This window comes from Oryza sativa, chromosome 11 (assembly GCF_034140825.1).
Source record: "Oryza sativa Japonica Group chromosome 11, ASM3414082v1".
Classification (NCBI taxonomy): Eukaryota; Viridiplantae; Streptophyta; class Magnoliopsida; order Poales; family Poaceae; genus Oryza; species Oryza sativa.
In genome coordinates, this window is record NC_089045.1 from 2089140 (window position 1) to 2218976 (window position 129837).

Here is a 129837-nt window from a genome sequence, read left to right on the forward strand (position 1 = left end):
CGTGGAGGCGCGCGGAGGTGGCTTGTCAGCGGCGGGCGTGGATGCGGCGAATGGCCGCGGCTCGACGGGGCCGACCCGGGCGCAGAGGTGGCAGGCAGCGCAGCCTGCCCGCCGCGGCAGCCGCCCCCCCCTCCCCTCACTCGCTCGGCCTGGCCACCCGGCGGCAGCCCATGGCGTGGTGGGTCGTCCAGGCCTCGGTGGTGGCTCGGCGTGGTGGCTGGGCAGCCGGGATGCCGCCGCGGTGGCCAGGTGTGGCACGACGACCGGACTTTGGGGGCGCCGGTTCGGAGCGGCAGCGCCACCGGCGGCCAGATGGCAGTGCAAAGGGAGCTGGCGGCGGTGGGTCGTCTTCCTCGTTGCCGGTCGGCACCCTCGGCCTTCATGGAGCTCCTCCCCTTCTTTGCGGGGAGTTTCTATGTTGGATTGAGGCGGTAGCTCCTCAGTGGGGGAAGCTCAGGCTACCGAAGCAATGCCACCTAGTCCCAGGTTCTCCTTCGGCCAAATCTAGCGAGGCGGCCGGTGGGTGGTGGAACGGAGGAGTCCTGGGCGAGCTCTCAGGGGTGGTGGTTCGTTGAAGTCGGCAGACGGAGGGGCGTCAGTGCGGTGTGGTGGATGCCACGTGCTGCCATTTGTCTGTGTGGTGGTTCTGAGTTGGTGGACGGCGATTTGCAGTCAAGGTTGCAGGGTCCCAGGTGAAAGCCTAGTCCGGTGGTTCACCGGGCCGGCAACGACTACGTCTTCGGGCGTCGTAATCTCTTTGGGGCGTTGTCGAGGGTTACCCTCTCCTTTTCTTGGCGAGCTTCTCTGGGTGAAAACTACATCTTTTAGATGGGCGATGGCGGCATCCTGGATGTCGTGACCACCATGGTGGCATCGTTTTTGGAGCCTCGTCTCTGTGGTATTGTCGTAGGCCTAGCGGCGTTCGGCCACGCTTAGCGGGGCTCGTTTGGTGCTAGGTTTCACCCTCAGCGGCTTGTGCTTGGGTGGTAGTGCGTGGTGTGTGGCAATGCATCTTGGTGCATTTTGATGTTTTCTCTTATAACTTTTATTCCTTCTTAATATACTCGGTTGGCCTCCTCGGCCTTCCTGGCGGAAAAAATAAACGGGAAGTGGATTCTAAACTCTCGAGGTGACATCACCTCGTTGTTTGTATGTCACACAAATCTCTACTATTATAAAAATTAAAGATGTTTTTACCGGTACTTTGGTACGTTATCCGTGAATAAATCGGTTTTTAAGTTCGTTCGCTTTTAGAAATACATCTCTGTATTTGAGTCGGGTTTTAAGTCTGTTCGCTTTTGGAAATACATATATGTATTTGAGTCAAGTTTTAAATTTGTTCGTTTTTTAAAATACAGAAGGAGTCGTATAAGAAATCTTTTTAGAAAAACTCGCATGCTAACTTGAGCTGATCGGACTTCTAATTGCAACTCATGATTTTCTAGAAAAATATATATCCAAGCGAATTCCCACAGTAAATTTCACCTTAACTAAACTATATAATAATAATAAGATTAAAATAACTTTCACCCGTTGTAACGCACAGGCATTTTTTCTAGTGAATAAAAAATTTAGAAAAAAAATCAATAAGATAGATTAATATATGATAAATCACTTCACAAACATGCAAATTCAAATTTAACTTCTACAAGTTGTAGCGAAAAACCAAATTAAATTGTGGGTAGTTAATGTATATTCGCAGTTAAATTTGTTTTTTTTTTTTGCAACTTGTACTTATGGAGTGATTTATCACATATTAATCTATCTTGATGAATTGTTTTATTTCTTATAACAATTTAGGTTTAATGCAAATAATAAAGGATGTCCCCTCGGTAGTTTAAAATAGTTTCCCAAATAAACGGGCCATCTGACCACACGTTTGCCGAGCTGGCCAACTCCGGCCCGGAAGCTCCGTTCCGGTAGTATCAGCCCATCATATTTTCTTCAGGAAAAACGGAAGTCCATCATATTCCAACTTGGCATCCTATGCTTCCGCGTCCGCCCATAGATCCCACACAAATCCGTCCGAGTCCGACTCATCCCAAATTCCCCGGCCATATCCTTTTCTTCGCCTGAGATCACCACCTCCTCCTACCAGCAGCGAGAACAACCAGACGGAGGAGGGTTACCCCCTGCTTCTGCTTGCGTTCGCGCACGCATGGATCCCACAACCACCACGACAGATTCCGAGTGCGACTTCATCAAGAAGATCCCTAGTTGGATGATAAGGAATTCGCCAATGCATTGTATGGAGGCCGGCCACTTTGGCAAGGATGCCGCCGCCGCCGCCGCCGCCGCCACCGCGGACGCCATGGAACATGCACTCCCCTGCAGCGATCTTCACCACCTGAGAGTGGGCAAGACGGCAGAGCAGAGCTGCTCGGTGTGCCTCAAGAATTTCGAGGAGGGCGACTACATCTGGTCGATGCCCTGCTCCCACACTTTCCATCAGCTCTGCATCTTGGGCGACCGCTCCTGCAGGGTCTGTCACCCGGCTGCTCCCCCATCCACGGAGGAGAAACCGGAGGCCCCTCGGACTGTTAATTGATTGAATGAATTCTCGCGGAATCAGTGCTTGTTTAACTGATCAATGTCGTGGCGTGCAACAAATCTGCATTTCTCTGAAAATTGCAACAAACCTGCTACTCTCTGAATAATCTGAATTTTTTGTCTCCAGTTTTCCTGGGAATCCCTTATGGAATATTTCTTTTTGTCTCCAGTTATCTGTGAATCCCTTATGGAAATTTGTAACCGGATGTTTAAATTCACATAGTTATATATATTTACTTCTGCTTTCTTGATATTCAGTTCAATGTCTGTAATAGCTCTTTGGGTCTTAGTATATGTTAGCCTGGTTTTCTTGGGCCAAGCCAATAAGAGAAACAAAAGGGATCAACAGATTTGAGAATTCGTAATTCAGTGTATATATAGTTCCTGAAAATAATTCAGGGAGGGTGTCCATAAAAATGTTACAGCCGGTGATGATTGTTATCATTTTTTTTTTAAAAGTAGCTATGCCTATTTTCATTGTATTACTGTTTTATGTATGACAATGACAGTGTCCCAATATTTCCCAGAAATGCTCTAGTTTAACTAAACGTCAGGTTTATACACTCAGTGTGACACACATGTTGATGTATGGTCCCTTGCCTGATGAACATCAGTGTTCTTGGACCATATGATCTTGCCTGACGAACATCAGTGTTCTTGGACCAAATGATGCCATTCTATAAAGTTCCTACTGAGCTAACAAATTGCTGTCCTGACACAAAGCTGCATGAAGCAAATGACAGATTTATATATAACCAAGACTAGCACAATGCCGATGCTAAAGCTAGAAGGCAAGCAGAGTTTCTCATCTCAGTTCAGCCAATACTATCAGGTCAGAATACTAGACATTTTTTTAGTAACACAGTTGCTAAGCTAAAGGCTATCTCCAGGTTTACAAAATTGAGAGCAGCCACAACATAGTGTACATCTTTTCAGGACAAGGTGTCAACGGGTATCATGTATTCGTTACCCATGAAAGCTTACACCAAGGATATCAGTTTTTCATCTTCACAGAACCCACCCATGTAAAATGACTACTCAGTTGGTCTTCATAGAATCTTGTTTTGATGCTTCATTTGGTATCGTCTTGTAACTGCAGAATATCTCACTAGGACTAACCATTCAAACTGACAACTTTTTGCAGATCCCTGAAACAAGAAACAACACCTATAACTTCAGATAAGACATCATAGTTCTTATGATCTAAAATATGTAGACTTTTTTTTCTGAAAGATATGCAAGGAAGTTTGCGTAATATATTAATTTCCTATGAGCTAAAGCATCCACACTGAACTTTATCATAGCAGCCAGTTTTACCTTCATATCCAAGTACCACAAAAGTTATCCTCTTTCTTCAAATTTATCCTAGCGTTTGGTGATAACCTCTCAACCTTCTCAAGCTTCTGTTTTGCTTGAGAGAGTATGTCATCCGCATTACTTGTTGTAGACATAATGGTAAGATTTTCTATGGAAGCCCCATGTTCTAGCACCGCGGAAGCAATAGCAATTTCAGTTTCGCCTCCACCATAGTCAAACAACTTGAGAACTTGTAGATGTGACTTTAGGCAAGCTATGTCTTTCAATGCAGATGACCAATCATCAGAATGAACGTCACATTCCTCCTCAAAGTATACCTTATCTTCTCTCTGTAAAATCAGTAAATGGTTATTGGTAAGTAGAATCAAATCAAACAAGAACAAGCCATGAATTTCAAATGCTTACCCAAAGGACAAGTTCTTTCAGTTCTGTACAAGATCTGAAGAAATTCAACAATGCATGTCTGCCCTTTCTCTCTTTGAAAGCAATACTCAGCTCAAGTTTTCTAAGACTTGTAATAGGCACATGGCCCTACAGGAAATGCAAATCAGATTAGTTTTTTTTTGAGAGGTAAAGGGCAGGAGCAAAACAGATTAGATTTGAATATAGGCAGACACATGCTTCACAACACAATCAAATAACATCATCAACTTACCACATCTAAGTAAACATTGTCGATGCTTCTAGTCTGACTTGACAAGTTGAACCATACTTCTCGAAGCATAGGAGCTCCAAGAATACTTATCCATGTGGAAGACGATGTCCGACTTGAGAAAGATTTCATTCCCTGTGCTGCTCCAATAATGACCTTCTCAAGTTTTGGTGCCCATTGAATTGTAATGTGACTAACACTGGACCGCCAAATTTGGAGGAACTTAAGGCTCTCTGATCGGATTCGCTCCTTTCCCTCACTGAACATGCCAATGTCAAGCTCCCTAAGGCTGACACATTGGCAAACTAGAGCAAACAAATTCTCGTCGCTTATTCTGCAGCATGCCAAATCTATGACAGCAAGACTTGAAACATGATCGAGGTACATATCAGGGATGTTGAAAAAGCAGAGATGCAGAGTCCTAAGGCTTGAGCAATTAAGACTTTGAAGTGGGAACTCAATAGGGTGGGATGGCCATTGACAGTTTGCCATCACCACTGTCTCCACATTTTTCTTTCTTAGAACATCACACCACTCCTCAATCTTCTGTTGAGCACCATTGTTGATGACAGATGAATCAATTCTGAAATAACTAACAGGGCCAGGATGAGAGAGGAGAATCGATGTTATTTTACCTGACAAGTCGATTCTTTCATTGGGCATGCCACCTTGATCTTTCATTGCACGAACAAGGTCCAGATCATGAAAGATGAGAGGTTTTCCCAGCCATAGTTCATTCCAAGGACTAGAGACAACTGATCCATGTAGAGTGAGCTCTTTGCCAACCTCAAACGCGATCATCCCGTCGCTTCCATCCACGCTGCTGGGAAGTTGCTGAACTGAGCTCGAACCGGCTCCCTGATCCTCCACGCATGCATCCCCATGGGCTTGAACCGAAGCAGCGACATAGCCATCACCGGCGCGGTTCCCCTCCTCGAGCCTGCGGCCGCGGCCATCCTCACGCGCATCGCGGCGGAGGCGGACGCTACGTCCCTGATCACGCCCGGCGCCGATGCGTAGTTGGTGGGTTGGTGCGGCGTCCTTGCGCTGGCCAACGCAGCGCGCGTCCCCAAATCCATAGCCGCGGGCATCCTCATCATGCGCGCTGCCACCGCTGGGGCCTTGATCAAGTCCACCGAGGCCGCATGCTTGGCCTCGCGCGGCATGCCTCCCCTGATCGCTGCCCTCGAACTCGAACCCACAGCTATGGCCACCTTCCTCGCGCGCGACGCGCTTACTTCCACTGATCCCTGTTGCTACGGATGGTGCGGCGCCCATGGCATGCCTGCGGCCGCTGCTGCTGCTGCTGCTTCCGACCCCAAAATCGAATGCATGTTCGCGGCGGTTGTCCGCGACGCCGCTGCTGGTGCCTTGCTGTTGCTGCGTCGCCTGCGCTTGGCCGCCTCCACCGCTGGCGCTGGGCTCGCGATTCTCTCCCAAAACTTGGAGTCCATGGCTGCCGAAGCGGTAGTACATGGTTGAACTCGGAGCCCTCGGAAGGGAGCCGAGGGCAGCTTGTATAGAAGCGCGCTCCCCGGGGTGGGCGGTGGCGAAGGCCGCCATGGAAAGGAGCAAGAGCTCTCCTGGAGCTTCCATGGATTCGAGAGCCTAGGGATTGCCGTTTGCGCGAGGAAGAAGATGGTGGGGAGGGGTGGGGGGGGGGGGGGGGGGGGGGAGCGGGAGAGTTCAAATGAATGAGATGTCGTGAGGAGGACGGGAGCGGACGGGGAAAATGCAACAGAATTTATTCCAGCTGGCACCGCTCTTTATCTCGTCCCGAGTTCGTTAGTTTTGCTTCCAGAAGTTACTAAAAATGCATTGATAGGTGAAAACTGAAAAGTATTTTCAATTTGGACTCCCAGAAGGCGCACGTTGGCATTTTAGTTTTCCAATAGTATTTTGAATTACTTTATGCAACCGGGGAATTCAAGCAATACTGGAAGGTGATCACTGATATTCTTTTTCAATTAGATGGTCGCTGCAATTCTGGTACATGCAGGAGAGCCTTGGCGACAGCGTGAATAACAGTGCTTACATATCACCGATTTATTAAGCAATCACAAATGCGCATGGCATTGAGCATTGCAAAATGAAATGCAGCAAATGTGGATTGGGATGTAGTATTACAGGAACAACTACTACTAGGAGCACGCTTGCAGGACAGCAAGAGAGCTGGAGACAAAAATTCAGATACTAAAATCTTCAGGGAGATGCACACTTGCAGGAGCACGGCATCATTTGAACAAAGCATTGATCCTCGCATTCACTCGATCACTGCATGCTCCGGAGGGCCACCGGCATTGTGCATAAACCTGAATCCAGTATTCCAGTGCATACTGTTTTGAGGGGGAAATTTAACTATTTGCCACTCTTGTGACATGTCAATTAACGATTTACCACACCTTGTCAATGAAATGCCCTCATGTGTTTATGACATGTGGGCTTAGTGGCAAATCGTTAAGCACCACTCGTAAGAGTGGCAAATAGTTAAAAGCCCCGTTTTGAGGCAGTACCTATGTTTCTTCAATGACTCACGAATTCACGATAAAGATCACATACTTGTTGTATAGCCTCATCCTCTCCATATTTTGAGGTAAACTTTGGAGTTTCCACCTTGAGGGAGGATTGCATTGGACAACAACGACTGTAGCGGTATATGGAATCCATAAGTATTTGATATGTTTATTTTCAGAAAGCAGAAAAGATGGGGGTGAAATTTCAGTCAGTTTTCTCCAGTATAGAACAAAAAAACAGATAAACAAACCAATCCCAGACATCTATCAAGTGGTCAGAATTGAATGAGATAGCATTTCTTGTGGTTTGTTTCATCTCTAGCCGCGGCGTATCCTCTCAGTGCGATTGGTCTTGGGTTGGCATCGGGAATCTGCAGAGCGGGCAGCGATGGCTGAGGCGGAGCCAATCCAAGATGCAGGTCGCATGGAAGCAATGCGAGCAGGGCATCTTCGTCAGCTTCTCTCCCGCCTCGAAATCCTCCAGGCACACAGCGCACCCGCGTTCCCTGGCGTCGCTTGCCATCGCCTCCTGCAGTTCGACCATGGCCTTGCTCGACGCGGGGACAGCGCCGAACCCACCGTTCCTGTACGCATCCTCCTCCAGTACTCCATCCATGGCAATGGCAGTGGCAGTGCCACGGCGCTGACGCTGAAGAATATGATCGCGAACCTGATCAACAAGCTGCTGCAAGAAGTCGGCGTCCAGTTCTATGCGCCCCCGACGAATGTCAGACCTCAAGCGCTCGCGAATGATCTCATGAGCTTCTTCCTGCGTTAATAGCGTCCGACTACCTGGGCGGTACATCAAGTCGGTGTTAGAATGGTGGGATTAAACCACAAGTGTAAAAGAGGCACCCAAAAAGGTTCTACGCTCCCTAACGCTCCTAGTCGCCTAGGAGATCTAGAATGAAAGAAATCGCAGAACATTCCAGCATAAGGAGCTCCCACCGAGTGGTCTTCTGACAAAAATCAAGGACGAGGCCAAGATATGGGCCTTAGCAGGCGCGCATCATCTGAGAAATTGGCTTGTTCCTTAGTTGACTAGGGCCAAAGGTCTTGAGTATTTTTCTTTCCCTTTACGCTGTACAGTTTTCTCCTTATATATTCGATGAAATTGGCGGCTCGCCGATTCATTCAAAAAAAAAAGAAAGAAAGTATAACGGGGGAAGCCTTGGAAGCTCAAGTTCTCGATGGGAGGGAAATCTCTTGGTAGTGCTCTTGCGACCGCGGAGGCATCCACCTCCATCGATCTGCGGCAGCAACACACGCCGGAGGCGCTCACCGTACGTCCCCTGCAGAAGAGATCGCCAATGGTGGAGGCGAGCAAATCAATAGGCGGCCGGGTGGGGGGGAATGGATCAGGATTCACGAGGTAAACGAAACCAAGACACGATCGAGCCCCTACCTGCAGAGTTTATAGACGAAGAAATCGATCGGACTCCGTCTCCGCGTCCCGATCGAAATCGAGAGTGAATCCGACTCGGATCCACCCCCAAATCCCCAATTACTGGTGAAGCTTCCGTTTCACGTATTGAAAAATTTGTTGCCGTGCCGTGCGTCATGGGGATGATTAGGTCAGTCAAGTGGATGCTGTTAGTAGCCTGTTTCCGGCTAGCAGCATTATTCACGTGATTAGAGGATCAGCAATTCAGCGTTAGGATTTACTAATACACACGATTGCGGAAAAGGCAATTGCAGATTTACAGTCTTAACAGATACTTGCATATTTGGATGTGACCTGAGATTGTCTATCCTAATTTCTGCCCTGCGGCCTGCGCCCCTACTAACTTTGTGCTCACTGTCCTACGCTCCTGCGAGATCAGATGTTGAAGTTTATCTTGTAATCTTGTTTTCTTGGCTTTCATATGTCGTAGTGTCACGGTGTCAGTTGCATGCATAGAAGCGGTTTAAGTACAAGCAATTATCGGACATGGTGAGTTTGATCATCGATTCATCGTATTGTTTTTTTTGGTTCAAATTCAAATTTAAGAAAGAGGGCGTCTGAAGACGAGGAAACTACAAGCAAAACAATGGAGAAAGAAACTGGAATTAGTATCGTGATCAAAGGAGAGCATCGACGTAATCACACACCGCTTCAAAATTAACAAGTTCAACTTCTCCAAAAAATTTGGAGAAGTGCATTTGAACCAAACTGCATCATAGGTACATTGCTAAACTTGATCTTTACCCCCATAAATAGGAGGTGCGCGGTCAATTAGCATTGTTGAATCGTAGCTGTAAGACCTGTATCCATTGCTCTAGCTCAGCGTGCAGCTCCTCCAAAACATCGTTGTACGAGGACATCGCCGAGCGGCAGACGGGGCAGTTGTCTCTGATCGCAAGCCAACCGAAGATGCAGCGCTGATGGAACGAGTGCGAGCACGGCATCATCCTGAGCTCCTCGTCTTTCTCCCCGAAATCCTGCAGGCACACGGCGCACGCCTCCTCCCTCGTCTCCCCCAGCCTCGGCCGGTGCAGCGACTCCAGTCGATGGTCGTCGATGCCGGCTCGTGCCTGTAGCCGTCTTCGATCCATCTCTTCGCTAACGCTGGCCAAGTAATCCCGTAGCCATCTTCGCTGCCGCATCTCCCTGTGAGGAAGCTGATGATAGCGAGTGTATCGCTGTGCCTCCGGTGGGCTGTGCAGTAGCGTGTATCTTCTTCCCCGCATCATGGTCTCCACGCGGATCCGATTAGCGTCCCGGAGAGGCGGCCGGTTAGAATCGACACGTCGTGTGCGCTCCATTGATTGGTTTGCACTTTGCAGCTTAGCTTCCGTCCTAGCGATGGATACAAGATTAACGATGAGTCGATTAGAGACAACGGGTAGATGAATCTCGATTTCCTACTGTTTTGTTATAGGCAGAATAAGGCAGTATAGTATACGGATTTGATTCGTCTTCAGACGTGATCGGCATGGTATGTCGAGGAGACGAACAAAAAGATTGATATGGAGGTAGACTGCACGTGTTGGGCTTTAATTTCCGGGCATGCAGCCCATGACGGACATTAATGTCGGCCTGTTTAGCCCAGTTCGTAGAAGCATGGTGCAGCCCGGCAGTGGGCTTCCAGAATGGGCTGGCTTCCTTTGATCTCCGAACCCCCCGGCCCTCTGTTTCAAGCTCCCGAGAAGCGGGAAAATGGCGATCGAGTTGGTTGGGTATTTTGCAATGCCGTGCGTCACGTCGATGATTGGGTCAGTAGATGCTGTTATTACTTGCTAACAGCTAAAACTCACGTGCTTATAGGATGAGGATTAGAATTTAGTGCACACAAGTAATCTGAAAAAGGCAATTGCGGATTTACAGTCAACAGATGTTGAATTAGAGGAAACGTACAGTGTATTCTATTTTGACGGTGATGAGTTCATATGTTCCTTAGAGTTGCAAAATGTGATGATAAGGATGCTAGGTATGAGGACTGTGAAAAGATGATTCATGTTTTTGACAAAGATGGTGATGGCAGGATTAGCTTGGATGAGTTCAGAGCTGTGTGACTAAAACCTCTTTCTTGTTCAGTTTAACTGGTATAGAACTAGTATGATTCAGCTCAAGTTTATTGTTGGTTCATGTTAATGGAGATTCCTAAAAAGTGGAGCATTACTTTACTTATCTTCCCATACTAGCAATGTATCCCAAATTCACAATTGAGCTTCATAAATGAAAGGCGAAATTTGAAAGCACCCATATATTAATAGTCTGATTTGAAACACTACTAGAAATATGTTATTGAATTTTATGCAATGTAAATCTAGGATAGAATAATTAATATTAGTAGTTGAAAATATTCGTTTGTTACAGTAAATTCATTTTCTAATTTTATATTCTCTAACCTCATTAAAAAAGAAGGCCCCACCCCCAAAAATAGGATAGGCACTAGCGGTCGGAGATCAAAACCCCGAACCCCCATTGCCCTCTTTGATTCTTGTTTCAGTGGTATGTCCGAACTCTATCCTTACTGAACACATGAGGTCCTGGGTTCGACTCCCCATGGGAGCGAATTTTCCAGGATTTAATGGCATTGTGCTTTCAGTGGTAGGCGACGTACCCGTCAACAGCGAGGTGCCTGTGGTGACTTCGTCAATCTTAAGGATTTGCCGGCCCAGTCTTCGGAGATGCTCATAGGGTTAGAGTTTACGTACGTGCGTTCATAGGGGTGAGTGCGCATGCGTTGTGAGTGTCTCCGTTGTACTGAGTAATTCTTAAAAAAAACATATGCTGAAAAATATGAAACATATGTTTATAACCAATCTCTGCAAGATTATCTGAAATAAATATATAGAGATGAAACATTTGCACTTCGATCGAAGAACAGATTAGGCTGTCAGATTTACTACTGGGAGTATGAACCAGGTATATGAAGCCCAACAAGTGAAGAGTACACAAACTACACAATAACATGAAAGCAGGAAAAAAAAAGTGATCAGTTTTTTATCTGAACCAAAGAAAGAAATTTCTGTTGCACCATGACGTGGAAAGTAAGTGTATGTGTGTTGTGTGGTGTGAACGAGTCAGTCAATGCAGTCAACATTAACAAACCCCACACTGTCTCTACTAGTCTTCGTCGTCCTCGTCCTCGGGCTTTCCTAGTCCTTGCCGCGACGAAATCAAGCACATGCCGCTCACAGAATCAGTCTTGCAGACTTGCACTCCAGTACTCTTCTGGGAATTTGGCGTGAAATCCACCGAGCGACGCCGACGCAACCCCAACGTCTACAGAGAAATCTCAACGCGCAGCCGCGCAGCGCAGGCGCAATTTCTCAGTACATCACCACGCCGACTGGTAGTGAAGACACGGCGAGTGATCTCGATCGACTGGACAGTCTGGACTGCGAAGAACGCTTGCACTTGTGTGCAGCGACGCGCGAATTTCCAGGGATTTGTTGCTGCCACCTACCGGCCGGAGTCCATGGAGACAGCACTACTAGTCTACTACTACCACCGTACTATGAAGTAAGCAGATTAGTACTCTGCAGTCGCCGCCGTCCCCGATAGGGACAAAATGGCGGGGACTCCTGTCAGGTCAGGAAATTTGCTTGAAATCTTCCCGACGCGACGCAAACGCGGCAAGAAATTTCCCAAAACGCGGGTGCGGTCACTATTAAATCACCACCATTTGCTAGTGAAGTTCAAGAAAACAAACACATCGCTAGCAACAATTCGGATTTAGACGCGTTAGGAGGGGGGAATGGCCGCTGACGCTTACGCTGACGCCGCGCCGCCGCGGCGAGCTCCGGCGCCGGCGACTTCGACAGTGGCGAAGGAGGCGGAGTTCCTCTGGGAGCTTCGCAAGTATGTTCTGCTGCTGGCCACGCTCGCCGCCACCGTCACCTACACGGCGGGGCTGGACCCGCCGGGCGGGTTCTGGACGGACAACGTGGGCGAGCTCCTCGCCGGCGACCCGGTGCTCCAGAAGACCTACCCTCGCCGCTACAAGGCCTTCTTCTACTGCAACGCCACCGCGTTCGTCGCCTCCCTCGTCATCGTCAACCTCCTGCTCGTCCGCTTCCTGTGCCGCCGCCGGTGGTGGCTGCGCGCGCTCCAGGCCGCGATGACACTCGACATGTTCGGCCTCATGGGGGCCTACGCCGCCGGCAGCAGCAGGGAGGCGGCCATGTCCGCCTACATCCTCGTTCTCGTCATCTTGGTTTGCTCCTACGTCTCCGCCCATGTCCTGCTCTACGGGCTGACGGCGCAGGTGAGCGCGCCGGACGCGCCGGAGCGGGTGGAGCGCGCGCGCAAGTACCTGCTCATCTTCGCGACTCTGGCGGCGACCGTGGCGTACCAAGCCGGGCTGAGCACGCCGGGCGGGTTCTGGCTAGGCAGCCTGGACAACCAGCACCTCGCCGGCGACCCCATGCTCCGCGGCAACCACCCGTACCGATTCATGGTGTTCTTCTACTTCAACACCACGGCGTTCGTCGCGTCGCTGGTCACCATCATGCTGCTCATGAGCAGGACCGTGTCGCGCCACGGGTTCCGGTCGAGCGCGCTCTGGGTGTGCGTGGGCGCGGCCATGGTCGGGCTCATGGGCGCCTTCGCCGCCGGCAGCTGCCGCAGCTTCAAGACGTCCATCTACGTCATCGCGTTGGTGGGCGCCGTCCTGCTCTACATTGCCATCCAGGCCATGGTGTTCTTCAGCGAGCCCGTGAAGGATTGGCTCCACCGCGCCGGAGAGACGCTGCAGAAGTGCTTGAAATTGGATGAACTGGAGCAGCGAAATCAGCAGCAGATCACACTATCCAACCAAGGCAATGGCGACGCCTACCTTCTTCTCAAGAAATCTCGCATGTACTTGCTCCTGCTTGGGATTCTCGCGGCGAGCGTCACATACCAAGCAGGACTGAACCCACCGGGAGGCTTCTGGCAAAGCGATGGCACCGACGGTTACCGCCATTACCTCGCCGGCGATCCGGTTCTTCACATCACGTATCACCGGCGATACATGGTGTTCTTCTACTCCAACGCCACCGCCTTCATCGCGTCGCTGGTCATCCTCATCCTCCTCTTGAGCAACATGATTAGCACGCAGGGGATCAAGTACTGTGCGCTGCAGGTCGCCATGATTCTGAACTTGTTTGGCCTGATCGGAGCTTACGCCGCTGGCAGCTGCAGGCAGGCGTCCAAATCCGTGTACGTCTCGGTTCTTGTTCTGCCGGTGTTCCTATATGTAGGTATCCATGTCTTGGTGTTCATGCTCGAGGTATCTCCGACATGGGCGACATGGCGAGGACGGGTGAGGGAGAAGCTGAAGCAACGTATGCCTGAATGGCTCAAGAATCTGCTTGAGTTGGAGAAGCATGTCGAGGAGGAAGAGGAGGAGTGGAAGCTGGAGAAGAGGCGAAAGCTCCTGCTCCTCGTCGCGATTCTTGCAGCAAGCCTCACCTACGAAGCAGGCATGAACCCACCGGGCGGGTTCTGGCAGGAGGGCAAGTCCGGCCATGTCGGCGACCCGGTGCTCAACAACGACAACTACCGGCACCGCTACCTGGCGTTCTTCTTCTGCAACACGACGGCGTTCGTCGCGTCCTTGGCCATCATCATGCTGCTGGTGAACCGGAAGCTCTCGGCGAGAGGAATCCGGTCGTACGCGCTGCGGGTGTGCGTGATTCTTGTCCTCGTCGGGCTCATGGGCGCCTTCGCCGCCGGCAGCTGCAGGAAGGTGAAGACGTCCGTCTACGTCTTCGTCTTGGTCCTCGCCGTTCTGCTCTGCATCGCGTTCCAGGTCGCACTGGTCGTGTCGGGGTCGCTGCGACGTCTCGTCAACAGCCTCCTCTCCAAGCTAGGGGCGCCGCTTGAGGAGGACGCCGGTGAGCGGCTGCCGCACACGGCCGCCGACGAGCCTCGCGATCTCTGGGACGAGAAGCTCCCCAAATACTTGCTGCTCCTCGCTGCGCTCGCGGCGGCCGTCACCTACCAAGCCGCGATGAGCCCGCCCGGTGGCCTCTGGGATGACGGCCAAACCGAGCACATCGTTGGTGACCCTGTCCTCCTGACCAACTATGCACGTCGCTACAAGGCCTTCTTCTACTGCAACGCGACGTCGTTCATGGCGTCGCTGGTGATAATGGTGTTGCTGCTGATCAAGAGGGTGAGCAACACCCAGCCGGCGCTCCTGGCGCTGCACGCCGCCATGATACTGGACCTGTTCGGCCTCATGGGCGCGTACGCCGCCGAGAGCTGCAGGAGGGTGACGACGTCGGCTTACATCTTGGCACTGCTCGTCGGGGTTTCGGCGTACATCGTTGTTCTTGTGGTGGTGTCCATTGGTGTGGCGAGATGGATGAAGAAGGTGATGGACAAGGTGGGGGAGAAGCTCACACACTGCTTCTCCTTCGAAGATTTGTAGAGCCTAAGCCTGACTCCATGGCCCCTGATATGGGGCATCTTCCATTCTTCCCAGATGGATGGTGATCCTCTCTGTACAGTCACAACTCTGCCTGCAGAGAGAGGGGTTTTTCCTAGGATTTGTAGGAATTTCTAGTTTAGTTGTTTTCTTTTCTGTACATTGTTGTTTGTTTTTGAATTGTTGACAGCTTCCAGTTGCAATGTATGGAACCTTTTGTACTCATTGTACTAGCATAACTTGTAATGATTTGTTTTTTAGTAACATCTTGTAACTTAACTAAAAAAATCATAATTATCTTGAGGAGAATTTTGGAAGTCATTTTATTAAAAGGAAAAACAATACCGACTACTGGACGGTAAAATTGATTTAAGTATTTCTCGCATACCAACTATTTTGCTACAAGAGGAAATAAGTAAAACAAAAATGAAAGAACTGTTACATGGTCAACAATTTCTGTCCTACATCCTTTTCAAGTCAATTGACATGAGTACAATTACACTACTTCTAATTAGTAATTACACATGAAAAGATTTGGGAAATGTACAAAATCTATACACCCATCAGGGGCAGAAACCGTCAGACTAATTACGTATTGCCATCTACAACATAATGAATGAATGATCTTACCTACAAAATAGTCCTGGAAATGGCCAAAAAAACATCCATCAGCTGGTCGTTATGCTTTCTTCAGTTAAGAATTAAGAGTGTTCCCTTTTGTTAATGAAGTATTTACTGTAGGTCTTCACTAAAAGCCCTGTAAATGAAATCCCTGAACCTTTTGCAGTATTGCTTTGGATCAACAGCCGATATGGAGTTGGGATCATATTGCATGGATTTGTAGGCATGCTCAAGCTTCTTGCTGATATCATAGTCTTGTAGGATGTCAATGATTCCAAAGAACAGGATAACGTCCTGGAATTCCCCTGTAGGTTCGCCAATGAGCTGGGATTCACTTTCAGGATTCTTCACAACATTCTCCACCCTTGAGGGCATGCTGATCCCTAGCTTGACTGGTGCTTTTCTGCAAAATTATAAGTAGTGTGTTACTTCTTTGGAATCAATATTTCTCTGTACTAACTGTCAAAGTGCATATAATATAGAGGAGGCCGCTAATGCAGTAGAACAGAGAAACTGCTTTGTGAAAGCTTCTTTAGTGGTGTCCTGAAAGATAGAAGCTTCTTCAGATGAAAGCAGTGGCACTTCTTTTCAATTAAAAATTTATTGAAGAATAGTATCTAATATATTAGATGAAAAAGTTCACCATGTTCTAAAATCGTCAGGAAAGCAATTTGTTTACCTTTTTGAAATACGTATGACTGTATTTAACTGAAAATAGCCTATTATAACCATGTTTTAGACACAAATGCGTCCTGAAAACACACTACCTTCTTTCCTCATCTTCAAGAGCAGTTTGAGTTGTCTCGTTGTCAGGACTGCTGCTGTCTGTAACCATGAAAAAAGTATTTTCAGGCCCATGAATTAAAATGCATCTCCTCAAAAAAGATTGTAACTGTAAGTATTCAAAACAATCACTATAGTGTGAACATATCTTTGCATCGGTCTTTGAAGTGAACGCCAACCAGAAGACTGTAATCCATAATTCTCTCTTGCTCCAGAAACTCACAATCCTTGTCCAATTGCCTGGTATGAAAAAAAAATGCTTGCATATATTTAAGAATGTCTGCTGGCACAGATTGGCTTTGGAACCTCAAATACACTTATACTTTTTTGGAGAAATAATTTTCTAGTACAAGTAGTAAATAGAGAAAGGGGAACATTCTACATATGCAATTTGGGGAGAGCAAAAGTACCTGCAGAAATCTTCATACCATGATCCCTCTAACCGGAAAATGAAATTGAGATCAAGGTCCTTCAAAGTGGTAGTCTCATCGATTTGATCAATGGGTTTGTCCGTTGTGCGACCATGTGATGATCCTTTCAAATCAAAGCGTCTGTGGATTGAATAGTTGGAGCAGAAAAGATTCCCCATTATAACAAACCGAACCTGTAGTTATCAATGATAACAAAATATGAGCAATTGCCAGGCATCATTTTTTCTTATTACAGTTTGATCAATTGATCATAGCATATGCTAACCTTTTTCTGAATAGCTCCTGTAATTTTAACACAATGCAGGCCGAAAAATTTTGTTACTAGAGTATTATCAAAAGAACGAACGTGTTTATAATAGGCTGGAAGCATCCTCAGAAGTACCTGATCATAAGAAAAAAGATACAAATGCAACAGGAAATGTTGAATCTCTTCTAAATTAGCTAAACAAGGAAGAATGGAGCTTACTTTAACTTCTGCTTTCTTCATTGTTTTGATCATGTACTTGTCATCATTGGTGAAATAAAAGAAACTTCCACTTTTACCGGGAGATGAAAGCTCCAGCAGTGCATCATCCCCGCAAATGGAGAGCATGTAGTCTCCTGGGTCAACATCAAAGAGCTTGCGCAAAGTCCTGTGGTAAATTATACACGAACAAATCAACACCGGTTTTGAAGCTTCCAACAACAGTTAAGAGAATGAAGTTTACTATCTGTAGAACAAAATAAAGAAGGAACATTTAATGATATTGCATCCTGGATGCAGAGACTGGGATGTAATTTGCCTTCCTTATCTCAAAAACGACCACATATTTTACCACAGTAGCTTAATATACTGACCTGAAAACCAATGGACAGTAGTCCTTCCACCGGAAATCACATGACTGGTGAGGAGGAGTATGCTTTGATCCTTCAGGAGGAAATCTTGTCCACACCTTCTCTTTCGGATCAAATGCTGATGATTTAAGATCCAATGAAGCAGGAGCTGACTGCCTTCCTACAGCATGTCTGTATCCCCAAATAACATGATCAACAAATGTCAAATGCATCGAATTTACAAGACCAATTCATCAGCATTCAGAAAACAACAATAAATCAAATGGCAATACGTGTAATAACATTAGTAGACAACATGAAGCAAATCATCCCACCTGATACCCAGCTGCAAGTTGAGCATCAGTTCGTAGTTCTTGTGCCCCTTGGAGATGGTCTCCCCCTGCTTCTTCCCCGGCTTCGGCAGCGTCGGCGCGCGCATACACGAGGGTGTCCGCACCCATGACCTGTCGTTGCGACTCTCCTCGCCGCCGTCCTCCCCCTCAACCAGGCTGTCAATATCGGACGACATGCTGTTCCTCCCTTGGTCAGCTCCGACCTCCGGCGGCCGCCACATCCCTTGGTCGGCGGCGACCTCCGGCGGCCGCCACACCGGCTTCTTCGTCACGGGCTCCACCCCTGGCCATGTCAGCACCTTCTGCGACGGCAGCAGCGACACCGTCTTCCCCTCGGACATCTCCAGCTCCTCGAGCAGCTTCGTGATCACCTCCTTGGGTTCCCGGGGCAACGGCACCGCCGGGCCACCGGACGGCGGGTAGTACACGCCCTTGCCCTGCGTCTCGCCGGACTCCTGGCACCACAGGCCGATGTACATCCCGCCGTCGGACCACCGGAACGTGCCCTGCCCCTTGGGCTTGGCGTCCTCCCACGCGCCGTCGTACCGGTCGCCGTCCGCCCATATCACCGTCCCGCGGCCGTGCATCTCGCCGGCCTTCCACGTCCCGATGTACTCGTGGCCGCCGCGCCAGATGTACCGGCCGTGCCCGTCCTGCAGCCCGTCGCGCCAGTGGCCGTCGTACACGTCGCCGTTGACGTACGCCTGCGTGCCGCGGCCGTGCCGGAGGTTGTTCGCCCACAGCCCGGCGAACGTGTCCCCGAGCTCGCCGATGTAGGTCCCCTGGCCGTGCATGTACCCGCCGGCGAGGTCGCCCTCGTAGATGGCGCCGGACGACCACGAGAACTTGCCGCGGCCAGCCGCGCGGCCGCCGCGCCACGACCCCTCGTACATGCTGCCGTCCGTCCAGAGATACTTGCCGGCGCCATGGGGGAGGTCGCCGCGCAGGTCGCCCTGGTAGAAGTCTCCGCTGGGCAGCAGCTGGTCGGAGTGGCTGGGCTCGCCGAGCGACGCCTCGTCGACGTCGTCGTCGTCGGTGTCAACGTCGTCGAGGACGGAGTCGATGTCGTCGTCGCCGTCTTCGTACTGGTAGATGGTGTTGGAGGTGGAGGAGATGACGGAGAGGCTTGGCGTGAGCGTGACGGGGTCACCTCCGGTGGCCGCCGCCGCCGCCGCACCATCGAAGGTGCCGCCGGAGGGGACGACGGAGCCGCGGAGGATGGTGGAGTACTTGAGCTTGCGGATGCTCGCCTCCCACAGCCGGCTGGCCGGGGGAGGGAGCGGGTTCATCTTCTTCCCGGTCGCCGTCGTGGCGTCCTCCTCCGAGCGTAGCTCAACGTGACAGGGTGGTCAGAGCGAGGGTGTGCATGGCTGGCGATGGATGGGTGGCGCGGTGGAGGGAGCAGGGGCGGGCAAGAAAATGTGTTTGGATTGGTTGGAGGCTGGGAGGAGTTGTCGGGGTGGATGGCGCTGCGCCGCGCACGCCGAGGAGAGCTCGGGGGGCGAAGCATTTGGAAGGAGGCAGAGGCAGCGGTGAGGCAGAAAGACATGAGTGCTCTAAAAATAGGCAAGAGAGACAAATAGCAGTAGTAGCATCACCATTTCTGCTTCGGTATTGGGGACTTTTGAAATGTTTTTCCATGGCAAAAGGCATCATTTGTCTTCCCAAGATTCAGCACGTTGACTTCAGTTTTGGGGCTAGCGTTGTTCAAATGCTCAGGTCAAACAGTAGATACTCCTTTCCAATAGTACTACTCCAACATGTGCATACTAGCCTACGATGAAATCGCAGACCAAAACTGATGATCGAACTGCTATCAGGACAGGATAGTGGGAGCTAAGGAACTGAACCTGATAATAACTAAATTATCTGTCTCAACAACAATCTAAAACAGCAACCACGATATTCATGTACAGTGAATTACGTAGTATCACCAATAATCCAGTATGCAAATCTAATAGATATTACAAACTAACAGCCAGAACAAAGGTAACAAAACGACTTGGGTCACCTCGCAAGAAATTTTAGGTTGTGTCTAGTTTTCACTAGGTCAGAGCTCATATAGTGGCAGAAAAGCATTACATCAAGCAAGAGAACATTACAAAAGAGTACTGTTTGGAAATCTAACCCAGTAAAATCATAGATACAGCTCCAAAACAATCTGACATCAGTAAACTGCATTCAACCCACATTCTGCTTAGAAATCCATCTTCAACCGGCTCATATTTCTGTCCAAGAAATATCATCTCCAACTTGCATGCAAAAGCAAAACTCAAGAACATTTCCCAATACCTGTTGCTGCTCAAGCAACTCTTCAAGCATCTCCTGCCCTCTCCTTCTCTTGATCACTTCCAAAGGTCAAGGTCACATAAGTTGCAAAATAAAAAGGAGCACAATCAGTAAGCAACAAGACCAAATGTTTTTTGAACCCGAACAAAACCAAATGTCATGCCACTAATACAGTATTATAAATGTCCTGCACTTCAAACAAAAATCTGCACTCCACGGCATTTTGTTCATAATCAAACGAATGAAAGAATTGAGATAATCAGGGAGGTAATATCAACCTAAAGCATTTGTTTCTTGTAATTGAAAACCATGTTTCACAAAAGTCATAACTCATGAGTATTCTTGTGAGCATCTGCCTACAAAATTGAATACTACTTGATCAGTAACTCACATGTATTGCATCAAGGTAAGAATATGCCAAGTTTGACATGTTTTATAGTGGAATTGCTAGCTACAGCAGATGATTTACTGTATAACTAGCACATGTACAGATATACAGGTCAATCTTACTGAAACTGAAAGTAACCCCACAGGGGCACTACCAATTGTCATGCCCTTTAGCCCTTACAATATTTATCATAAATCCTCTAAAAGAAGATGATCAATACAGTGCTCTAGTCTAGGCCACTACATTTGTAAAGTTCTGTACATGTGCATCTGAAAAACATACATAGCAACATTCCGAACTTATACGAATTCAAGAAATAATCTGAACTAGTCTGACCAAATATTTCTGAACATTTCAGAAATAATCTGTACAAATATTTCCGAACATATTTGAACATTTCAGAACTAATCTAAACAAATATTTCTGAACATTTCTGAATTGCTAGCTAGCACAACATTGCTAAACATTTCTAAACCAAATCTGAACAAATAAAATTTTCTTTGATGCAGAACAAAGCCAAGCAGGAGTTCAGCACATATGCGGTATGGTCAAGCTTAGCATTGGCTACATGATGATTATCAATTCCTTTAATTACCATGAATTGTTCATGTAAACCCCCAAGCCCAGCTATCCAGTAGCATAAACAGTGTTGTTTACTCTGGAAAAATATAAAGTCCATTCCTTCCTAAGTTCCAATGAGAACTTCAGCCCTACAAGTGTCTTCAGAACAGAGAACAGCATGATTCATGATCCTCCTATAGTCTAGTCTATCTAGGTACTTTGGTGAATCCTGAAACATTTCGAACAGTCAAACATGCATGGTTGCGGCAATTTTTGAGATACGCCATCAAAATATAGTAATCAACTCACTTAGTTTTCATAAAGAACTAGTAACCGTAGACTATGCTTCCAAAAGAGATCAAACCTTGCTCATTGGTGATAGTGGTAGCGATATTCCTCCAAAATGACCAGCAACGATTCGGCAATGAGCTACTGTATGTCCAGTGTCCAGAGATGCTTCAGTAATCAGTAGTTCAGTGATTCAGTCACTCCAATGTGTCCAGAGATGCTTCAGTAGTTTAGTGATTAAGTCATTCCAATCTGGCATCCCTCTTCATCTCTTCCTCCCTCTTGATATCCTTCTTCTTCCTCATCTTCACCCTCGGTTTCATCGGCCGATGCTGCAAATGCTCAGCCTGGAAGGCAACCATCGCCCTGAGCACCCCCACCATCGTCTCCTCGATCTCTGCTCCCCTCCCCTCCGGCTCCAGCAGCCGCAGAGCCCTCGCGACGGCCTCCATAGTGCTCACGCACCCCTTGTGCGGCTCCTTCTTCACCACAAGCTTCCCCTCGAACATGCTGTCGCCGTCAACGCCGCAGTCGACGGGCAGCGAGACGGGGACGGCGAAGGAGGACAGGAACGGGAGGCTGGCGGCGTGCATCTCCTTGGCCTGCTTCCATGTCCCATCGAGCAGTAGCAGCGTCGGGTTGGCGCGCGCCGCGGGAGGCGTGGATCGGCACCAGGAAGCGAGGTCGGCGGCGCCCGGCGAAGGGAAGAGCAGGAGGACGGGGTTCGGGATGAGGGGGCCGGAGGAAGGGAGGAGGCGGCGGCCGGGGATGAGGCGGAGGTTGGAGAGGGAGCGGGCGAGGAGGGGGAGGGTGGAGAGCGGGTTGCGGCGGAGGGCGTGCGGGTGGTGGAGGACGACGACGGTGGTGGAGGTGGGGAGCGGGGTGGCGGGAAGGTATGGGCAGAGGCAGACGGTGGACGGGCGGCCGCAGCCGGAGCTGCAGACGGCGCGACCGGGAGGAGTCTCGTCGGCGGTGGCGTCGCCGGCGGCGGAGGGGAGTGGCTCGAAGTCCATCCCGATTTTGGCTAGTAAGCTCGGCACTTTCCCATGTTTAATCTTTGGCCCATTTCACCATTTGGTCTGGACACAATCTGGCCCGGTTATATATGCTTGGGCCGAGGTTACACTGGTACACAATTTTCCCTTGTATTTTTCACAAGGAATAAGTCCACTTTGACTCCCTTGCAAAACCGGATATCTCGACCCCCTGAACTATTGAAACCGGTGCAATTTGACTCCCTTGGTAGCTTTGGAGGGCGGTGGCGCTGACGTAGTGATGTTGACCTAGTATGTGGAGTTGACGTGGCGCTTAGGTGGCATTTGAATTAAAAACGTATATGTGGGACCCGTTTGTCATTCACACACATAAAAAATTGTGGGACACACTGACATGTGGGCCCCACATGTCATCCTCCTCCTCTCTTTCTTCTTCCTCCCCTCTTCCTCCCTTCTCTCTTTTTTTCTCTTTCTCTTCTCTCCCCTTCGGTCGGCCGCGGGGAGCACAGGATGGAGCGGCGACGGGCAGGGTCTAGAGCGCGGCGGCGGCGGGAGCTGAAACTAGGCCTGATAGGCATTTCTAAACTTAAGAAAATATACGACTTATACGGCAGGTGGGGGCTAGAGCGGCGGCGGCGGCAGAAGCTGAAACTAGGCCTAATGGTACCGATCCTGAGACACTATGTCATGTCCGTTATACTCATGTCCATTTCTAACGTTAAGAAAATATACGACTTATATTTTTCCTAAAAAAACACTCGTGAAAGACACCGCGAAGATTATATTCATATTGATATGGCAAGAATACAAATTACATTGTAGCACTATATAACCTGCTAGGCTATAATTAGAAAAGAAAAGGCCACGTCATACATCTACAATACAAACACCATGTCTCATATGCACTCAACTCCATCCACGTCTTTGGATTGGAGGGGGAGATGTCTAAGAGATAATAGTGGATCTGCTCTACCTTGCTATCCCTGCTGCAAGAGGACAATCCCTTTGAAGAAAAAGTTTGATAGGAAGTAGACCTTCAAGTGACGCCTCTAGGACCGACGACAAATGATAATGAGTAACAATTGGACGGTGTTTTTTTTTTACCAATTCGGCATAGAAATCATAGGCACACTAACTGCCCAAGCAACCAATAATCATAGGTACTCGTATAGTCATGTGAAAAAACAAAAGAGACAAAGCTATTGTCCTACTGTATTTAATTTATTGGAAAAAGAAAGACTATGTATTACTTCTATATAGACATGTTGACAATTCATTAAGATTAATATATTCTAACTTTCTACAAATTCATTAAGAGCAAAAGACAACTTAATTTGATATTTTCACAGCATTAATTTCCATTGGTTTCGAAATTAGTTTCACTTCCTTAATCTGATTCTATTATTGTCTTGGCAAATATTTGGAGACTCCTCTGACCTGTTTCACCTCTTATTGCCTCCTCATGGATCTTATGTTTGAAAGAATTTACTCTCTCTCTTATCTTTGTTGCTACCTCATTGTCTCCCATGACAATCTTGACACTCTTTGCCAACTCTGTCCCCACTATTACTCCTTCGTCATTGCGATACACTCTAGTGCCAACCATCCATTCCTTCTCCACAAGATATGCAATTGTGGGCTGGTCTGACCAATTCGGCACAGCAACCATGGGCACACCAAGTTCCAAGGCTTCTAAAGTCGAGTTCCACCCGCATTGTGTGACAAAGCATCCCACGGAGGGATGGGACAACACATCTAGTTGGTCACACCATTCGATCACCATCCCATTGTGATGGTCATCAATGTTATCCACCAAATAGCTCAAATCTTCTTCACGCCCATCCTTACGCACCACCCACAAAAATGGCCACTCACACTCCTGCATGCCGTGTAATATCTCGTCTACCTGTCGCTTGCTATATGTGAGTATGCTCCCAAATGATATGTAAACAACAGACCTCTCTGAATGTGTATCAAGCCACTCCATGTAGTTCTTCTTATCCCGCTGGAACATGTGGATTCTTTCTTTGGCTGACCCAGCCACTAAGTGGCCAATGGTAAACACCTCTTGGAAGTACGGCTGCACGGCTGTGAGCGTGGCAGCCTCCAAAACATTCAATGTGTTCACAAGAACCTTTGGCTTCTCTCTATCCATGAACTCAAACAACTCTTGAAAGCCTTCAACAACAAAACTGGACAGCTTGTCGTTTGTCACATCAACAAGGAAGGATGGTAAGCTACGGATGCAAAGAGGTTGCATTCCAGGTAAGACCACTTCATACGATGGGTCAGAGGCATGTGATGCAAAGAGCTCTCTGTAGCCGTGGTAGTAGTGATAGTAAGCTGCAAGCACGGTGGCCGGCTGGTTCCAGAACACGACTAGCGGGATGCCATTCTTTCGTGCGACATCGAGCACCGGAGGCATCGCCATGGTGCACACGATGCATGTGACGGGCCGACCACGAGCGGCGAGCTGAGAGACAATTGCTGAGAGGCTTTCAAAGCTTGTGCAGCGGCTACGTGCCCTCTCGTCGCCAGAAAGTATGCTCAGTTTGGATATGTCGTCAAAGCCGTCAGAGAAAGGAACATAGGAGATAATACCGTCGGTGGTCTCCTCGTCAGGGGAGGCGATCAGCGACGAGAACATGCGGCGGTGAGCAGAAGCGTGGATGGAGAGAGTGCACATGACTGAGGAGGCGTCAATGCTAGCGAGACGGTGGGCAAGGTTTTGTGCAGGGTTGATGTGGCTTTGGATGCCGTAGGCTACAATAAGGAAGTGCGTTGGTGCTGACGGTTGAGGGCCATCGCAGGTGTGTTGGTTGGCTGCGTTGGCCATGGAGGGAGGATTTGGAGGCTAGCTGTTCAATTTGTACGTGTTTCAGAGATGATTGTTGCAAAGATTGTGGGTGATCGGGATTGTCTAATGTCCATAAGTTCTGTATATATACACACTCCATAGACTAGTTGCCAATGGTTTTAGGAAGCACGCGCATATGGTTTTAGTTGCCAATGGTTAATTAATTTCAGGAAGCACGCGCATATGTTTTTTTTAAGTATCTAGGTAGATAATTATCAAGTATCTTTCAATATCACCTGTTGTTGTCATTAGTCCACTTGAAATTTAATTTTGTCAGTTGTCTGATTAGATTTGCAAAGTAGATTTTCTGAGCTTATTGCAGAGAGCAATAATGGAATGCATGTGATGTTAGCACTGACGTATATGTACTCACGTTCTATCACCCAAAAAAAAACTCCATCCGTTCTAAAATATAACTGTTTTTTTACTTTTACTAAAAATATCTATAAAAGAAATATGTTTAAATAAAAAGAGTTACATATTATGATTTTTTGTTTAAGGATAAATCTAGTAACATGAATTTTATATAATTGGTTTTTTTATTCTTTTGCTATTAATAATAGTTAAAGTTAAAGTTGTTTAACTTGTCACTATTTATATTTTGAGACGAAGCCATTGTGATAGGTTTCTTGTTTCGTGCTGTCTTTGTTGTCACATTAATGGGGCTAGCTGGGATACATGAGTAAAAGACAAGCTAATCAAGAAAAGAGAAGAGTAAAAAGGACCAGCTACCTAGCGTTTTGTGCAGTACTATATGGATCTTCTTGCAGTTGCAAAATCTGAACGACTGCTCAAATCACAAATGCAGCATAAAATATTCAGAACAAGTGTCAATCCAATCAGGCCCGTTTAATTGGTGAAATAAAAAATTTTGGACGTCACATCGAACGTTTAACCGGATGTCGGAAAGGGTTTTCGGACACGAATGAAAAAACTAATTTCATAACTCGTCTGGAAACCGCGAGACGGATTTTTTGAGTCTACTTAATCTGTCATTAGCACATATGGATTAATGTAGCATTTATGGCGAATCATGGACTAATTAGGCTCAAAAGATTCGTCTCGCGATTTACATGCAAACTGTGCAATTAGTTTTTCTTTTTATCTATATTTAATGCTTCATACATGTGTCAAAGATTCAATGTGATGTTTTTGGGAAAGTTTTTGGGAACTAAACAGCCCCTCATTTCCAAAATCTTTTTTATCCGGCATTAATTTGGAACCGCGTGCATCTAAAGCACCCTTTACTAAAATCAATGTAGTTGTATGCAAACCTAAAGCAATAGCATGATGAACCAAGAAATCTCCGGGTCCTATTATTAAGAAAAGCGAATTACTATTCTCGTTAACAGCATTCAACCATCCGGGTAACCATAGGGTTCGACCCGCATTGAAAGCGGGACCGCTCGTTGAAGATAAGAGCAGTATAGGGGTGTCTAGATCCAGGGGCGTAAAGTTTTGGTGTGTCACATTAAGTATTATATAGGGTGTCGCATGGGGTATTCGGGTACTAATAAAAAACTAATTACAGAATCCGTTAGTAAACCACGAGACGAGTTTATTAAGACTAATTAATCCGTCATTAGCAAATCTTTACTGTAGCACCACATTGTCAAATCATGGAGCAATTAGTCTTAAAAGATTCGTCTCGCAAATTAGTCGCAATATGTGCAATTAGTTATTTTTTTAGCCTATATTTAGTACTTTATGTAGGTGTTCAAACGTTCGATGTGACAGGGTAAAAAATTTTGAGGTGGGATCTAAACAGGACCTATCTTTTCTTCTTGAGTTACGCTCCGGTGCTCTCTACTTGAAGTATTCTACTACAAGTAGAATTAATCTCGACCGTTAATTTTATAAGATAGATTAGTAATCTCCTAATATAGTTTAGGGATAATTTTGGTATGGGATGTTTTCTTCGCTTCTTCGCATCAGGTCCGACGCATTGTATCTCGCCCCGACGCATGCACCGCATCTCCCCGATGCAGGTTTTCGCTTCCTCCCGGCAGGCAGCGGCACGGCAAAAATCACTGGCGGCGCGGCCGGCGGCGCTGCCAGCGGCTCGGCGCGGCGAAATCCTCAATTTGCAGACGTGTTTGATTTGGTAATTGAGGAATATAGTCTTAGGAAAGCATACTAGTGGGCTGCCTGATTTCTCTGTTAAGACAGATGCTTATGTTTCTAATCTGATTTCACTGTACAGCCTGCGATTGATCTCAACAAGAACGATCTTTTGGATGAATGCTACAAAAGGATGCTGGAAGACCATCTGAACGATATTTTGAGAGACGATATAGCTTTAGTTTGTCACCTTAGTGACGGAAAGGTGAGATAGTGTAATGTCAGGAACAAGTTTGATTGTCAGGAACAACCTTAGCTAGTTAGCTTTATTCTCTATCTTTGGATCAGACAGTTGTAGTATCGAGATGTCGACTAGAGAGAGGTGAATAGGCGATTTAAAATTAAATGATACCTAATCAAAACTAACCTAAGTTGCTAGGCTCGGTGAGGGACAAGTCTAACTAAGCCACTCACAAACCGGCACCGGGCCTCCTCCACAATCTTCTCGGAGAGGTCACCGGGCAACACCTCCACAAGCCGTCTAGGAGGTGGCAACCTCCAAGAGTAACAAGCGATGACCCGGCTCGGAGATGATCAAGTGCCACACTAACTCTACAATGGAAGAAAATGCACTTGACTCTTGGCTAGAACAACCTCAACCACTACCATGGATGAACACTAAGCTCAAATGTGTGTGAGAGAGGTGCAAAGGGTGTTATGCAATTGAATTGGGTGCCAAGAGAGCCCCCTTGCTGCTGGAGGGGAGTATTTATACTCCCACCAACCAAAACTAGCCGTTGGGGGCGAAATCCCCCAACTCAGTGCTCTGCCGGTCTGACCGGAGGTATGTGGCCGGTCAGACCGTGCTACTCTGCAACCGTTGTAGCCCTGTCAGAGGGCCCCATTGGCTTGGCCGGTCAGACCGACGTTGAGTGGCCGGTCAGACCGGCCTCAGCTCGGTCTGACCGAATACGGCTCCGTCGGCTCTGTAACGGCCACCCCAAGCAACACCATTCTGGCCTCCAGGAGGCCGGTCTGACCGCATAAGTGTCGCCGGTCAGACCAGCCTAACACACCGGTCAAACCGCCACTGTCTGTCCGGTCAGACCGCCACTGTCTGGCCGGTCAGACCGGCCAGGGCCGCCAGTCAGACCGCCACTATGTGGCCGGTCTGACCGCCCCTAATCAGGCTGATCACAGTAAATACATATGTGTGTGTGATGAAAATGTGAGCACAAGTCTAAATGCATAATGACCTAATGTGGCAATTAAAATCATCTCTTTGCTAGGTCATTACCCCTCTTAATAGTACGGCAAAGCTAAAAAATAAACTAGCAAATTTGATCGCCCTTCACCTCGATCAATTTAAAAATTAAAGCACTAGTTTTACCGTCTTCTTTCACTTCACTTTGCGCCGTCAATTTTAATCCTTCGATAATCATCCATGCGCACATATGACGTGGTACTAACACAAAATATATAGCTCAAAGACAACGGTTAGTTCATAATTAGCGCTTGTCATTAATTACCAAAATTAACACCGGGGGCCTAGATGCTTCAACAGTAATACTATGCAAAGTGAGACTGGTTAAGTCGCAGACAGCTGCTTAATCACGGTGCGATTAGGGCTAATCTTTTGCATCTTTTTGGTGATCCATAGTTTCGTGGTTTTGCGATTTAATAGCGTCTACCAGATATTTCCCGTTTGATCGTCTTGATGGCTTGCGGGTGTGTGCAATGATCAAATATTTGCTGTCAAAATATCACGTGACTGAAAATGCAGCCAACTCTGATTGCTAAACAGTACATCATCTCTGATTAGCAACAAAGTGTGCAGTTTGTGACATCAGTGTCCATGAAAGCTTCCAGGCTTTCCCCTGGTTATTGCCAAAAATATAGTCTTATTTCTCCTTCTCTCTAGAATAATTTTGGTAAGTTTACAGCGTTTGGCAGGAGGAACGCACAAAGACTGCATGAGTGTGCACAAAATCTGTCCATATTTTCTCTAAATTTGTACTTTGTGTTAGGTAGTACATTTGTGGGCATTCGAAATGCCCAAACGAGATTAATATAAGGTGCGGTATTTCTTGTAGCAGGAAACACACACCAAGCCAAACCAAAGAGCAAGCCAACATGCTTGTGCTGTATTCAGAGGTGCAGTATTTGTGCAGTGAACAAAAGTCATCTCACATTGCTGTCCCTTGATAATCCATGGATGCCATCAGTATTTCACATCTGAACATCCGCGCGTGCTCCTCCACGGCCATCATCTCCGCGCCACGCTGCCGGTGCAGCGGCTCGCCGGTGCTGCACATCCTGGCGAGCTGGTCCACCGCCGTGGAGACGAGGTCGACCACCAACTGCTTGTCCTGCTCCTGCACGGGCGCCATGATGGCGCCCATATATGCCACCGAGTCGTCCGCGGCTATCTGCTGTGGCACGACGGGTGGCGGGATGAGGTCGCCGCAGCCTATGGCCGGCGCCTGCTCGGCGAGGGAGATGGGACGGCGATGGTGACAGGGATGGAGGGAAACGGGCGACTGAGGAGGTGGACGGGAGTCAATGGCGTCAATTAGGATAATGATAAATTACGATAATACTCCTACATGAATTATTATCTCTGGATAAGTATACCCCACCACGTTTCTACTACCACTATACCACTAAGTTAGGTGGTAGTAGAACTAGATCTCAACCCTACGATTAAATACGATCAACGGCGCGGATTACTTTCTACTGCAAATAGAAAGCATTGGAGTGGGGCTCTTTCTTCTTTCGTTTCTATTCATGTACAGTTTAGAAATGATTTTTTAAATTTGAAATTTTATTTATTGAAATTTAAAAAATAATTTTTGGTTTCAAAGTTTTACAAATCTACACCCCTAAACCTTTCTATGACGTTACAACGCACCAATGAATATGTGCCCGTCATAAAAAAAAACCTGTTTGGAAGAGAGAGCGTTAGGGGTGTAAATTTATAAAACTTTGAGAAAAATATTTTGTAAATATTTTAATAAATAAAATTAAAACTTGAAAAAAAATCCTGAAAAAACCGGGGAACTGTCTACTGGAGTACAGCCCATCAAAGAGACGAGGCCCATAGCCCATCGGCCACCACAATCCTTCTCGATTCTTCTGCTCTCCACCGAGAGGAGCAAGGCGAACTGCAGGCGGAGAGGCTGGGCCACACGATACCCTCCTCTCCCTTCCCTTCCCTTGCCGCTTCCAACTCCAAGTCTCGCTGTGATCAGGAGCTAGGGTTTGTGCGATCTTCGGGAGGAGGGGAAGATGATCGAGGTGGTGCTGAACGACCGGCTGGGGAAGAAGGTGCGGGTGAAGTGCAACGAGGACGACACCATCGGCGACCTCAAGAAGCTGGTGGCGGCGCAGACCGGGACGAGGCCCGAGAAGATCCGCATCCAGAAGTGGTACAACATCTACAAGGACCACATCACCCTCAAGGACTACGAGATCCACGACGGGATGGGCCTCGAGCTCTACTACAACTAGACGCCGCGCCTCTGGTAATTTCTGTTTTGCAGTTCTTGTTAGGCCCTTTCTTTTTTGATGCTAGGCTCTTGGTTGATCAAATCGTGCTGTGGATTGAGAAACGCTTCGTTCGTACTTGGAATTGAGGACTAGGTACGCTTAATTTTTGTCTAGGAATCATGAATTGGGCGGGCTTTATTTGGGTATCAAGTCGTGTACTAATACTCTGATAGCAACTTCTGTTCCGCTATTTAGTTCAGTCTGTGCTTGCATATGCTGTAGCTCTGGCCGATTGATTAGGATGCTTCTTTCTGGTATTGTAGTCATTCGTGTCCTCATCATTTGCAGAATAGAGGGATATGATGAACTCTCGCATGCTGACTGATTACTGGCGAGGCAATTAGGAGGATTAAATGCGCGCTCTTGTAATTCTACATTCTTTGGTTCCAATATAAGCTATGGGTCAATCAACTAGACATTGATGAGTGGATATTTGCTGGTACTGTTAGTTACAAAATGGGTTTAGATTATTTTATGATGTTTCATGTTTGTAATGACCTCTGGCAAATTGTGTTGTATTCACTGGTGTCCCCAATTTCCCCTCTTGTTATCTTTTGTCAACTATTGGTCAGGTTTTAGCTTTGTGGCTTTAGAAATTTGTGAGGATATGCTCAACACCGTGTGATGCCTCCCCCCTCCCAGCCTCTATTTAGAGATTTCCTAATCCAGTAATTTAGTGCATTATCCAATGCATACCATTTGTTTCTTGTTTGAATGCATTAGAATATCGAGATTGGCAGGTTAATTAGGGTGTAATTTGAGAATCTGTTGGGACCTGAGTTAGTATAGGGTATTAGGGTTGTCTTGGTTTGTTGGCTAGTTATGATTAATATGAATGGACATGTAAGTATGTAACCATGTGCCATAAATATAATATCCAGGAAAGGAAAATCCTGGCAGCCGGTACATTCGGTACTAGAAAAAAAAATTCTGATTTGCAAGTTCTGCTGTTCAGTTATTGTACTTACATTAGCCTTTTAATGTTGCATAAGTAACATAGGTGCAGGCTGAAAACTATAGAAGCAAAGCATCCTCCTTTTTTTATTCTGTTATATCCTTATAATTTCAAACAGTGTCATCTGTCTTTGGTGTTGTCTGTTGTGGCCAGTCACTCATACATCATTATTTTATCACATATTCAGTTGTTCATGCATTGTGAGTTGTCTAGTTATTGATATCGGAAATTGTAGCTAAATGCAGCGTGGATAAAGTAGTTTGATTAGTGGTGTTATTCTTGTGTTGATGATCTCATTATCCTTCATATTCCTGTGATGATGGTTAAACCTATAGTTTCCATTCCTTTGGCATGTAATGGGTTAGCATCGATATGCCAAAGTAACTTGTTAAACTTTGAGCATGGACACGAAAAAAACCTGGCATATAGGTGTTTAAGATATTGCTTTGTCCTTTTCTGTAGCAGCATGCTAAGTATTGACTGGATATAGCTGAATGGTTATATGGATAAAACAGTTAGCATTTGATCACATATATAGTGATCACACCTGAGGCCTGACAAATCTGGTTTTCCACTGGCTGCATCATAGCATGTGTTAGTTACTGGAGAAAGATCTGAAAAAACGAATCATACTTGTTGCTGATTTTGTTCAACGAAAGGGTTCTCTGTGGACTGTGGAGCAGAACAATTTATACAAACGGGCTAGTTGGTGAATGCTTGAATTCGAGTATGCCACATTGAACAATAAGCTGGAGATGTACTCCTACCTGATATTGATATGTACAAGTGTATGGACTGTTTTGTTTTGTTCCCCTAGCTAGAATTATTCACTTTTAGGCTTCTATTGTTGTAGGAAAGGCTAAATCAACTTTGGTATGCAGTAGGATACCAGGGAAATCATAAACCATTTCACTTGTTAGCATGTGTTTTTTGCTGAGACATGTGATTATATGCTGTTGTATTTTGTTTTTTTATCTCAACTAATATTTGTTCAACTGCAATGCAGGCTGGTATGAATTTAGTCATGGATGGCGAACAGATTATGCCCATTTGAGCGGCCAGCGTCCATAGCTCATATATAAAACTCTAGTGAGCTGTGTAGTTCGTTGTGCCAATGACTGTTGTCAACTTTGAATATGTCGTTGTAGTATGATCAACCTGCAGATGTGTTGTATTTGTGTTGCTGCTACTCATAACATAAATAACATGTTATGAAACTTTGATCAAGTCTCAGTATCCTGCTCGTCCTAGTCTGCTTTCTCCATCTGACATGCATTGCATTGCAACTTGGATTCTGATAAACTGTCTGCTACTCTTGAAAGCTGCACCCACAGAACAGCAGCAGTAGGGGTTGAGCCGTGGAGGAAACCCAGATTGTAGTCCGATTCCAGTTCAATTTGCAGCCCAAGCTTCGTCAAGTTTTGATCGATTTTGCTGGCTCCAGTGATCGCAGAGATAGATTTTCGGCGGTGCAGGCAGAAAACGGCAAATCGCTCTACCGTTTCCACTCGCGGGAGCACCGCGTCCACCTTTTCTCCTCCCGCTCGCGATTTCGCAAACCAAACCCAAACCGCGAGAGAGAGCAGCAAAACCCCCAATTCCCCAAATCGCACAGAAACCCTCCCCATGGCGGACGCCGCCGCCGCCGACGATGCGCCTCCCTCCCCACCCCCTTCCGCGTTCCACCCCGCGTCCGCCGATACCCCCATGTCCGACGCCACCCCATCCGCCGCCGATACCCCAAATCTCCCCGACACCCCCGCCTCCGCCTCCGCCGAACCCGACACCCCCTTCTCCGACGCCGCGCTCGCCGCCGACGCCTCCGATGCCGATGCCTCGGCCGTCGCCGCGCCACCCGACGACGACGGGGCCAACCCGTTGGGCGGCGCCATGAAGCACATGGCCCTCGCGCCCCCGCCGCCGCCGAGCAAGAAGTCCAAGAAGAAGAACAGCAACAGCGTCTGGACCAGGCCCAACTCCCGCAAGGGCAAGAAGAAGGCCAAGCAGCCGGCCAACGCCCTCGCTGGCGGCAGCGCCGGCGCCAACGGCCGCCTCCCCAAGCCCTCCAGCGGCGACGACGAGCTCGTCCTCACCCCGGCGCCCCGATTCGCCGCCGAGCGCAACGACGACGCGCCCGATCTGCCCGTGCTCCTCTCCCGTGTCTTCAAGTCCGACAAGGTCGAGGTCTCCGACGACCGCCTCACCGCCGGCAGCACAAAGGGATACCGGATGGTGCGCGCCACCCGCGGCGTCGCTGCCGGCGCTTGGTACTTCGAGGTCAAGGTCCTTCACCTCGGCAGCACCGGCCACACCCGCCTTGGATGGGCCACCGACAGAATTAGGATCCTCTGCCTTCACACGTGAAGGCACCAGCCTGCAGTCAAGTAATATCCACCGTCCAAGGCAATCCAACAGCTCACGTGCACACCCACTTAATTTAGCCAACAAAACATGCACATCAGAACCCATGGAAGCCCAGCAACTGACAGCACATGCACTTGCAAAGTCTGGTGCCGGCCGCGGTGGTACGCGCCGCCGTCCGCCGCCGCCGCTGCGGTAGACGGTAGTGCAACGATTCAACATGCTTGTTGTCTGGGATTTAGAACATTATTACAATTACAAAACAGAGCAATGCATGTATTCCATTTGACCATGCAGCAACCAAAGCATGCATTCCATCAGGCTTGATAAGAAGAAAAGGGTGAGGAGAGAAAAAAAGGTACACCTACATCACATGGGAAAAAACCAAGGTATTTCTTAATGAAGATTTCATTCTAGTGCTATATTTTAGTTCCAATTTTCACTGCTTCTAATGTGATCTGGAGTAAATTTTATTTTGAGTTATGTTCTCTTTCCAGCAACAAGAGGCTAGAAATGATGGTCTGGATGCACAAGCTACAAAAGATAATATTTCTGGAAACAACAATAGAGACTTTGAACAACATGGGGTCATAAATACCTTCACCCAATTGTTCATGGTAATCTTGATCATAATCTAAAAGTATAAATTAAATGACTGTAATGTTACTAAGTTTTTTTTTTCTATTCTTCACTTTTACAGGGCCCAAGTACCAGTGACCTGTGTACTGAAGACTTATTATAGCTAGGGGGATCTATTCCAGGGCATTGGTTTTGTTCTTGTCAGTCCGATCCTATGCACTAATCACAGTATATTTCGATTTTTTTTTTGGCGTGCAGTATATTTCGATTTATGATGTAGCTTGAAACTCCATCATACTTTGCAGCGATTGATGTTAACTGAAACTCATGAATTGCCTAATGGAAAGCATGCTTTGGTTGCTGCATGGTCAAATGGAATACATGCATTGTTCTGCTTTGTAATTGTAATAATGTTCCAAATCCCATACAACAAGCATGTTGAATCGTTGCACTACCGCGGTGGCGGCGGCGGTGTGTACCGCCGCGGCCGGCGATGACACCGCTTCATCAGACTTTGCAAGTGCATGTGCTGCCAGTTGCTGGGCTTCCATGGGCTCTGATGGGCATGTTTCGTTGGCTAAATTGAGTGGATGTGCATGTGAGCCGTTGGATTGTCTTGGACGGTGGATATTACTTGACTGCACGCTGGTGCCTTCACGGTGTGAAGGCAGAGGATCCTAATCCCCACCAACAGAATTATGCTGACATCCACGCACCCGTCGGCTACTATGTGTTTGGATTCGGATATCGCGACATGGATGGTACCAAGGTGCACAAGGCATGGAGGTCCAATTATGCTGACCAAGGCTATGGCGAGGGCGATGTCCTCGGGTTCTACATTCATCTTCCTGATGGAGAGCTGTATGAGCCCAAGCAGCCTTTCCTGGTTCACTACAAGGGGCTTCCTTTCCGCGCTGAAGCTCCCAAGGCGGCTGAGCAGAAGACGCCGGATCCAGTTCCTGGTGAGTACCATTGTGTTACTTCATGTGTTTGAGTAGACTAGTGGTAGATTGCCAGCCAGGAAAATAACACATGCTATTTTTCACAAAAACAACTTGGTATGAACTAGCAATTTCACAAATAAGATTCTGTATGTAATTGCAAGGATGCATGTTTCATGATGTTATATTCAATACTTGGTGTAATGTAGAATTTGTACCAATTACAGAATTACCAGTAGTAGATCTGCATAAATAAAGTGATTTAGGATTCAGGACAACAGAATCGGGTGTTCTTTACATGTAGGGACCCCTTACATGTATGATTATATAGGAAATATTAGAACTTCCAATAGCTGTAATGTAACAGTGGTGCACTTGTCCTAACAAAATTTAGAAGTACGTTTAATTAAGTTTCATCAGTCTTTTGCATCCTATGTTTGAGCAAGTTTCTGATCTCTGTCTGGTTGGACATATTGGTATCTACTCCCCTACATGTGTTTCAAGTCACTATATCTCCATTGCACAAACTAGAAAGTAGTTTCTACTCACTGCTCTTGAAATCATTTCCAAAGCATAAAGTGTCTTGTACCAAGAAATATAGCTACATATTGTCATCTTTATTATTGGAGGTGCTTAGTGCTGAAGCATAATGAATGCAGCATACAGTTCATAAGTCACAATGTAAGAAAGAGAGCAAGAAATGCAGCAAATGCTTCTCTAGCAATGCTCTCTTGAGAGGCACAACATGGAAAATGTAACAATTTGCTTCTACAGTTGTACATAACTTATTAATTTGCTTTGCTACTCAATCAAAGACAAAAAAACACCTACCAAATGTTACTAAATTTACCCATTGTTCTGTTCAAGAGTATCTATGTCATCATCTGACCTTAAATTATATTCTTGACTGTTTGACAGTGCATAGTCTGTTGTATTCCATACTAGTAAAAACAAATACCTGCAACTCACTTTTTGAGAAGATAATATGTTATTGACTATTATATCCTAAAGTATAATTACTTATTTGGTTCTGGCCTTCTTGGATTTATCTACATCAGAACAAGTACTGCATGATATACTGTACCAATCCTAACTCGAAGGTGCAATCTTCTACTGTATCATAGGAGGTTACTTTTGGGAGTCTTTACTTATCCAGTCATTATTGCAATCTTATCGTGCAGTAGATTCTATTATGTTATGTGCACATGAATAAAAAGGGCAGTTCTTTCTTATCTGTTCTTATGATGAAGTCAGAAATCAACGACTGCAAAGTTTTTTTTGCCCCAAAGTCAGTAATTGTAAATAAGTGCACATCAGTACCTTCCATTGGATCACTATGTTTTGCTTACATGGATTAAAAAAAGGGTTTCTTGTTTGTTCTTCGCATAGAACAAAGTCAGGATCCTATAAGTGGTTGTTTTGCACACTTGCACTTATCACTTACTACTTTCTAGCGTCCCTTGTTTTCCTACTTACGAGTATGCGACTGTTTTGCACAATTGCACTTATATTTCATTTCCGACTTTCTAGCATCCATTGTTTTATTTGTGCAGCCTCTCCTCTGGCCTTCTTAGATATTCCATTTTAATACTTTATAGTTCTTGCAAATGCAGGTAGTGAGATATGCTACTTCAAGAATGGGGTATGCCAGGGCACTGCTTATAGAATGCAGCTAGCGAGGCGACGGTGGTCGTGACTCCGGCGGTGAAGGGCAGTGGCCGGCCCAGAGCTCGGCGGGCCGAGGCAGGAGAGGCAGCGCACGGGCTCGGGGCGGAGCGAGCTCAAGACGTGGTTCTCCAGACTACTTCACGCCGGGGCAGCGGGGTCGGCGGCGGCATTAGCAGCGGCGGGGAACGGGTTGTCATCGAGGAGGCTAAGGAGCTCGTCGGCCGTGGAGATGAGGAGGGAGCGGGAGCGGCGGCGGGCGCGGGAGCAGCAGCCACGGTGCGGGGAGGTGGCAGGTGGGACAGCGGCGGAGTGCGTCGCGGTTTTCTGCTGCTTCCCCTTTGCTGTCGTCGAGCTCATCGTCCTCGCGGTCGTCCGCATCCCCGCCGCGCTCTGCCGCCGCGCCGTGCAGCGGAAACGGCGCGGGCATGCAGCGGCCGTGCGAGGGCCGCGACGGGGCGAGGCGCGTTCGACGGCGAACTCGAGCAGGCACACGGTTGTTGATGTAAAACACGAGGCCTGAGAGATCTGCTTAACTCCAGTGCAGGTCCAAAAGCTTGCCTTTAGGTGTATGAGCGTGCCAATTGATTTGATCCTGCAATCAACAAGAAACAAAGACAAAGAAACCGTGGTTAAATCTGTAAACTATAGCTGATCGGCTAGTTGCCAATGACATATCATTTATCTTTGAGCCGATGTCATATGTGAATCGATCGGCAATCGTGAATAAGTAGGAAAGAACTAAATCTACTCGATCGGCTATAGATATTAACGATATATAATCCCTATGTCGATATATACTTAAATCAAGTGATTGGGATAAATCGGTCGCCATGCCGAGACAGTATAAACCACTTAGATTGAAATATATATTAACAACGAGACTATATATGTTCATAGCATAGCCGATCAGATACATCTAGCATGTATCGGTTAATACTCCGATACCACTCTATATTAAGATATTAAAGAAAGTAAAATATACTAAACAGAAGCCTAATATACTTAAATGTAACAAGATCTTAACATAAAGGCAGATTTAACATATCAATCAAGCATATGGAACGTAAAGTAGTTAAATCAGGTAAGATCGGCTGAAACCCCAATGCTACTCTAATCGGCAACCAGAAAGCAGGCTAGAGATTAATATTCTAATCACGACTTATAAGGTCAAACTCAACTGATACAGCTATAAGTATGAAAAGAAAGACAATATCTAAACAATCAAGCCGCTGGTTGTTTCATAGAGTGGTAGATATCTTATATAATCTAAGTCAACGTCGATATATAACCTAATCGGTTGCCTTCTAGTAATAGACGTTAGCCGATTGAAGGTTAGATAACGATATTGCCAAAGATTATATAGGATATATGATAACTCGACGAATTACATAAACAAGATTAGAGTATCATAAAGATGGAAGCACTAATCCCGAGAACGCAAGCCGCCATAACAAGTTTTACCTCTTGTTGAAGATCGAAACCGATGCAGCTCAACCCGAAAGCAAGAACCCGTCGAAACAAAACGAAAATAAAGAGGGTGGCGATGCGCCGAGATTGTATTGAATATGTGTTAGATTGATTACATAAGGCTCGGGGTCTATTTATACCCGAGATTACAAAATATGTCCATGTCGGACACGACTCTTATCTCTAACAAACTCTAAGATACCATAAGTCTTTGCGGCAGACTTTTGCCCAAACATATCTCTAAGGAAATTACACAGAATATTCTAATTAATAGATACAATTGCCTTCTCAGAACTCTATCCATGCATGGCAATCATCATGAAGCACGTTTACTCGGTTTGACAACATGTACCGAGTCGTATTGTCAGAATCGACCCAATCGGCTAACCTTGTCTGACTCGAACTCCACCGACCTTGATCGTAGCCGATTTGGACTCCACCCGATTCTTGCTCTGCTTCCAAAACAATCTTGATCTTGGATTCCGCTTCGATCTAATCTCCATCTCCAATACTCCAATACTGAGGTTACCAAATTTGGTCGTTAACAACGGCATAGTCGCACGCGGCGTTCTGGATAGTGTCGTCCGGTGAGGAGGTTGGGGATGGCGACGACAACGACAACGACGGTTGTCGTCCGTTGAAGTCGAAGCTGTCCTCTCGACGGCGTCGGCACGGGAGAAGAGGAACGGCTCCAGCACGGGAGAAGAGGGAACGGCGCCGCGGTGGCGAGGTCGTAGCACGGGACGAGCAGCGGCGTGACGGTGTCACGCAGCGTGGCGGCGCCGATCACCCGCCGCAGCGACGACCTCTCCGCCACCCACCTCCTCCACCCTCCGCCGCCGCGCCACCTGCCCTTCCCGAGGCTCGCCGCCACGAACGCCAGCGAGTCCGCCGTCGTGTACCTCGGCCGCCCACCCCCCCTTCAAGAATAGCATCGCCGCCAACACGCCCCCGGCCCCCGCCCCCGCCGCCGCGTCAAAGAAATCCATCACCCTCGCATCATTATCCCCGGCCTTCTCCCGCAACGCCGTCTCTAGCGTCACCAGCGCCACCGCCACCAGCAGCGCATTGCCCGCAACCATTGATCACGAGAACCCTCACCTTCCCTCCCCCACCACCACCTCCATGAAACGCCCTCCCCGCCGGATCCAGCCGCGGCGCGGTGGCCGGCGTCCTCCTCCTCCGCCACCGCATCGACAGCGTGCCCCGCTGCTCCCTCCCGGCCACCTCCGCGGCGTCGTCCCTGCGTGTGCGAGACCAGAGAGCGAGAGGAAGGAGAAAGGGGAAAGAGAAACAGAGAGAAAGAGAAAGGGGAAAGAGAGAGGGTGACGTGGACACCTGCCATGTGAGGCCCACATGGGTCCCATGCTGACTTAGCTGCCACGTAGACTAAAACCGGGGTCAAAACCACCGAGGGACCTCGGGTGACCGGTTTTGTATAGTTAGGGGACCCCGCATATCTGGTATTGCGGTTCAAGGACGTTTTCGTATCTCGGTGACAAGTTCAGGGACCTCCGGTGCACTTTTTCCCACAGGAAAAAGTCAAAAGCCCACAGCCGAGTAGCCACATTTCAGAAAAATCAAGCTACACTGAATAAAAAGGAGAAAGGGGAAGCTTCTTCAAGTAACTTCTTTTCAGATAAGGTACTTACAGATTACATCACATTTTATATGAACATAGTGCATGGAATTAGTTTCCTGTTTCAAACTGTCAATTTTACGGCACAATTTATGTATCTGCTCAAAATTCAGTGCTAACAGAACAAAAAACTTATATGCATAATTTATGACAATTGATTTTATGCAGATTAGCCATGCATATCTCAATTTTGATCTAAATATGTACATGCAGATTAGTTCTATTCTGGTGACCACCAAATAAACTTATGACATGTCTAAACTTGAAGGGTCTATCAAAAGAATGAAAATTCACTCAAATGACAAACAATGTAGTTGTTCTTGTTTTTCTTGGTTTTGCATACATCTCTCACAGAAACTAGTTCTCGACTGCACACATGCTGAAAAAAAATGACAAGTAGCCTTGAACAATGACAGCTTCTTCCAAGGCCAAATTCAGAGCAAACAACTACACTCGACCTGACCAAATTCAGAACCAAAAATATTCTGGTTGCCATTTTTCACACTGGTTGTCACATGATCTCTGACAATTCAATGTAGCTAACAGAACATAACTAACTTGATTATATAACACAAAACTCAACATGATATATCATAGTTTTAAAACCTAACAAAACTAACTTGGTATTTATATTAAAAAAAACAATTATTTATTAGTAGAACACGGAACTCTTACAAGGGCTGACAGAACTTGCTCAAAAAAACATTTCAAGTTATCTTACAGGAGCAAACAAAACAAAGTACTCTCAATAGCCATCAATGCGGATTTGATCAACATGGATTATATAAGTCTTATGTATGCATGATTATACAAAACTATATAAAGCCAGGTACTCTTCAGTACTTTCCAACAGATGACAAAACTAAGTACTCTTCAGTGTTGTCCTATAGATGACAAAACTTACAGAGCTAAACAAAACTAAGTACTCTTCAGTGTTGTCCTATATATGACAAAACTTGATCATAGTGAGTGATTGGTATTTGCTGACAAGATAGATAGAAGAAGCAAGCAGAAGAACAACACAAAACTAATTGCTGACAAAGCAGAACTAATACCCATTTCGAACTAACAAAACTAGGAATTCTAGTGGCTAACAAAACTACTAATTACAGTATTTCTGACAAAACTTGAAAGTAGAGGTTAAAGTATTTCTGACTAAACTAGCAAAACTAGGAATTCTAGTGGCTAACAAAACTACTAATTGCAGTATTTCTGACAGAACTTGAAAGTAGATGTTAAAGTATTTCTGACTGAACTAACAAAACTAGGAATTCTAATAGCAAACAAAACTAATCTCTTTTCTTACAAAACTATGTTTGTTAAATGCCATCATACCTTTTACCTAACTAGAACAGAACGAATGCATGCTAGTGATCACCCAACAGAAATATTTTAGTTTTACCAAATTTAGTTAAAACTATATACCTTTTAGTTAAAACTAGCTTAGGTCTTCATAATGCAGTTATCTACCTAAAATGGCAGACAAAACTAATTTATTAATTTGATTACAAAACTAACATATTTAGATGCTTAGCTCATCATGATGCGGTCATCTAAATAACATAACAGGGGAGACTACAGGAGAGGGAGGAACTAAAAGTAATGCACTGTGCTAAGTATTTTTAATTGCTAACAAAAGTAAAAACGCTATGTATCATAGTGAAGTTCTGAAAAAAATATATTAGTTTCCTCTGAAATGTTCAGAACATTAATCTTGCAATGCTTTATATTTTTTGGAAAGGAGCAGGGTTTTAGACACTAGCAAAAAAATGGCATGATCAAAGGAGGACTTGATGGTACTCAAGCTATTTGAAAAACTAAAAAGCTCTCTTGTCAGTACTAATTGTTTACTGAATTAGGTAAGTACAGCTTACAGAAAAATCATGCTTAGTTAACTTCAGTTTGAATTGGCAAACAAAACTAATACTACCCCCACACAAATGAATCACACCTTGCTCACAAAACGTCCCCCTCAACCACCTGCAAAATTCAGCTCCCCAAAACCTGATTTTATACATTCAACAGTAGGAGATAAAAACCATTGAGTAAATTTCGTAAAACTGCAGATACTTTGCATGATCGATCATAAAACTACAATTTTAAGAACTTGTTTCACAAAACTACAGATTCAATTTCTTCGTTTATCACAAAACTACATATACTTTGCACAATATATCACAAAACTACAGATTTAAGAACTTGTTACACAAAACTACAGATTTAATATCTTCATTTATCACAAAACTACAGGTTTAGTGTCTCCATTATCACAAAACTATAGGTTTTAGCATTATTAAAACATGTAGTTTTGTGATAAATGAAGACACTAAATATGTAGTTCTGTGATAAACGAATACACTAAATCTATAGTTTTGAGAAACAAGTTCTTAAATATGTAGTTTTGTGATAGATTGTACAAAGTACATATAGTTTTGTGATAAATTGTGCAAAATACTTGTAGTTTTGTGAAATTTACTCAAAACCATTTATGCATTCAACAGTAGTAACAGATCTAAAGCATTTATACATCCCACAGTAACAGATTAGAGAAGAACCCCATAAAAAATTTGTGATTACATCCTCCTTATATATCCAAACAAATCAGCGTGCATAAGCATCACAAAAACAAAAATAAATTGCTCACCAAGGAACGAGCTGGACAGATCTTGAGGCCTGAGTTTTTTGGACCCAAACCAACAGCAGCAACGTCAGCCTCACGATTCCCCATCGCCTTGCCTGTTGAATGCTGCACCAGCATGGATTCATCAAAGGGGGCAGCCGAGTAGGGCGTGGCCGCCTGGCCCCTGACCTTGGCGACCTCGGAGCTTGTCTCCACGGCGGCGGCGGAGGGCGCCACACCATGCTCGCCGGCTTCGCCTGGCTGCAGTGAATCGCCTCCGCAAGATTTGCTCCCTCCCCTCGACGACATCTCAGCGGAGGCCGCCGCGCTACGCTCGCCGGCTGAGCCCGGCTGTGGCCGAGGAGTCCTACTCTTGGCCTCCTCTCGCCGACAAGGAGAATCGCTGCCGGCGGATTCACCCCCTCCCCTCAGCGACATTGTGCGCTCCGCTGAGAAGTGGGTGGCACTGTTTCAAAATAAAAAAAAAAAAAACGCGCCCTGTGTCAGAAATATCCCCAAACCTTGTTTGGATTGGGTTACAAAACGGATCCTAACCCGATAAAAGGACTGCGGGCCCGATAATGTTGCACGAATCTTTATGTCTATCAAAGGCTAGGAATTTGAGTGTGATTTGGAAAAAAAAAACACGCTGGTAATGTACAGTAAAAACCAAATACAAATAAATGATAGGTACATCTAATTTTATCCATATTATTAATTCATACATGATAGGTACATCTAATATTATTCCCAGCTGCAAGTTGAGCATCAGTTCGTAGTTCTTGTGCCCCTTGGAGATGGTCTCCCCCTGCTTCTTCCCCGGCTTCGGCATCGTCGGCGCGCGCATACACGACGGTGTCCGCACCCATGACCTGTCGTTGCGACTCTCCTCGCCGCCGTCCTCCCCCTCAACCAGGCTGTCAATGTCGGACGACATGTTGTTCCTCCTGCTCGACCTCCTCCCTTGGTCAGCTCCAACCTCCGGCGGCCGCCACATCCCTTGGTCAGCGGCGACCTCCGGCGGCAGCCACACCGGCTTCTTCGTCACGGGCTCCACCCCAGGCCATGTCAGCACCTTCTGTGACGGCAGCAGCGACACCGTCTTCCCCTCGGACATCTCCAGCTCCTCGAGCAGCTTCGTGATCACCCCCTTGGGTTCCCGGGGCAACGGCACCGCCGGGCCACCGGACGGCGGGTAGTACACGCCCTTGCCCTGCGTCTCGCCGGACTCCTGGCACCACAGGCCAATGTACATCCCGCCGTCGGACCACCGGAACGTGCCCTGCCCCTTGGGCTTGGCGTCCTCCCACGCGCCGTCGTACCGGTCGCCGTCCGCCCATATCACCGTCCCGCGGCCGTGCATCTCGCCGGCCTTCCACGTCCCGATGTACTCGTGGCCGCCGCGCCAGATGTACTGGCCGTGCCCGTCCTGCAGCCCGTCGCGCCAGTGGCCGTCGTACACGTCGCCGTTGACGTACGCCTGCGTGCCGCGGCCGTGCCGGAGGTTGTTCGCCCACAGCCCGGCGAACGTGTCCCCGAGCTCGCCGATGTACGTCCCCTGTCCGTGCATGTACCCGCCGGCGAGGTCGCCCTCGTAGATGGCGCCCGACGACCACGAGAACTTGCCGCGGCCGGCCGCGCGGCCGCCGCGCCACGACCCCTCGTACATGCTGCCGTCCGTCCAGAGATACTTGCCGGCGCCGTGGGGGAGGTCACAGCGTAGGTCGCCCTGGTAGAAGTCTCCGCTGGGCAGCAGCTGGTCGGAGTGGCTGGGCTCGCCGAGCGACGCCTCGTCGACGTCGTCGTCGTCGGTGTCAACGTCGTCGAGGACGGAGTCGATGTCTTCGTCGCCGTCGTCGTACTGGTAGATGGTGTTGGAGGTGGAGGAGCTGACGGAGAGGCTTGGGGTGAGCGTGATGGGGTCACCTCCAGCGGCATTGCCGGTGGCGGCCGCCGGTCCGTCGAAGGTGCCGCCGGAGGGGACGACGGAGCCGCGAAGGATGGTGGAGTACTTGAGCTTGCGGATGCTCGCCTCCCACAGCCGGCTGGCCAGAGCAGGGAGCGGGTTCATCTTCTTCCCGGTCGCCGTCGTGGCGTCCTCCGAGGAGCCTAACTCAACGTGACAGGGTCAGAACGAGAACGACGCCGGAGGCGGAGGCAGAGCGAGGCTGTGCATGGCTGGTGATGGGTGGCGCAGTGGAGGTAGCAGGGGCAAGAAAATGTTTGGATTGGTTGGAGGTTGGGAGGAGTTGTCGGGGTGGGTGGATGGCGCTGCCGCCGCTGCGCCAAGGAGAGCTCGGGGGGCGAAACATTTGGAAGGAGGCAGAGGTAACGGTGAGATAGAAAGCCATGAACGCTCTAAAAATAGGCAAAAGGGAGAAACAGCAGTAGTAGGCTAGCTCTGGCTAGTAGCATCTCAGTGTCTGCTTCGATCTTGGGGGCTTTTCAGTTGATAGCGCTGAGCAATGCTCAGGCCCTTTCCAATAGGCTACAACATGAGCATTTCCTACGTTGAAATCGCAGAGACCAACTGATGATGAACTGATGCTATCAGGATCCAGGAGCTACGGAACTGAAATCTGACAGTACCAAACTACTCCCTCATTCCTAAATGTTTGACGCCGTTGACTTTTTAAAACATGTTTGATCGTTCGTCTTATTTAAAAAATTTAAGTAATTATTATTTCTTTTTCTATCATTTGATTTATTGTTAAATATATTTTTAATGTATAGATGGCCAAAAGGCCCGAGGCCCGATGGCCCGGCCCACGGCAATTTGGCCCGGCCCAAGCACGGCCCGGCCCGATGGGGGTCGGGCCCGTGTCGGCCCGGCCGGCCGCCGGGCCGTGCCTGGCCCCTCCACCGGCACGGCACGATGGGCCGGCTGGCCAGGCCCGACAAAAAAATAATAGGGAGCAAAAATAGACATATTATTCTTCACAGTTCAAAGGATAGGGATGTAAAATAGACTTATTTTAGCTATATATATATATATATACATATATATATATACATATATGTATATATATATATATGTATATATATACATACATATATATACATATATGTATATATATATATATGTGTGTGTGTGTGTGTGTGCCAGCCCAATGAGGAGGGAGGGAAAATAGACTTATTTTTCAAAAGACACGATGGGCCACCCGTACCATCGGGCCGGCCCAGCACGGCCCGACTGCTAGTGGGCTGTTCCTGGGCCGGTGGTGCAGCCCATGGGCCGGCACGGCACGGCCCGGTGTGTTGGTCGGGCCGTGCCGACCCGACAGATTTTGGCCCGAGCATGGCCGTGCCGGGCCGGGCCGCCCGAATGGCCAACTATATTTTTATTTATACGTATAGTTTACATATTTCATAAAAGTTTTTGAATAAGATGAGTGGTTAAATATGTTTAAAAAAATCAACGGTGTCAAATATTTAGGAAAGTAGGCAGTATCTGTCTCAACGACAATCAAAAATAGCAACCACGACATTCAAGTACACTGAAATCAGTATTACCAGTACCAAATCTAATATCGAAACCAACACCCAAAACAAAGGAACATGGCAAGAAAATCACTAAGACAGAGCCCATATAGAGGTTGAAATCCAACTTCAGCCGCCTCATTCATTTCTGAAGAATTAATCTGTCAGCTGTTTGCATGCAGATTAAACAAAAATTTGTTTTATATAAAAGAGAGCCTCTCTGTCCCACTTCCATTTGAGGAACAGTATTACCCCAAAAGGCTTAACAGTATTACCCCACTTCCACTTCAAATTTTTTGCAAGGGGTCAAGCACATAAAGGCTTAACAAACTTACCTCAAAAGACTTTCAGCTCTCTCATTTTGAGGGTTCAGCGCCAACGCTGCCTTCAAACACATAACCTCCTTGCCCTTGTCCTGATAATTTCACAGTTCATTAGAAAACGTATAACATTAGCCCAAACTACTTTATAAGGAGAAAGCGCACCTGTTTTTGATAAACCAAGGCCATATTAACAATGGCGTCAGATGACAGGACAGGTTTCTGACCATGGAAACTGTGTGAAAGATAAAGCAGATTGAGATTCCTCAACCTGTCCCACTCTGTTGTACTCACATCATTTCTCAGCGCCTGCAAAAAGAGATACAAAAAAAATTATGCACAGCAGGAAATTAGGGTATGTCAAATTTAGAACTTACTTTACAGCAAATATCAGCTAGCAAGTAGTTTATGTTTTCCAAAGCATTAAACATGCGCTCACGCAGCGCAGTAACTCTTGCTGCTGTATGGACATCGTCCTGCAGAAAAATCAGTATATAATTATAACCAAAACAAACTAACTAATAGGTTAGGTTAGCCAAAAGAAAAAAGAAATCACATTTTACCTCTGCTTTAAACGTAACAGATTCTGTATATGCTATTATACCATTCAAGCTCCAGTCAACACCTTCGATTGGGGTGGAAGAACTCAATAGAAGTTGGACAACATTCATCTGTTTCCTTTTGGCTGCAGCAATGATGGGTGGGTCCTCAAACATGACCTAGGAAGAGAGGGAAAGGGGTGAGGACATGAATGTTATTGTGACTAACACTACAGAGCACACCATTTACTTTGAAAACAAAATGAGGGAAAGAGGGGGATGAAGAACAAGAGGGGAAGGGGTGAGACCTCATCAATTGCGTCTGCATTAGCACCAGAATCAAGTAGAATCTGAACCATAGATTCAGATGAAGTGAGGTCAGCTACTATAGCTTTGCCGATTGGCTTTGAAATCTGAACATTAGCTCCAGCCTAAAAGTAAGAATATGTAGATAGATAAGGCTAAAAGAAAACTACAACCAGCATCTGCACATGAAGATATTAGCATATCTCAAAGAGCCAAACAAAAAAAAAACCTGCAACAACGTTTTCATGCTTGTAACTGAACCATTGTATGCCGCACATGCTAAGGGTGTTATACCTCCATCAATAATATCATCCACCTATTAATAAAGACACATTATGTGAAAACACTAGATTCATATTATGTGAAAACACATCATAGCAAAAGACGTGTATTGGTCTTTCTCATAAGAGCTTCAAGAGCAATTTCATCATCCAGTGCTACTGCTGCGTGAATTGGTCCTCCATAAAGAGAATGGATATGAATGTCAGCCCCAAAGTCTATCAATTTTTGCATCGCAGCATATTTGCCTGACAATATATAGAGCAAGAAAGTATGTGTTGGGTTGTGATGGGATTACATTTTGCAATAGCTAAGAGGAATTCGGAAATATACTGACCAAGAAGAATAGATAGCTGAAGCGGTGTTAATCCAAGATTATCTTTCATGTCAATGCTAGGTTCAAGCTTTGCAAGGACATGGCCAAAATACCCTCCGCTGTTTCTCGGAACAGCAATATGAAGAATCGTCCTACCTAAAAGTACATTTGTTAACTGAAGTTGAAAAAAATATGTGAATTTAAACAAATGAACAACATAACTATTACAAACCTGTGCTATCCTTTTTGTCAACATCAATGCCCAAAAACTCCACTAAATGATGAGTAAGAGTAACATGTGCACCCTTGGCAGAGTGATGCAGCACATGCATCCCTTTGTAGTTAAAAGTGCGAAAAAGTGTCCTATATGTGTAAGTGCATAACGGCTTCTTTGCCAATTCTGCATACCTTGGCTGTTAAGAAACAGAAAAAAAATGTTGTAATGACAATGTAAATGGTAGGTTCTACATACCTTCGGATGCATCGATAGTTGCGGGGTCGGTACCATTCTCAGCCAGCTCAATAAACCTTAATGCTTCTATAAGACATTGCAGAATGACATGAATGTAAGTATAGATAGAGTAAAAACAGCAAAGGGCTAGATGAAGTACCATCGTCATGTTTAGTCAGTTTCTTCTTTCCAGTCAGTTCCCTTGGCGAGCTGTTTGCATGCAAAAAAAAATTTAAAAAAAAACAATCACAGCATGTTATGTAACCTAATAAGAGAACAATTACCTTTTTGATGACATTGCAAAAGCCAACCAGAGAATGTTATATAACCTAATAAGAGAACAATTACCTTTTTGATGACATTGCTAAAGCCAACTAGAGGTCTTCGGCTCTGGAAAAAGAAGGGAAACAGCAATCAGCCACCAACAATAAATCTCATTAAACATGAGAGTGCCACGACATATTTTTACAAGGATATTGCAATGAAACAACACAAAATGTAAAAAGGGCATGACTTATGAAAGTTCTCATGTCATCCAGTTGGATAGTAAATAATCAAACCAAACAAATATTGGTACACCCTTAAACACACATAATCGAGTTTGGATCTAAGATGAGACAATCTTCACAGCTAAAATCTCAGTAGTTGGCCGTTCTGCCAAGCCTGCCACCTCCGATGAACCCAAAAGTCCGAACACAGAAACCTGGGCGTATCAAAATCCCAGTTGAACACCCAAAATCCTAAAAAGAAAATCTAAGAGCAAATCGCATTGATTCGGATAATAAAGGAACGAGACCTTTGTTGAGAACCGGATCAAGAACCCCAAAATCCGACACAAAAACCTCACGGCATCAAAACCACTAGCAACATCACACGGATTACATCGCAAAGCAAGGCAGAAATGCCAAAATCCGAACCAAAAACCTAGCGGACCCCGATGAACCCTCAAATTTCCACAACGAACACCAAAATTCAATACCAAACCGGATCAACACCACCGACACATGATTCACCAATGTACTAAAAAATACGGAGACTAAAAACCTCACGGCATCAAAACCACTAGCACATCACACGGATTGCATCGCAAAGCAAGGCAGAAATGCCAAAATCCGAACCAAAAACCTAGCGGACCCTGATGAACCCTCAAATTTCCACAACGAACACCAAAATCAGATACCAAACCGGATCAACACCACTGACACATGATTCACCAATGTACTCAAAAATACGGAGACTAAAAACCTCACCGCATCAGAACCACTAGCACATCGCAAGGACTCGCGGATACCCGATGAACCGTCAAATTTCCACAAGGGGCACCAAAAGAAAGCGGATCAAAACTACTGAAACATCGCACGGGAAATGCCAAAATCCGAATAAGACCCCGCCGGATCAAAAGTCCCCCATGAAACCCTCAAAAATACACCATGAACCCAAAATCCGACCCTAAAAAACCTCCTAGATGATCAAAATCACTGGGCACATCACACGGATTAATCACAAAGTAAAGGATAGAGGCAGATGTTACCATGGGCCTGATTAGTTTGGAGATGAGAGCTGGCTTTCCGTGTTAGGGTTTAGGAATTAGGATGCGGCGGGTTGGGCAGGCGCAGGGATGAAATTTGTAGGGTCGGGACTTGCGCCAGGGGTGGGGCCTAATTTATGAACTTGCGTGTTGCGTGTGGGAACTTTCCTATGAAATGTTACATTTTAGGCCCTGTTTAATTCCCAAATTAAAAAATTTTGCACCATGTCACATCGAATATTTGGACACATGTATAGAGTACTAAATATAGAAAAAAACTAATTACACAAATTGCGTGTAAATTGCGATACGAATCTTTTAAGTCTAATTGCTCCATGATTTGACAATATAGTGCTAAACTAAACATTTGCTAATGACAGATTAATTAGGCTTAATAAATTCGTCTTGCAGTTTCTAGGCGAAATCTGTAATTTGTTTTGTTATTAGTCTACATTTAATACTTCAAATGTATGTCCGTATATCTGACGTGACACGTCAAAATTTTAATACTTCAAATGTATGGCCCTTGGTCTTAGGCCTGGTTTAGTTCCCAACTTTTTCTTCAAACCTCCAACTTTTCTATCACATTAAATTTTTCCTACACACGCAAACTTCCAACTTTTCCGTCACATCGTTCCAATTTCAATCAAACTTCTAATTTTTGCGTGAACTAAACACACCCTTTTGCTTATTACTCCTGATTCGAAAAAAAAACTAACTAAATTAAATGGGACTAGAAACATCAAATTCCCTCCGTCCCATAAAAAACCTAATTTAGAACCGGATGTGACATATCCTAGTACTACAAATCTGAACAAAGGCATATCCATATTCATAGTAATAGAATGTGTCACATCTGGTACTATGTTGGTTTTTATGGGAAGTACTCCTTCCGTCCCATAAAAAACGAATCTATGACTGGATGTGACATATTCTAGTATGATGAATATGGACATATATATTCAGATTTGTAGTACTAGGATATGTCATATTCGGTACTAGATTGAATTTTTAGGGACGAAGGGAGTAGGGGGTGTTTAGATCTAGGGGAGTAAAGTTTTGGTATGTCACATCGGATATACGGACACACATTTGAAGTATTAAACGTAGTCTAATAACAAAACAAATTATATAATCCGCCTGTAAACTGAGAGACGAATTTATTAAGCCTAATTAATCCGTCATTAGCAAATGTTTATTGTAACACCACATTGTTAGATCATGGAGCAATTAGGCTTAAAAGATTCGTCTCGCAAATTAGTCGTAATATGTGCAATTAGTTATTTTTTTAGCCTATATTTAATACTTTATGTAGGCATTCAAATGTTCGATGTGACAGGGTGAAAAATTTTGGTGAGAGATTTAAACTGGGCCTAGGTTGTTTTTATAGAGTGAGTGTTTTACAAATAGACACCTAAACACTTAGGCTGTATTCTTGGGTGAGGGTTGGGAACCCTCACCTCCCGCACGGATGGATTAGTGTATGATAAATTACACCCTCCGTTCCATAAAAAACCTAATCTTGGATTGGGTTTTTTATCGGACGGAGAGAATAAGTGTTTGCTAAAAAAAACTTAAAAAATAAGTTAGTATGATTTTTTAAAGCAATTTTTCTATATAAATTTTTTGCAATAATTATACCGTTTAGCAGTTTGGAAAGCGTGCGTGCGGAAAACGAAGGAGTAGAGGATGAGAACAGGCAGTGCCGAACACCGCCTTAGGCCATGTTCGACTTAGAAACTAAGGATCAGTTTAGCACATTTTTGCCTCCACCTCCTCTAGAGCTGAGTCTAGGCAAATAGTTTAACTACACCTAAAATGGATGGGTGGAGCGCTATTACAAAATGATCTAAAAATGTTGAGCTAGGTTTAGACAGTTCCACAGCTCCACTCTAAATTCAACTCTTGAAGCTAAATTTAGGAGTTGGAGCTCTACCAAACAGACCCTAATATTTCGCGCACATAAAAACAAAGCAACTTATTAGCACATAATTAATTAAGTATTAGTTAATGTTTTCTAAAAAATATTAATATGGATTTTTAAAACAACTTTATTATATATTTTTTTTTACAAAAAAGACACCATTGGGTAGTTTGGGAAACATCCACGTGAATAACGAGAGGGTAGAGGTTGAGAAAGTTGAGAGAATAACACAACCTAAGACATGTTTATTAGGCATGTAAATATTTTAGGATATCATCGACGGGTTATACCCACATACCAGATTCGGAGGGTACAGGGAAATGTTTGTACTAGGGGCTATGTACACGAGATTATATCAAGCAGACGAAGACAATGGTTTATACTAGTTCAGGTCCCTCAAAAGGTAATAGCTATACTCCAATTTATATGGATGATGATGGGAATACCAAAAGGATTACAATGCGTCTGCCAAGAATGGCCCGACGAGATCTAATCGGTGAACAAGGCTATGGTTTCATACGGATTACTTCTCACTGTGGCTGGTGGCTATGATCCGCTACTCCATGGAAGGGACTTGTATTTACACTGATAGATGTCTCCCTCTCCAAGTAGAACTCGAAGAAACTTATTTCGATATAGGGCTGAACAGACCTTATCTCTTGCGAATAAGACTCTTACACCTTCTATTTTGAAGAGATAATTTATTTCTATTATCGCTGTCGTCGGCGAAGCCGGGGACGGACGTCCCTCGAGCCCCTCCGTCGAGCGGTGCGCTTCTGTCGCCCGTTGTTGCCCTCTCCTTCACCTCCTGCCGTCTGCCACCGAGCAGCGCTCTTCTGCCGTCGAGCGGCACTCTTCTGCCGCCCTCCGCTGCCCTCTCATCCGCCTCCCGCAGCATCCCCGCCTGCTGTCACCGCCTAGCTACGTAAGACAAGGAAGATGAGGGAGGTGAGGATGAAAAGTAGGCCCCACATGTCAGTGGGCCCAAAATTTTTTTGAATGACAAATGGGTCCCATATATATATATATATATATATATATATATATATATATATAATTCTAATGTCATATAAGCGTCATGTGGGATGAAGACTAGGTCAACATCACCACGTAGACACCATATCAGCGAAACCGTCCTCTAAAACCACTGAGAGAGTCAAATTGCACCAATTTTAATAGTTGGGGATCAAGATATCAGTATTGCGGTTCAGGGATAGGAATATCACTAGTTAAGGAAGTCATATTGGACTTCCACCGAACGTTCAGATAAGTGGGTTTGCGCCGAACGGCGTATCAGACCCTGTCTCGCGCTAGGCGGCTCCCAGCCGGCAATCCTAACCCTCCCCTCCACCACCCCCACCCACCGACACCGTCGTCTTCTTCTTCTCCCATTAGTCGCTACTCGCCATGGCCGCATCCCGTTATTACCTTAATCTGGATTTTGACGTTTCCGATATGAAGCCTCTGCCCGACTACTGCTTTTCCGAGGCCTGGGAGGTGTGGGAAGCCCATGCTGATCAATCGGATTATGAAAGGGAACAGGCTGTTTTGAGGGTAAGGAAGGAAAGCTCTAAGGTTGATTTTTTTTTAAAAAAATAATTGATTGCGTATCTTACATTCTCCCGAATTACTATCATTCATTCGCATGGTTTTTTGGATCGTTTTGTGTTAGTACGCCCGACGCCGTCGCCTTCTTCGGTGGACTTGGTTCTATCAGGGTGCACTTCGTTAGGGCTTATTTGTATATCAGGCTGTCCAGATTAGTCCTGGTTTAGAAGCGAAAAAATGAACTAAAATTCCATCCAATTCCATGAGATTAGTGCCACCCGAACTAGACCGAAATTTCGAGGGGTCCGTCGGTAGACATCCCTGCGGAAAGGGGAGAGGTAGGGCGTGTCGGTGGGGAAGGAGAAATGGGAGGTAGAGCGTGTTGGTGGGGATGACCAAGGGCTGAACCCCAAAAATTCTAGTCCCACGGATGGGAGTTTGCATAAAGGTCGCAAAATCTCAGCCCGTTTATTTTTCAGATTTAAATCTTTGTGTTCGATCTGTGGTATATATACCCGCTGGAATGCTGGTTAGTTAACTAATGATTGCGTGGATGGAACACGTGGGATAATTTTGCATCTACAGTTCTATTTTATATTTTATTTTTAATGTAGAACTGTTACCGGATAGAGTAAGTGCTGATATGCATGTTTTAGGCCTAAGTCTTTGCCATCTTCTGTTTGCATTAAACATCAGTTCCTTGCATTCAAGAAACAGACGTGGCAACAGAAGTACAGTCTTTAAGAATGCTACATTGTCTTATGTTCTGAAATTATTGGAAATGAATTTGCTAGATGAGATTGCGCCATTTTTTCTGATAATTTGTGTTGTATCCTGTTGTATGATTTTTTTTTGTATTTCATTCTGTTACTCAATTTGCATAAATATTCAACTAATATTTCATAATATGCATGCAGTTCTATGAAGAAAAGGAGAAGGAGATAAAAGCTGCTTATTCTGAAGCCCTAAGTGACGAGGATGATGAGGAGAAAGATGGAGAAATATGTCAGGTGATGATAGCTATCGTGACAGTCTATTTGTAGTGCAGTTGAGATTCATTATTCCTCATGATTATTGACTAATGGTTGCATCTGTTCAGCTTCTGGGTTACGAAGAGGAACATGGACAAGTCTCTGCAGGGATGGAAGATATACCAGAAAACCATGTCAAAAAAGGCTGCACTTACGCGAGCCCAGAGTACCTGGCGGAGCTAACTCAGAAAATTCTATTGGAAATAAATGTAAATGAAGACCTTGGCAATGTAAGGCTTCAAGGTTCATTCATCTGCGTGCTTTTTTAAATTTATCTTTTAGGTGGTTGGGCAGTTTAGTGCCCAGCGCAGTTTATATTGATTGATAATTTTTCTGCCAATATGAACCGAGATGAAAGTTCTGCACCTATTTTCCTTTTGTTTATCTTGTACTCTGTTATGCTATTGGATTGAACAGCCAGTTGATTAATACACTCTTATTATTTTCTCTTTTTTATCGTAAGGGTAACACAGTTGTCTCTTCTGGAGTCATGGAAGGTGATGAGGACAAGAAAACTGTTAAAACAGGTTAGGTGCTGATGATTTTAATTTTGATTTGCCGCTCTGTTTTTCTTTTTGTTCAACAAAACTAATTATACAACAGCCATTTCATATTGCAGTTTAGGTTAGTTGTCAATCATAGTTCACATCTATCTCTAATGCAAATGTCTTTTTAGGTGCTATGTCATGAAATGAAGCATGCTCGTAATGAAGGAGGACAAGTATTTGAAGGTGAGCTGGAACACAAGAAGGCAAGAATGGCAGAAAGCTCACAGAACAAAGGAGAAGATGAAGAGACCCTTCTGCCAGTACGTACCGTTTGACTTGACTTGATTTAATTGAAGTGTTCTCTTGAAGTTAATTTGATTTCCTTACGAGTGTTCTGATGGGCCAAACTTTTGTACCTGAACAATCAAGATATGCTACTTCACATTTCGTATATAACCAAATTTTGATAGGGCTAGCTTGGACCCCTTCATAAGTTTACTTGAAATGCCTACTTCACATAAGTTGGAACGTGCCTATTTAAATTTGAACCAATCTTTAGGCTTTCAAATCAGATAGAAATGCTGATTCAAATAAATGAACTGGGACTTTTGGAGTGCATTTGTTCCCTTTAAAACTACATTTCTCCAATTAGTGCTGAGATATTGTATTTTTTCATGAAAATAACTCGATTCGATTAATTTTTGAATGTTCTTTGGTAGGGGTGACATGGCATTTTATGGTTGATCTACCAACTTTGGTATTTATTTGCAGTGAAATTTGGTTTCTGCACAGAAAGTATTACTACTTCAGTTATAGTGTTCGCTCGCATTTTAGTTTTAACACTTTTAGCTTGTATGGGCAGATGGGGTTTTGATTAGTCAAAAGCAGTTATGTGCTTTGTTGTATAAGATGATTTCTTTTCGACGCAATGTGGTGTATTTTGTCCTAGAAAAAGTTCATGTTGCTATCCGTTGAGAATGGGAGGTTTGTCCAAATGTTTGCATACTTTTGGATGTAGTTCTTGTGCATCTCAATTTTGCATTTGTTTATTTTGGACCTCTGTTGACACCCGCATGCCCTGAAAACTTGTTTGTTTTTGTATTTAGTTTATTATTCTTTTGTAATGTCCAAAACTTTTTTGATTGGTCGCAAAGCCTTTCTTTTCTTACCTTGCATTGTGATCGCTAAGCTGTGGTATAACATTGTGTTATTTCCTGACAGGTCGGTCTGACACCGGATGACATCTGAGGTGGCTAATCAATGTGATTCAATAGAAACTCAATCTGCTGCAGTGGTCCTTTGGTGTCCCAACATTGTTAAAAACTGTGAACAACGTTCATCGTTGTTCCTTGATGTCGACTTCTGTCTAGTGTCTTGAATTGGCAAGCCTGAATAATCACTGTTGGTATTTTTAATATGGGGCTGTATAGATATCAGTCAACTAAAGTTTTATTACCAAGTTTTGCTCACTTTTTATTTACGGCAGGCCTGTTAAGGGATAATATGGTCCGTTGGTGTACATGCCTTAGAGATTATTTAGGCTGTGTGATCGATCAGTGAGCTTTCCTTGGGTCTTTTTAAGTGGGTTCTGTTGGGGTGGAAAAGCTAATTCGTACATACGAGGTAGTGGCCCACATTTCTATTTGAAAGGGGAAAAAGTCTACTTTGACTCCCTTAAAAAGGTAGGTTCGTATTCTCAATAAAAAAAAACCGAGTTTGACGACTTCCTCAAATCTCAAATATTAAAACCTGCACAGATCAACTACTATGACAGGATTGAAGGTGTGGTGTTAAATGATGTAGCCTTTGATCCTGGTCAACACTGCTGTCTTAGTTGGGGTAATGGGAAATAAAGGGCGGGGGCTTCTTGGCGGGTTTCTTCCACGTCCAGTGTTCCCCATCTCGTTGCTTCGGCAGGAGGTGTGGCTGCGGCGGCTTCGTCGACGGCGAGGAGGGTGTAACCGTGTAAGAGCAGGGATAGTGAGCTCGCCGAGTGAGGGCTCGTCGGCATCTGCTTCGCACATCCTGTATCGGGTAGGCCCATTCGACTACGAGCTGGCAGTGGCGTGCAAGTCCAGGACCAAGGCTGCGAGGTAGATCTTGTGGAGCCTAGACAACCTTGGTCAGTGATATTTCAAATACCCCAACGTGAGGGTGAGGTTTTTTTCGTTTTGCTAGCTAGGCTGGTTCAGATTTGTGTTTTGGGCTGGAGTTCTAGGGTTTGTTGTTGCAGTCTGGTGGGTGCGTGCGATTTCTTTGCTTGGTTTGAAGGCCCGACGAGCAGTTTCATCAAAGAATTGTTACTAAAGATGGCAGGTTGAAGGCATCAGAGCTTGATGTAACTAGGCAGGAGTTGGCTACATCAGGCTGTGTTCTTTTGTCTGTGTTACCAACACCATTTCTCTCGTTTTTCGTGTGCACGTTTTTCAAACTGCTAAACAGTATGTTTTTTTTTAAAAAATATTTCTATACGAAAGTTGTTTTTAAAAAAGCTAATACTTAATTAATCACACGTTACTGGACCACTTCGTTTTCTGTGCGAAGACAACTCCACCTCTGACAGCTTAGGATTATTATAATCTATATTATTAATTAAGAGTAAGCTGAAACAGATAGCTTATTATGATATATTATTATAATCTCCGACCCTATTTGATTCAGCTTAGGATTATTATAATCTGGATTATTAATAGTAAGCTGAAATGGATAGCTTAGGGCCTGTTCACTTTGATGCTAAAATAAACCTTACCAAATTTTGGCAATACCAAAATTTTGGCAATGTTGGCACTATTACCAAATTCTGACATAATTTCTTATGTATTTACTAAAATTTGGCAATAAACTAAATGTAGGCACTCTTTTGGCAATTTTGCTAAAAAATGGTATGGTTGAAAGCTAGATTACTATAATATGGTAATTCACTCTAAATGTGCTTTTTTAATTATTGGGTGGCTAACAGCTAACAAACAGTTAATAATCTAGAGAAACAAACAACTAACAACTTGTTTTATGTCGGTTTATTATAATCCAGTTTATAGTAATCTGGCTCAATAATCTAGATTACAATAATCTTAAACTGAAACAAACATGGCCTAAAGATAGCTGTGTTAAAGGATAGGAATAAGTTCACATGCCGTCCCTCAACATTATACCGAGTTTGTTTGACATCCCTTATCCTCAATATCAGAAATCTTCACCCCTAAACTGTACAAAACCGTGCATTTTAGGTCCCATAGTAGTATAGAAACCTGGTTTTGCTGACTTAGCATCCTAGTCGAAAAAAAAGTATGTGGGGCCCACATGTAAGTGAGAAAATGATGTGGGCTTCACATCTCTTCTTTATTTCCTTTTTCTCTTCTCTTCTCTCCTTGTCTTCTCAGTCGGCAGCAGATGGGGGAGAGGCGGCCGGTGGCAGGCGAGCGCACATGAAGAAACTAGGCGGTGGTTGTGCGCATCGTCTGCATCGTGCCTGCTCCGTCCGCCGCCGCCCCGCGCTCACACACTCCTGCCGGCCACCTCCCCCTCCCTCCCAAGCTTGTGAAGAAGAGAGAAGAAAGAAGATGATGACGTCGTCATCCCCGGGTGGTTTCCCACGGCCGCACCCGACGGCGGGGGCAGTGGCGGCGGCGGCAGAACAACCAGCTTGGAGTTGAGAAAGTCGTAGCGTGTAGGCCGGGCAGGTGGCTGCGCCAATGGTGACGACATTGGCGGGGACAGAGGCATCACGAGGATCGTCGGGCCGGTCATCCCTCCGAGCAAGGGGAGGTGGAGTAGCAACGAGGAGGAGGTGGACACCCGAAGGGAGGAAAGCAGTGGGGAGGTGGAGTAGCAACGAGGAGGGCTAGGACGCAGCCAGTTGATGCCGGCAGAGGAGCCACTCGGCGCCGAAGCACCAGCAGAGGAAGACAAGGGATTCGCTGCTGCCTCTGACCCCTTTGCCGCCGGGAACTGAAGAAGAGAATAAAAGAAAAGAGAAAATTAAAGAAAAAAAGAGATGTAGACCTCACATTTTTCTCTTTTCACTTACATGTAGACCTCACATACTTTTTTATATTTTTTTCTGACTAGGATGCACGTCAGTAAAACCGAACATCTATATACTACTATGAGACCTAAATTGTATGGTTTTGTATAGTTGAGGGGTGAAGATTTCTGATATTGAGGGTAAGAGATGTCATGTAAAGTTGAGGGGCTGTGTTCGGGAGGAGGGGTTGCGGCACGCAAAACGAAGCCTCTATTATTGCATGATTAATTGAGTATTTACTATTTTTTTAAAAATAGATTAATATGATTTTTTAAAGCAACTTTTGTATAGAAATTTTTTACAAAAAAACACACCGTTTTAGTAGTTTGAAAAGTGTGCGCGTGGAAAACGAGGGGAGGGGTTGAGAACTAGTACTACCGAACGCAGCCTAATTTGTGAGATGTACTCTCTTCAGTCTTCCCTTCCAAAATCACACAGAAAACCCTCACACAGAAAACTGCCGATGGCGGACGCCGTCGCCGCCTACGATGCGCTGCCCGCGCCTCCCTCTCCACCCTCACCCGCGTTGCCACCGCCGTTCCAGCCCCCGCCCCCCGATACCCCGATATCCGACGCCACCCCATCCGCCGCCGAAACCCCCAATCTCCCCGACACCCCCGCCTCCGCCTCCCCCTTCTCCGACGCCGCGCTCGCCGCCGACGCCTCCGATGCCGATGCCTCAGCCGTCGCCGCGCCACCCGACGACGACGGGACCAACCCGTTGGGCGGCGCCATGAAGCACATGGCCCTCGCGCCCCCGCCGCCGCCGAACAAGAAGTCCAAGAAGAAGAACAGCAACAGCGTCTGGACCAGGCCCAACTCCCGCAAGGGCAAGAAGAAGGCCAAGCAGCCGGCCAACGCCCTCGCCGGCGGCAGCGCCGGCGCCAACGGCCGCCTCCCCAAGCCCTCCAGCGGCGACGACGAGCTCGTCCTCACCCCGGCGCCCCGATTCGCGGCCGAGCGCAACGACGACGCGCCCGATCTGCCCGTGCTCCTCTCCCGCGTCTTCAAGTCCGACAAGGTCGAGGTCTCCGACGACCGCCTCACCGCCGGCAGCACAAAGGGATACCGGATGGTGCGCGCCACCCGCGGCGTCGCTGCCGGCGCTTGGTACTTCGAGGTCAAGGTCCTTCACCTCGGCAGCACCGGCCACACCCGCCTTGGATGGGCTACCAACAATGCTGACATCCACGCTCCCGTAGGCTACGATGTGTTTGGATTTGGATACCGCGACATGGATGGTACCAAGGTGCACAAAGCATGGAGGGCCAATTATGCCGATCAAGGCTATGGCGAGGGCGATGTACTCGGCTTCTACATTCATCTACCTGATGGAGAGCTGTATGAGCCCAAGCAGCCTTTCCTGGTTCACTACAAGGGGCTTCCTTTCCGCGCAGAAGCTCCCAAGGCAGCTGAGCAGAAGACGCCGGATCCAGTTCCTGGTGGGTATCATTGTGTTACTTCATGTGTCTGAATAAACTGGTGGTAGATTGCCAGCCAGGAAAACAACACACGCTACTTTTCACAAAACAACTTGGTATGAACTAGCAATTTCACAAATAATAAGATTCTCTATGTAATAACAAGGATGCGTGTTTCATGATGTTATATGGAATACTTGGAGTAATGTAGAATTTGTACCAATTACGGAATTACCGGTAGTAGATTTACATAGATAAAGTGATTTAGGATCCAGGACAACAGATTCGAGTGCTATTTACATGTATATGGTTATATAGGAAATATTAGAACTTCCAATAGCTGTAATGTGACAGTGGTGCACTTGTCCTAACAAAACTAAAAAGTACGTTTAATTAAGTTTTTGCATCCTATGTTTGAGCAAGTTTCTGATCTCTGTTTGGTTGGACACATTGGTACCTACTCCTACATGTGTTTCAAGTCACTGCACCTCCATTGCACAAACTAGAAAGTAGTTTCTACTCACTGCTCTTGAAATCATTTCCAAAGCATAAAGTGTCTTGTACCAAGAAATATAGCTATTGCACAAATTGTCATCATTATTATTGGAGGTTCTTAGCGCTGAAGCATAGTGAATGCAGCATACAGTTCATAAGTCACAATGTAAGAAAGAGAGCAAGAAATGCAGCAAATGCTTCTCTAGCAATGCTCTCTTGAGAGGCACAACATGAAAAATGTAACAATTTGCTTCTACAGTTGTGCGTAACTTATTGATTTGCCACTCAATCAAAGACAAGAAACACCTACCAAATGTTACTAAATTTACCCATATTGTTCTGTTCAAGAGTATCTATGTCATCATCTGACCTTAAATTATATTCTTGACTGTTTGACAGTGCATAGTCTTTTTTGTATTCCATACTAGTAAAAACAAATACCTGCAACCTCACTTTTTTGAGAAGATAATATGTTCTTGACTATTATATCCTAAAGTATAATTACTTATTTGGTTCTGGAATTTATCTACATCAAAACAAGTACTGCATGATATGCTGTACCAATCCTAACTCGAAGGTGCAATCTTCCTACTATATCATAGGAGGTTACTTTTGGGAGTGTTTACTTATCCAGCCATCATTGCAATCTTATCGTGCAGAAGATTCCATTATGTTTATGTGCACATGAATAAAACGGGCAGTTCTTTCTTATCTGTTTTCTTATGATGAAGTCAGAAATCGATGACTGTAAAGTTTTTGTTGCCTCAAAGTCAGTAATTGTAAATAAGTGCACATTAGTACCTTCCATTGAATCACTATATTTTGCTTACATGGATTAAAAAAGGGATTTCTTGTTTGTTCTTCCCATAGAAAAAAAATCAGTATCCTATATGACATTTACACAATTGCACTTAAATGACATTTCCTACTTTCTAGCATCCATTGTTAGATGCTAGAAAGTATCCATCGTAAGTAGGAAAACAAGGGATGCTAGAAAGTAGCAATTTGTGCAGCCTCTCCTCTGGCCTTCTTAGATATTCCATTTTAATACTTTATGGTTCTTGCAAATGCAGGTAGTGAGATATGCTACTTCAAGAATGGGGTATGCCAGGGCACTGCTTTTGTGGACATTCCTGGAGGGCGGTACTACCCAGCTGCGTCAATGTATACACTGCCTGACCAGCCAAACTGCGAAGTCAGATTCAACTTTGGTCCCAATTTTGAGTTCTTTCCAGAAGATTTTGGAGGTCGATCAGTTCCTCAACCAATGAATAATGTGCCTTATCGACCATATCAGCTGGCGAATGAGGTGCCTGCAGAAAACGGTACTGCTGAAAAAACCATTAAACTGCAGTGAAAATTCTGCTTTAGTTAGAGCTTATGTAATCCGGTTAAACAGCACGCGGGCTGATGGCTATAGCTGGTTTAGTAATGTTTGTCTGGTTAGATGGATGCTGTAGTTATTGAATATTTTTCACTTGATGGTTTGGCCATTTGACCTTCGTGTAGCAACGCATGCCTTCAATCTTTCCCATCCATGATGGGGCGAAGTTAATCCGAGATGTTGGGGGGCGGTAAGGGCGGTTGCACGTAGTCTAGCAGTGGGATGAGGATTAAGGGCGACAGTTTAATACTCATAATATGTAATATTTGGTCAATAATGTTTGGCCGAATCTTATCCTAAGGAGGAGTAATACAAATAGATGAGAGGTACATCTAATTTTATCCATGTTATTAATTCATAAGAAGGTATTATACATTTTTCTGTGGATACATGTAAGTAGCTTCGTTAACAGAAAAATGTATCAATGAAGCTGATATTATACAGAAAATTTTCTGTTGCATACAAGGATAACAGCATTTATGCCAGATGATACTCGACCTGGGGTAGGCAGGTAGTGTGAATTACCTTTGAAGAAAAAAAATTGAAACATCAATATCATAATATATTATAACATTTTTTATACCAGTGCAGTCTCCATGTAAAGAAACACAATGTTTGCAAAGCACCGGACCTTTAATTTCCAATGTTTCATATCTTAATCTTAAATAAACAAATACAAAAACCAGCTTCATCATTCTGCGAGATAACAGTGTTGAAGAGCTGGAAGACAAGTGATTTTCTAACATAAATATGGAATTTGAAAATCCTATATAAGACAGTTGACATTTTGCATAGTTTTAAATGCATGTACATACCAACGTGAGAGAAATAACTTCAACTTGAGTGCCATTTGATTTTCAGATGGCTACAAGCCAGATCGGTTTTCAATCTGCTCAATGCCATTTCTCGATGTTGCAGCAATGAGGTCATGCTAGGTTCACTCCTTTTGCGTGCCATTTTCCGGGAGATGTTCTTCCATTTTGATTCGAATTCACAGGCTGCAGACAAATAATTCAGTTAATAGGAATTCTTACGTTTTGGTCAAACTTGAAAAGGGAAACATTCCTTTCATTTTTATGCAAAAGATGCAGATGGCACCTGAGTATTTAAAGCACATAGACAATGTTAATGTTTCTCTCTGCAGAAAAAGAGGCAAATAACTAAATATTTTCTTTATGCCAAAGGATCAATGAACATGATGAAACTTTCATTATACCAAACAAAACAAGAAAAGAATGACCAGTACAGACAGTCATGTACTCATGTTGCTACATTATTTCGGTATGGCTAAATAAACATAGCTTTCTAGGGTAATGTCATAAAATACCAACCTAAGATACAAAATAATTTCAGAAGAAAGTGCAATGACACCCTAAATCAAGTGAAAACTGCAAAGAAAAGCTGCACTTACAAGCTGGAGCACTCTATAGCTATATGCAATTCTAGTAACATCTTAATCAAGTCTGAGGCTGTTGGAGAATGATGGTTACGATCAATAACCTTCACTTCTGTTGACAAAGCCTTCAATAAGGCATGCGAGATTCCATGGCCTTCCAGCTGATGAAGCTTTGGCGCCACCTTTTAATTCACCATTATGTTGTCTCAGGCTGAAATAATAAAAATACTGTCATCAACACACAATTACAATTTAAATGTGGTATGACTAAAGATGTTCAAATTTTCACTTCATACTTTCTAATCATGTTAATTGCTACATATTCAAGCATGTAAATCGTACAAGCATGAGCAAGATAACTACTACAATATTTCAAGGCAACTGCAATGTATATATGGAGAAAAGGACAGGCTCTGATATACAGCACGAGAATATCACAGTGACACAAATAGACACAACTTAACAAACATGATGAAGACAGGTAGAGACAAGAGCAGATAACAGCTTATTTAGCAGAAAATATTCTGCATGTTTAACCTACATTGCTAGAAGTAGACCAAACTCAGGTTTGATTCATGTGCCAATATCTTCACCAAAAGGAGTAGGACTAAACAATGACCTGAATTTCGTTCTCTCCCAAGTCCCATAACTTTTCACAACAAATCGGCGGCAGGAACTGAGGTCGATTCCAACCTCCTCAATCCTTATTATTTCAAACGCTCTGCGCTGCGCCTACTTGCTACTCATGCTCTACCACAAGTCTACAACCTTCTGAGACATCTCGCTCTAGAAATCAGACAGGAGTAGGAGACAGGGAAGCAAGGTAAGCTGGGAATCACCGGCGAGGGAAGTCGGTGGTGACGCCGACGTAGGTGCGGGGGATCCGGGAGGAGGCGATGAGGTAGACGCACCACCCCGACGCCGCCTTCCCCTTCGCAGCCTCCGCCGGCGAACTACCGGGCGCGCACGACGCCGACGCGGCGGCGGCGGCGGCGGCGGGCTCGCCGGATTTGGGAGGAAGAGCGCGAGGGATCTTCGCCGATCGGAAGGTAGCGGAGAGCTTCATCTCCCACCTCGCCGGCGAGGCGACGACGCCGTGAGAAAATTTTCGAATTGGGGATATTTTTAGCACGTGCTTTTTTAGAGGAGTATCAGGCCGTGGCCCGTGGGGCGTGTTGGACATGGGCCGAATGGACAAATGGGCCGTACCGGAATGTGAGCCTAATTCGACACGGCCAGTTTAAGCCTGGGAAACGTGCGTCGAAAATGAATTCCGGCATGCTTCGAACGTGTGAAAATATGCGATAAATCAGAAATCTACGTGATGGAATTCGGATGATTATATTGCAGAGGTTGCACGTGCCAAATAACCGTGCATATACTAGCTGGGAAATGGCATTTTTCTGATACGCGTAGGGGAAAAGGCTCGCTTGTGCCAAATTTGAAGCTGGGTTTGGGTTGTCATGAAAGGCAAATGGAGAAAAGAATTAGGCACTAGGGTGAGTGTAAATCAGAGGGTGGTTAGGCAGTGCAACCCTGGAAAGTTTTTCCAAATGTGGAATGCAAGCTCGCGGCATGAAAGATAACTGGGCGCTAATTGCCTCTGCATTACTGTTCCTCATCCAAGTCTGACACTATGATGTTCAGTTAACAGGTTGATGTCGTGTAAAAAAAATAGGTTGATGTCAAGATCCTCAGACATCTTAATGTGGAATACAAATCTCTTTTATTTCTAATGGGAAAATAGATAACCGGCCCAATTAGTGTCAAATGCATAATCTGAGGACACCTGGTGTCCAATAATGCAACACTCACATGGTTCTTGCTTGAATTATCTTGAAGTAGATGCTCAATCTAAAATAGTCGGTTATCTTGTACTCAAAATGATCTAGTGCAAACTGGCGGATTGTATCTTTAAGTCCAAAAGGCTTTCTGAATAAAGGTGCTTCTGAATTTCATTTAACGACTGTCCTATCCTGAAATTGTCAAACTGACAACCAGTTCAGCCGAACTAGCGCGTATTTAAATTGCACTGATCTTTCATCTTAATATTAAAATTTCCTGCAATTTTATTTGGCAGAAAAAACTAGTTCATCAGTTAGCTTGCGGCATTGCCACGTGCAGCATGCAAAGCACAAGACCACCAAACTAACATTCCTACCCCAGCATGGCTGCATTTCACTGTAATCTTCTTCAGATATAAACATGTCAATTTGCTTCCGAAGAGGCTGGAGCCTTGCATCAGTCCCAAGCAGAGTGGATCATTTTGGAGGTTTGGCCGATCAACTTTCGAGTTTTTGGTTGCATATAGTCACAACCAAACTCAAGATGCATGATGAATTTCTTCCAAGAAAAAAACTTTTGGATTAATTGCCCGAAATGTGGGAGCAGAGAACGCGCAGCTATGAAAGACACGGTGCCTGACAACGCATTTCCCGCCGTTTTCAAATCAACAGAAGCAACTCTGAGCTTTCCCTCCATTTCTCATGCTCCCTGCGTATATAACAAGCTCCATCTCGGATCGAGCGCATGCAGCGGTGACACATGGCGGCTTCTATCTCCGGAGCTCGCACTTGCTACCCTAGCGCGGCGGTGGCGCGACGTGGCGGCGGCGGCGGCCGGTGCTGCTCCGTCGTCAGGAGCTCGCTGGCGACCTCGTCGCCGGCGACGTGCAAGCCGTCAGGGATGATGCGGATTGGCAGGCAGTGGACGGAGCTCCAGGGTGCTCGTGATTGGGACGGCCTGCTTAACCCGCTCGACGGCGCGCTCCGGGGCGAGCTCGTCCGCTACGGCGAGTTCGTCCGCGCCGCGTACGCCAGCTTCGACTTCGACGGCGGCGCGCCGTCGTCGTATGGGTCGTGCCGGTTTCCGACCAGCTCCCTGCTGCGCCGCTCCGGGCTCCCTGAGACTGGCTACCGGGTCACCGGGATCCTCCACGCCGCGTCGACGTCGGCGCCGGGCTGGCTGTCGTGCAGGTCCAGCTACATTGGGTACGTCGCGGTGTGCGACGACGAGGACGAGATCGAGCGGCTGGGTCGCCGCGACGTCGTCATTGCGTTCCGCGGCACGGCGACGTGCGGCGAGTGGGTGGACAACTTCAAGTCCACTCTCACCCACCTGCCGCCGCGATCCGGCGACGGCGAGGCGGCGCCGCCGATGGTGGAGAGTGGATTCTGGAGGCTCTTCACCACCCCGGGCGAAGCGCACGGCAGCCTGCAGCAACAAGTGCGCGGCGAGGTGCAGCGGATCGTCAGCGAGTACGGCGGCGAGGGCATGCCGCCGTTGAGCATCACGGTCACCGGACACAGCCTCGGCGCCGCGCTCGCGGTGCTCACCGCCTACGACATCACGACAAACTCCCCCATGCAACGCCACGGCGGCGGCGACGACGACGACGGCGAGGCGCCGATGGTGACCGCCGTGTCGTTCGGCGGGCCGCGCGTGGGCAACGCGGCGTTCCGGCGAAGGCTGGAGGAGAGCGGCGGCAAGGTGCTCCGCGTGGTGAACTCGAACGACGTCGTGACCAAGGTGCCGGGGTTCCCCGTCGACGGCGACGACTGCGGCGGCGGCGCTCGGGAGGGCGACGCGCCGGCGAGGAGGAAACCGAGGTTGCCGAGGTGGCTGGTGTCCAAGATGGGGTGGGAGTACAGCGACGTCGGCCGCGAGCTGCGCCTTTGCAGCCAGGGCGACACGGCGCGCAACGTGGTTGCATCGCATGACCTTGATTTGTATCTCAAGCTCGTGGCAGCCTGCACATATTAGTTAGGACCTGTGTCTACGCTAACACAGTAATTAACACAGTAATTAGCACAGCTTAGTTAGGACCTGTAGCCAATGCATTAACACGTTAGGAGTAATTAACGCACGCACCTCAGTTTGCTGTCAAACGGTGATTCTTTTTTTTTTTTACTGACAGAGAACAGGAATAGATCAACTACAGAGTGACAGTATCAGTCATTCACAGTTTCTGTAAAATGGTGATTCTTTTGTAATGACAAAACGTAACGGAAGTTAAAATGTCTTTTGACCTGTTCACATTACTGTTCTTCCATAACAGTTCATATACTGTTCTTCCAAAACGTAACGGAGTACGTCATTTGCTTAGCAGATGACTTAACGCGTACATTGTCATGGAAAATTGGACTTTCGATGTTTTTTTCTTTTCGTAGTAAAACAAAGCAAATTACGGGCTGTTCTGTTATAAAAATGGATGAGCTACATATTATCACTGTTTCAGCTCGAAAGCATGGCCATCCCGTTCTTTTTCCCTTCTGCACCGGCCAAAACGCAGAACATTACAACTGTCAGGTGTTCATGGCACTGTAATTCCTAGTACAAATACAGTTTTACCTCTCGCAGGATAAACTATAAGTGTCTAATAGCATCAGGCACGTTGCTTCTTCCCACTTGGCATATCATCATCGTAATGCCCGCCATCATGCCCTCCATCTTTGTCACCTTTCTTTCTCGCAAGTATCTTGTTGATTTTGTGGAGGTCATTCGTGAGCTTCTGGTCCTTGTTCTGCTTCCTCGTCTTCCTGCCATCCTGCATCTTCACCCCAAACTGGAATGCAGCCTTCGGCATGGCTTCCTTCTGGTCGTTGTATGTGGCCCACTCCTCTTCTGTCTCAAAGTCCCACCTGTGAAGACGGCCCTTAGCCTGCAAAGGAATCATACATTATAATGAAGCTGGAAATAGGTAGTATTAAGTTTTTTAAAATGGATAGAAAACATGAGCTCAAGAAATCCACAAAAGCAAGTTTATCTTTTTTTTTCTTTGAAACAGAGGAGAAACAGCTCCTACCCTTACCAAATTTACTCTTAAGGAAAAGCATCAGTTCAGCGACAGGAAAAGACGAAAAAAAACTAAAAACATCCACTGACGGGTTACACAACAAACTGTGCCATCCCACACATTCTATGTAACCCCTAAAACAGGCTAGGTGAAACAGGTCCATCAAGTCCACACAAGAGGCTAAAAAGCAACTTTATCTGCTATAACGAAGGGAAACGAAAAAAAAAAAAAGCATACAGAATACTACAGTACTCACTTACCCGGCCACCCATGTCCATCTTCGATAAATCATCTTCTTCATCGCTGCCTGCAATCTCATGATTATACTCCTGATAACCAGGATAGCACTCGGAGTAACTATCCGAGATAAAATTAGGATCTTTCTCCCGTGCATCTTTCTCCCTCAGCTGTTTAAGCCTTTCATCATCGCGTTTGAAAACAGAACCAAGACCTCTGTCTTTATCTGCTTGAGTCATCAACCTTGGATCCTGGGTTATATTTGGATCAGCTAGTACATCACAGTCCTGAGCGCTTTGTTGCATGTACTGTTCTGGATAAGCCATCTGTTGTTCGCCATACTGATAGCCTGACCACTCCCCTTGATATCCAGCAGCTACCATTTGAGCTTGAATAGCATCGTACGCATTCTGACATCAGAAGAGAACTTTTAGGAAATACAGGTCAAGAATAGAACAAGCTAATAAATGGCTATTTCAGTAGAAGGTTGTAAACAAACACTTCGTTTGTCTCCAACATTCGACACGCATAACTATAATTGCTCATAACACAGTGGAACCAAAGTTAAACATTAGCTGGATTACCGGTTGTGGCCAAGCTTGAGCAGGGTCAGATGGTGGGATGGGCCCATAGATAGGTTTCTCTTCAGTGAAATAGGACTGCTTCTGATGGTTATGTGGGGACTCATCCATATCTTCAGAGACAGGGCTCTGGCTCATTTCCTTGTTAGGAACAGAATAGTAAACCCCATCTCCAACAAAAATGTCATCTTCATCTGCTCTAGCAACTGGAGCAGACGGTTTCTCATTTTTGCTTAAATTATTATTTCGAGGGGGTGGCGGCGGTGGCATATCCTTTTCAAATTGATGTTTCAGAGCAGACCCATTAGTTTGGCCAGGTCTAGCTACCTCATCGTAGTCACCACTTGCTAAACTGTTCTTCCCTGCGTAACAAGAATCAAGATATCTAACTTCATCGAGCAAAGCAAGTGAAGATATGGATGAGAAAGTACATACATTGCAAATACATTAAGTGAACTAATTAATTCGTTCATAATGTAAAACAAACGTGTAACATATGGTCATAACTTAAAATACCCAAACTTAAATTATTGACGTGAGACTATAAAACAATTGAAACAAGACTCAACCATTGTGGAAAAAAGTACCAATCATACTTTTCTTTTCTTTTTTTCACAATGCAAGTATCAGCTTCCAAACAAATCATTTCAGCGTATTTCACATATTATCTTAACCAAGAACATTTTCCTAATGTCACTTAGTTTTTCAGTCAACTTCCACTGCACAAAATCCATTTTAATTTTCAAGTAACATACCTTTTGTGTCCCTCTCCTTTTTCTTTTTCTTCAAGACTTTCCCAGATGATCCAAGTCGAAGGTATGACATGATTTTAGCAATCCTATCAAGTACAGAACCATCCACACTGACAGTTACCATCTCCTGCATAAGCAAGAAGAATACTGAGGAAAATAATAAATTTCAGGAAACTTCAATGTGGCATATGATGTATTGCCATAATACCTCTGGAACAGAGCAATCAGCTTTGCTCCTGTGAAGTGTTGTCGGAATATCATTGGTAAGTCCATCCTCCTGGTTTCATTAATGAAATTAATCACTCTCCAGCTAAAACCCGTAGTTCAAATCAAAGCAGGGAATGATGAAAAAAATTATTTGCAAATAGCATAAATCAATAGTACTGGACATGCCACAATAATAGGCAATGCGAACACCTTTACTCTTATTATCAGAAAATCATTTGGAAGGTTAAATCCATTAAATGAAAACATTATGCATACAAAATATGATCTAGTGATGATTTCTGACTTGTAAGATGGATCATGGTCATAGTGAACATACTGTATATTAGTAATCATTGAAGCCATGATGCATCGCAATCACAATTTAAATGTGCATGACATAAAAATCATTGCACCAGACACATGTAACCGCAATACTATACTATAGTCTATAAGTATGATATTTGAAGAGTTCTTTCATCCTTCCTTTATTTCTTCTCTTGTTTGCATATTGTGGAGTGAAGTGAGAGTTTGAGCATGTTGATTGTACTGCATTCCAGGTGATGAGCAGAGAAACAAACAATAATACATCATGAAACATAGTCATGCATCATGTATACTATAAAAGCTGACAAAACATAAGCATGTTATCATTTACATGCTAGCACAGAATTGAAAAATTCGAAATTGAAATAGCAATAACGTTTATTTGCAACATAGCAGCATCATGTTTCGTACAGATGAATCCTGATGAGAGATGAAAATAAAATAATATATTGTAGTATCATATTATGAAGGAAAATGGCCACCACCAATTACAAAAAAAATGTAATTAACATAAGGGGGAACTTTGAAGGAGGTACCATGTTGTAAATAAATGCCATCCGACCAGGAAGAAACATTTCATTCGACTTTATGATGCTTTGTGGCTTTATGATCCATTGATAGACAGACTGCAATGAACCAAGAACTGCTTTTAGTGTCCATGTTACATTACATTACATGGTCAATAATATAAGCAGCCAACATCAATTCTATTGTAAATTAAAAGGAAACCTACCTTTGCAGCTGCAGTGCGGAATGAGACTGCTTGATCTTCTTTTGTAGACCTGTACAACACAAATTCACAGGCTAAATATATGTATCCTAGTTAAATACAAACTCACGAAGTGCGTCCAGACAAGGACGAAGGACATGAGACCATATTTTCATAGTGCTACATCCCAAATCAAGAGAAATGCCTATAAGCAATTGTTGTATTATTCCAATGAGAATGCTGTACAGAACATCATGTTTCACTGAGAATGATCCAGCAGCCACTATAAAGCATAGTAAAATTATGAATAATTGAAATGCGCAGAACAATTCTGCTTGACAGTATTCATCCACAACAAAACAGGAAAACACCTACTAAAATTCCAACAAGAGAAAAATGGATCTCTCTCTTAACTTCACCTCCCATTACAAGAAATAGGACTAGGCCTAAAAAAGGTTGACAATTTGTTGTATCACAAAATAATTAATGGAATCAACTCTGCGCTTTCATAAAAATTATGCAAGTGATAGCCACTGTTTTCAATATATTACAGCATTTGAAATGAAACATGGATCTGATAGCTTGTCTACAATACTTCTCATTATTACAAAACTATCAAGAGAAAGTATAATTAAATGGCGTGAAACTAAAGCTGCAGTATGGTGGGAAGTACCTTGACTGTGTATCCTTTCCATCTTCTGCTTCAGGCTTCTTTTCTATTTCACTTCGTACTTTGTGAAGTAGAGCATAGTCCAAGCCTTTGACCAAATGTGTATGTTCCAGATCACCTTTAAGATACAAAGTGAAAATTAAATGTCAATCAACATGGTGGTTTAGAAGAAAGACAAAAAAGTGCCAGCAATCTAAGTCTCCAAATCCACAACATATATCATATTCTTAGAAAATATGTCCAACTAAAGTATCCATCTTTAGTTTTGAGCTATAGAACCAAATTCTTTGACCGCATATAACTGACTGACTAGGTCAAAATACTAAGTATATGCTAGTTCTTGATATTTTAAAATAAAAAGGAACCTAAAAAGCAAGCAGGTATTCGCTCGTCATATTTCAAATAAAAGATCTGAAACTGCCACAATTTTGTGGACATAAAACAGTTCCAAAGAAAGATTCAATTTCTCATTTCCACAGATATCAGAAGCAAACTATATCATAATTTCAACCGCTCGTGCAGATCTAATGAGCATTTGTCTATATACAAATGAAGTGTTTAAAACCCAATATAAGTTGTTCACAAAAGGATGAAAAGCATTCTCTTAAAAGAAAAGGGTATAACACTGTTGCAGTACCAACCTCCGAGATATTTGCTTTTCTCAATAGATATCTTGTGTGCATCTGCTAGCCTGTAATACAAACAATTCCAGATGCTGAGTTCCAGAATAGCATACAATAAACCAAGCATATAAAATGTCACACAAATGAAACCTGTGGTCTGTTACCTTAAATCTGCTCCAGGAGGTGCCACAGCATGAAATGAACCAAGCTCTGTAGGTTCATAATCAGGGTTTTGATCTTCACGACGCTCCTTAGCACGATCTCGATACCTTGGTGTCTCTGGTTCTTCTTTTTTCTCCTCTCTGCATGGGAAAACAAGGGAGAATTAGGTTAGCCCGATTGACTTGATCCATAAGACCCTAAAGAGAGAGGAATGCTGGAAGTAGTTGTAACTGCATCTGATTTATCAGTGACGGGTTCCCATCCTAGCGGAGCAGTGCGAGAGATGACAGGGCCACACTAGTAAAAAAAATGGGGATTTTTATTAAGTGCACAAAAATTGGTACTTTGTGGCCAGGTTTGGTATCTGGTTTAGCCAGGGCCCAGGGGTGTGAAAAAATCATTCTAGGTCCAAAAAGAAGATTCTTATTAATCATTATCAGTTTATCACTTCCTACTTTAACATGATTACAGATTCTGCAAACTTGACTTGAAATGCTGCAAAAAGGGAATTAATTATCCTCCTCTGACTACAATGGATCTGAATACCAACAGTCACTTTCCCCTAAGCGTAGGGAGAGCATGAATCGTATATTTCCAAAACTTTCTTGGTTTAGCACTTTAGTGTTTACCACTTAAATGCCATTCTGCTGGATCAACAGCTTGTGATATGTATATACTCCTACAATACGGACACATAAGGGCAGTCATGCAGGTAACTTTTTCAGATGGGTAAAGGAGTCACCACTGAACCTAATTCCTTTCTTTTTATAGTAATGCAAGTCAGTGTGTTGAAAGCGAACGAGACATCTAGTTAAGTGGGATGGTTCAGTGAGTGAGGCAACTTGTATGATCCCTTAGACCCTAATCACAGTCTAACAAGGTGGCTATAGGATTAACTGCAAGAACAATGACTTCAGTCGTTTGTTTTCATTCCAAAAATTCACGAAATCACACTACTACATAGAATCTGGATCTCAAAAACTATTTTGCAAGCAAACAGTAACTATATCATCACAGGTTGCAACTTCTGATATATTCTTTTTAACAATCAACTTCTAATAAATTTCTCCTACAGTTCCAAAACATATCGATTATGTCTCTACATCGAATCAGTTGAAATATTGCAAAATAAATGCATAAATACATCTTTCAAATGAAATGATACTTACTTCCGCCGCATCATCTTCTCCTTGTAGTAGTTCTTCTTGGACGACATCTTATCCAATAAGCCCTAGCAAGCCGGCGGTGGGTGGGGTCAGCGGCAGGGGCAGAAAACCCGCGTGGTCAGGAGGCGGCAGCGCCTAGCCGCCGGAGACGGGGCAAGCTCGGCGGCCGGGGGGCTTCTCGCCGGCGCTGAAGGAGACGAGACGACGAGGAAGGCAAGCTGTGCGGCGGCAGAGGAAGAGAGGTGGGGGAGACAACAAGTAGCGCAGCTAGACGTAGGGAGAGTGGGGGGGGGCAGAGCTCCGCGGCGGCCGGGAAGGCGAGTGGGTGGAGGAGGGAGGGAAACGACCGAGGTGGCCTCGCCGGCGCCGGAGTAGCAAACGGGGAGACGGAGACGACGGCCTCCGATGGGAAATTTCTCGTCGGAGGAGGAGGTAGGGGAGTCCGTCTGATTTGCGCTGGGCCGCGGCCGCGAGGGTAGGATCACATGGGCTATTATTGGGCTTCGTGGCGCACGGCCCATACTGATCCAAAAAATTCGGCCCGCTATCTCAAGTGGTCGAACTAACCTGGATCCGATCCGATCGTCCGCGCGAGTCGGAATGGAGGTGGAATTTTCCTCCTCCATACTGGACGATCCATTCGTTCGCGCGTTTGTTTGGATTGCCTCTTCTTCCTCCCGTCTACGACTACTTCTTCACGAACGGCCTCCTCTTCAACGATCAGGAGAACCTTAACCATAGCCGCCGCGTGATGATTAATGGCCGGTGGTGGTGGTGGTTTACTTGGAGTAGGAGGGTGGTGCGACGAAATCAGCCGCCGCCGTCGCCGTCGCCGCCACCAGCGGACGAAGACGTATTACCGTTCGAAGAGTACCCGCCGCCATCGTCCGACGAAGAGGAGGAGGAGGAGATCAACCACCCCACGCCACAGACCTCCAACGAGGCGGCTGACAGGCGCCCTGGATTACTCCCGGCCTCGCGCAAGGCCATACAGGGCCTGCGTGAGGTGACGGCGGCCGGCGCGGGAGAAGACGAGTGCGCCGTGTGCCTGCAGGATTTCGAGGCGGGCGACAAGCTCAGGATGATGCCCTGCTGCCACACCTTCCACCAGCGCTGCATCTTCGACTGGCTCCGCCTCAGCTGCATCTGTCCTCTCTGCCGCCACACTCTGCCCACGCAGAATGTGGAGGACGACAGGCTTGGGCGCGCTGCCCACACAGTGGCAGGATCAACCGGCTGATGAACCAGCCGAAAAGGCTTCTAATTTTGTTCCAGTTCACCTGCTAGAAATCATTAGCAGTAAGCAGATAGGTGATTTCTCTGTTCCAACATTTATCTTCCCATGAATGTAAATCTACGAAGCATGTTGCTGTGACGGTCTACTCCAGATGAGCAGTACTCTGAGGCATGTTATTTATCTTCTCTACTGAATGTCAAAACTATAAGTGCAATGCCATGTTTATTTCATCTCTCTTTGTTGTTAGCTGTAACCATGTTAATTATGCTAGCAATCCTTGTTCTGTTTAATTGAAGAAGTTTATGCTAAAAGATAACTGAAGTGCCTTCTAACAACAAAAGACTTTAACAGCTTTTGTGGTTTAACTCAATATTACAAGAGTAGTGGACAGAACTGGAGTACAGAGATTAGACCACGTCCTCAAGGAAAAATCTCAGCATAAGCAGCACAAAAAGATGTTTGGGGGTTTGATGAAAATAAATAGGAACCATTTTAACAGATACAGCAGTTTAAGACCGATTGTATAAATTGTGCACGAGCAGGTACAAAAAATAGTATCTGGGGAAACCAACATGTTAACCTCTTATATTTTCACTTAAGACAATACTAGCACTTGTTTCAGTACAACTGTTGATCACATAACTCATAATACCCAATGTGAGATATAACCGTCTTGATAAATGAGGTTGCCTCTTTCCTCAGCAGTGGCAAAAACATAGCAGCAGCAGTAGTTGTATTCTTTTATCAATGTACCTAACCTATATGGCCTATGCAGAAATTTACTTGGAGAAACCTGAACAATTTGAACACAGGAAGCACCCTCAGTGAACATTCAGTCTTTCGCATCCATTATTCCACCTGATGTTACCTGGAAAACGTGCTATTGGTCAAGGGAAACAATTTTTTTTACACCACATTATTGCTAATCTGTCATGCGAAGCTTCAGAGTTTCAGTGATGGAAAACAACAGGTTTTTTTTTCAGATGGGAAAAACAGCAGCTGCAAGAGTTTTGAGGAGAAAGTTCGGACAAAGAAAAAATCAATCAATATTTTAGCAGCATACTGAACCAAGGTAACCAATTGAACAAGTAGTTTCAGTAAACATGTATGCACAATGCAAAAGGATATAGCTTCTCCCTCAGGCAGGTTAGGGGCATCAAAGATCTTGCAGACACGCTGCTCTCCTTTGCCTTTCCTCAGCATCAACCGGATGGTGGCTGCATGCGCCAGAACGTGGCCTCCCGCAGGTTTCTTCGGGTCAGTTATGAACATTCCACCACCTGGGTCCGCAATCACTGAAACAAAGACACTTGTAATTTGAAATTCCTTATTGAGTTACTCTTTCTTGGGATAGACAGGATTAGTCCTGAAAGCACACCTTGGTTGGTGATGTACACTGCAACATTGAACTCCTCAGCTATCTTAGTAAGGCGGGAGAGCATCTGTGCCAATTTTTGCTGCAAGTTCAGAGTAATTAGTACATAACTTTAGGCCTTCAACTACTTTATGATTATTTATTTGTGTGTGTTTTAGCCAACACAAATATTGGCAATACCTGGCGCTCTGCAAGTTCACCCCTGCCACTGAAATCAACACGGAATAGTGCAATCACAGAATCCACAATCTAATTCCAGGTAAAACAATACTACCACATAAGAGATTGAGATACACAAACTTATCAATGTATTTTTATGTTAAGCCATGCCTACCAGAAGCCTGAAAGGCTCTTCAGCCATCTTGGCAGCGAGGCCAAGGAGCAAGTTGTACTGGTGCTCATAGGTGTATGCACGAGCATATATGATCTAAACAAGAAATAGATGCAAATATAACAGATAGCTTCTTTTGTTAGGCCTGAAATGGTAAAGTCAAATTAAGGGCCATACGTTATCAAGAACAGCATTGGCATCCATCCCAAATCTCTCAGCAATTGGCACAATTCGTTCAGGCCGGCTGAAAACTCCATTAAGGAAACAAGTTGGAGAGATACAGAAATGCAAATAAATCCATTGAATGGATGGATCAGATGAAGCTATTGCTAAGTAAATTCAAAAGATACAATGTTCCCTCAGTGTCAATGTAAGCAACCTTCCCGTTCCCCCCATGCATGTGAATTGGAAGCTGCAGTTTATGAACAAAAAAAAAGAAAATAATTCACTGAATCTATGGCAGTAAGGTGGTGATGACAAAAACATGTATTAAAAATGAACCTGAGTGGAGACACATAGAGTGTGAGCCAACTGGGTCTTCCCTGATCTGAGGACCAAAAAAGTGAAAGATTACAAAGCTAGGAAGCCGGAACCAAATTGAGAAATAGTGAAAACTAACTCCAGAGCACATCAAGGTTCAAAGTTTGGCTGGCTCACATTAAAATTAAATAGTAAGATGTTTTATGTGCTACAGAAATCCAAATTGTTCCACGCGATACAATTCTAGGAAGAACTCTATCATACATCAAATTTGTTGCAAAACAAGATAAATCAGCTAAATGTAATGTTTAGTAGAACCAATTTGGTATAACATCAAAGGAAATAGTTTGACAATATTGATGTGTATATACCTGAAGTTTACAAATGAGAAGTACAGTATTAAGCTCTCAGTTTTAGCAGAACACAGAACATGTTTAGGAATTGCTGTATGCACTGGCATGAATAGACGATAGAAATGGGTGCACAACAGGTTTGAAAAGGCACTAGCAAATTAACTTAAACCAGAATACTAATAGTATTAGTAAGCTTGATTTCACCATATTTATTAGACAGGTATGGCCACACATCATAAATTTCATTGATACAACCAAGCTGCAGTTGTAAACGAGGGCAAAAAATATCAAAAGGAACATGAACATCTACGCACCGGAACTCTCCAAATGCCTCTGTGATGCAGAGTGTTTCAATCCCTCCTTGAAAAATTGAAAAATGTAAGTAGATTAGAACAACATAATGGAACAACTGATCATAACAGAGTCAGAGGACTATATATGTTACCGCCAAGCAGCTCATCAAGTGCCTGGCTCCCAGTGGTGATCCGAACAACAGACTTCCGCTTCAAAATAAGAAAAATAATAAACCGAACAGCCTAGGGAAAGTGCACAGCTGGAGTAACTAAAAGCACTCTAGCGTCCATGAAGCAAGGAATAGTTTCCACTTATTTGCCATAACACCATATCCTTAAATGCATTAGTACGCAGATCAGCTCCTATTAACTTACCTTGATAAGGAGATCACTTCCTGTCATGAAGCCCTGGCTCTGAGAAAAACAAACATAGCAGTTTCAGAAGAACAAATCATACAGAACTGACGTAATGAAGATTTCAGACCAAAAACAATGAAAAGAGAACCACACCAGAAGCTTTTCAGCTGCTTCACAGATCTTGTCTACCTTTGCTTCAGATAATCCCTTGATTCCTGTCAGGCTCTACAAGATGGATCCATATATTGAAACAATATCAGATAATTATATTGTAAGACAGAAATGGGACAATTGAAAGAATATAATCGTCATAAACCAGAAATAGAACAAGTGGGAGATAGCATGAAGATTTGGGAACCCAATTTTGCAACCTTCTTTGTATGCATCATGAGGCCATTGCAAGTGTAGATACCAGCATCCTGCAGCTTCTTCACATCTCCAGAGTTTATCCCTTGCGAGATTACTGTGGACAAGTGCACGAGAGATGGATAATAATGCAGAGATTATGCTCAATTGCTCATAGTTCGAATTCATGGATATGAATGAATAATTTGCAGGAAGAACCATATGAAGAATGAAACCCAGGGAGAAGTCAGGATCACACCAAAACAACTTACTAATATTGAACTCGCTAGAATTAGGGAGCCACCAGAAATCGTAAAAGTACAAGAGGGACTCAAGCTTAAACCCTAAACCCTCCAAGTACACAACTGGTTCAACTAATATACACTCAAGTTCACCAAAACACAACTGGTTCAACTAATGGGCAGAACCCCACATGTTTGAACTAGCCGGGGGCGAATTCCGACGAGTTCCACCAAACGCGGGTAAAATTGACTGAAAATGGGGATAAATTCGAACCAGCCCTCTCACATGCCACACATCGATCAGCAGGAAATAGCCCAAAACAGATATCAAATGTGGGGAGGCGAAAAATCCCGAAAAAATTGGCCACGATACGAGGCTAATTTACGTCCAGAACACACGAAATTGAGGGAGAAAAACTAGAAGCAACCGAACACGCACAGCACAAAACAACCAGACCCCAAAAAAAAATGGAAACACAAAATAGGCTAGAATCCATCTACTTCACCGCAAATCAGCATCAAATTACAATGTGAAGAGTAACCAATCGAAACGCAAGGCAGAATGAGCACTCGCACGCGCGAACACACACGCGCACACGAGCACGAGCCAAGCAATGCAGTGCCGGGATACGAGACGGGGGAGGAGGGGATGGAAATGAGGCGGAGGGCGTTACATACACTTGTCGATGGACTCGAAGCACTCCTCCTCCTCCTCGATCCTCTCTGCATCCATGAGCTGGAGCTGCCCGCCTTCGTCGTACTGCTTGGACGGCGCCATCTGCTCACACAGACCCCCCGCACCTGCGTCAAAATGCGATCAGGAGACAACCCAACCGAAAAATCACCCCAAAACCCTAGCAAAGACGTCGAGCGGAGGCCGCTGCGGCGGAGAGAACCTTCCTCACCTGTAGGCGGAGGCGGCCGGCGACCGGCGACGGCGAGGTCGGAGCGGCGGCTTGTAGGAGAAGGAAGCAGCAGAGGCGAGACGACAAACACACTCGAAGTGGTGTTGTGCTTGTGCCGTTGCGTTGCGTTGCGTGCGGCGAGGTGGGCTACTTGAGGCTCTCGGGCCTTCTGGAATCGTCTTGTTATTGGGCTTCTCCTCCGGGAGGAATAATTACTACTGGGCCGTTTCACCCAGCCCAGCAGGATAGAGAGGCTTGAGGCCCACGCGGTTCAGACCAAACCAGGCCCAACTAGGCCCTCCGGACTCAAAACTCGCTCATGGGAACAGAACCGAAGCAAACTAGGATTACTAAACAACACTATTATTCCTTATTTCCATTACAACTCTCTGTTTCTTCCCGAGAAAGTTTACAGCTCTCTCTAATTAACTGCAATTAGTTTTAGCATATATAAATACTAATTTATTATAGCAATACCCACTTTCCTTTTTCTGTCCAATTCGATTCACTTATGAACCCGACAATAGAAAACGGCGGCAGCGGCGGCGATGGATCGGCGGCGGCGGCAGCGGCGGAGGGAAGTGCGATCTGGAAGAGTGAGCTGGTGCCGCAGCTACAGCTACCTCCGGGCTACCACTTCGTACCAACGGACGAGGAGCTCGTGGACTTCTACCTCCGCGGCAAGATCGAGGGACGCGACCCGCCTCGCCACTTCATCAGTGAGGAGAATATCATGCGTTATGATCCCCAAAAGCTGATTGGTAATTTAATCTTCTTTTTAGCTAATTGATCGCTTGATTATCCATGAAAAAAAAGGTTTAATTATGTATGTCTATGAACCAAATTGGTTTGTGATAACACAATATGAATGCATTAGAGAAATACAAGGGCTATGGGGAAGACAGGTGGTACTTTTTCATGGTGAGGGAGCCGTCGAAGACGAAGAAGAAGGACGAGCCGAACAGGAAGGTGGTGGTGGATGGGGTGGAAGAGGGAAGCTGGAGCGCGACGGGGAGCGTGGTGCAGATTCACAGCACCAAGGAGACGAACCGGAAGGCTATCATTGGCAGCAAGAGGGTTCTCACTTATAAATCTGCTCGTTCCGCTGAGAACGACATGTGGAGCATGCATGAGTATGTCTTGGCAGGCAAATCCCAGGTACTTTGATAATCCAACATCTTTTGAAGCATTTATATATTTTTTTTTAAAAAAAAGATGATGGGTCAAAGTTTGTGTGTGAATAGTACCCTCTCAATTTCATATGACAAGTTTTCATATGACAAGTCGTTTTACTTTTTAAGTTTGACTAAATTTATATGAATACAAAACAAATATACCATCAAAATATATTCAACATAGTATATTAGATATAGTGAGACTAATTTGGTGATGTACAGATGTTGCTATATTTTACTATGATCTTAGTTAAACTTGAAGAAATTTGATATAATATGAATCAAAGTGAGTATCTGATAAAAAATAAAAGTGAATGAAGGGAGTACTACATGTTGGTGTATGATCGATCAATGTACTTGCAGATGGGTCAGTATGTATTGTGCGCGATACAGCTGAAGCAGACCTACGAGAGAGAAGAGAAGGCCCGGGAGGAGCAGAAGAATGACAACAAACGCAATAAAAAGGCCGCAAGGAGGAAGAACATGCAGCAGCAGCCTACTGCTTGCCAGGCACAAGACGAGCAGCAGGAAACAGCACCAACACCTGGAGAAGAAACCATTGTGGATCCTGACCAGTTCATGGATATTGCCCATTCCATGCATATGATGTTTGGAGGAGTAGATCAAGATGCACCACCATTCATGCCAAGCTTAATTGCTCCTTGCAACAACGATGATGGCATGCTGCAACTTCAACCACTCCAATTGCAGAACCCAAACCCTGCAATGCTGTACAGTAACCAGCTGGAACCATCGTACATTGGTGATCAGTCGATGTTCACCCCATGCTGCTGCGATAGAAACTGTATTTCTTGTCGTCAGCTACAATTTTACCAGCAACAGCAAGCAGAGGATGGCAGTGTTGCATTTGGAGAGGCTGATCTATACCAACAACATGATAGGGCATTGGGAAATACTGGTGTATACCCTGACAATGTTTGGGTGGATGGTAACATGGCAGATTATGCTCAGCGTCAGATTTACAATGATCAAGATAATGGTGGTGTATTAATGCAAGGGCCGGAGGATAGCGCAACTTTCCCTGACAACTTCCTGATGCTGGACGAAATGGCGGCAGGTAGCGATGATGCGTCAGGCTTTGATTATGAGGTTGATCAATCCATGGCAGTCGTCCCACATGTTGCTGATCAGACCGTCGATGATATTATGTCGTCACTGCTTAATTGAAATGGTGATGGGGACAATGTAAAGTAAGCAGACCATGATCATTCTTGTATCCCGTCTCCTTCACTTCTTGATTTTTTTTTGTTGTAAATAAACTTTTCTTCCCCTTAATACAAAGATACGCTATAGTTCGTAGGAACAGTATTTGTTTGTGGAGTGTCACTATGCAAAATAAACTTTTCTTCCCCTTAATACAGATATTCAATATTTGTTTGTGGAGTATCACTATGCAAAATTTTTTTGGAGAGCTCTACAATTTACTACTGGTTTATATACTCCTCACAATATATCTCATATTTTTTAGAAGTGGCTCGTGGGAGTTGATAAAAAATCTACCAAATTTATTCTTGTTGGAGCATCCGCTATATGTTGAGCTATATAGTTGTGTAGAAATGATATGGTTTTTGATAAATTACCATCTATATCCTATATGCAGGTTCTTTTCAGGGCAACATACTGGCTTCGGTCTTGGGCTCAACTACTAAAGTGTGATGAAGAAATCAAGTCGGTGAAAGCTGCATGTCGTAATCTTGAGTCAATGGTTATGCAGCTGTTCGCTAACTTTGGATGGAGATTCACAAACAGAATTCAATAATTTTGGTGATCTTTTTATGTTGTGTGAGTTTTTATTAGTTTGTGTGTGCTTTTGTTTATTCAGGTGTGAGTTTTTGTTGAATTGGTGTAATAATTGACTGTAGCTCTTTGAGCAAAGATCGGGATTATATTCTATTATAAAAAAAAAATACAAAGATACGCTCCTTACGTATTAAAAAAAATCATCTGCCAAACTGAGCTCCACTGGCCATTAATTCAGAGAAGAGAGCACAATGCCAACGGCTGGATGTATTGTGCAGCTTCCCGTGGAGTACGCAGCTGATTGCTATGAGGGGGTCAAAAGCTGAGTTATTTTCAGCAACTCGAAATGATAACTTACTCATTTTTTTTGTTAGCATATTTTTCGAACTATTAAACAGTGTGTTTTTTATCTTTTATAAAGAAGTTTTTTTGAAAATATATAAATCTATTTTCTAAATTTATAATAGTTAATACGTGATTAATTATGCGCTAATAAGTTGTTGTAGCCAAAGTAGCACTATCGAGCTGGGCCTACTAATTTTTTCCTTTTTCTATTTAACTTTACTACTACCTCCGTTTTAGGTTATAAGACTTTCTAGCATTGCTCATATTCATATATATGTTAATGAATCTAGACATATACGTGTGACTAGATTCATTAACATCTATATAAATGTTGGTAATGCTAGAAAATCTTATAACCTAAAATAGAGAGAGGAAGTATCATTTAATTTGTGAAAGGATCGCCATGTTTGTCTTTTGCTTTTGAATTTGTCTTAACATCTAGTACCTGATAGTTTCCTTAAAAAAATCTATTAACAGTGATGTTTACTCTTACATCCTCCATTGTGTCAATATCTATAGCTACATCATGTTTGTGCACATGTTTGTGGTGTTTAAATTCACATGATTCCACTCAATAGGGGTTTAAATCCTGGTGTGGTGTATGCCAATATTACATATATGAGTGTGCATAAGAATATCTTAGGAAGAACATGTAACTGTTTTTCTATTTCATAACAAATTAATAGAGTGCACAACATAACCCTTAATAATCAAAGAATTTTAGTGACAGTGTAAAAATTACATTAGTTGATGGTTTGAATATTATAACAACGAGGCTGTGTTCGGGAGGCGAGGTTGGGAACCTTGCCTCCTGACACGGAAAACGAAGCACGTGATTATAGTGAGACTAATTAAGTATTAGCCTAAAAAACTTGAAAAATGGATCAATATGATTTTTTTAAAGCAACTTTCATATAGAAAACTTTTTAAAAAAATGCACCGTTTAGCAGTTTGAAAAGCGTGCATGCGGAAAACGAGAGAAGTGAGCTGGGAAAGAGGGGTAAAGAACACAGCCTAAGTGATTTCGCGTACATAGCAATGCTATTGTAAATGATTGGAGAATTGGAGAGGCGTATTCTCGTTGCATGACTGGTTTGATTACACTCATGCATGTTTGTATATAATCATAACAAGTCATCAGATTTAGTAGCTGTACTTCTTTTGATAAATCTTTTTGGTAAATTTTCATATGATCCTACTCCCATTGTTCCTAGCTTATTAGCCCAAAGCTTTCACATCTGAAAAAGGCACACCGAGTCAGGGGCGAAGGCAGGCCTGGAACAATTTGAGCTTGGGTCCTAGGTTTGCCTCTACAATGATGATTAAATTCTCTTAATTCACTATGTAATTTTTTTTAGGAAATTAATACTCTATTAGTTAAACCCTACTTAGCCCTAGGTTAATAATTTCTAGCTCCATCATTGCACCGAATGGAACTTCGCATATCTGAGTGAGAGCCATGCCCCGAGTGCTGCTTTCTTCGGTAAATAGTTCGTTAAGTGTCAATTATAAAGGAAGGAATGGAGTATTAACTCGCACTAATCCTTATCGTCATCATTCTCTTCTTCATCATCATCACCACCACGAGAAACGTCTAAGGGTATTTTGGCTAGCTCACCGAGGTGATAAGCTAGTCGGTATGGGTTTATAGCCTCACCCCTTCTAATTATTTGATATTAGGTCATTCCCTAATATTCATGTTTTTATCATCATCACCATCGCCAGTTCGCCACCATCTTCATTGTGCCTCATTGACAGTGAGCTCGAATTACGGCTGTGTTCTTTTGGAGGGGTTGGGAACTCCTCCCCTCCGCACGGAAAACGGAACGATAGATTAACACGTGATTAATTAAGTATTAGCTATAAAAAATTTTAATAAAAAGATTAATATGATTTTTAAAGCAACTTTCCTATATAAATTTTTCACAAAACGCGTACCGTCTAGCAGTTTGAAAATCGTGCATGCGGAAAACGAGGGAAAGAACATAGCCCTTCTCGACGAACTGGAGGAGCACCCCCTCCTTGTACTCCATCCTTATGTCCTGCATTGATCGAGCGATCGATTGATGAAGCGCGCGTGGATGATTATTAGAGCAGCCGTAATGGTAAAGTAAGCTGCTCTCTATAAAACTTGTCCACCTCATCTATAGACTATTTTATAGTAAACCATCTTAATGGTGTGTCTACAAGGATATCTATAGCTGTTTTTAATACTTGCATGTACATATGAAAGACAATGATCATTCGTGAATACCATCCCTGTAACTACACATGTGGCTACATGAAAAAAAAACACAGAAACATGATTCACTTTGAGGAAAGACACTTGCAAATACCACAATATCAATCCATGGGCACAAATGAAAATAGATAACTGCAGCATCTTAACCCATCTTAACATTTGACGAGTGCAAAAGAAAAAAAAAGCACAACTACAAACTACAAACGAGAAAGGGTAAATAGTATTTGTTCGTTAATCTCTGATTGCGAGTGGATAGGAGCTTATTTGCTAATCTTTCAGTTTTGGACTAGAATTTCTTCTTTGATAACAATAACTGAATGTTTTGTCTTGATACCTGTTCAGTGTTCAGTCACGAAGTCTCAACCATGTGCATAATTTTTTTTCCCTTTCTAAACTACATGATTTAAAAATTGATCATAGCAATTGATAGTCGATAGGAATTACTATCGATTTTTTTTGGCAGAATAGTCTAGGTCATTTGTACTGATTGCTCTATTTTATCCACATTTACTAGACTATTGTTCTGTTAGCATGCAAGTTGAGCATTGAATTTTTGCTACTGACAGGAAAGAACTCAGGTTAAATGTTTGATTTCACATAACCAAAAAAAAAAGCAATGGAGAGGCAGATGATCTGGTAAGAACAACTGATGGGTGCAGCACTGCACAAGATAGTAATCTTTTTATGACTTCATCCATTCAGGTATATACGCATATATCCATTCAGGTATATATGCGTAAGAACAACTGATGAGGCAGATTTCTCTACTATTATTGATAGCGTACACTATGCACACATTAATTTAATGGTGGAATAGTCATTGTCGTTAAAACAATTAACAACGGCGCAATATCACCATCGTTAAATAAATAACAAGGACACTATCGTGGATTCTATATTTTGAAGAAAGTTTCACTCAAAAGTGAATCAGATATGAATCAGTACTGCAAGAAATAAGTATGTCTTGTCATATCAATTTTTTTTACCACGCAAAGAAATATTTTATTTACCGCTCTAATGGATCGTTGGATGTATTTTGACTGCCTTGGCCATCTGGTGGTGTTGGTACGGCACCCATCCAAGCTCCATATGGGGAAACAAATGAATTAATCTGCAGTGGAGGTGCTGTCCACCAACCTACGTCAGAAGCACACCATCATTAGTTTTCTGTTGATGACCTATTCACTAGAGGCTGGACCAACGGAGACGACGGCGGAAAGTGCGATTTTACTTGGAACAGCCATGGCTTCACCAGACAAAGGGAAGGCGACGCCGGGCTTCACTACACCACCCCACCAAGGAACGCCGGGAGGCAAAGCTTGAGGCGTTGGAGGAGCAATCTCCCGCTTGGATCTATGGCTCATCACTTGAGGTTTGAGGAGATATGAGGATTAGGGATGAGTTTCAGGAAGACTGAGCGACAAGCGGTGGATTTATGGATTAGGGGCAAACTTGGCTTGGGTCTACCGCGGGAATAAGAGGGTGATTTGGCGCATAAACTACGCGGGAAGATTAGCAGCCATGGGGATTTGGCGCCCTAGAGAAGAGGAGAGCGCGCGAGGAGGAAGACGCAGGGGCGTGCAGGGAACACCCGATCCCCTTTGGCGAGAAAACGCGTTGAATAGCGGCAGCTTGTGTCGATACGGTGTCGTTGCGAGTCTCGATTTGTGTATATCGGCTCTCGCCAGGTCTGTAGAGAGCTGTGTTCTCTTTCCTAATTTATTGTCTTTCACCTAGGAGAGATTGATGACATGGATTTTTGTAGAGTGCTTAACGGCACCTGTTGCGGCTGCCCTTAGCCTTTGCCGCCGATATCGATCGGATCTCCGACTCGGGACACAAGTATGTCTTAAAATCGCATCATTAATCTTAATTTAGATATAAGTTAATGATCTTGTGTGCTTCCATAGTTCCATCAATCTTGTTTCCTGTTGAGTGCATTATTAAGCGCGCGCATCACTAGTCTTAAGTTAGATATAATAATCATCTTGTATGTTTTCATCAATCTTGTTTCTTGTCGAGTGCATTAAGCCCTATGCTGGAATTTGTAATTTTTAAGGGACAAACCACTTCAAACTTTCGATGAGAGAGAGCAGGAAACATAGTATCATTGCTAGCAACAAACAAATATTAATTCCGCACCAAATACTGTCCCAAACAAATGAGTAGTCCATATCCCACTAAACAGTAGTATTACTTCACTCAAATAAGAAACAAATATGAATTATGCATCAAGCACTGTTCCCTGCTGTTTTTTAGATAATGGATTAAGAAACCGGCCTCTACATCCAACTGTTCCCTGCTGTTGATCGGTGAAGTTTCATTTCGTCGTCAGATGGAAGGGCTCGTGAAATACTGCTGTCATTGTTTGCTTGGCCAGTAAATAGAAGGCGCTTATTTCATCCTGTTGAATATACAATTGGCGAACTAAATCTCCTGTGTTGGTTGAACCTTTATTCTGTTTGTTACTCGGGTAATTACAACTTGGACTTTGTTGATTCTGCTTCACGCAGTTGTGCGTACATATCTGCGATTTCTTTTGCAAAGTATGCCTTAGCTTGCGGTCTTTTGATCTGCAACATCATTGAGATAGAGAATTAGCACCTTAGGTATCGAGATCTCCTGCAACAGAATTAACGGGCCTACCTTGAATGTTGGGGTGAGGAGACCATTTTCTAGTGTGAAAGGCTCAGCAACAAGGGTAACAGCTTTGGCAAATTCAAAACCTCTTAGCTGGTACAGTAAGTAAGCACAGAGAGATAGATAAGGATCATACACATCATACAGAACTTTTACTTATTAAGAGAGCATGTAAGGTAAGAACTAAGAAGTGAAAATTAAACCTGTGCCTCCTTTCCAATAGAGTCCATGTCAGCCAGGACAGCAGCTCTTGCCCTTGTATCAGCGCATAGCTGTCTTAAATCCTCGTACTGTAGGTTAGAAAGGGAAGATCATAACATAAGCAGGCAATGCGGATGTAAGGAGCTCTATTTGTAGTTCTGTTTTTTAATAAATAAAGGCAGTGTTTGTGTAGTGAACTGGAAAATATATAATAACATACAAGAAGGTAATCTGCTGATTTGGAGAAACTGGGCTGTACAAATGTATAGTATGTACTCTTTACTTCAAAAAAAAGGTCAGCACATTTACCTGGATTCCTTCCGATGCAGCCCAAGCCTTCAACACCTCTGGTTCAACTGCTACTACGGCAACCAAAGAAGAGTTTAAACTATCACCTGCATTCAAATCAACGGCTTAGAATATACATGGTAAATAATTAGTACGTAATAACCAATATAAGATCATGAATATTACCATATATAAAGCACTGCGCAATAAACTTGCACTTAGCATAGACATTCTCAATCTTCTCGGGAGCTATGTATTCTCCTTGAGCTAACTTGAAAATGTTCTTTTTCCTTGAGAAAAGAAAATTGCATCAATTAAAATTTAATAAGAAAAGTAATCAGACGAAACAGAGTTCCAGGGGAATAAATTAAAATAGATAGCCTAAAAAATTGTGTGGAAAGAGGATAAATAATTACAGACAAAAAGATTTCAGAATAGAGTTGTGGTTATTTCTCAAAAAACATCCATGCATTACAACATTTCGCAATTGAAAGCTGTCTGCTACAATAACAGTAGAGGATAGTTAAGGTTTGCTCTTCGATCAGTAGATGAGGAGTTAATATCTTGCTTTTACTTTAGTCTTTTAGCACACTAGTTTTAACCTTATCAAGTCCCTACCATCTTAGTATATGGTATGTATTCACAGAACTACAAAATACAGCAAATTCTATAATTTAGAATAGCAGTGAGCTTTCACATATTAGAGTTTCATCACCAACCATGCAAATCTCATATAACAAACAATATAATGGTGAGAAGAAAATAGTAGAAGCTGAATGAAGATTTCAAGTATGCATTAATATTTAACAACTTAATTTAGCAATCACTGATCTGGATATCATTAGGAAACTGCAAGGAAGCTAAAAGTAAGTCCTAAGATGTACACCCTCTCTTTGGAAGATTTGGAAGCATAGAAAAAATTGTGTGTTTAACAGCATTAATCTCAGTGTAACTACAGTTATCCAAACAGTGACCAATGAATGTTGGATCATGCCCAGGGCTTCTTAGGGAGTTTCCTAATAGGTCGCTTGGGTGAGGTTGTTTTTTAGTTTGTGTGTTTTTCATGTAAAGGCTAAGGTTTGTTGGTGGTTTGGATGAGGGTGGGCGTTGCTCCCTTCCTTGTTCCTGTTTTCTCATGTATTCAAGAAAAAAAGATGCACTCCCTCTGTTTCCTTTTATGAGGCCTAAAGTTTTTTCAATCTTGTTGAAAAACAGAAGGCTTTCATGTGAATTTATTGAGCCTTTTCTTTATTTTGCCCCCTTTATCACATACTCTCTCTTGCATATAGGAAGCATCACACATGACACTAACCATCCACTCTCCTATTCCTAAGGTATTTAATTAAGTATGGGTAGCATGGTCATTTTAACTCCTCTTCTTAGTATTGTACCGCCTTAGTCCTCTTGCCCACCCAAAATAAGAGCTATATTTTCAAATGGAAGGAGTACATGAAAACATCACTAATAAAACTTCTATGCATCATAATTTATTTTCGCAGGAACTTGTAGCATGATATTTTCTTCTGCCTAGGAAAAAAATTAATTTGGAAGTCAGAACTTTGCTGGATAGTAGATCAATCCTATTCCTATCTTCACCAAACTCATGAGACTGTTTAGCAATGATTGAAAGGATGCGATGGCAAAATTATCAAGGAACAAAATAGATATTATATGACGAAGGCACAAGGCCATTTTAATTCCAAAGGAAATGGCTGAAACACAAACGGTAGTAATTCAGTTTTACCTATCTATAATTTTTAAACGCCCTCCAGGCAGCCACAAACCTATGTCTCCAGTGTGCAACCAACCGTCCTCATCAATGACCTCTCTCCTGCATGTTTTCAAATGTAATTTCTGAAACTCATTTAATATATTTGAACTTAAATAGGAGACAGAAATACATAGCAAGATACGTTACGTTTGGATTTCATCCTTATAGTAACCAAAAAATATCGTAGTTCCCCTAACACAAATTTCTCCACGAGGATATGGTTGATCCTCAGAGGTGTAATTCATTTCTGGGACATCCACTAGCTTAATCTCTGAAAAATGGCAACAGGATTTACATTATGAGAGTGTGATAGCACGCAAAAAAAAACAATATTTTAGTTGAAGATGAAACCTAGACTTATTTGGGGTTAAGAAAGGTAAATATGAGATGTCACATGTTTTACATCAGTGATGGGTTACTATGCACTACAACTATATGAAGCAGACTTGACTTGATGGGCGTCATGAACACTAATTCATAGATACGATAAGGATCTGACAGCAGGGATAAAGACAAGATCACTCTTATTGGTGCTGGGTTTATCCTGATTGCCAAGAGACTATAATCAAGTTAAACCTAACTTTGTGTTTACTTTATTTTTTGATGATAATAGGGATGCAACGGTCACTTATACCGGTGGACTACATATGCTAGATAGAAATGTGTACCAATAGGCATTGTGTACTTTACAGTATCTCGACCATCAACAATTGGATCCTTATCATCCCAACAAAGCAATCTCTAATTTCCTAGTTAAACCTAGAGCCAAATGTATAGGATATTAAATAACTGATCCTATTAATCTAATTAATTATTTTGGGAAATATTATAATCTTAATGCTACAGTGGCAGACCATAACAGTGAGGGATTACTGTGAACAAAAGGACAAGTTTTTTATCCAAGCAAATCTAGTTACATCCTTGAAAATCCAAACACAGATCTTACCACAAGATGGATTTGGAGGTCCAACATGACCAATTAACCTATCATCACAATCCATTGTAGCGATGACACAGGATGTCTCTGTCATTCCATATCCTTCAATTACGAGACAACCGAAGCATCTGTTAAAAAAATAAGACAAAATTTATTAGTTAATCCAAGTTATAAAATCATGCTGTCCCAAAGGAGCATATATGAAGCCAGCTTACACTCTTAGGAATTCCATGACATCTGCTGACAATGGAGAAGCACCTGAAGACATAAGCCTCACACGTCCACCAAGCCTAGCTTTTATTTTGTTAAATACCAATTTGTCCCACATTGGGGACAGATTTCGTCCTAATAACACAAAAATGTAGAATTAACATTTCATACATGTGGTGGATAAAAAATGGGATGACAGAAAACATGTAGGAGCTGCCTAGGAATGTCATTGCAAAACTACATAAGACACTTAATTGCAATGAGCTTCATACTGTTCTTACCATTCATAATGGCTTGCCTCTTAGCATTGTATGCAGCATGAAAAAATCTTTCTTTCAACCCTCCAGACTCCTTCACAGCATTTGTAATTCTACAGAGTAATAAACAACTAGCCAGTTAGAATTACTGAAAAGGGAAAAAATTGATTTCGTGCAAAAGATATGACTAGAAATAGTCATGCCAAACACGAAAGTATCTAAGTTAATGGTATAGTTGTATTACGCAGCATAAATTCTGTTATATAGCCGGGGTACGCTAGAAAATACTGTTGGTCTCAGTGCAGCCAGATCATCCATCAGCTTCAAATTATCCTGGAAATGACAAAGAATTCAGAATTGGCGGTAAAAGATTATTATGCATGCAGTAAGATGAACATTTGATATAAAAGGAAGTGATGCATATTTGTCAAGTGTTGCACAAAGCGTTTGCTGCTTGCAAACAAGCAGCAAACACACCTGATATAACCCTATATCTAGCTGATTCCTGTGCGCAAGGAAATCCAGCAATAGGGTAGCAATATGATAGGTGCGATGGTGAGGAAAGGATTATGGTGAGCAACATAGAGGTGCAGTAAACTAACATGAGATAACAAAATGGATCCATTTAAGACAAGGATGCCATAACAACTACTATAATGGGATGATATCTTGTAGGTGAAAGGTCCAGCATAAAATGCATCTATTGTGTTCAATTTTTTAGCCGGGTCGGCCGAAACTCAACCAACCGAAATTGTATTAAGAAGAGTAGAAAGTTCAGACTTCAGAACTGTTATATAAACGACATTAGACTGTCGAAATCTGCTGTGTTCAATTGATCTCTGGATGATTCTTATCTAACAGTTAGAAATATTGCACTACCTGATCCAATTCTGCTCCTATGTCTAGGGGTAACTTACAGTTACAGGAGAACTAGCATTACCAATTGCTTTTCCAAGTGGTTTATTTCATGTGCACCTGGCCCCGGTTATTGATATATACCTTTTCTAAGTCAGAAACTCCATTGTTCTACATGTTCTATTATTTACACAAACAGCAAATGCAAAGAACTACCAAATTAACATCCTGAATGGTTTTGGATCTGCATACCCCTTGGTAGAATCCAATGGCAACTCCATAGTGAAGCAGTGCAATCTGGTTAACTCTCTCATAGATGTGAGCTAAAGGTAGATATGAGATGTACCTGTGGAGAGATATCAACATGACTACTATCAAAAACATTTAGAGATGATATAAATTTATTAAGTTATAGCAGAAAGATATGAATCTAGATTTAATGTAAACTCCTCACACATCAGATGGGTAAAACTTAATGACCACACTTGATCCTGCTACATTTGCGATTAAGTTCCTATGAGAAAGAACAACTCCCTGGAAATATGACATCAAGTGCCACAAGATTGAAAGGTCGAATTAGAAAGGCCCTTTGAATGGAGCAAAGAATAATCAGAAACATGGGTTATTTACCTTTGGTGTGCCGGTTGTGCCACTAGTGTAACAAATAGTGGCAACATCTTCAGGTTTTGGAGGACGAAAAGGTCTAGAACTCATCTTTCCCTGAGTTGAAGATTCAAAAGCGATGGAAAAATAGTGAGCAAAAGTGCTAGCAACCTTCAATCTAACACCAAAGATTATGTATATGACTGGATACAGATATGCAGGCATTTGACGCAAAACTTAAAAAGACAATATGTACAGAATGCACATACTATGTGTGTCCATAAGAAAGAAAAATGAAAACGTAGGCACACTGCTCACACAAATATAAGTGGAAACTAGATGCCACATCAACTTTGTCTGATATGGATAAATCATTTGGAACAAGTCTAAATTTAATCAGAGCAACATACATGACGGAGTGCAGTCAACTGGTATGCAGTTTGATTCGGTTGACTGAAATTGGAGAACAAATACATTTTTTGCGTGGAATAGAACAAATACAATGAACAATATATAGTGTTAGTAAACTCATCTGGTGCAGACATCTCTAAAACTATATGAGGTGTTAAGACTAGTATCCCATATACTCCCTCTATCCAAAAATATAGCAACTTTTAGCATTCTAAGTTTGTCCCAAAATATAGCAACTTCTCCACCTACGTTCTTTTTTCAACCAATCGCAATCTTCCCTCATTTAATTTATCCATCTACTTCCTCTTTTCGATCAATCAAAACCTTCTGCCATTTAACTCCACATACTTCCTTAATACCCTTGTTCAACCCCAAAAGTTCTTATATTTTGAGATGAAGGTAGTACAATATAGTTTTCAAAAACTGAAGGATCATGTAGCAAATTCACCTGGTTGAGTAGTCTGGAGTAAATTATAATTTCCACTCCAGTAGATGTTGGGGTAGATGGCATATTTGCATTGTCTCCACCAATTACCTATACAAAACAAGTTAAGAAAAAAAAAACAGAACAAAGATTCTTAAAAAATCATGACTGCTCGATTGAACATACTAATTATAAATGGTTCGAACTTACCACTATAAGGCGAACACATGGCATTTGAGTTATAAAGCTTAACAGCTGCAATAAATAGAGACATATACATAAGCAAACATAAAAATACTTCATTCCAAAGAATATATCATGATTAAATTAAAGGTACAAACTGATGTAGTGTTTGAAACAAGGATCAGAATCCACATAAACATATTTCATGGTCAGGGCCCAGCGCTCAGCCCATTGATCATGTGCGTATGTGGATATGGTTAAGAACAAACAGTATGATGAGCATGCAGTTTATGCAGTGTGCAGTCTTTTGACATTGTGTGTTCATAGCAGGATGAGATCAGCACCTGAAAGCACAGATCTATTTCCTGGAAATAACTAGCTACTTGCCACCTTCAGTAGTTAATGGCTGGTACCAGTGACATGAAAAGTGCAAATTTTAATGATTGTATAAACTAATAACTATACAAGGCTGAGATAAGGGGTTAAAGCTCACAGTGCTTAGTGTTTGAGGCACACAGAAAATAGCTTCTACTGTCGCATGGTTGACAATGAACTGAACTGCATCTGGACCTGCAGATTACATAAATATTGTTGCTAGATGAATGATAAGGATATAGATGATCATTTGGTGAATAGTGCATACCAAGAGTGTCATAAAGTGGCACAGACACGAATGAATATGCTGCACAGGCATGATCAACTATGATCCACTCAGGTCTGTTTATAAAATACAAACCAATGCATGCACCCTGGTTCAGAGTTAAAAAAAATAAAGCAAGTTAAAAAAAAAAGGGACTCTCTAAGTGTAAATACAAATGTTATATCATTGTCCATGTGTGACAAGATCTGCCTGCTACTAGTTAAAAAAAGAAGGACGGTACTTGTTGCGACCATTATGACTCACTTCAGGTATTCCATGATAAATAAGACCAGAACCTATTGCAGTCCTGTTTGTACTAGCTTCTCCATATGTCATCCATTTGTAGCTGCAAAGTTCCATACATATATCATTTAAAAGATTTGAACAAAGCTACAAAAGCCAATAATAACACATATATCCAGGAACTAATCCTTACTCCCCAACTGTTCCATCAGCGCAGATTCTTGTGCCCAGGTATCTACAGTCCCTAAAGGTCTCAACTGCATACCTGCGCAATTTGGGGTATATTGCCTCAGAACTTAGCACAGAACTTAAATTTGAAGAATAATAATTTTCTTGTAAAGCATGTAGCCTGCAACAGATCTAAATTTATCAGCTTTCATAAAACCATCAGATAAAAACCATCTGCATTCAGGCTGTGGATCTAACAATAGATAAAGGTTAACTCACTTTTCCCTTATAGATACAAACATTTTCCGGCTCCAAGGTTTCAATAAAATAGCTTAAAGAACAGCTTCCCTTGCCAATAATTCTTTTTATGTAATCAGATTTTCCTAAGAATCCTCCTGATACAATTCATCCTAGGGAAAACAGAACTAGCGTTCATTTTGCTTAACTCTATGTTTGTGCACTCACATGTTTGCTGACAATTCAAAACAAGAATTTGATAAATCATAGCATAACATTTTGTAAATAACTGAGACTTCGCCAAGTTGAGAATAATATTAAGAAATAAAAGCCGGATGCTCAAATGAGATTTCGAGGATTCTTACACGAAATTATCATGAAGCGTTGCAATATCAGGGGTATCAGGGAATCTATCTATTAACCTAAGAGGTGTCTTCGCATTCCTGCAAGATTGGAAACAGCAATTGTGAGCTGCAACATAAGCAAATGCAGCCAAAAATATAAATAACCTACCGGTATACATTCCACTTCCCGGTCTGCAACTTCTCAGGGAGCACAGCACTGTAGCCCTGCACTGGAGAAGCTATGACATTGAGTTACAAACTAAAAAAAGGCTGTTTTGTCAAGAAAGATAAATCAAACATGCAGTAGTTGGGGAATCCACAAGTCCACAACTTTCGTGTGCCGGCATACTAAAAAAAGGAAGAAAAGGCCTCATCCCTTTTACCTTTATTCAGCACACAAGCGAATACTCTAAATATTTTTAATTTTTTAGATATATAAAGGGAGCTTTAGAAGCGATTACTCTAATCCAATAGCGAGAAGGATACTACCGAGCTAAGCAACGGAAGTATGGAACTGATGCGCGGACTCGGCAGCACAAATTCAGAAAAGCGAAACCTCTCCACACGACCATAACTAAATCCGATGAACACAGTGTTGCGACGCGTATTACCACCACCGTTTGGGAATCAGAAACAATTTTAGATTATTATCTAAAAGCAAAAGTGCTAGTCTGCTCGACCAGCTGGGAATCCAACCCCAAAGAGATCCGAATCGCGGGCATCACCACACGGGACTGAAGATACGACATACCGTGCGCGTACTCGCCGGCGGTGGGGTTGGCGGCGAGGTCAACGCCGCCGGTGGTGGTGGTGGTGGACGCCGGCGGCAGGAGGTGGGCCGAGACGGCCCGCAACCGGCGGCCCATTGGGGAGTTCCCCTCCTCCTCCCGCCCCCTGCCGTTGCCTCGCATTGGTCTTGGACTCTTGTCTCCTCCTCTGTCTCCGGCGTTTGCGTGGGAAAAGAAGAGAGGAGAAGGCGAGGCGTAGGGGTGGAGGACTACTCGTCGTCACTCGTGGTCTCATGGACTCGTGTTTGCCGTTTTTTTTAAAAAAAAAAATAAGTGATGCTTTGAATTTGGAGAGGATTTGGCAAGGATAAGCGAATCCTAAGGGAAGATTCGCAGCTTTCTAGACGAATTCCATAGAAATCTCCGCTGTTTTTCGGCCTTTTTTTAGCTGTTTGGGAAAGACATATAACTCTTACTCCCTTCGTCTTACTTATAACTAGTTTGCATTCTTAAAATTATAAATCTAAACGATATTAGTGGAACAAATAAATGATGTTTAAAACTAGTAAAGACGCAGATTAAGTTAGTGCACGTAAAACGAAAAAACTATTGACATGTAGTATAATTAATTAAATTTTAATTATGACAAACTTGACGAATGGATGTATTTTAAAGCTTATATAGAAATTTTTCACACAAAACTTATATAGTTTGAAAACGTGCTAACGGAAATTAATGTAAAATATTATATTTTTATAAGAAAAAAATAAGGTTTATAGTTTAGATTCGTATTTCTAAGAGAGTAGTAGGTAATCTTATCCGGTCTGTTTGTTTTTTTTTTCTTTTGCTTGCGTCGTGCGGCTGGCCTGCAGACGTGGTGGGTGTGAAGCGGATCGGACCGGAAACCGGCGCGTTGCGGCCGGCGGCGTTGCGTGTTGGGATGGACGGCAACGTCGTCTTCCATCTTCCGCGAACGGGTCAGCCAGCCTGCTGTTCTATTCTCATGAAAAGCTTGCTAAGCTTTCAAAAACTTTCAATACATTATTTTTTAAAAAAGTATAATAGTTAACCAATTCGTTCCTACCATTAGATAATCATCACAAATCATCTAGTCATCCAAAACAAAGTAAAACAGTGGTACTTCGTGTAAGGATGTGTTTAGTTCATGTCAAAATTGGAAGTTTGATTAAAATTGGAACGATTGACGGAAAAGTTGAAAGTTTATTTGTGTAAATGTAATGAAAAAGTTGGAAGTTTAAAGAAAAAGTTTAGAACTAAATTTAGCCTAAGACTGCAAGGATATTTTGACGCGCCAGCACAGGGCTTGTAGAACAGAAAAATAGGAGAGGAGAGGACGAACTGAGACAAACACACGTGATTTCTGTTTTGCGGATAATTGAGGAGGAAACGTTCATAGAATATGGTTCCATTCGAGTGGCAACAACGACTTTTAATAGCGACAGCTTCAGAATGCTATTATCGTGTGACTGATACTAGTAGATCTTTTGTTATGCGCTATCGTTGGGGATCCATTCATGTAGCAGCTCAAAGCCTCAAACAAAGCTTCGTATTGCTTGGCTTCAGAAATGACAGTCGTATAGGCTGGGTTCGAGTTCGACCGAGCAGTTCAGCTTGTATGTTTGTTGGGAACTGAAACTAAGACATAATAGGTTTATTTGAATTTTTCTAAAGGAATCTTTTATATATAAGGTTTTTACATAAAACGTATCGCTGATGTTTAACGGTTTTAAAGCGCGTGTTTATAGAGAATGAGAAAGCTGTAGTTGTAAATTGTTCATAAGAACTCACCCCAAGTGTTATGAACTTAAGACATTATTATTTCTATATACTTGGTAGGATTATACTCTTACAATAGAAAAAACATAATTGGATTCAAGGTACATACGAGCAACCAAACACAATCTCTTGCGTATAAATTTTCTTATCCAACCAACTAAACAACATCTCAGATAAACCAGGCTCATCTAATGCATACAACCAAACACCCTCTATTGCATTTTATTGCATTTTACCAACCAAGGCCAAACTCAACCTGGATAAGACATACGAGCCAGGCTAAGTACATTCGAGCAATCAAACACAGGTCGAGTTTGACACCAAGAAACACCCACGCACGTGACTCGTGAGACCCAAAGAATCGGTGTCTCACTAGAGAAGATGATCCATGAGACCAGCAATCAGCAGGATTTAAAGAGAGGTGGTTTAAGAGATCAGGCAGGGACGTGATTAATGTACATTTAACTATTTGCCATTTGTAAATTTGATATTAAATTATTTGTCACCCATATATCAACAACATATGAGCCCTTATATTTGTCAATTTTATAGGTGGCAATTAACTATTTATCACTGGACATACATATCATAAATATGAGGATCCACATGTTATTGATATATGGATGACAAATAGTTAAATATTAAATTAAAAAGTGATTACAAATAGGTAAATGAGTTATAGGGATAGATAGAACAGTGTTCTTTGTAAGAAGATATTTGCTTCAATCCAATAAAAAATAACGTAAGGTACCGATATCAAATCGTTTTTAATCGTTAGATCTAACTGGGCAGGATGTGCATTGTTTTATCCGACGATCGGAAACGATTTGATACCATGAGATAATGGTATCTTGAGATACTTTTTGTTGGATGGAAACAAATTAAGAATATCTCGAATGAGAATACCAAAAAAAGAACCATTAGTCCTGGGGCACCCATGCTTATCCCCTTGGGCCTAGGCGTCACAAGTTTCATTGGAAAAAGTGCACCAAAGGTCCCTCAACTTATCAGCGAGATAAAAAAACGTCCTTGAACCGCAAAACCAGATATGCGAGGTCCCTTGACTATACAAAACCGATCACCCGAGATCCTTCGGCTGTTTTGATCCCGGTTTTGATCTACGTGGCAGCTGAGTCAGCGTGGGACCCATGTGGGCCCCACGTGTCAGCCAACCACTCTCTCTCCCCTCTTCTCTCCCATCTCTCTCCCTTCTCTCCTCTCGGGCAAGCCAGGGCGGATGGGGAGGAGGTCGCCGGGACGGCCGGCGACGCCGCGGCGGCTGGAGCACGAGGCGACGTGGCCGGCGACGCGACGGCGGGAAACAAAATGAGAAACAAACAGACGAAATCCAATCCAACACACACACACACAAAAAAAACATTTTTCCCCTCTTCTGCTATCACAACTCACAAGCAAAACAAGCCAAGAACACGGCAAACAATGGCATCCGCTGCACGAGCTGGATCCCGAAGTGGTTGAACGCGATGGTCACCTGCATCGCCGAGTCCAGCAGGTACTCGTCGCTGTGCCCCAGCAGCATCACCTCGTTGTGGTGCGAGAAGTAGCTGTTCGACACGGTGATCGCCGTCGACCCCATGATGGCGTCGATGAGCCCGTCGGCGCACCGCGACAGCGCGCAGTGGTCCACCCACACGTCGCGCGCCGAGTAGAGCGAGATGCCGTCGCCATCGGAGCGGGTGCGCCACCCATAGTGCGTCGGCGATGCGCGCACGTTCGCGTTGCCGGCGGGGACGCAGTCGTGGACATGGATGTTGTGGATGATGACGTTGGAGACGTACTAGAGCGTGATGCACGCGCCGTCGGCGCCGGCGCCGTGACGAGGAGGAGGAGCAGGTCCTTGCTCGCTACCTCGTGGAATCCTGAGGGAGTCTGCTCATGGTGGTCAGACTAGCTAGTGGGCGTCGTTAGAATTTGCCGACGTCGGAGTTCCGGGTGACGGCAGGAGAACAGCGGCAGGCGATCGTGGATGCGGCGCTGCCCCGGCTCCCGCCACCTTGTTGCCGGCCGCATCGCCTCGTGCTGCCGCTGCCGCGTCGCCGGCCGCCCCGGCGACCTCCTCCCCACCCGCCCCGGCTTACCCGAGAGGAGATAAGTGAGAGAAGAGGGGAGAGAGAGAGTGGTTGGCTGACACGTGGGGCCCACGTGGGGTCCACGCTAACTCAGCTGCCACGTAGACTAAAACCAGGATCAAAACTGCTGAAGGACCTCGGGTGACCGGTTTTGTATAGTTAAGGTGGTTTTGCGGTTGGAGGACGTTTTTTATCTCGCTGACAAGTTGAGGGACCTTCGGTGCACTTTTTTCAGTTTCATTTGCTTGGGAGGCCCATCACATTAGGCCCAAACTAGTTGCTCTCCACAACTGTGGGCTTCTCGGCCCACTGCGATCTGCTAGGTCGCACAGTCGCATCCGCGATTCCGCCGCATATTCCCCCTCCCCTAGCGATCACCGAGACACCGACACCGTTTGCGATTCCCCAATTTTAGCCCTAGAACACGCACATCCCGGAATCGGAGCAAGAGGCCTGCCTTGCCGGCGGAGGAGAGGAATTGATCGCGAGAAGCACGGGGAAGTCGAGCATGGCGAGCGCGGATCTGCTGCGGAGGGAGGAGGAGTTCTACGCCTCCTTGTTCGACTCCGCCAAAGGTAGATTCCTTTTTTGTATCTCCGAATTGCCCCCCAATGCGTCCTGACGCAAGCGATTTTTAACCCTTGTTCGATTTTGTGAACTTAGGTGGAGATGCCGTCAAGTCGCGTGGGCAGATGATTGAGAGGAAGATTGAAGTTCTTGAGGACATGGCCGCCAAGGTGAGGCGGCTCATCCTATTAGGGAAAATAAAAAAGTGATTTTGTTCCTTTGCTGCTAGTTTTATGATTGAATGAAATTATGGTTTGATCCCTGTTATGAGAAATGGATGATGATCTATGGAATAGCAGCTCAGAAAAAAAAACCCTGTTATATTTGATACAGTATGTTGTTATCTTTGACATTAAGAATATGCGGGTTGATGGTTTATAGATTGCAATGTTGCACAGGTTAGTAATCGGAGATCTCGTAGGTGGTTGAATGACCGGTTGCTCATTGAACTTGTCCCCCGTCTTCATGTGGAAGAAATCAAAGGCCTTTTTGCTCCTCCACCATGGGGTAAGATCCAGTGCTGCTCACATTTTTTAACACCATATTGCATGTCTTACAGCCTGGCCATCGAATGTTTCATTCTGTTTAGGGGGTACTAAGTCATTGAATGTTTCATTCTGTTTAGAGAGTAGTAATAAGTTATGAAGAAGATAAAATCCATGTTATGCATACTCTTTACTATGTGTTGACATTAGAATGAGAAACAATTTTTTTTCCTTACAGCATGCACACGTTAACTTTAACAAGAATTATGTCATTAACTAAAAATGTACGGATTCGTGAGAATGCTGTATGCTATCCAGTTTCCCTGTTTGTCACTTTTTTCCTTAAACACTTATGATCAGTTGTGCACTTTAATTGCATTGACATTTAATGCAGGCATTATAGTCAGGTTACATTTTTCATGTACTATTATAGAGATAGGGAACATTTCATTTCTATATTACACCGATCTATGTTCTGCATGTAGGTGAGGAACTGCCCGTTTCTGCATTCTGCAGGACAAGTGTCGGTGAATGGGATGCCTTCAGGAGTATTGACATGGATGTTGAGGTATACTAGTGTGTTGCTACTCTGTGCAATGAGAAATAAGAGCTGCATAGCATTAGGTATCATGTGCACTTTTTTATGGATCCATTTTACTTACTGTGCTTTTCATCTGTAGGCACGATTGGTGCAACAGATGAAACAGTCTTCTACAAAACAGAAGAACCATTTGGACAGAGATGAATTGGTTGCTCTCAATTCTTGGCATCATATAGATCGTCAAACAAGAGAAGCCATAAAGAGAAATTTCCTCCCAGATCTTCTTGAAATATACGAAGTATGGCTTTCTATCTCATTGAATTAACCTTTTTGTGTTTCTGTTTGTCACAACAGTTGCTAACATTTGTTTGCTTTTGAGAGTTTTTGGTTTGCTGCATCAGATTGCATCTTTCTGGTTTTGTAGTTTTAAAGGATCAAATGATATTTATGTTATAAAAACTGACAGTATATCCTCCTGTGTTATCTACTTCTAGTAGTGTTGATGGATTTTTATTGTGATCAATGATTACAACTATAAAAGTTTAAGCACTATTCTCCAGGAACAAATGAGATGTCTTTTAACAAACAATCTGGTGCAAATTAGGGTCCTTGGAGTTTTTGTTTCTAGTGTTCAATTGCATTAGAATATCTATCTTGTTACACCAGTTTGGACCATCTAAAGAACATCTAGATCTAAAATGATTGCCACTTTTGAGGGTCTCAGATTTCTTTACATACATCTAAGATCTAGAATATTCCTTCGCAACCATATAAACATGCATCTGTCTCTTGGCTTTCTATTACAAAGTATAAACCATTGGGGTACCTAAGCTTTTTAAACGACATCCTGTTTGCTCTTGCATCTCTGTCTCTACAATTTTTAGTACAGTTATCTTCTTAATGAAAAGGAAGCAGTTCTACTCTTCTACTGCTCAGGCTTCAGCCATAAACAAGGGTGACCTGATTTTGTGTTACGACATGTTATCAGTCAGAAATGAGGTGGTTGAGTTCTAATTTGTCGGCATTTGGCATTTCTGTGAAACTTTTGATGTATGCACTCACATGCTATGTGAATGCAAGTGGAAATTAATAATTACAATATGATTTTGCATTTGGGTTGTATTGCATAAGTACTTGAGAAGCATAATGTGCTGCACTTGCTGGTCATTCAGTAGCTGTTTTATATTGGTTTATCTGTTTTTCACATTTGCAGGAACGAGTTAGGACCTTCATCGAAGACACTAGTGGTAAAGATATGCTTGTACTGAATGTCCAGGACCCATTTCAGAGATTGCTTTTGCACGGTGTATGCGAGGTAATTGCTCTCCAGCAGTTCTTGAGAAGAAGTGAAATCTTCATCCAGACGTTTTTAGAACTTGAACACAACTTGTATGTATGCAGTTCTATAATGTATCATCTACAACCACGACTACCGTAAGAGATGGAAAGCTGTGTAAAACGACAGCAATCAAGAAGAGATCAGGCACAGGTGCTCCCTCCAGAATCACATTGGTTAGCTTCCTAAGGATGAAGAAAAAGTCCCATTAACATGTGCCGTGTATTGGCAAAACATGCCGATTTAGGTTCTGTTTAGGATGTACACATGTAAATTATCGATATTATCATCTTAACATATTTGAATGCAAGATTGGTCACTGCCTCACTGATCGTGAGTCGTGACCTCCAAATCCTGGTGTTAAATCTGCATGCCTTGTCTGTCTGTATTGGTTGAAATTGCCAGGTTTGTGAGTTTCTGGGCTCTATTGCCTGCTGGATCATGGAATGACATGTCATTGGTCCCTACAACTAGCACAAGAAAGGGCATGGAACAAGTCTGTTCAGGAGACAATGTCCGTCCAAATAGGCATCTCCATCATTAGCTACTGCCCATAACGATTGCTAAATTGACCATTACCTAAAATAACTCATTTTTTTATGTGTGACAATTCTATTCCTGACAGCAGGTCGAGCTCACAAAATCAAGACTTTTTTAGCATGGTCAAATCCGACGGAGATGCTTCTTGAAGCATGAGAGGGGAGGGAGGACGCTTCACCAAAAGAACGGGAATATTTAGATTGTATCCAAAATGAATCTTACCAAATTTAATGTCAAAATTTTGGTTATTTGACAGTATTGCCCAGTTTTGGAGTTTTGGCAGTGTTTCTTATATACTCTCTCCGTTTCACAATGTAAGTCATTTTAACATTTCCCACATTCATATTGATGTTAATGAATTTAGACATATATACACACTGTGGGGACACCCAATTTAGGCTTGGTGCCCCGAAAATTCATTCGTGATCGTCCAGGATTTCGATCTCGTGATCGTCCAGGATTTCGATCACAGATTGATATACAGATCAGCTTTCAATTAATTATACAAATTTGGTTATACAAGCTAATTATACAATTGTTAAAGGTTGAAAAGATCCAAACTAAAATATCCTTATTTGAAAATACAAGAAAAATCTAAAGTGCTAAACTACTAAACTCCTAAGCTCTTCAACTACTAAAACTACAGCTAATAAACTCCAAAGAATTCAAATAACTCCACAGGCAAAAGCTCGAGTGTAGACTAGCCTAGATAAACTTGTCGTTGCCGTAAAATCTCGCTTCCTTCCGATCTCCTTGTTAGCACGTTTCCTCTATATGTCAAATTATGCAAGGGTGAGTACTTATGTACTCAACAAGACATATTATAAATAATTAAAGGTGAGTAGATATGAATAAATAAACAAAAATAAAGTAAAGGAATAATAAAAACCATAAATCATCTTTATCCTCAACTCTTTAATTTTAAAACTACTTATACTTCAGGAGTAGGAATCACCCTGATGACACAACTGCAGAACCGGGAGTATGGCACATTCGAATGATTTAATTCACCTCTGCAGAGACTGTCCAGCTTTACCCACACGATGTCAACAATTTGCAAGGCTAAGGACACCAGAGCCGTTCGAAGGTCCCACTTACTACTAGTTACTACACAGTGGGGTCTTGGTTCATCATAGTGGTCGAACTCTTGCCAGGCCTAGGCAAGGTATCTATATCGTCACACTTTCATGAATCCCACTGTTGTGAAACACTGCCGCCCAAACTCCTTACGCAAGTTCACCCCAAAACCGCTCATAGAGCCACCCAACAGTCTTTCATATAGTGGGACAATGTACTACGCTAAGTCCAATTACTTGATTGTGTGGATGGACGCAACTATGTCATTTCCATGGTATAAGGGGGTAATTATAATCCGGTTAAACCACCCAAAACTTTCCAAACTCCCCACACCAACATCACAAACTTCATCAACATTCATAATCACAGCATTTATAATCTCAACTCATAAATGCCCATTTTAATTGGATTCCTAAGTTTGTAAAGTTGTTTGGAATAGTAAATCACATAAAATGATAACCAATGCTTCTTTCTATGTTCTCATGCAATCATGCTTAAAAGCATTTAACATCTACCCATGAGATGTTAAAAGAGTAAGGTATTATGCATCAAATTAAATATGAAGATCATATCAAGTTTTCTATATGATCAAATTTTAATTATGTCTTTCCTTGCACCTTAAGATTTCTTGCGGCTTTAGCGTAGCCATCTGGGTCCACGTCAGCTCCTTGGATGCTGATAAAACTTGCTGTACGGTCTAACGTACGAATACGAAAAGATAGCAAATAAAGCCTATAAGCAAATTGCTACAAAGAAATGATAAAAACCAAATAATAAATAAAATTGGAGCAAGGCGAAGGAAAAAGGAATGGTTCAAAATAAATTTTAGTTTGGAAAACAAAAGAGAGGTTTTGGTTTCTAAATGTTGGAATTGAGGAAAAGGATAAAATGGATAGGTGGGGTTGATTTGGTGGATTTGGTTTTCTAGTCGGTGCTAGAATAGAGTAGCACGACGGTTAGATATTTGGAGTGGTTAGCCGATGCTAAGGTTGGTAGCATAACGGCTAAATATCGGCTCGTCTAGTCGATGCTACAGTTAAGTAGCACAACGGCTAGTGAGTTAGGAGATTTGTGTGGAGCGGAATAGTGTTACTCTGCAGTTGTGAGTGACAACAGAGCAGCTAGGGTCGCACATAGCTCAAGGACTAGTGTGTGGCATGCTTGTGGAGGTCGAGGGAGTAGTGAGGCTCCGACCACTGTACGCGTTGAGGCGTGGGGTGCGAAGAGCGACACTTCGACCTTAGGATTAGGTTATGCCGGGTTTTACGACCAACGGTTTGACATCGGGGTTTGAGACCACGCGAACGTCTCCATAGAAGGTGTAAAGTTTCCACAGCGGCTTTTTGGTGGCTAAGGATTGTAAAAGAATGGTTTAAAGAAATTTGAATTCAAATAGAGTTTTTTAAAAAATATATTAAAGAAATAAAATTTAAAATGGTATTTTAAAAGAAATAAAGAAAAGGTAATTAAATAAATAAAGAAATGATATTTAAAGATAATTTAATTTAAAAATGGTTTTAAATAAAATAAGAAATTTTAAAATTAAAGGGATTTAAGATAAATCAAATAGGTTTAAATTAAAAGGGTATTTAAACAAAATTTTAAATAGGAAATTTGGTATCAAAAGGGAGGGTTTGAAATTAGATGAATTTAGATCAAAGGTTCACTGGAATTGGATTTGTGGTTGGAAAGATACGGTTGTCTAAAGATTGAAATCAAATAAAAGAGGAAGTTTACTGTGCAGCGGGGCCCACTGTCATATGTCTCTTCTTCTTCCTCCCGTTCTTCTCTCCTTCCTTCTGTTTCTTCTCCCGAGCAACAACAGAGGGGAAGAGGGCACAGGGCACCGGTGCTTCGGTGGTTTAATGGCCTCGACGGCGGCGGACAAGCGTGTTCCCGCTCGCTATGCATCCGGGGAGGTCGGTGGAAGGCATAGGGAGTAAATAGAATGGCCGGAACGGCGGCAGCAAGAGCTCAGCTCTGGCCGGCTATGGTGGTGCCGGTAGTGCTTGTGGCAGTGGCTAAAGGAGAGGGGAAATAGGAAAAAATGGAATCACCTCGGCGAGGCGGAGTTGGTGGCGCAAGGGTTTGGCTTTCGAAGCTCCGGTGAGGGAGATCGGCCGACGACGGCGACGGCCGGACATGGCAAGAGAGAGAAAGATGGAGCTCTGTTTGTATGTAAAGAAGGGGAGGGATGGCCGGCTATTTATAGGGGAGAGGGGCGGTGGGGAGAGGCGGTTCTGGAGGCGGTCGACGGCTTGACCACGGCGACGCTGGCGTGAAGGAAGAAAAGACGGCGCCGATTACTTCGTGACGACGGAAGGGAGTTTGAGGCGGCGTGCGCCGTGCGCGTGTACAACACGCACACCTGGAAGGAGGAGGAGAGAGGCGGCTGGGCTATGGTCCGAATTGGACCGGCTCGGCTTAGCTGGGCCGGCAGCCCAAGAGGGAGGAGGAAAAAAATAAAAGATAAAAGATTGGGCCAAAAGGAAGAAAGAACGGAGTTTCGGCCCGATGACAAAAAGAAAGAAGTCTAATTTGAATACTTGATTTGGATAGCTAGGTTTTACAAAGAATTTGAATTTGGAAAGAGTTCATAAAAGAGATTTCTTAATTTATTTGAGTGCAATATTTAGAGGTGGAGTTTGAGGGAATTTATTTGGAAGCACTCAAATAGGAAGGGAAATTAATAATATTCCTCAAAATATTTTTGGGAATATAGAAGGGAATTAGTTGAAGGCAATAAATAGGATTTGAATTCTAAAATTGGTATTATGTATATTTTTGGCTAAAAGGGGAAATTGAGTGAAGAATATAAGTTGGAATTTCCTTAGCACAAGAGCAATTATTTTAGGAATATATTATTCTTTGTGCCAAGGATATGGTCAAGGAATTTAGATGGGATTCAAAGGTAATGGAACCTAAGGGAGTATGTGGACTTTTTGAACTTGGACAATGAATTTAAATAGAATTCAAAAGAAATTGAAAACTAGGGGAATTTTTGAATGGAAGGTTTTAAATATATCTTAAAGGAGATAAAATTTAAAAGAGGAATGTTTGAGGGTCTTTTAAACTTTATAAAATAAATTCGAATATAAGGTTTTTGAAGTAAAAGGAGTTTGAAATACTGTTTAAAATAAAATCAAGATATTTATTTTTGAGATATAAATTTGAAAAGGATAAAAATAAAGATGCTCCAATTTTAAAAGAATTCAATAAGAACCAAATATAGAACTCATCACAAAATATTTTCTCTAATATTTTAAAATTTAAAATAGTCAAATGGAAAGAAAATATAATTAATTTATCTACTAACTTTGGATAAATTTTGGGATTTTAACCTCCAGTATATGTGGATGGGAATTTTTCTACGGACGGAATTGGTGGTTGATTAATAAATTCTAAGGGATAGGTATATTAACTTAGGGAGATTGACAATGATATTTTATGGACTATGGGAATATTTAGGTGGAGATCCAAAGGAAAGGTATTGGTTCTGGAGAAAATAAGAATTGATAATTCATGTGTTTGGGTAGAGATCAAAGGGGAAGTATTTGGTGGAAGATAAAAGTGGATTTGGTGGTAGTGTAGTAAGCTCTAAATGAAAAGATATTAATTCTAGAGAGATTAATATTTCATGTGTTCTAGAGATGGTTGAACGGGAATTGAAAGAGTATTTGCTGGAGATGTTCGGGAATGGATTCAAAGGAAATATAATTTAGAGCCAAAGTTAAAGATTAAATAAAATAAACGGAAAGGTTTTGTAAAATTTAAAAAGGGATTTTAAAGAAAGCTTTTAACTTAGCAAATAAAGTTTAGATCCAAGTCAAAGAAAAGATCAAAAGTGAGATTACTCAAAGGAAGAATCGAGAAGAGCATGACTTGAAATATTTTGCAAAAATTTTTCCCTGAAAATTTGAGTCCGTTACACACACACACATATATATAGAAAAACTATTCTTCCGGGTATAGAACAGCCTCCCTCCCAAGGGTCACACCCACCTCCCCTCCTTACCAAGGCCCAAAACCCACCTCCCACCTCGGTTAAAGGCCCCTCCCACCGGTCAAACCCGCCTACTAACTCCCCCCACCACCCACCTCTTCTCAGCTCTCGTCCCAGGACGGTGCAGTAACACGACGACCTCTATGCAGTAACACTGTGTCTTACTTGCAGTAACAGCGTTAAAATATAGTTGAAATATAGTCATGACGGATCTACTTTTGATTAGCTCTTTTTTTCTAGCATCATGGTGCAAACGGTTTTAAAAAACCTTACATCACTTGAGAGATATTGTCTCTCCACAAGTAGTAATACTATACTATTACTTGTTACTACTTGTCTGTTGTACATTACTACAATCGCATCATGATGTTACTACATGGCGTTTTACTGTATTTTTTGGATAGTGTTACTGCATAAACACGTGGTAACGTATACCTTCAGTGCAGTAACACTTTTACTTTTGTGCAGTAACAAGTATATGGTTAGCATTTGAGACTTTTAACCTATATATTTTTGTTTCAATTCCTAATTTACTGTAGTGGGAGCGATTTTAAAAAATAATACATATCTTGTGAGATATTGCTTTTCAAATATTGGCATTTTGAACTTTAACCCTCCCCTTCTCATCCGATCCCCCCCTCCCTCCCGATCTCTCCTCCCTTCCGATCCACCCTCTCTCTGGCTCAAGAATAAGGGGCTTAGAAGTCAGATCTGAGAATACCTCTTCATCGTCAGGTTCGAGGATGACGAGCGAAGCTACTAGCTTGCACGCGTTCAAAGGCTGAATTTCATACTACGTCCGAGTTTAGTTCCAAATTTTTTCTTCAAACTTTCAACTTTTTCATCACATCAAAATTTTTCTACACAAACAAACTTCCAACTTTTCCATCGCATCGTTCCAATTTCAACTAAACTTTCAATTTTGACGTGAACTAAACACACCCTATATGTTTTTGAGCTTATAAAAAATGTAAGGATTGAATTTGGCTGTGAAAAGACCCCGTAGGACGTCCATCACTGGTCGGATCGGATGGCCCTCGGGCAGTCGGGCTCAAAACTCAGAGCACTTTGTCCAAATGTAAACACAACTTATAAACACTGAACATACCGACAATTTAAATAAGGTCTCTCGACGTTAAATAGGTTCACAAGATATGATATGGAGAGCAATTCAACACGGAATGGTCTCGATTCTACTCATTTTAACTGCAAGTTTATGCTGGACCAGAAATTCAGGATAACACCAATACGGCTTAGGTACCAACCATCTGTCATTCAGTAATTTTCTGTTATCAACAAATTTATACTAACATTGAACGTGATACAGTAAAGCAATGCATCATAATACCTAGCAGGGAAAACACTGTCATCTCCAACGATCTTCCAATCAAGCACATCAGATGGATTACCATGCCTATGTTCAGCAACAGTCCTATTAAACACAACAAATAATTAAATTGAAAATTATGATTTGACTGAACCTGCTTCAACAAAAAAAAAACGAAATTAATTGTGTGAAACATGAATTTGTACAATATTCCCTACGTTTACTAAAGAATCAAGTTTTTGGCTTTTCAAGGTCAACATGGCAGAACTTTAAATTTTAACTTCATAATTCTATCAAAAAAATTAACTTCATAAAAGCCACGAAAAAGTTAAACTAGTGTAATATTATGATAATTTACTCTATCAGTTTTATACACACAAAACTTACCGTTTGAAATAATTACTATGGTCAAAGTTAATTGGTTTGACTACATGTGAACATCATTATTTTGTGACTGGAAGGAGCACATCATCAAAGCACTTACACAAAAAGACCTAGACATACTCTTTTGTCTTAAAATACTTAAGGATCTCGCAAATCTCACACCATGATAGGAATGGGGTTCCTTCTACTCCCTCATCGTAGAAGTTCATGCCAACAAAGTTCCCATCGAAACCAAGAAGCGGACCTCCAATGCCAGCCTAGCCAGGTGAAATGGAGAAGTTATACTTGGTAATATCAATTAAATATGATAGCTAATTCATATTCTGATGCAAACTAGTACTTACTTTGACCATGTATAGTAGACAAGAAAAATAGAAGCTGTTACCTTAGTGATTGTACATTGAGAATAACCAAGAAATTTGCGGTCATGTGTGACACCGATGGGAAGTTGTCGCCCTCTTGAGGCCATTAATCTGCCAGATTTGAAGATACACCCTACAGCTAGTAATTCACTAGCGTAATGCCTATAAGGTTGAATTTTTACTGGTTGGAGAACACGGTAATCCTTCACACTAACTAGAGCAACGTTGTAACGTAAATTATAATGTTGTACTGTCCCTTTGGTGCGCCGATTGTTTGGAAGCAACACTTTAATCTGCAAACAACACAATTGAGACTCTTAGCAGTTAATCAAATGAACAGGGATCATAGAATATTTAGAAGCACCAACCCTCAAGTTTTCGATAATCTTGTCTGCATCACGAGGATCTCTAAGTAAGTTCGCTGAAGTCAGAATAGTGGCACACTCGTTCCATTCAATAAAAAAAACCCGTGCATGCAAAACTTCGTTTTTCTCCTGAATATCATAATTTTGATCATTAGTTAGTTATGATCAAAGTACAAATATGAAACAGTAAACAACACAATACTGTAAAATCACCATTGAATGAAGCAAGTGCGACAATATTTTCACATATGTTAGAGGCAACATCTTCACTTAGTTCACTCCAGACACCTTTACCACACACGTTACCAAAAGGCTCTTCAAAAGTATTAGCCAAAATCATGCCATCTAGTTGAAGATACAAAGTAAAATAGTTGTAAGTGATACAGTAAGTAAAAAAAAATCACAATGCATGAAAAGTCACAATATTTACAGGAATTGACTTACCATTCGATATTGGGGGCTCGGGATAGCCCAAGGATTCTAGATCCCCATATTGATCCTTGTTAAGAAAAGTATAGATAAAAGAAGACCTGGAGTAGTATGCATAAAACTATTTCAAGAAAACGAGAGAATTGAGCAAATGTTATAAAAAAACATCCAGTATCAGGAGGCATCATAGCAGTGTGACCACTAAATCTGGACAAAATGTTCCTTTCTCTAATAAAATTAGACAAATATCGATAAACATTGGAACATATGACTAATCTAGTACAGGGCAGCGATGGCATGTGCCAATTGGACACAGAAACATCTTGATATAGGTGGAAGAGAATCATATTGCTATTAAGGGTAACATAACACATTGAAACTGCAGAGGAACTACAATGTCAAAAACCCTACAAAAGGAACAACACCCAACTATCCACATTATTGCAAAACCAGCAAGTCTCATAAGCTGTTTGGCATAAAAAACAGCTAAACGCATTAAATCACGTATGGCAGGGAGGAGCAGGATATGTGTCCCATTCAGAATATGCAAAACATACCTCAATGCCTTCAAAGCCGCTAACCGTGCAGCAAATTTAACCTCATGATGGAGTATCCAATTCACAAGCTGATCAAGAACTCTATCCCCTGGCACAAATAAGGTTCCCTCAGTAGTGAGGGAAAGGTTCATGCCAAGAAAGTCCCCATCAAAATCAAAAAGTGGCCCGCCTTCATAAACCTGGCACCAAACAGAACAGGATTACAGGCCACACTGGTTGAACTGGACAAAATAAAGTGAAATGGAATAAGAGTTATGTAGGAAAAATCATCATCTTATCTCCTCAGATATGTATAAAACAAACAGATTAAACATTTTTATTGTAATCATGCAAGTGTGTACTTCAAGTGATAAAAGAACAGGTGTACCTCAGAGAATTTACAAGTCGACGACATAAGCTTAGGATTGTATGATCCGCTTGAACCACCAATCAACAACCCACCTGTGGCCATTAATTTTCCAGAGATATCACGGCCTAGAGCTACTACCATGCTATGTGGTACAAATTTCTGAACATTGTTGAAAGGCACAGGGCGAAGATCAGGTAAGTTCTCGACGACGACAGCAGCCATGTTATGATCTAAATGATATTCTCTCAAAGACCCTATGACAACAGCGTCTTTATGGTGCACTTCGACCTACAATGAAGAATCAGGTGAAGAGTAAGCAATGAACACAACTAGTCAACTGAATGATTACCAGCACCAACCTTCAAGTTATCATGGTCTTGACTTTCATCATTAAAAGCTTTAAGCAAGCTTGCTGAGGTCAGCAACTTTATAACATGTCCATCACGTTGTACAACCATGCCTGAGCATACAAATAACACTGTGTCCCCTACACAGGACTGTAATTGTTAATCATTAACAAATAGCGGTGTTTATATATATATGCCTGGAAAAGTAAGAAGGGTATAACAGCACATATAATCACCATCAAGCAGAGCAAGTGAAACAACACTTTTAGACATATTAGATGCGACTTCTCCACTGAACTCACTCCTGAAGACACCTTCATTAGACTTGAAGTGCAAGTTACCTAGTTAAACAAACATGATACAACACAACTGTGAATGCTCGGCGAGAGCTATAAGATACATGCAGAAAAAGGAAGCACCGGCAAACCTGAAATCAAGGACTCAGATGTCTCTCCTTCATTGCAAACTCTTCCTCCTTTTTTCTTGCAAGAGAAGCATTTCTTTGCTTCTTTGAATCCATTCCGACAAAATCAGTTTTTTCATCCCTCTTCAAGTTTCTTCTGAGATCATAACCACCCATCCACATCTTCCCAGCACTGAAGCATAATTTTTTGTCAAGAAAAGGCGCAAAATGTGGATCAGAACAGCAAAGCAGCACCATAAAACTAACACAGATATACTAGTAATAATTAAAAGGTCACAAATACAGGTTTTATGTCCACGATGATGACCCATGACCTTATAAGCTTTCCTGTAAGCTCCAAAATCAACTTTATACAGAAGTAAAAGAGTAAATACTCTTCACTCAATGAGTTTGTTGGACAGGACTCAAAACAGTTATTACCAAAAAATATATATACACAAATATAAAAATCCACAATGTCATTCTAGAACTAAGCACAATTGTTTTCTTACAAAATCTTTTTCAGATCTCCAATTCACAAGGGGTGGATCTATCGGGGCATAGAACGAGAGGGATGAGAAAGAAAGAGGACGTGCGTCGCGTTGGCACGGGTGCTCACCGGAGGCGGACGGAAAGCAGCAGGACGACGGGTAGTACACGGTGGATGGATGGATGGAGATCAGCGGACGAAGTCGCGAGGAGTCGATGGAGGGGAGGATTTTGCGGCGGAAGAAGAGCAGAGGACGCGGGCCGTCGGCACCGCCAGCTGCTCCCGGTGGTGGAGATCGCCGCCGCGATGGGCGACGGCGCGGGCGGCGCGCGAAGGAGAATGGACGGGGTGTCGAGGGACGTGGGTGAAGACTGAAGAGGTGATAGGTGATGGAATCCATAGTCTGTGATGGGCCGGCTGCGAGGGTTGGGCTTTCGCGAGTAGCACTGCCCGAGGCGCACGGCCCATACTGCTCCAAACAAATCGGCCCGTGATCTCGAGGACTCAGCTTTCAGCAATCAGGGCGGAGGATTGGGGAAAGTAAAATCATCCCTCTAGAGATATCCCTCGTTTCGTGCATATCACCTAAATAGTCATAAAAAATATGAAAAAATAGTAATATAAATTAATATGAAATATATCACTCCACAAGCATGTAAGTTTAAATTCAACTTCGTTGCGAATGTGCGGTAACTATTTTCAGTTTAATTTGTTATTTTTGTTGCAACTTATAGAAGTTGAATTTAGTTTTGCATGTTTGTGGAGTGATATATTTCGTATTAATCTATGTTGTCATTTTTTTTTATTTTTTATAACTATTTAGATGACATGCAAACAAGAGGATATCCCCTTGAGAGATGAAAATCCACATCCCGAGGATTGCATACCAAAAGTTTATATTTTTGAGACAAAGAGACTAAGTCATTACTTGGATAAGGGACCAAGTAAGATGAGAATTATGAGATACTTCCTCCGTTTCATTGTAAGTCTTTCTAGCATTTATTCATATTCATATATATTTTGTACACACACCACGTACATGTGTGTGTGTGTGTAGATTCATTAACATCTATATGAATATGAGCAATGCTAGAAAGTATTACATTATAAAACAGAGGGAGTAGTGAGCATGTACGTGGTTATTATCGGAAAAGTTTACACGTACTAAATTTTACTAATATAATATCATGTGTTACATATCTAAATTTTCTATGACTCTCGTTAAATGGGTGAGACCATTATTTGTAAGAGTTTTGTAAAAGAAAATTTAGGCCTGGTTTAGTTCCCAACTTTTTCTTCAAACTTTCAACTTTTTCATCACATCAAAACTTTTGTACACACAAACTTTCAACTTTTCCGTTACATCGTTTCAATTTTAATTAAACTTTTAATTTTGATGTTAACTAAACATAGCCTTAGTACTGGTACGTATTTGTTTTTAGGAGTATTTGCTTGTAATAGCAAGCGTGGTCTGCTGATTGCTGGGCTGTATAGGCTGCCGGACCATGAATGACAGGTCCATTGGTCCCTGCCTCCCTGCAACGGGATCGGAAGGGAAGAGAATAAAGCGTAGCTGTACAGGACGATACTCCCATATGGAATGGAGTAGGCAGCGAAAGATGGCAGGAATTTGGTACGACGAAGCCGGTGGAGCCTCGCACTACGGATTTTCGTAAGGTACGTGTAGTGTGTGCGTGGTGGCTGCGGCAAACGGCGCCAGTTGCAGTCACAGTACTAGTAGTAGTTAGATCGGTTATCGCGTCACGGGATCTTGTTCTTGCCGCAGTTCCACGACGCCAAATGCCCAAATGTACGGTGCGTGTCACTCCAATTTGACTGACAGCTCCAACAACGGCCGGCCAGCGTGCGTGATCTCACAGTACTGTTCCTACTGTACACCCACAGGCTTTTGTGAATGTGAGTACTCTAGATCGGTCATCATGATTCACAAGACTCAACTGAGAAGGGAATCGGTTCTTCTGACGTGAATTGCCTCATGACGTGATCACTAATAGGTGGATCCATGAGTAGTGGGACCTACATATCAGCCACCACGATCCTCTAACTTCACATCAGAAGTCCCTCAGAAGGGCAGATCGAGATCGGGCTAGCCGTGTACTTGGGTGTTGAGGGCGTTCTTCTATCCAAGCCAGCTAGTTTCACATACGCCAGGATCGCGTGGATTTCCGGCCCCGATCGAGGAGCATTTTGCGGCGCGCCGGCAGCATCCCGCGGTGGCCGCGTCGCGAGCGATCTGTTGCTGTCAAGCCTGGAAGCAGCCGTGCACTACACATCGATGAATCCATCGCATTCGCGCTGCATGCATGGAGTCATGGGGACATCTACGCTGATCGGCCACTCTCACCAGGTTGATCGATCGATCATCGATCCGCTCTCACTGCACCATGGTACGTACACCGCGCCCTTCGCCTTCAGTACGTACTACTACTGATGTAGTACACTTCATGTACAGCAGTGGTAGCACTATCACTAGGGCTAGTTCTGTCCAGACTCCAGACATCTCAGCTCGTGCTCTGGATGATTAATTTGGACGTTATCGTCATGTGCATATGCTCTTTTTTTTAATCATTTTACAAGTTGCACGGAAGCCGTACATCATACTCACATGTCTACAAAGACCAGTGAATAAAATTTTAGGGCATGTTTGGATTGAGGCCAATTCTTACCCTACCAATTATTTGGTAGTTTTGAATAGTACATATTAGCTATTTGGATTGAGGCCAAATCTTACCAATTCAATAGAGTTAGAAAAAACACAACCCTACCAAAATTTTGTTGGTGCTGTGCCAAGTTTTGGCATTACTAAAATTTTGGTAGGGCTTCAAACCAAAACAACCCTTATTGTCTTCTACTAGTATCATATTTTCTAATTCAAAATTTGATACTTTTAAGTATTAGGTACTCTCTCCATTCTAAAATATAAGAAACTAAAATTGGATGTGACATTTGCTAGTACTAGGAAATCTGGACAGACTGTTCAGTCCTAGATTTTTATATTTTAGGACGGATCGAGTATTTTTAGTGTGAAATTTAAATACCTCAAGGTACTTTCTTAATAACTGAACATCATTTTCTCTCACTGAAAACCTATTGAAACCACACCCCACATAATATTCTTGGGTATCAATTTCACTCGTAAGCACACATTTACGTACAGGATTTGGTGATGAACTGATGATGATTATTCTTCCAGTTTTAGCTTCCAATCAAGCAAGTGCACTATTAATTTGTTGTTTGCTGTTCTAGCTTCTGATGGCACTCCATCCAAATTTGCATCTGTGTATTGTACCTACCATCCATTACAAGCCACTTATCAGTTAGTTCCATACGGTGTGTGATAACATGATTGTCATCATCATCACTGCATCAATTGGTTGTTGGTTAGTACTCCATCCGGTTCCATAATTCTAACAATAACACGCTCTCCATTCTCCAAAATATATTTTTAACTTTATTTTTCTATTAAAATATATACAATAAATAAATAAATAGATACATGTTTACTTTTTTTATAGTACTTTAAAAGACATCTATATATGTTGTTCTAATTTCTTTAAACTAGATATTTTGAAGTTATTGTTACAAAAGTTAAACTTCAACCTTATCTAAAACGTCAAGAATTATGAAACCGGAGAGAGTATAAAATACCAATTCAGATTCTTCACAGTACTATATACATATTGCTCACTGACATGTGGATCCTATTGCAATCCATCCAGGTTTGCATACTATACATGATACCTATGAGGCCCACGCGTTTCAACACACTCGAAAAGAAAGTTTGATCAGATGAGCCGCGTACGTATATGTATACGTACGTAGGGGCTGTTATACGTACGTAGGGGCTGTTTGGTTCACTACTACAATTTGCCTCACTGTGCCACAACTCAAGTTAGCTAGGTTTGACTAAGTTAGGCATCTGTTTGGTTCGTGCCACACTTATGGCAAGATTCCTTCACCATGATGTGGATCCCACATGTCATTGGCACATAAAAGTGTGGCAAGTTTGCTCTTCTATGGCTGAAGTGTGGCTTCAATTTTGTTAGCCACATGTTAGGCATATTAGCTAAATGAAGTGTGGTAAGTTTTGGTGATATGAGTATACCAACCAAACAACCCCGTACCTACGCGTGGTCCCGGAGGCCCATGACGACGACAAGACTATACAGACGCTCATACATCAGTTCAGAGCTGTACCGTACTGTATGTGGCCCAAACATGGCGACCAAGCCGGCCTGGTTTGATCCAGATCAACACAGCAACCTGGTCCAGCCCCTGCTACGTACGTAGATGCCCATAGTTCAATTCAATAATCTGCTTCCATTATTGTTCCATTCCACATCGAATCAAATCATTCCAAGACCGCATGAGGAATTAAATCTTTCGTTGGCGTTACGATAAATTAAAGAAGCCCGGTAAATGGATCACATCTGAAATCAAATCATTTGTAGGTTTGTGGATAAACGTCGTCGTCTTGTTTGATTTTTGCTTTAGCAATGCTTACAAGGTACTACTACCGGTCCTCCTTAATTCTGATGATGGGGGTCATTCATTAGTTAATCAATTAAGGTCTGCCTCTCTACTTGGCTAATACGAGTAGTATACTTCTTGTCTATATGTGTTGGCAATGTATTATGTATTTGTATGCTAGTAGATCGGTCTTTGTTTGATTTCCATGTCGATCGAAGCAAGTTTCAAATTTCGCAAACGAAGAATTTATCATCCTCTTTTGTATAGAAAGGCGTCATGTGATTAATCATTGAGCTGTGTAGGTAATCATGTCTTCCTCAGTACTTTTGATGCCGATCAATCGATGTCCTGGGATGTCAAGTCTGCTCCCCATGCATCCTGAATCCAGACAACTAACATCTCAGGTTTACATCAGTAGCCAAAACAAACGATGGCTAGGGAGAATTAGTGTTCTCAAACACGCCACCGATCGTTGCAAATGATGAATCATAGCAAAGCTTTCTGACGTTTCATGATCAAACATGGGCTCATGAACCTGACGTGCCGACATGAATGTATGTCGCGTCTTGTAGGAACACGTCGGTATCCAATGAAGTGTATATAACCATTTGCAATTAGCTAAAGTTATAGTATAGGACAACTGATCTCTTTGCATCGATTCCGTAGGCGTACGTCAGAGTCGTAGCTGATGTCGACGATCGACCTGGAGTATTGTCTTGTGAGTTCAGTTGCTGTCACTTGGATTCACAAGTGCAAAGCCGGCCAAAAACCATTCCTTGCTTTCCATACATGTCCGAAGCCAAGCCATGATCGACCGATATGATCATATATTCGGTTCGGTAGTTCAATCACAGAATTCAGAACATAAGCACGTACTCCCTTCATTCTAAAACAAGAAACAAATCTAGTACGATATATAGGGAAACTGTTTTAATCCCTCGAGAGGATATCCCCTCGTTCTTTGTATGTCACTTAAATGGTAATAAAAAAAATTGAAAAAAATTGGGAAGGTGTATTAATATGTGATATAACACTCCACAAACATACAAGTTCAAATTCAACTTCTACATCTCGTAACGAAAAAACAAATTGAACCACAGCTAGTTAACGTATATTCAGAGTCAAATTTGTTTTTTTCGTTGCGAGATCTAGAAGTTGAATTTTTATTTGCATGTTTGTGGAGTGATATATCACATATTAATACATCTTCTTAAATTTTTTTATAACCATTTAAGTGATATGCAAACAACGAGGAGATATCTCTTCGAGGGATCAAAATCCTCTTCCACGATATATAATCTATCGATATTTATATTATCACACTTCGTACTATGTTTGTTTATTTTTATACGGAGGGAGTACGCAGGATTGCAAAAAAAAATGCATGCAGTGATCTACATCTACTCCTGCATATGGCATTCACATTCTGACAAAGCATGATCAGTCAAAAAACATGTCACCGACTGATTCCTGCATGGCGGTGGCTGACCCTGTAGGCTGCAGCTAAGCTAGGCGAACACCACCAAAATGCATATGCAACGTTCGTCGATATCTCAACAAATTAAAATCGGTCATATTCTGGCCCCTTCTGAATTCCTTTTTTCTACACCAACTAATCCGATCCATCCGGACCATATGCATGCATCTCTCCATGAAAGCTTCCTCCTGCAAAAGTCGATCACTAGTAACATCTGATCTCTACAAGGTGTCCCACGAGTTGGCGCCGGCCAAACCCCAGCACAAGCAGCCATCTCTTTCACCACAACTACTTCCAAGTTACATCTTACATCTTCCCGAAATCATATTCAGTTCTTCACTCACAAGGCACGCCACAACGAACCTAGCTAGCTTAGCTGGGCCTGGCTAACTCTGATCACTCTTATCTCTTTCTTTTTTTCTGTTTGGCTCTTGGAGTTTTATGGAGATGGGTTAACGCAAGCACAGCTGCAAAAGAATACGTCGAGCCAATTTATTGCTAGTGTCAATGACTAGATGATCATAAAGCCTCTTGTTCTCATATGGGAGAGAGAACAAATACTTCACTAGTGGAGACTGGAGAGTCACACGGATATGCAGTACTGCATTCAGGGTGTGGTTGTACAGTAGTAAGCCTGAATGCGAGCAAGCAATTACTACATGTGTACAAAATTCAAGTACGCTGTACGTGTATATATGTCGACTACTGCCATATGTCCTCTTGTAGTAGTAATCAAGTATTTGTACATTGCTGCCTTTCTCTTAAAAAAAAAAGTATGTGTACAGGCATGAACGTTTATCGGCTGCTGCTAAAATTGAAATTTAAAATATAAATTTTAAAGTCAATTTTGATCATTTTTCATCGTTGTTTTTTTTAATATTAATTTTTAAGTCGCTAAAAATACATATATAAAAATTTTAAACTATACATTGTTTTTTATTACTAATAAACCATACTCTCTCCGTCCCAAAATATAGCAACCTAGGATGGGTCCAGGATAATGTATCTGGACATGTCTCATTGCTATATTTTTGGACGGGGGTAGTACATCATATAATCAACTGGAGGTGAAATGATGGGACTCATGGATATATATGCATGTGTGTCCAACTAGCCTCTGGACAAAGGTTGTTAGTATCTGGATCCAACTTAGCTCCATGATACTATGATATTTTTCTTAAAAAATAATTTAATATTAATTTATATTAATTATATATAGCCACTCTAAAAAAAGTAATAATAATATATACCATAATAAAGAGAGATATGTCAAAGAGAAAATCATCCACTAATGCTAATAGTTTTATTTACATTGATTTTAAAGATACATGAACACAAATGCATTTAGATAGTTTTGATTTTTTGAATTCAAATAATGTCTAATTTTAAACGGTTAGTATCTCGATACTAGAGCGATTCTAACAATCTTACACTCCATATTCCGATACTAATGTGATACACTGAAAACGATCCTAAAACCAACATGTATCGTTTCACCCAGATAATATCATAGAAACTACGAATCTACGATACATATGTATCCCGATACTGATGATCTTGCCTTGGACTGCCAAACACGATACTAGCAAATGCATACAGAGATTAGTCGATCAGTTAGGAGCGCATGCGTATATGCATGCATGTACAGCTACCAGTAGATGTATCTGTAACCCATGGAATGGATGGATGACAGCAAATTTCCGCAGGTTGAAAAATCAGTGGCTAGTGCAAACCGTCAAATACCCTGACATCAGTGTAGCTCTAGCACCACCTCAAATACCCTGACATCAGTCTAGCTCCAGCAGCATGCATGACCGGTGCGGCGCCTCTTCGTCAAAGATGAGACTATACGAACAAATCCATAGTAACCTCGATTTGCTCGTGATGATGCAATCATATCTCTAGCTCAACTACACCCAGTACAGTACCAGTATCTTGGCTTGTGACAGATACAGTAGTTTTCTTTGCTTGATATTGTAATACTAGTAGTATCTCCAAAGATTCAACGGATTTACGAAACACAGAGTCGTGCCAATCCTCTCTGAACCTGAACCCAACTGTTCCCTGCTTGATCGATCGATCGATCATGTAGTCCATATACATGGCTCGAATGCTGGAACTGATCATATGATATTTTAGCGCCGATGCCGTGTGGAGGGAACAGTCAAGCGCACCCTCGCACAGACGAACAGTGTGCATGTCACGCACGAGCAGAAGAAGCGCGGCGACAGCGACGCGCAAACTGTCACCCATCCATGGATCGATCGATCGATCGATCCCTCTGCTGCTGCCATTCGCGTCCGTCAGCAACGTCAAAACAAAGCCACGACCGATCCTCGAATCGATGGATCCAAACGATCGGCCACAACAACAGCTGCACTGCAATACCCTGCTACTCCGCATGAGCCCTGAACCGTCCATCCGTCACAGCGTGACCAAAGCCGTTTTTTCTCCCTCTTCCTTTTGGAGAGTAGGAGTAGTGAAAAAGGCAGTAACGGAAGAGTGGACCAAGAAAATCAGGGTGGAAACGCATGCAGACTGCAGAGGAGCAAAGGCCAAACAAGGGGCGTCATCAATAAAAAGAAAGCCTGAGTAGTTATTGTGCTCACCACCCTCCTCTGACACCACAGGCTTGGGGATGGATGCAGGCTGCCGCTCCGCCTCGCGCTACGTACGCCACGCCACGGCGCGACGCGAGGATGGTGTGACCGCATCATCGTCTCGCTCGCGGCGGTTTGCAGTAGTGGACGACGTACCGCGCGCGCAGCCCACGCCGCGCACGGCTCGCTCGCCACGGCAGCGCGGCGCGGCGCAGCCAGGGGAGATAGAGTAGAGAGATAGAGATGAGAGGGCGTGGCCGCGGCGCGTCTACGGACCACATTTGCCTTGCCTTGCCTGCACAGCGTGACGATGCCCCAAAGCCGCGTGTTACATGATTGACCGGGCGTGATCAGCACAGGGAACCCCCTCCTCGTCTTCTTTTGCGCATTAGTCCCTTCGTAAGAGGGTAATTATGGTTGAGTCCTTTTGCCCAGAGTAAAAAAAAAAGTCATGTAATGGAGTTCTCCTATTTTTGCTCTGCATTTCCATGTTAATTCCTTATTTGAGTTGAAGTAGTAGGATGATAAACGGGAGCAAACGGGGTGTGCCTATTTCATCGGTTTCTGGCAACACGGATTTGTCGAGTTTATGAAGTCGGCCAGTTGTTGTCGTATATAACCGAAAATGGTTTCTTTAATTATGTAACGTCTATGCCGACAAATAATGTGGCGTGCGACAAAACTAAAATGTAATATATCTTTTTGTACGGGCATTGCAATGACGTTGGCGAATCATAACGACTACACGTTTCACAATTGGATCATTTAAAGCTACCTTATTCGTCAGTGGTACGAAATATGTTACGAGTTACGACCGAATAGGACAAGCGCTCGTGCATCAACCAATGGTTTGAATGGTTGCATGGATTTTTCACGTAAAATATTAATATCTGCATGGATCATATTTGTGTACGTCGTTGTTCTCCTACGTACAATTTGCTAAATTTTCACAAGTCCCTCTAGAACTATTCAGAAAAATCTTTTTGACCTGATGAACAGGTGAACACAAGAAACCCAGGACCAAAATGCTACATAATACTACAGAGGCTAGAGGGGCTAATATGAAATTATCAGGAGAGCAACATTTCCTGGACACTTTTACAAAAAAGCAAAAAAAAAAAAACCGACATCGCAAGCTTGGGTGTAACATCTGAGTACCTCACATGTTGAACATCTCCCTGTACTTACTGACATGTGACAAAGTGGTATTTAATCTCTCTTCTCTTCAAGTCTTTTGCAAGAGCCCCAGGCTTCCCTTCCTTCACAATCTGTGTGGAGGGTGCAAAAGAGAAAGGCCTTCTTCCAGGCAGGCTGCACTGCCGAAGGCGAAAGCAAAATAAAAGGGTAAGGAGGAGGAGATGGTGTTGCCTGTGTGTTTATATTAAGCTTTGCAGGAGTAGTGTGGAGTAGAGAGAAGAGGCTCTCTTCTTGCTCCTCCTTCTCTTCCTTCTTCTGCTCTGGACCACCGGGTTAATAGGAGCCCCCCCATCCCTCTTGGTTTTCTGCAAACACGCAAAACTCTAATAATCCTGTCTATGTTTCTCTCTCTCCATAGCACTTACTCTTTGTGTGAGTGTGTGAAGGAGAGATATTATATTGGAGGCCATTAACTTATCTTCAGCAAGAAGGCATTTTTCTTCTCTGTTTTTGCTCATCATAGAGTTTTTTTTTTCTTGAGAGAAGGCAATGTTTGCTGGTTGCTGCTGTCTTCTTCATGTTGTTGTTATGTCCCTGATTTGAGGACTCTTATGTGCCAGATCTGTGAGGAGGCCTCTCTTGTGCTTGTGTTGGTGGGGGGAGCCGCACTTGAGGTGGTCAGGGATGAGTAAGGAGGAAGTCCTGAAGATTCAGGTCAGTTTTTTCTTCTTCTTTTTTGCTTCTTTTCAACTCAAAACCAGAACTAGTGGTGATACAGACATTCTGTTTTTTCTCCTTGTTTTTGCTGCCATTTTCATCAGGCAGGGGCAGCTAGCTTTTGTTTTTCACTTTGTGCTCCTCCCATGTCTCCTGCTATGTTTTCTTCGAAAACATCTCTGTTTTTGCCGTTTTGGTAAACCTGTGTTTCTCTGTTCCTCCCAAATTCCCAGACTTGTGTGCTGAAAGTGAACATCCACTGTGATGGGTGCCAGAAGAAGGTCAAGAAGATCCTCCACAAGATTGAAGGTATGAAAAACAGAGAAATTTTTTAAAACCAAATTGTTTTCATCAGCTATATGGTTGTTTAATTTTCTGGGTGATTTTTTACTCCCTGTTTCTGAGTGAAACGCTCGTTGGATTTATCTCTGCAGGTGTGTACCAGACTAGCATTGACGCTGAGCAGGGGAAGGTGACGGTGTCCGGCCTGGTGGATCCGGCCACCATTATCAAGAAGCTCAACAAGGCCGGCAAGCCGGCGGAGCTATGGGGTTCCAAGGTCGGGGTGGCGGCGGTGAACAACCAGTTTCAGAAGCTCCACCTTGACGGCGGCGGCGGCAAGGGCCAGCCCAAGGATGGCGGCGGCAAGGGCCAGCCCAAGGACGCCGGCGGCAAGGGCCAGAAGGGGGGCGGCGGCGGCGGCGGTGGTGGCAACGGTGGAGGCGGCAGCAAAGACGTGAAGATGATGATGCCGCCGCAGATGCCGCAGCCGACGCCGCAGCAGATTCAGCAGCTGCAGCAGCAGCTGCAGATGAAGGGGCTGAAGTTGCCGCAGTTCATGGACGCCGCCAAGATGGCGCCGTTCGCGGCGGCCGCGCCGATCAAGGACCCCAAGTCCGTCAAGTTCAACCTTCCTCCTCCCGAGGATGACTTCGGCGACGATGGCAGCGAGTTTGATGACGAGTTCGACGAGTTCGATGACGAGGACGATTTCGACGACGACGGCCTCGACGACGACTACTTCGACGATCCCAAGATGATGAAGCAGATGGCCATGCCGCCACCAAACGCCGGTGGTGGCGGCGACAAGAAGGGTGGCAACAACGGCGGCGGCGCCGGCAATGGCGGCAAGAAGGGCGGCGGTGGCAACGAGATCCCCGTGCAGATCAAGGGGAACGCCAACAACGCCGCTGGCGGCGGCAAGAAAGACTCCGGTGCCAAGCAGAACCAAGGTGGCGGCGGCAAGAACGGCGGCGGGCAGCCGAACAACGCCAAGGGGGGAGGAGGCGCCCCGAACGGCGGCGGCAACCACCCTGCTCAGGGGAAGAAGGGCGGCGGCGGCCAGGGCGGCGGTGTCGGTGGGCCGATGGGCGGCATGCCGGCGCAGCAGCAGGCCATGATGATGAGGCCGAACATGATGGGCGGCAGTGCCGGTTTCCCCGGAATGGGCCAGATGGGCGGCGGGCCCATGACCATGCCCATGGGCCACCACCCCCACATGGGCGCCGGCGCCGTGCAGGGCATGCCACCGGCAGCGTTCTACCAGGGCGGCGGCGGCATGCCGTCCGGGCCCGAGATGCTGCAGGCCGCGGCGGCGGCCGGGAACCCCATGGCCCAGCAGCAGTACATGGCCATGATGCAGCAGCAGCAGCAGCAGCAGCAGCAGATGATGATGAACGGCCACGGCCACCATGGTCACCACGGTCACCATGGCCACGGCGGCGGCGCTGCTCCGGCGGGGTACCCGGCGATGGGGTACGGGTACGGCCGGCCGCCGATGCCGTACCCGATGCACTACCCAATGCAGCCGCACCCGCATGCCGATCCCTACAACTACTTCAGCGACGAGAACCCGAACAGCTGCTCGGTGATGTGAGGTCTCCAGTGTCCGGATTGCTTTCTTCCTCCTCCTGTTGCTGCTGCTCATTTTGTTGTTCAAGAAAGTGAACCAACCAGGAGTCTGAGGAAGAAGCTCATCAGGTCACAGGTGATCGCCATCATGATGGTTGAGAGATGCTCTCAGGATCAGTCAACCAGTATACACCATGGGAAATGAGTCCCATCTAGATCGCTCTTCTTTTTTTCTTCTTTTTCTTTTTTCTTTTTTACTTAGCTCGTTTTCACCTTTCTTTTAAAGGAGAACTCAACTTCCTTGAAGGCGAAGGTAGGTATAGTAATTATCTATAGTTTTTCATAAGAGATGATGATGATGATGGTGCTTTATAATTCGAGAAGGAAGGTGGTGGTGGTGGTTTCCTTCTTGCTCCATAAGGTGTTGTGGTGATGCATGGTAGATGAACAATGTGCAAAGCAAAATGTGTTGCCAAATGTTTGTTTGTGCCTTTGTGACTGTGACAGTGGAGGGTTGCCTAGCTACAGAGCTCTTTTTACATGCCACTAGTAGTGGAATGTTGTCTACTCAATGCCATGCTATTCTTTCTTCCTTGGTTATGAGAGAAGAAAGACTATAATACTCCATCCCAAGGTGAGGAAGGTGATAACAATGATAATTGTGGGAGCAATGCAATGGAGATGGAGGAGAGGGGATGGATTGATCATGATGATGGTTGTGGTGGTGGTGGTCCATGTGTGAGGAGGGGGAGGAAGAGAGAGTCATACTGCTGCAGTTTTGGCCATGGTTGCAACCTTTTTCCTGCACCCTGCACTTACATTATTGATGGGGTAAGATAGCGCTGTCCCCTATCAGCAGCAGCTGCATTCAGGTTGGCTTACACCAGAATTGCACATTTCAATCCTATGACCACAGTAAGCACCACTGCTTCTGCCTGCCTGTTCATAGCACTGCCTGGTCCCTCTCCCTCACAACGATTGATTCCACCCCCAACTACTACCGCGGTAAAAAGTGAGAAAAAAAATATCGTATGCAGTAGCATTCAGACTCGATCAGAGAAACAATTGTCTGAACTTTTCTACAGTATGCAGTACTGCTAGTGTACTGCTGCTAATTAAGCCTTGGAATAGTAAATACAGTATCATACCACTGTCCTGACCACATTTTTCTTCACCTAAACGGATCTTAGTACCGTCATTATTTAGAGGGCTACAGAGATAGCAGTACAAGTTTTTTTTTGTTTAATTGGCATGGTATTTGCCGCACACTCGATGCTTGAGATTCGATGTTAGTTGTCGTGAATGGTGGATCCATCCCCACTGGATTTCGCGCAGGAACCTCACGCTCTGCTCCGTATCAGGGGTGCTCCACTGTTGGGACCAGCAGCATCAGCAGCAGCAATCATCCCTCCCTCGGATTAGATTAATCCGCTGTCCCCAATTGGAACCAAAAACATGCCGTGCCGTAGATTACCATCATTAATCACGCCTCCATTAAACTACTAGAGGCCCCTCGCCACGATGATTGTACCAGCTTCGAACAAGCAGCCGTTTAATTCCCCTTTCTTTTCTACTAAGGGCAACCACAATGTATGAAAAAGATAACTTTAAGATAATGATTGCACTTGTAAAGTGAGCTATATACATTGTGGAAAGTAGCATTAGCTTAGGGTGCACCTTATGCTTAAGTTCTACCACAAGCAAAAAGAAAATATTTTTTCTCTCTCATTCACTTCATGAACAAGAGATGAAACAATTATTTTTCAATTCTATGTGGCCATCTTGTGGCTAAATTCTAACCATAGCATTATGGGTATGGCTATAACAATGGCTCACTATTTATAGGGCCCACCTTAAGATTACACTACACCACAAACATTGATGATGCCCTAATGTAAACTTCAGTTTGCGTTGAGTTTGTCCAAGTAGGCAACAGCTTTCTCCAAAGCGATCCGGTGGAGTAGGAGGAAGGATCTCAACTCTCAAGTGGGCAAGTGATGATGTGGAATGGAATGCTAGGGCATTCTTTTTCAGGATAGCTTTACCTTCTATCGACAGAAAATCTATACCTAAATATTATAGATTTTGGATCATCAAATGTGCTTCACGATTCGTGTTTCAAACCTTTCTCCCCTAGCTCTAACGACCTCCCTTCTTCTTTAACACTGGGGACACACAAAACTCCCATCAATGACCTACAAACTAGGGTCCCACGTTAAAATACGGGTGAGAGGGCAGTGGGAGGAGGGGAGGGAGGAGATCGTGGGAGGCAGTAGACGCCGAGACGACGGCGGTGGCAACGAAGCCGCACGGTCGACAACGAATAGTGGGTTGGTGTTGGTGGCGAGGGCAAAACAGATAGAGGCACCTCGTCGCCATTGGCTTGCGGAGGAGTAGAGATTGTAGGGGGCTTGTTGGATTCATTGACATTTTCCGTCCAATCGGCGAAGCCAAGCAACGTCATCATGGGGCAGCGATGGTGTAGGAGGTTGTGTATTGTGTGGCGTAGTGAGAGAAAAAGTGAAGGAGAAGGAGTTATGTTTGTTGGGATTTACACGGGTTTCAAAGTATTAGGGATTGTTTTGTGTGAAATATATAGTACAATCCCTTCTCTTTCACTAAATGGCAGTTGGGAGGTTTGTTCTTTTGCGCTAAATGATTAAATAATTTATAATCCCTATTCAACGGCACAAATAGCGTATTCCCTCCTTTTTCAGAAGGAAAAAATTAATCTTGCAAATAAACCTAACATGCACTATGGGCCGTTTTGGATTAGTGCCAAAACGTGCCCTACCAATATTTTGGTAGTTTGAACAGTGTATATGACAGTTTTGGTTTGAAACCAAATCATGGGCATTGCCAATATCCAATTTGATATTTTCTATATTCTACTCAAAGCTTGGTTCTAAATTGGCCTCGAACCATATACAACTCTACCCTACCAATAAATTGGTAGTGCAAAAACTATATTTTGGTAGGGTATTGAACCAAACAAGCCCTATGTTCAGATTCATCCCCATGATTGAATTCTTTTTGACAGAGGGAGTATTCGTTATTATAAACTTAATATTCCCTTCGTCCCAAGATTTAGCAACTTCTAGCATTAAATATTTGCCCTAAAATATAACAATTTCTTCACCAACATTATCTTTCCAATCAATCACAACACTCTAACATTCAATTTCCTCACCTACCTTCACCACTAAACCAATCACAACCTTCGCCCATTTGATTATACCTATTTTCTTAATATTTGTGTTCAACTATAAAAATGTTTATATTA

General features: G+C 43.6%; 21 protein-coding genes, 1 long non-coding RNA gene and 1 pseudogene across 33 annotated transcripts; 10 read left to right on the forward strand and 13 right to left on the reverse strand.

Moving 5' to 3' along the window:
* Positions 1 to 7293: 7293 nt before the first annotated feature.
* On the reverse strand, positions 7294 to 8563 carry LOC136354100 (uncharacterized). Its single transcript, XM_066305743.1, has 3 exons — positions 8438 to 8563; positions 8138 to 8324; positions 7294 to 7846 (listed from the first exon to the last, which is right to left on the reverse strand). The coding sequence occupies exons 2-3, from the start codon at positions 8276 to 8278 to the stop codon at positions 7370 to 7372; spliced, it is 618 nt and encodes a 205-aa protein (XP_066161840.1). The 5' UTR covers positions 8279 to 8324; positions 8438 to 8563; the 3' UTR covers positions 7294 to 7369.
* Positions 8564 to 12161: 3598 nt separating this feature from the next.
* LOC4349752 (uncharacterized) lies at positions 12162 to 15249 on the forward strand. The gene has a single exon (XM_015761311.3). The coding sequence runs from the start codon at positions 12219 to 12221 to the stop codon at positions 14877 to 14879; it is 2661 nt and encodes an 886-aa protein (XP_015616797.1). The 5' UTR covers positions 12162 to 12218; the 3' UTR covers positions 14880 to 15249.
* A 45-nt stretch (positions 15250 to 15294) lies between these two features.
* LOC9269628 (phosphatidylinositol 4-phosphate 5-kinase 6) lies at positions 15295 to 19411 on the reverse strand. 2 transcript variants are annotated; one of them, XM_066305497.1, is made up of 8 exons: positions 17860 to 19411; positions 17549 to 17716; positions 17178 to 17343; positions 16977 to 17093; positions 16691 to 16884; positions 16428 to 16520; positions 16265 to 16321; positions 15295 to 15900 (listed from the first exon to the last, which is right to left on the reverse strand). In XM_066305497.1, exons 1-8 carry the CDS (start codon positions 19164 to 19166, stop codon positions 15609 to 15611), a joined length of 2394 nt encoding a protein of 797 aa, XP_066161594.1. In that variant the 5' UTR covers positions 19167 to 19411; the 3' UTR covers positions 15295 to 15608. The 2 variants fall into 2 exon arrangements, with proteins under 2 accessions (XP_066161594.1, XP_066161593.1); XM_066305496.1 differs by having other exon boundaries at positions 16977 to 17343.
* Positions 19412 to 19782: 371 nt separating this feature from the next.
* On the reverse strand, positions 19783 to 22425 carry LOC4349753 (tRNA-uridine aminocarboxypropyltransferase A). Its single transcript, XM_066305499.1, is given in 4 exon segments — positions 19783 to 20225; positions 20445 to 20522; positions 21480 to 21657; positions 21659 to 22425. Coding segments are annotated over 2 exon segments (819 nt in total). The 5' UTR covers positions 22417 to 22425; the 3' UTR covers positions 19783 to 20225; positions 20445 to 20522; positions 21480 to 21596.
* A 734-nt stretch (positions 22426 to 23159) lies between these two features.
* LOC4349754 (UDP-glycosyltransferase 75C1) lies at positions 23160 to 25310 on the reverse strand. Its single transcript, XM_015761314.3, has one exon. The coding sequence runs from the start codon at positions 25232 to 25234 to the stop codon at positions 23786 to 23788; it is 1449 nt and encodes a 482-aa protein (XP_015616800.1). The 5' UTR covers positions 25235 to 25310; the 3' UTR covers positions 23160 to 23785.
* A 5167-nt stretch (positions 25311 to 30477) lies between these two features.
* Positions 30478 to 33047, forward strand: LOC4349755 (ubiquitin-like protein 5). Its single transcript, XM_015761324.3, has 2 exons — positions 30478 to 30840; positions 32827 to 33047. Exon 1 carries the CDS (start codon positions 30605 to 30607, stop codon positions 30824 to 30826), a length of 222 nt encoding a protein of 73 aa, XP_015616810.1. The 5' UTR covers positions 30478 to 30604; the 3' UTR covers positions 30827 to 30840; positions 32827 to 33047.
* A 334-nt stretch (positions 33048 to 33381) lies between these two features.
* On the forward strand, positions 33382 to 35162 carry LOC136351049 (protein TRAUCO-like). The gene is made up of 3 exons (XM_066305500.1): positions 33382 to 34570; positions 34679 to 34798; positions 34882 to 35162. The coding sequence occupies exon 1, from the start codon at positions 33447 to 33449 to the stop codon at positions 34182 to 34184; it is 738 nt and encodes a 245-aa protein (XP_066161597.1). The 5' UTR covers positions 33382 to 33446; the 3' UTR covers positions 34185 to 34570; positions 34679 to 34798; positions 34882 to 35162.
* LOC9268228 (protein TRAUCO) lies at positions 35100 to 38057 on the forward strand. Its single transcript, XM_015761325.3, has 2 exons — positions 35100 to 35722; positions 37315 to 38057. Exons 1-2 carry the CDS (start codon positions 35515 to 35517, stop codon positions 37395 to 37397), a joined length of 291 nt encoding a protein of 96 aa, XP_015616811.1. The 5' UTR covers positions 35100 to 35514; the 3' UTR covers positions 37398 to 38057.
* Positions 38058 to 43580: 5523 nt separating this feature from the next.
* LOC4349758 (phosphatidylinositol 4-phosphate 5-kinase 6) lies at positions 43581 to 47111 on the reverse strand. The gene is made up of 3 exons (XM_066305498.1): positions 47061 to 47111; positions 46911 to 46990; positions 43581 to 45204 (listed from the first exon to the last, which is right to left on the reverse strand). The coding sequence occupies exon 3, from the start codon at positions 45164 to 45166 to the stop codon at positions 43646 to 43648; it is 1521 nt and encodes a 506-aa protein (XP_066161595.1). The 5' UTR covers positions 45167 to 45204; positions 46911 to 46990; positions 47061 to 47111; the 3' UTR covers positions 43581 to 43645.
* Positions 47112 to 47980: 869 nt separating this feature from the next.
* LOC4349759 (uncharacterized) lies at positions 47981 to 50385 on the reverse strand. The gene is made up of 7 exons (XM_026021224.2): positions 50318 to 50385; positions 49135 to 49176; positions 48947 to 48996; positions 48808 to 48873; positions 48568 to 48735; positions 48357 to 48491; positions 47981 to 48267 (listed from the first exon to the last, which is right to left on the reverse strand). The coding sequence occupies exons 2-7, from the start codon at positions 49146 to 49148 to the stop codon at positions 48113 to 48115; spliced, it is 588 nt and encodes a 195-aa protein (XP_025877009.2). The 5' UTR covers positions 49149 to 49176; positions 50318 to 50385; the 3' UTR covers positions 47981 to 48112.
* A 3117-nt stretch (positions 50386 to 53502) lies between these two features.
* LOC4349760 (uncharacterized) lies at positions 53503 to 56785 on the forward strand. Its single transcript, XM_015761036.3, has 6 exons — positions 53503 to 53792; positions 54704 to 54796; positions 54886 to 55047; positions 55291 to 55344; positions 55494 to 55625; positions 56527 to 56785. The coding sequence occupies exons 1-6, from the start codon at positions 53646 to 53648 to the stop codon at positions 56551 to 56553; spliced, it is 615 nt and encodes a 204-aa protein (XP_015616522.1). The 5' UTR covers positions 53503 to 53645; the 3' UTR covers positions 56554 to 56785.
* A 2946-nt stretch (positions 56786 to 59731) lies between these two features.
* Positions 59732 to 62974, forward strand: LOC4349761 (protein TRAUCO). The gene is made up of 2 exons (XM_015759635.3): positions 59732 to 60771; positions 62319 to 62974. The coding sequence occupies exons 1-2, from the start codon at positions 59793 to 59795 to the stop codon at positions 62600 to 62602; spliced, it is 1263 nt and encodes a 420-aa protein (XP_015615121.3). The 5' UTR covers positions 59732 to 59792; the 3' UTR covers positions 62603 to 62974.
* A 52-nt stretch (positions 62975 to 63026) lies between these two features.
* LOC9267637 (structure-specific endonuclease subunit slx1) lies at positions 63027 to 65135 on the reverse strand. Of its 2 annotated transcripts, XM_015759638.3 has the most exons (4): positions 64865 to 65135; positions 64130 to 64236; positions 63445 to 63627; positions 63027 to 63154 (listed from the first exon to the last, which is right to left on the reverse strand). In XM_015759638.3, exons 1-3 carry the CDS (start codon positions 65089 to 65091, stop codon positions 63464 to 63466), a joined length of 498 nt encoding a protein of 165 aa, XP_015615124.1. In that variant the 5' UTR covers positions 65092 to 65135; the 3' UTR covers positions 63027 to 63154; positions 63445 to 63463. The 2 variants fall into 2 exon arrangements, with proteins under 2 accessions (XP_015615124.1, XP_015615122.1); XM_015759636.3 differs by lacking the exon at positions 63027 to 63154 and having other exon boundaries at positions 63185 to 63627.
* A 1432-nt stretch (positions 65136 to 66567) lies between these two features.
* LOC107277936 (phospholipase A(1) DAD1, chloroplastic) lies at positions 66568 to 68060 on the forward strand. The gene has a single exon (XM_026021310.2). It carries the CDS (start codon positions 66570 to 66572, stop codon positions 67785 to 67787), a length of 1218 nt encoding a protein of 405 aa, XP_025877095.2. The 5' UTR covers positions 66568 to 66569; the 3' UTR covers positions 67788 to 68060.
* A 134-nt stretch (positions 68061 to 68194) lies between these two features.
* LOC4349762 (suppressor of mec-8 and unc-52 protein homolog 2) lies at positions 68195 to 74704 on the reverse strand. Its single transcript, XM_015761445.3, has 11 exons — positions 74255 to 74704; positions 73088 to 73225; positions 72942 to 72991; positions 72304 to 72418; positions 71655 to 71703; positions 71458 to 71547; positions 70599 to 70667; positions 70394 to 70517; positions 69642 to 70000; positions 69081 to 69467; positions 68195 to 68685 (listed from the first exon to the last, which is right to left on the reverse strand). Exons 1-11 carry the CDS (start codon positions 74299 to 74301, stop codon positions 68410 to 68412), a joined length of 1704 nt encoding a protein of 567 aa, XP_015616931.1. The 5' UTR covers positions 74302 to 74704; the 3' UTR covers positions 68195 to 68409.
* A 298-nt stretch (positions 74705 to 75002) lies between these two features.
* On the forward strand, positions 75003 to 75491 carry LOC107278093 (E3 ubiquitin-protein ligase RING1). Its single transcript, XM_015761448.3, has one exon. It carries the CDS (start codon positions 75003 to 75005, stop codon positions 75489 to 75491), a length of 489 nt encoding a protein of 162 aa, XP_015616934.1.
* A 497-nt stretch (positions 75492 to 75988) lies between these two features.
* On the reverse strand, positions 75989 to 80294 carry LOC4349763 (meiotic recombination protein DMC1 homolog B). 2 transcript variants are annotated; one of them, XM_026021311.2, is made up of 15 exons: positions 80170 to 80294; positions 79943 to 80065; positions 79049 to 79140; positions 78831 to 78902; positions 78696 to 78734; positions 78473 to 78530; positions 78342 to 78387; positions 77696 to 77741; positions 77545 to 77606; positions 77372 to 77438; positions 77198 to 77290; positions 77044 to 77112; positions 76867 to 76945; positions 76617 to 76783; positions 75989 to 76365 (listed from the first exon to the last, which is right to left on the reverse strand). In XM_026021311.2, the coding sequence occupies exons 2-15, from the start codon at positions 80040 to 80042 to the stop codon at positions 76321 to 76323; spliced, it is 1035 nt and encodes a 344-aa protein (XP_025877096.1). In that variant the 5' UTR covers positions 80043 to 80065; positions 80170 to 80294; the 3' UTR covers positions 75989 to 76320. The 2 variants fall into 2 exon arrangements, with proteins under 2 accessions (XP_025877096.1, XP_066161599.1); XM_066305502.1 differs by having other exon boundaries at positions 75989 to 76783.
* A 222-nt stretch (positions 80295 to 80516) lies between these two features.
* Positions 80517 to 87336, reverse strand: LOC136353999 (uncharacterized). 6 transcript variants are annotated; one of them, XR_010737652.1, is made up of 4 exons: positions 86924 to 87229; positions 86703 to 86829; positions 81082 to 81274; positions 80517 to 80880 (listed from the first exon to the last, which is right to left on the reverse strand). It is a non-coding gene; the product is annotated as an uncharacterized lncRNA (long non-coding RNA). The 6 variants fall into 6 exon arrangements; XR_010737650.1 differs by lacking the exon at positions 81082 to 81274 and adding an exon at positions 85389 to 85492 and having other exon boundaries at positions 80764 to 80880; positions 86924 to 87072; XR_010737651.1 differs by lacking the exon at positions 80517 to 80880 and adding an exon at positions 85389 to 85492 and having other exon boundaries at positions 81106 to 81226; positions 86924 to 87072.
* A 466-nt stretch (positions 87337 to 87802) lies between these two features.
* LOC4349764 (long chain acyl-CoA synthetase 6, peroxisomal) lies at positions 87803 to 97095 on the reverse strand. 2 transcript variants are annotated; one of them, XM_066305305.1, is made up of 23 exons: positions 96856 to 97095; positions 96274 to 96329; positions 96126 to 96203; positions 95549 to 95620; positions 95377 to 95458; positions 95116 to 95221; positions 94966 to 95042; positions 94500 to 94544; positions 94314 to 94400; positions 93482 to 93571; positions 93306 to 93385; positions 93104 to 93197; positions 92241 to 92329; positions 92021 to 92109; positions 91745 to 91874; positions 91539 to 91657; positions 90740 to 90863; positions 90566 to 90652; positions 89008 to 89111; positions 88843 to 88928; positions 88536 to 88622; positions 88339 to 88425; positions 87803 to 88265 (listed from the first exon to the last, which is right to left on the reverse strand). In XM_066305305.1, the coding sequence occupies exons 5-23, from the start codon at positions 95446 to 95448 to the stop codon at positions 88170 to 88172; spliced, it is 1749 nt and encodes a 582-aa protein (XP_066161402.1). In that variant the 5' UTR covers positions 95449 to 95458; positions 95549 to 95620; positions 96126 to 96203; positions 96274 to 96329; positions 96856 to 97095; the 3' UTR covers positions 87803 to 88169. The 2 variants fall into 2 exon arrangements, with proteins under 2 accessions (XP_066161402.1, XP_015617433.1); XM_015761947.3 differs by having other exon boundaries at positions 96274 to 96334.
* Positions 97096 to 101103: 4008 nt separating this feature from the next.
* Positions 101104 to 104000, forward strand: LOC4349765 (uncharacterized). Its single transcript, XM_015761973.3, has 7 exons — positions 101104 to 101294; positions 101383 to 101456; positions 101685 to 101793; positions 102257 to 102339; positions 102452 to 102610; positions 103526 to 103627; positions 103714 to 104000. The coding sequence occupies exons 1-7, from the start codon at positions 101228 to 101230 to the stop codon at positions 103858 to 103860; spliced, it is 741 nt and encodes a 246-aa protein (XP_015617459.1). The 5' UTR covers positions 101104 to 101227; the 3' UTR covers positions 103861 to 104000.
* Positions 104001 to 106782: 2782 nt separating this feature from the next.
* On the reverse strand, positions 106783 to 107445 carry LOC112936893 (uncharacterized; annotated as a pseudogene).
* A 2993-nt stretch (positions 107446 to 110438) lies between these two features.
* On the reverse strand, positions 110439 to 114634 carry LOC9268886 (uncharacterized). Of its 2 annotated transcripts, none has more exons than XM_015760482.3 (13): positions 114411 to 114634; positions 113816 to 113984; positions 113625 to 113729; positions 113401 to 113528; positions 113060 to 113329; positions 112693 to 112871; positions 112151 to 112236; positions 111920 to 112051; positions 111710 to 111835; positions 111365 to 111634; positions 111080 to 111236; positions 110617 to 110700; positions 110439 to 110536 (listed from the first exon to the last, which is right to left on the reverse strand). In XM_015760482.3, exons 3-9 carry the CDS (start codon positions 113659 to 113661, stop codon positions 111795 to 111797), a joined length of 873 nt encoding a protein of 290 aa, XP_015615968.1. In that variant the 5' UTR covers positions 113662 to 113729; positions 113816 to 113984; positions 114411 to 114634; the 3' UTR covers positions 110439 to 110536; positions 110617 to 110700; positions 111080 to 111236; positions 111365 to 111634; positions 111710 to 111794. The 2 variants fall into 2 exon arrangements, with proteins under 2 accessions (XP_015615968.1, XP_066161247.1); XM_066305150.1 differs by having other exon boundaries at positions 113401 to 113538.
* A 9451-nt stretch (positions 114635 to 124085) lies between these two features.
* Positions 124086 to 127031, forward strand: LOC4349767 (heavy metal-associated isoprenylated plant protein 33). Of its 2 annotated transcripts, none has more exons than XM_015759740.3 (4): positions 124086 to 124193; positions 124607 to 124700; positions 124937 to 125012; positions 125138 to 127031. In XM_015759740.3, exons 2-4 carry the CDS (start codon positions 124671 to 124673, stop codon positions 126577 to 126579), a joined length of 1548 nt encoding a protein of 515 aa, XP_015615226.1. In that variant the 5' UTR covers positions 124086 to 124193; positions 124607 to 124670; the 3' UTR covers positions 126580 to 127031. The 2 variants fall into 2 exon arrangements, with proteins under 2 accessions (XP_015615226.1, XP_015615224.1); XM_015759738.3 differs by lacking the exon at positions 124086 to 124193 and adding an exon at positions 124220 to 124477.
* The last annotated feature ends 2806 nt before the right edge of the window (positions 127032 to 129837 follow it).

Bases quoted from the DNA above. Each gene is read 5' to 3' on its own strand.
- LOC136354100 (XM_066305743.1), bottom strand. From the start codon at position 8,278: ATGGAGGTGGATGCCTCCGCGGTCGCAAGAGCACTACCAAGAGATTTC. The intron at 7,847-8,137 runs ATATATAAGGAG...CACCATTCTAAC, and splicing joins CGAGCCGCCAATTTCATCGA to ACCGACTTGATGTACCGCCC.
- LOC4349752 (XM_015761311.3), top strand. From the start codon at position 12,219: ATGGCCGCTGACGCTTACGCTGACGCCGCGCCGCCGCGGCGAGCTCCG.
- LOC9269628 (XM_066305496.1), bottom strand. From the start codon at position 19,166: ATGAACCCGCTCCCTCCCCCGGCCAGCCGGCTGTGGGAGGCGAGCATC. The intron at 17,717-17,859 runs GTGGGATGATTT...TTGGGGATACAG, and splicing joins AACTTGCAGCTGGGTATCAG to ACATGCTGTAGGAAGGCAGT. The intron at 16,322-16,427 runs TATGTTCACACT...CATGGTTACAGA, and splicing joins TTCAAAGACCGATGCAAAGA to CAGCAGCAGTCCTGACAACG.
- LOC4349754 (XM_015761314.3), bottom strand. From the start codon at position 25,234: ATGGCCAACGCAGCCAACCAACACACCTGCGATGGCCCTCAACCGTCA.
- LOC4349755 (XM_015761324.3), top strand. From the start codon at position 30,605: ATGATCGAGGTGGTGCTGAACGACCGGCTGGGGAAGAAGGTGCGGGTG.
- LOC136351049 (XM_066305500.1), top strand. From the start codon at position 33,447: ATGGCGGACGCCGCCGCCGCCGACGATGCGCCTCCCTCCCCACCCCCT.
- LOC9268228 (XM_015761325.3), top strand. From the start codon at position 35,515: ATGGATGGTACCAAGGTGCACAAGGCATGGAGGTCCAATTATGCTGAC. The intron at 35,723-37,314 runs GTGAGTACCATT...TTGCAAATGCAG, and splicing joins GACGCCGGATCCAGTTCCTG to GTAGTGAGATATGCTACTTC.
- LOC4349758 (XM_066305498.1), bottom strand. From the start codon at position 45,166: ATGAACCCGCTCCCTGCTCTGGCCAGCCGGCTGTGGGAGGCGAGCATC.
- LOC4349759 (XM_026021224.2), bottom strand. The intron at 48,736-48,807 runs GTATGTAGAACC...CAAGGTATGCAG, and splicing joins AACTATCGATGCATCCGAAG to AATTGGCAAAGAAGCCGTTA. The intron at 48,268-48,356 runs GTCAGTATATTT...ATATATTGTCAG, and splicing joins TCAGCTATCTATTCTTCTTG to GCAAATATGCTGCGATGCAA.
- LOC4349760 (XM_015761036.3), top strand. From the start codon at position 53,646: ATGGCCGCATCCCGTTATTACCTTAATCTGGATTTTGACGTTTCCGAT. The intron at 55,048-55,290 runs GTAAGGCTTCAA...AGGGTAACACAG, and splicing joins TAAATGAAGACCTTGGCAAT to TTGTCTCTTCTGGAGTCATG. The intron at 55,626-56,526 runs GTACGTACCGTT...ATTTCCTGACAG, and splicing joins ATGAAGAGACCCTTCTGCCA to GTCGGTCTGACACCGGATGA.
- LOC4349761 (XM_015759635.3), top strand. From the start codon at position 59,793: ATGGCGGACGCCGTCGCCGCCTACGATGCGCTGCCCGCGCCTCCCTCT. The intron at 60,772-62,318 runs GTGGGTATCATT...TTGCAAATGCAG, and splicing joins GACGCCGGATCCAGTTCCTG to GTAGTGAGATATGCTACTTC.
- LOC9267637 (XM_015759638.3), bottom strand. From the start codon at position 65,091: ATGAAGCTCTCCGCTACCTTCCGATCGGCGAAGATCCCTCGCGCTCTT. The intron at 64,237-64,864 runs GTGATTCCCAGC...TTATTATTTCAG, and splicing joins ACCACCGACTTCCCTCGCCG to CCTGAGACAACATAATGGTG. The intron at 63,628-64,129 runs GTTATTGATCGT...ATTTGTCTGCAG, and splicing joins CTTTGTCAACAGAAGTGAAG to CCTGTGAATTCGAATCAAAA.
- LOC107277936 (XM_026021310.2), top strand. From the start codon at position 66,570: ATGGCGGCTTCTATCTCCGGAGCTCGCACTTGCTACCCTAGCGCGGCG.
- LOC4349762 (XM_015761445.3), bottom strand. From the start codon at position 74,301: ATGTCGTCCAAGAAGAACTACTACAAGGAGAAGATGATGCGGCGGAA. The intron at 72,419-72,941 runs GTTGGTACTGCA...TGTATCTTAAAG, and splicing joins GAAAAGCAAATATCTCGGAG to GTGATCTGGAACATACACAT. The intron at 70,001-70,393 runs GTATGTTACTTG...CTTGTTACGCAG, and splicing joins AAAGGAGAGGGACACAAAAG to GGAAGAACAGTTTAGCAAGT.
- LOC107278093 (XM_015761448.3), top strand. From the start codon at position 75,003: ATGATTAATGGCCGGTGGTGGTGGTGGTTTACTTGGAGTAGGAGGGTG.
- LOC4349763 (XM_066305502.1), bottom strand. From the start codon at position 80,042: ATGGCGCCGTCCAAGCAGTACGACGAAGGCGGGCAGCTCCAGCTCATG. The intron at 78,388-78,472 runs GTAACATATATA...CAATTTTTCAAG, and splicing joins ACTTGATGAGCTGCTTGGCG to GAGGGATTGAAACACTCTGC. The intron at 77,291-77,371 runs GTATGGCCCTTA...TTTCTTGTTTAG, and splicing joins CCAATGCTGTTCTTGATAAC to ATCATATATGCTCGTGCATA.
- LOC4349764 (XM_015761947.3), bottom strand. From the start codon at position 97,015: ATGCGAGGCAACGGCAGGGGGCGGGAGGAGGAGGGGAACTCCCCAATG. The intron at 91,875-92,020 runs GTAAGAACAGTA...TTGTGTTATTAG, and splicing joins GAGGCAAGCCATTATGAATG to GACGAAATCTGTCCCCAATG. The intron at 89,112-90,565 runs GTAAAACTGAAT...TCTTTTCTCAAG, and splicing joins CGTTTAAAAATTATAGATAG to GAAAAAGAACATTTTCAAGT.
- LOC4349765 (XM_015761973.3), top strand. From the start codon at position 101,228: ATGGCGAGCGCGGATCTGCTGCGGAGGGAGGAGGAGTTCTACGCCTCC. The intron at 101,295-101,382 runs GTAGATTCCTTT...TTGTGAACTTAG, and splicing joins CTTGTTCGACTCCGCCAAAG to GTGGAGATGCCGTCAAGTCG. The intron at 102,340-102,451 runs GTATACTAGTGT...TTTCATCTGTAG, and splicing joins GTATTGACATGGATGTTGAG to GCACGATTGGTGCAACAGAT.
- LOC9268886 (XM_066305150.1), bottom strand. From the start codon at position 113,708: ATGAAGGTGTCTTCAGGAGTGAGTTCAGTGGAGAAGTCGCATCTAATA. The intron at 113,330-113,400 runs GTTGGTGCTGGT...TCTTCATTGTAG, and splicing joins AAGACCATGATAACTTGAAG to GTCGAAGTGCACCATAAAGA. The intron at 112,872-113,059 runs GTACACCTGTTC...GTTTGGTGCCAG, and splicing joins CGACTTGTAAATTCTCTGAG to GTTTATGAAGGCGGGCCACT.
- LOC4349767 (XM_015759740.3), top strand. From the start codon at position 124,671: ATGAGTAAGGAGGAAGTCCTGAAGATTCAG. The intron at 124,701-124,936 runs GTCAGTTTTTTC...CCAAATTCCCAG, and splicing joins AGGAAGTCCTGAAGATTCAG to ACTTGTGTGCTGAAAGTGAA. The intron at 125,013-125,137 runs GTATGAAAAACA...TTATCTCTGCAG, and splicing joins GATCCTCCACAAGATTGAAG to GTGTGTACCAGACTAGCATT.